At 61.4% G+C, this 136440-nt stretch overlaps 5 protein-coding genes across 8 annotated transcripts in view; 3 read left to right on the plus strand and 2 right to left on the minus strand.

The window, feature by feature from the left end:
- Window positions 1-7510, minus strand: part of IDUA (alpha-L-iduronidase) — a 15115-nt gene extending 7605 nt beyond the window's left edge. Inside the window, exons 1-2 of the mRNA XM_052641861.1 lie at window positions 7356-7510; window positions 6485-6625 (exon numbers count right to left, since the gene is read on the minus strand). Of these exons, the coding sequence (XP_052497821.1) occupies window positions 6485-6625; window positions 7356-7510 (296 nt within the window). The remainder of the gene's footprint in view (window positions 1-6484; window positions 6626-7355) is intronic.
- SLC26A1 (solute carrier family 26 member 1) lies at window positions 3262-5778 on the plus strand. The gene is made up of 2 exons (XM_052641860.1): window positions 3262-3852; window positions 4249-5778. Exons 1-2 carry the CDS (start codon window positions 3262-3264, stop codon window positions 5776-5778), a joined length of 2121 nt encoding a protein of 706 aa, XP_052497820.1.
- An 11643-nt stretch (window positions 7511-19153) lies between the features above and the next one.
- On the plus strand, window positions 19154-29556 carry DGKQ (diacylglycerol kinase theta). The gene is made up of 23 exons (XM_052641960.1): window positions 19154-19427; window positions 21191-21270; window positions 21838-21937; window positions 22284-22369; window positions 22439-22564; window positions 22794-22947; window positions 23023-23094; window positions 23194-23294; window positions 23368-23588; window positions 23676-23766; window positions 23861-23915; window positions 24013-24074; window positions 24353-24503; window positions 24893-25030; window positions 25511-25626; window positions 26870-27021; window positions 27138-27286; window positions 27395-27573; window positions 27771-27871; window positions 27973-28119; window positions 28299-28410; window positions 28999-29151; window positions 29372-29556. The coding sequence occupies exons 1-23, from the start codon at window positions 19154-19156 to the stop codon at window positions 29471-29473; spliced, it is 2922 nt and encodes a 973-aa protein (XP_052497920.1). The 3' UTR covers window positions 29474-29556.
- A 393-nt stretch (window positions 29557-29949) lies between these two features.
- Window positions 29950-51614, minus strand: TMEM175 (transmembrane protein 175). Of its 4 annotated transcripts, XM_052641962.1 has the most exons (11): window positions 51300-51614; window positions 38394-38554; window positions 38242-38280; window positions 36712-36809; window positions 35603-35654; window positions 35445-35480; window positions 34864-34947; window positions 34430-34594; window positions 32804-32882; window positions 32529-32664; window positions 29950-31551 (listed from the first exon to the last, which is right to left on the minus strand). In XM_052641962.1, exons 2-11 carry the CDS (start codon window positions 38544-38546, stop codon window positions 30879-30881), a joined length of 1515 nt encoding a protein of 504 aa, XP_052497922.1. In that variant the 5' UTR covers window positions 38547-38554; window positions 51300-51614; the 3' UTR covers window positions 29950-30878. The 4 variants fall into 4 exon arrangements, with proteins under 4 accessions (XP_052497922.1, XP_052497923.1, XP_052497921.1 ...); XM_052641963.1 differs by lacking the exon at window positions 34430-34594; XM_052641961.1 differs by lacking the exon at window positions 32804-32882 and having other exon boundaries at window positions 35318-35480.
- Window positions 51615-51860: 246 nt separating this feature from the next.
- Window positions 51861-100535, plus strand: GAK (cyclin G associated kinase). The gene is given in 29 exon segments (XM_052641844.1): window positions 51861-52019; window positions 63035-63096; window positions 63772-63831; window positions 64692-64806; window positions 66741-66755; window positions 66758-66882; window positions 69493-69618; window positions 70460-70549; window positions 71681-71816; window positions 72033-72145; window positions 73597-73654; window positions 75057-75180; window positions 82064-82113; window positions 82573-82721; window positions 83043-83165; window positions 83938-84071; window positions 86956-87150; window positions 87643-87760; window positions 88085-88164; window positions 91424-91617; window positions 92157-92297; window positions 92385-92777; window positions 92964-93137; window positions 93610-93720; window positions 94751-94867; window positions 98317-98541; window positions 98996-99144; window positions 99763-99939; window positions 100052-100535. Coding segments are annotated over 29 exon segments (3801 nt in total). The 5' UTR covers window positions 51861-51874; the 3' UTR covers window positions 100154-100535.
- Window positions 100536-136440: the final 35905 nt, after the last annotated feature.

Genomic DNA, 136440 nt, shown 5'->3' on the forward strand with positions numbered 1-136440 from the left:
CGAGAGCGCCCAGCGCGGAGGCCGGGAAGCGCCGCCCGGCCGGGGCTGCGACTGGGCAGTGGGGAGACGAACCGCGAGCTGCGCCCTGGAGATGAGGATGGGCTGGCTCTTCTCACGTGCCGTGGGGACACAAAGCTCCTTTCCAAATACGTGAACTCAGCTATGGAGACGGTGATTTAAGGACCAGTATTAAACGACTGTGTGCACAGGACTGGAGGAGGCAAACGGAGGGCCGTCCCCTCGTGCCCTCTGCGGTCCTGCTGCGCGCCAGGGCCCTGCTGTCTCCTGCCCACGCAGAAAAGTCTGCAGTGGGCTTCAGCCAGCAAGGCCCCGGGCCCCAAGGCCGTGCCTGTGTTCCCACTCAGACCACAGCGAAGAACAGAGCCCTCAAAGCACAGAGGGCAGGCAGCACGGCTCAGGCCCCCGGGGGTCCTGCTGGTTCCACCAAGGACAGGAGTGAAGCCTCCTCAGCTGTATCTCCTCACTTGCTTAGACGCAGGGGCTGGGGGAGTAGAAGGCCCAACCCCACCACCACGGCAGCCAGGCCAGCCCCCAGACAGCCCTCCCGGGGCGTCTCCCCCCCGCCCAGTCCCCAGAATGCCCTCCCACCTCCAGGCTCCCCTCCCCTCCCCGCACCAGCTCCCTAGCCCATCACATCCCACCACCGCCACTCCACACACTCAGGAACCCCCATGTGCACAGCCTGGGCCTTACCCCCACCCACAGAGACTCCCAGGGTGGGCAGAGCACCCCTTCCCCAGGCTGAGGCCCCCAGCTCCACCTCTGCCCACGTGGCAGTTCCCGCCCTGCTGGTAGCCGGGTTGGAAGATAAGCGCTGTGACCCGGAGGGTGCACGCTCCAGCCCGGAGAGGACTCTTATCTGCCCCTGGGCAGCTGTGACTCATCCTGCCTGCTCGGGGGCCAGTGGCTCCTGTAAATAAACCACATCCTTGGGCAAACAGCTCCCCGCTAGGGCCAAGTGGGCCCTGGGCAGGACTCTGGGCAGCAGGGGGGGCCCGCTGAGGGGTGGGGGCGGCGCGCTGGGGTGGCCCAGGCTCTGGTGGAGTCCTCAAGGGCGGGGAATCTGTCTGGAGCTGAGCGGCGGGGCCTGGGCGCTGACCACACAGCCTGCTGCTGCAGGTGCGGGGAGACCTCCCGCTCTCGGGTGCTCCCCCGCCCATCCTGGGGTTCCACCCCCACTGTGGCCCCCAAATGGGGCTCTGGTCTTCCCCAGCCAGGCTGTGGATGTGAGAACAGGACACACCTTTCAGGGGGCTCTGGGGGAAGGTCCCGGAGTGAGGCCGAGCGTGTTAGGAACCTGGAGAGACCTCCGCCCGCCCCCCATCGCCAGGGGCCTCGGGGGACAGCAGGCCCAGGCCAGCTCTGCCTTGCAGCCTCGTCACAGCGACCCTGGCCCGGCGCCCAGGGTGGAGGACACTCACGGCCCAGGAGATGGGCTCCTCTCGCCATGCTGCCCCTCAGACACCCACCTGTTCCTTTTCAAGGTGGGAGAACTGAGGTCCTGAGTACCCTTTAGAGCAGCAGCCCACTCAGTTCACTGTGTGTGGGACATGAGGGCGGTTCTCTAAAGTGACCGTTTACCTTCCCACTGGCCCCAAGAGGCAGGTCCCACCACCCTGGAGGAGCGGACGGAGGTGTGGTGAGGCCAGGCACCCCGCCCTCAACACAGGGTCAGCACCCGGCTGAGAGCCAGGGGGTTGGGCTCCAGAGGGCAGACCCAAGGCCCCCACCACCCCCAGCAGGAAGGACACGCCCAGCTGGTTATTGGATCTCCATACCGGCAACCCTAGAGTCCTCAGGCCTGCCCTCCACACAGACCCAGAGCAGAAGCCAGCCCGTGTCTGCCTGGGGCCCAGCCAGCTTCGGCACGGACCACACCCACCTCCTGGAAGACAGGATGTCCAGGGATGGCGCTGGGGGGTGCGTCCTTCCCGCAGACCCCCACCCTTGCCCACGTTCCAGGTCCTGGAAGCTGTGGACTTGCCCCCGAGCTGAGGGCTCACCCGCTGGCTGCTCCCCGCCCCCACGCCAGCTGCCCTGTCCGCACCTGGAGCCCGGCTCCTGGGAGGCTGGAAGCTTATGAAAGGCCCACACAATTGTCATTCTCTGAGCCTCTGAGTACAGAACAACTCCCCGGATTAGCCGCTCAGGTAACGCTCATCTTGGGGAAACCTGTGACTCAGCAGTCTCTGGAGTAAATGATTTAACTGCAAGCCCAGCAAGCTGGGCAGTCAGATGCTGAGCACAGACCACTGCCCGCTGGCCAGCGCGGGCCAGCTTGGCCTGAGCCCACCGAGGCACGCCCCACCTGCAGACTGAGCCGGAGGGTCCCTGGGACAGACGCACCAGGCCTGATCTACACGCCGAGCCCGGGAGGGGTCCCTCAGGTGAGAGTCCCCCGGGGCCCGCTGCAGGACAGTGGGGCTCTGGACCACCTGGCCACAGCAGAGGTCAGCGCCCCATCTGCAGAGCAACAAGGCCCGACCCCGAGGTTTCTTCTATGGACTCCCAGGCGTTCAAACAGTCCTCAACCGACGCCCCTGGACCCCAGAATTCTGGCTGAGCTCAGGGGACCCCGACAGAGCCGCCAGGGGCCACGCCCGCCTCACAAAGGGCCGGACCTGCACCCGTCCTCCGCACACAGGGCCGCCCCAGGCCCCAGGCCCCAGCCCTGTGTGCACCTGCTGGGGTAACCAGGCTCTGGGCGGGCAGAGACCGTCACGAGGGGGACGTCAAGAGCGGCAGGCCGGAGGGCCCTCAGGACAGCTGGGAGCAGTGCCCTGGTGCTCGCTGAGCAGGAGGCAGGTCGGGCCGGGCCCGCGCGGCAGGCTGCCCTCTGGACTGCGAGGACGGTTGGCACGCGCTTCCCACGGTGCCCATGGGGTCTGAGCCAGAATCCAGCTGCATTAACTCATGCTGGGAAAGGGGGCCTGCGTCCAGGACCCCCTGGCGGGTGGCAGGCGCGTCGCCCCACTTCCCCCCCAGCTGCACCGCCTGTGCAGGAGTCTGCCCCAGGAGTGGCCATGGCCGGCGCTGCTGCAGCGTGGGCTCGGAGCTCCGGCCTCTGCAGGGCTCTTCCTGTTGCCCCGGGCCAGGTGTCCGGATGGCGGGTGGGACGGACTCTGGTGTGGGTGCGTCTGGCTCCCACGAGGCCCCCTGACCCTGACAGCTTGGCCGCCCCAATGGTGACACCCACCTCCGCCCGCTTTGCAGGTTCTCCGGGGGGACCGCTGCCCCACGATGGAAGCGTCCCCCGAGTACATGGAGCAGGGCGGGCGGCTGTTGCTGGTCCGACGGCGCCCCCCGCCGTCCCCGGGCCTGGGCGAGGCCCTGAAGGCTGGGCTGCGGCGGAGCTGTGCCTGCAGCGTGCAGGGCGCCTGGGCGCAGCTGCAGGCCCTGTTCCCCGCCATCTGCTGGCTCCGCCAGTACCGGCCCGGGGAAGCACTGGCGGGCGACGTCATGTCCGGGCTGGTCATCGGCATCATCCTGGTGCCGCAGGCCATTGCCTACTCGCTGCTGGCCGGGCTGCAGCCCATCTACAGCCTCTACACGTCCTTCTTCGCGAACCTCATCTACTTCCTCATGGGCACCTCACGCCACGTCTCCGTGGGCATCTTCAGCCTGCTCTCCCTCATGGTGGGCCAGGTGGTGGACCGCGAACTCCTGCTGGCTGGCTTCGACCCCGCCCAGGATGGCCCAGGGCCCGGGGCCAACCACAGCAGCCTCAACAGCTCGGCAGCCGCGCTGGCACTCGGGCTGCAGGACTGCGCGCGGGACTGCTACGCCATCCGCGTGGCCACTGCCCTCACGCTGGTGGCCGGGGTTTACCAGGTGAGGGGCTGTGCCTGCGCCCCCACGGGGAGCCTGTCCTGGTGGCCGCGGGCCGTGGCCCCGGGCCCAGGCATGCCCCACTGCCCCACCTGGCCCCAAGTCCTCCCTGGCTTCCTGTCCCAAGTGGGACCCTGGGGCCCACCTGCCTTCCTGAGGCCTCCCCGGACCCGGGCACACCTCTTCCCAAAGGCCACCCCAGTCCCTGCCCTCAGCTCTCCTGGGAGGGGGGTGGCGTGCCTTCCGACTCCTGGAGTCCCCGTCTGTGAGGCTGTGCTGCGCTCCGTGGACATGGCGTGTGCTCCAGCGTCTGCTGGGCCGCCTCGTGTGGGCCCCGGGGAGACAGGCAGTGTGAGGGCGGGGTGGGGCTGTCCGCCTGCAGCTGCGGCTTGTCCACAGGTTCTCATGGGCATCCTCGGGCTGGGCTTCGTCTCCGCCTACCTCTCGCAGCCGCTGCTGGACGGCTTTGCCATGGGGGCCTCGGTGACCATCCTGACCTCCCAGCTCCGGCACCTGCTGGGCGTGCGGGTCCCGCGGCACCAGGGGCCGGGCCTGGTGGTCAGCACGTGGCTGAGCCTGCTGCGCAGTGCCGAGCAGGCCAACCTGTGCGATGTGCTGACCAGCGCTGTGTGCCTGGCCGTGCTGCTGGCCGCCAAGGAGCTCTCGGACCGTTTCCGGCACCGCCTGAGGGTGCCGCTGCCCGCCGAGCTGCTGGTGATCGTGGTGGCCACGCTCGTGTCCCACTTCGGGCAGTTTCACGGGCGCTTCGGCTCTAGCGTGGCGGGTGACATCCCCACCGGCTTCGTGGCCCCACGGGTGCCAGACGCAGGGCTGATGTGGCGGGTGGCACTGGACGCCGCCTCCCTGGCCCTCGTGGGCTCCGCTTTCTCCATCTCGCTGGCGGAGATGTTCGCCCGCAGCCATGGCTACACCGTGCGCGCCAACCAGGAGCTCCTGGCCGTGGGCTGCTGCAACGTGCTGCCCGCCTTCTTCCACTGCTTTGCCACGAGCGCTGCGCTGGCCAAGAGCCTGGTGAAGACGGCGACAGGCTGCCGCACGCAGCTGTCCAGCGTGGTCAGCGCTGCCGTGGTGCTGCTGGTGCTCCTGGTTCTGGCACCGCTGTTCCGGGACCTGCAGCGGAGCGTGCTGGCCTGCGTCATCGTGGTCAGCCTGCGTGGGGCCCTGCGCAAGGTGCGGGACGTCCCCCGCCTGTGGCGGCTCAGCCCCGCCGACGCGCTGGTCTGGGTGGCCACGGCCGCCACCTGCGTGCTGGTGAGCACCGAGGCCGGGCTCCTGGCCGGCGTCCTGCTTTCGCTGCTCAGCCTGGCCGGCCGCACCCGCCGCCCGCGCGCTGCCCTGCTCGCCCGCGCTGGGGGCTCCAGCTTCTACGGGGACCCGGCGGAGTTTGAGGGCCTGGCCCCTGAGCCGGGCGTGCAGGTGTTCCGCTTCACGGGGCCGCTCTACTACGCCAACAAAGACTTCTTCCTGCAGTCACTGTACAGCCTCACGGGGCTGGACGTGGGCTGCGAGGTCGCCAGGAGGAAGGAGAGGGGCCCCGGGCTGGGGGCCGGCGCGGGAGGCCCCGCGGGGGGCAGGGACCCAGGCTCCCGGAGCGGCGCAGCCTCGCTGGTGCCCGCGGTGACCCGCTTCCACGCGGTGGTCATCGACTGCGCCCCGCTGCTGTTCCTGGATGTGGCCGGCCTGGCCACGCTGCAGGAGCTGCGTCGAGACTATGGGGCCTTGGGCATCAGCCTGCACCTGGCCTGCTGCAACCCCTCGGTAACGGACACACTGAGAAGAGGCGGCTTCCTTGGGGAGGACCAGGGGGACGGGGCTGAGGACGGGCAGCTGTTCCCCAGCGTGCACTGTGCCGTGCAGGTGGCCCACGCCCGCCACCAAGAGCTGGCAGCCGCCAACTCCATCCTCTAGCGGAGCCAGCGCCCACGGCCAACCCCCACGCCCATGCCCGTCACGGCACCCCGAGACAGACGCCGCCCCGGCGTCACGCCAGGCACTGCGCTGTGCGCCCACAGTCCCTGGGGCCAGTCTGACACTTGGCGTCCTGTCTCACTTGGAGGACCCTGAGGCAGTCACCTGGCGTTCAAGGTGCCAAAAGGACATCGGTCCCTTGAGCCGCCAGCCCCCACCCCCCGGTGAGAGCTGGCTGCTCTGGCCAGGACGTGAGGGTCTCTGTGTCTAGGAAACCCCACAACTGCACACACCCAAGTGTCTCACACCGTGTACCTCAGCCCCGCTGGGACTCGCAGGGCCAAAGGCAGAAGGGACCAACATGCCTGCAGCCTGGGCCTGACGGGGCAACCCCGCACAGCCTGAGCAGAGCAAGTGTGCCCACTCGCCGCTGCGGGGTCCAGCCGTGCCTCCAGGGTGGCCTTCAGCAGGACGCCTGCTGTGCCCGAGGCAGGGGCTGCTAGGGGGGGCCCTGCACTGTCCCTGCCCCACGCGGTCTTTGCCGAGAAGCAGAAGAGCAGTGGCTCCCGGGCGCAACACCCCCTTCACTGAGCCCTGACCAGGGCGCATGCCGCACTGTCCTCCAGCCCAGACGCCACCTCCTCTCAGTCTTGCCCGTACTGCCCCCAGGGGCTCTGCCCAGCAGCCCAGCCCCTCCGTCACCCACCTGGCCGTGATGAGGTCCAGCAGCCAGTGGGTCCGAACCTGCTCAATGCCGCCATGAGGAACCGCGCCCACGTAGGCCAGGTTGAGCTGCTGATCCCAGCTGAGGTCATACCGGTCGGCCTGGCCGTGCGGCAGTGGGGGACTAGGGACAAAATGAGGGGGGAGTGGAGCCATCAGTCCCCAGGGGAGGGGCTCGTGGAACAGCCTCCGCACACACCCCACCTGCAAACCCAGGGAAGGGATGGGGTGTGCCTTTCTGCCCATGAATTTTACTGCCCCTGACATAACAAATCGGTCCCTAACGCCAGGACTGGGTGAAGCCTCAGGTTTATGGGGGTCAAGCGCTCCCGGGGAAGCCATATCCCCACCTAAGCCCTGCCCGACCGTCAGCTCCAAGCCTGACAGAGGCCACTAGGGGCACCAGTCACGGGAACGGGTCCCACTGCGGGGTCGTGGGAGACGCTGAGGTTGCCCCCTTGAGACGGTTCTAGGCCACAGCCCCTCCTGCAGCCTGGGGTGTCCTGGGCGGCCACCAGGCTCTTCAGACTCCTGGGGGTGACCAGGCACCCCTGGGACCCGGCCCCAGGCCCTGACAGCAGGGGCAGCTGCTCAGCTGGAAAACCGCGGCTGCAGCGGTGGAAGCGTGGCACAGCGCCAGCAGACAGAGAGGAGCGCCCCACCCTGAGGGCCGGCCCGAAAGGAAGGAGGGAGCCGCGGCCCCCCTCACTCGGGGCGCCCGCTCCAGCTGCGACAAGGGGCCCCGGAGGCCCGGGTCGGGGCGCGAGGCCGCGGGCCGTTTGGGAGGAGCGCGCGGCGGGCAGGCGCTGGCTAGTTGGGCCGCCGCGACCTCGGTGTCCCCGCGCGGAGCTCACCAGAAGCCGGTGCTCCTCCAGAAGGGCCGCAGGGGCCGCAGCGCGCGGGCCGCGTCCACGCGCACCCGGTGCGGGGCCTCGGCGGCCGCGAGCGCCGCCGCCCAAAGCGCGCCCAGAACGGCGAGCAGCGCGGCGGAGGGGCGCGGGGGACGCATGGCGGGGGCGCGGGCGCGGGCGCACCCCAACCCCTGCAGACGCCCCCGGCGCTCTGCGCTCCGAGAGAGCCGAGGTCCACGCCCCGCCGTCCGGTTCCGCCTCCGGGTCGCGCGCCACGTGACCGCCGGCGCGGGGGGGATCTCGGCGGGACCGGGGCAGGCGGGGTCAGCTAGGGGCCGGGCGTGGTGGCCGGGGCGGGGCCGGAGCGCGGCCGCGAGGGTCGGGTGGGGACGGTCCCGGGCGGTGGGCGTGGGGCTGCTGGCCGGGCTTCCGGGCGCCCGCAGCTCGGAAGCTGGAGCGCGTCTCTAGCCGAGGGCTGTGCCCTGCTCCCGCGTCTGGAGCCCCTCCCGGCCGTGTGCGCCCCTCCTTCCCCTCCGGCGGCGGGCACCGGCCCCTCCGTCCCCTCCCACGCGGCTTGGAAAGCGCTTGGGGGTAGTGTCAGGGCTTCAGAAGGTCGTCCGCGGGCCGGGAAGTAGCCTAACGCTCCGGCCGGGTGGCTGCTCCACGGCTGAAACCGCGACGACTGGACGGTGCGGGGAGGTGACCAGATGTGGGCCCATTTGGAAGGTGGGCTGGTGGCCCTTGGGAATTTGGCCGGAGCCACGTGGGGACCTGCGGTTTTCTGAGAGAGGAGCTGTTGTTAAGCAACCAGGGTGGCGCGGGGTCTGCGCTGCTTTTGAGAAGTGCAGCGGACACCTCTGTGGCGGGATGGGCAGCCTGGCCCATGGGTTGGGGGAGGTGGGGTCAGCGGTGTAAGAGTTTCAGCTTTGAATTGCACACGCACACTACGAGCTTCTGTGCCACTGCACTTCCTCCACCAGACATCTCGGGGCGCAGGGAGGGGCCTCCAGGCCCCACACTGACCTCCCTCGACAGCAGAGCCCACCCGGAGTCCACCCTCGTCCGCAGTCCCCTGCGGTGAAGACGGAGAGGAGCTGATCACGTTCCAAGAGTGACTGACGCCGTCCGGCCGTGGCATGGAGCCGAGCTGCGCGGCCGGAGAAGGACGAAGGCAGCAGAACCCAGGAGCGTCCAGGTGAAGTGCAGACGGCAGAGCCAGAGGGGGCCCTCCAACGCAGCTGGGGGGAGAGGACCCCTCGCCTCAGAGAGCCAGGCAGCAGGAAGAGCACCGAGCTTCCGGCAGAAGCTACAGAGCCGGCGGAAGGGAAAGGAAAGCAAAGTCGACTGCTGTCAGCCAGGTCGTCTAAACCCAGCGAAAAGGTGCTTTGAGATGAGGCCAGAAGAGACGCTTCCGAGGGTCCAGCTCCGAGGACGTTCACCACCACCGACCCTCCTTGATGGCAACTGGTGTCCTTGCGGGAGGTGGGGATCCTCACGGGAAGGAAGGACGCACAGCAGGAAGGTCTGCTGTCCGCAAACCCGATGGAGACCCCCACACACGAGCGCGCACGTGAGGCTCGAGGCAGATCCCGAGACGGAAGCCCCTGACCACAGTTGCCAGGAGTTGCGAGGGGCACAGCGGTGCCCGGGCGGCTGGCCGCCCCGTCCTGAGTGGAGCTGCGGCCCTGAAGGGACTTCGCAGCTGCGACTGAGTTAAGTAAGGGCCTTACAGTGAGGAGATGATCCTGGATTATCTGACTGGGCCCTAATGTCCTTGTCGGGGGGAAACGGGGGAGATTTGACATGACAGAGGCCCCGCGGGGACTTCAGAAGAGAAAGCCTCCTGAAGACTGCCCTAAACTCTGTCCTCGGGACTTCTTTTAATCAGGTATGGTTAGACCAGAGGACACAGACCCCAGAGAAAAGAGGCAGGCCCCACACGGGGAGGCCGAGAGCAGAGGAGCATTATTAAAGGATCCCACGTGCAGGGCGTCTCGAGTGCCCAGCGGCAGCATGCGTCCCCTTTAACAGAGGAAAGGGCAGTGGAAAGCTTTAGAAGCTGGCATGGGGGTGAGTTGGCCACGGTGCTTGAATGAAGGGAGATTCAGGCCTGGAACGAGACAGGGACCCTCCTGGAGGCCCACTTGCTGGACTGGAGTTTGGAGAAGGCTGCCCGAGGAGGCCCGTCTGCGTCTCAGTTCAGCCCTCTGGGCGCCCTCAGAGCCAGGCTGTGAGACTGACCCTTGTGTGTGTGTCAGCCCGAAAGAACCAGCTCTCCCTGACCCCGTGCGTGGCCTTCGTGCGCCTGGAGACATGCGGGATTTCAGTGTATTCATGTGAGACCAGAGATTCCCAAAGTCCTTCACTCCTAAGTGGGAATTTTAGGCAAAGCTTGGACAGTGTGATCACATGGGAATGGGCCACTCGGGGGGGCCCGCTGCTGGTAGGCTGAGCTCGGGTTCTTTCCGTCACCAGGGCTGAGGGCCAAGGGCAGCGGGGCTGCAGGGAGCCCGGTCACAGGGTGGGAGGCGGGGTGTGGCTGGAAGCACCCTTCGCAAGTCCAGGGACGCCCACACTGAGACTCCGGTCGTCCTCCAGGTGGCCAGGAGGTCTGGGGGGAAATGCATCGCCACCAGACCCAACAGAGATTGGAAGACGTTGGATCTGTGTGTCCTGTGTCTCTCCTTGGAGGAGGGCGTTAACATGGTGAGGCCTCACCTGTGCTTGGAGGAGGGTGCTGCTCTGGTCATGGGCTCAGGGCCAGGCCTGCCCTGGGCAGCCTGGAGCAGCGGGGCTGTCCCTGGGGGTGGAGCCAGCAGCAGGAGAGGAAACTGTTCTGGTTGCTGGCTGCTGAGGCCTCGGTGCTGACGCTGTAGAATTTCGGGTGTGGGGGCCCAGCGGCGGGACCGCTGCGGCATGGTGTGGTTTTCGCCCACCTGAAATTTTCCTGGGAAAAGAACAGGCTGAATCAGGCTTCATTCTCCCCTCGATGCCCTTAAGTTGGCTTTTTTCCTTTCAGTCTTTTCTCCTTCTTCATTTATTTATTTGTCCATTCTCCTGTTGGGATTCTCGTCCCTGTCTCTGGCTGGAAAGAGGGCCAGGGCCCTGCCAGCAGCACCAGCGGTCTTTCCCCTTCTGCTTTCTCTTAAAGTCTGTTTTCTCTCTTAAATGAGCCCTGGCCTCTATCTCTCAGCAGCTAAGAACGGTTTGCTTTTACATGCCCCCATCCATCTCTGACTGTACTGACGATTTTTGCTCATTTCCTGTGTTCCTTCCTGGAGAAGGGAACGGCTGCCCACTCCAGGATTCTGGCCCGGAGAACCCCCAGGGGTCGCAGAGTCGGCCACGACTGAGTGACTTTCAGTCTCACTTTCCCTGTGTTCTTGGCGCTCCGGCCTCTGGGGCCTGGATCCTGGAGAGGCTGCCCCTACCCAGGACTGCACCCCCTTCTCAGACAGGTCCAGAGCCCTCACGCCAGTCGGCCCTTCACCTGCACTCATGCCCCCCTCATCATGCCCCCCAGTCACCCCCAGGCTGGCACTGGATAACCAGGGGCCGCCCCGGCGCTCAGGCCTGCCAGAATCACTCAAGCTTCCCAGTCCTGGGCCTCCTCCGCGGCCCTGTGCTGCTCACCAGTCCTTCCCGCCACCCCCCGTGAAGGCTCTGGGCCACGCTTTCTTCGCTTCTGCCTCCTGACCCAAACCTCTACTCTGCACGTGCCGCCCCTCTCTCAAGCAATGTGAATAATAAATTCTTCGTCCTGAGGCAGTGTCTCCCTCCCTTTACCACATGTAATTAAAACAAATCCTGGGCACAAATTTTTGAACAGAGATGTCGTGCTGAGGCTCTGATGATGGAGGAGGGGGCCTCGGGCTCCAGGATGCTGAGAACAGGGCTCAGTCACTGGGTGGGAACGTGGACCTGCCCACAGCCCGAACACATACAGGGGCTCCTGCTGGCTGAGACTGGACCATGACACCAGAGCGGTGGGGCTGCATGGCACTGGGCAAGGAGGGACAGAGGCACCCAGGGAAGGTCCACGCGGCAGCCTGGGTTCACACAGGGCCTCGGCCACATGCCCACGAGGCTTTGCAAAGCTTGCTGGATGCCATGTGTAAAGTCGATAGCCAACGGGAATTTGCTATATGGCTCAGGAAACTCAAACAGGGGCTCTGTATCAACCCAGAGGGGTGGGGAGAGGGAGATGGGAGGGGGGTTCAAGAGGGAGGGGATCTATGTACCTATGGCTGATTTATGCTGAGGTTCGACAGAAAACAACAAAATTCTGTAAAGCAGTTACTCCTTCAATTTAAAAGAAAAATTTAAAAAACTGGCTAAATGAAGACAACGTGGCCGCGGGGGTTCCCACACTCTCTCGGGTGCCCCGTCGCACTTCCCTCTGGCTGGAGTGGTCCTGGGGGGCACTCCGGGGGTCTGGCCCAGGGGAAGTTGGTTGTGGGGACATCAGTTGGGGGTCAGTGGGGAAGCCACTTGCTTGGGAAGTCACGGCCAGACATCCTGGAGTAGAAAACAGCTTCCAGGAACTCCCATCGCAGCTGCCCAACAGGAAGCCGTGAATCACACCAGCTTTGGGAGAGGATTAAACATCAGCTGACTTAACAGGAAACACTGACCTCCACAAGATGCCGAGGTCCCTGACTGGCAGCGACAAGGACATAACGGAATGCGCTCCGTCAGATCGGCGGGGGCATTTAGTTTAGTCCCAGCCCAAGGAAAGGACACAGCCCTGAGGCTTCCCAGCTGACGGATGAGAGAAGTTGACAAAGTTCTCCCCAGGTGTTTCAGCAGTCTTAACCGTTCATGTGATACAACCAGTAATGACTCGTCAAGTAGAGACTCTTGTGAAATGGCAGCCAGAGGACTCCAGGATGAGGATCCACCTGCCAATGCAGGGATCCGGGTTCGAGCCCTTGTCTGGAAGACGCGTGTGCCTCGAAGCGGCGGAAGCCTGTGGGCGACTCCTAACCCGGAGCTCCAGAGCTGCTGAAGTGTCCCCTGCTCCTCAAAGCCAGCAAAGCCAGGGCACGGCGCAAACCCCAGCACAGCCAGAACCGACACGCAGACGCCCCCGAGGCCGCCATCGCCGTTCCGGAGCAGCTGCGCCAGAGGGACTCAGTTCTCTCTCTCTCTCTCCCTGGACTGTGAGACTGTTACAAAGAGAGGCAATGAGCAGATGCAGCCGAGGGAATTCCCTGGTGGCCCAGTGGTTAGGATCCAGAGCGCTCTCTGCCCAGGGCCTGGGCTCAGTCCCTGGTCGGACCACTAAGGTCCCATGAGCTGCCAGCGCGGCCCAAAACACTTTTAAGCTGCAGATGAGAGACCTGCAGTGGGGCAGCCGGCAGTGATGAGTGAAAGTTGTCTTTCTCTAGATTTGGCGATGTTTTCTGCCGTTGCTTGATTTTTCTGTGTTTGATTTCTTGTGATTTTTTTCCCCTCTCATTCTGAATAAGTATGTTTCTAATGTTATCAAAATGATTTTGCTTGTTTTAAGTTAGGGTCCCATCGACTTCAGGCTACCCCGAACCTTGGCAGGCCCAGCCCCACGCTGACCCGGTCACGTGTCGGTCACGTGGCGGTGTGCACACGCCTCGCACCGCACTGCCCTCTTCCTGGTCTTGGGCACTTCGCAGCCTCGGTGTGGGCAGTGCTCAAGCAGGACGCAGAGGCCCTCCCCAGAAGGCAAAGGCTGATGATTGGCCGAGAGGAAAACACAGAAGGCCGCTCACCACCAGCCAGGTGAGGGGAGGGTGCAGACGTGGCCCCTCCCAATATTCCCGGGTCCTGTCTCTGCGAGCCCACCTGCTCGCGAGGCCCCGCTTGTCCGCGCCGTCGGCACTGGGGGGCCCGCGAGGGCACCACGGATGGAGGTGCCCGGAGCCGCGGAAGCAGTGCCTCCCCGCTCCCGGAAGAGCCGTCTTCCCGCCCACACGGGGCGCGTCTCCGCTCTGGGGCTGACTTTGCGGCTTTCGTGGCCCCGGCCGAGAGCTCGTGCTGCCCGCGGGGTCAGTGCGGCCGAGCCAGGGACAGTGCGCTCGCGTTGGGGAAAACGCTAAGACCCAGGAAAGGTGAGTCGGAGTTCCTGGAGACCACATGGAGCATGACTTTGAGAATATTGAGAACTGACTGTAACCAGCAGAGGAGCCATCTCCAGAATATACAAAGAACTCCTGCAAATCAATAAGAAAAGGACGCTTCATAGAAAGTGACCAAGACATCTACCCATGCCTCATAGGAAGTGCTGCAGACGGCACAGAGGTCCTGCGAGGTGCAGGCCTCCCGTGCCATGCCACAGGGCGAAAGTCAGAGCCTCATGGACACTCTGCACCCTTGCCACGAAGGCTGACGCCCTCCGGGCTTGGCAAGGCTCCTGCAGTGCTGGTAGGGGCGAACCTTTATTTTTGTGTGAATTTTTGGAAAGCTGTTTGGGATTATCTTCTAGAAGCGAACATAGCATGTTCTACTTCAGCAGACACGTGGGTTTGTGTGTATCCAAACATGCGGATGAGAATGTTTCCAGAAGTATTTTCCATAACAGCCAAAGTCTGGGGCCAACACTCAAGCTTGCGGCTTGGGACTGAGTGGGAGCACAGAGCCGCCAGAGCAGGCCCCCACACGCGCCCAGGCATGAGCAGCAACAGAAGGACCTGCAGGGGGGCTCGAGGCAAGGCGTTGGCACAGGGCCTCCTGGCAGAGCAGTGGATGGGAACCTGCCTGCCAATGCAGGGGACATGGCTTCCATCCCTGGTCCAGGAACCACATGCTCTGGGGCGACTAAGCCGGTGTGCGGGGTCTACTGCGGCCCGTGCACCTGGAGCCGGCGCTCCGTGGCGAGAGAAGCCACGGCAATGAGGAGCATGGACGCTGCGACTCGAGGAGGCCTGTACAGAGCGATGAAGACCCCGTGCAGCCAGAGACGGATCGCCTAGGTTCCCACACAAAGCGCCACAAGCTGAGTTTCCCACTGATTAAGCTCTGGCCTCCATGGAATGGTATTTGGGGCTGGGCCCCTCGGGATAGTCAAGGTTGGAGGTCATTAGGGTGGGGCCCCACGACAGGTTGTCCGAGGAGGCCTTACAAATAGCTGAGAAAAGAAAAGACACGAAAGGCAAAGGAGAAAAGGAAAGATATACCCATCTGAATGCAGAGTTCCAAAGAATAGCAAAGAGAGATAAGAAAGCCTTCCTCAGTGATCATTGCACAGAAATAGAGGGAAACAATAGAATGGGAAAGACTAGAGATCTCTTCAGGAAAGTTAGAGATACCAAGGGAACATTTCATAAAAAGATGGGCTTAATAAAGGACAGAAATGGTATGGACCTAACAGAAGCAGAAGATGTTAAGCAGAGGTGGCAAGAATACACAGAAGAACTGTACAAAAAGGATCTTCATGACCCAGATAACCACAATGGTGTGATCACTCACCTAGAGCCAGACATCCTGGAATGCAAAGTCAAGTGGGCCTCAGGAAGCATCACTAAGAACAAAGCTAGCAGAGGGGATGGAACTCCAGTGGAGCTCTTTCAAATCCTGAAAGATGATGCTGCCAAAGTGCTGCACTCAATATGCCGGCAAATTTGGAAAACTCAGCAGTGGCCACAGGACTGGAAAAGGTCAGTTTTCATTCCAATCCCAAAGAAAGGCAATGCCAAAGAATGCTCAAACTACCGCACAATTGCACTCATCTCACACGCTAGTAAAGTAATGCTCCAAATTCTCCAAGCCAGGTTTCAACAGTACATGAACCATGAACTTCCAGATGTTCAGCTGGATTTAGAAAAGGCAGAGGAACCAGAGATCAAATTGCCAACATCCCTTGGATCATCGAAAATGCAAGGATCTGCTTTATTGACTATGCCAAAGCCTTTGACTGTGTGGATCCCAACAAACTGTGGAAAATTCTTTAAGAGAAGGGATTACCAGACTTGTCTCCTAAGAAATCTGTATGTAGGTCAAGAAGCAACAGTTAGAACTGGACATGGAACAACAGACTGGTTCCAAATCGGGAAAGGAGTACATCAAGGTTGTATATTGTCACCCAGCTTATTTAACTTAAGTGCAGAGTACATCATGGGAAATGCCAGCCTGGATGAAGCACAAACTGGAATCAAGAAAGTTAGGAGAAATATCAATAATCTCAGATGTGCAGATGACACCACCCTTATGGCAGAAAGTGAAGAGCCTCTTGATGAAAGTGAAAGAGGAGAGTGAAAAAGTTGGCTTAAAACTCAACATTCAGAAAACTAAGATCATGGCATCTGGTCCCATCACTTCTTGGCAAATAGATCGGGAAACAATGGAAACAGTGGCAGACTTTATTTTCTGGCGGGGCTCCAAAATCACTGTAGATGGTGACTGCAGCCATGAAATTAAAAGACAGTTACTCCTTGGAAGAAAAACTATGACCAACCTAGACAGCATATTGAAAAGCAGAGACATTTCTTTGCTGACAAAGGTCCATCTAGCCAAAGCTATAGTTTTTCCAGTAGTCATGTATGGATGTGAGAGTTGGACTATAAAGAAAGCTGGGTGCTGAAGAATGGATGCTTTTGAACTGTGGTGTTGGAGAAGACTCTTCAGAGTCCCTCAGACAGCAAGGAGATCCAACCAGTCCATCCTAAAGGAAATCAGTTCTGCATATTCATTGGAAGTGTTATGCCCAAGTTGCAAAATCTCCCAATGACCACCAGGGAGCCGGTATCCGATGCAAAAGCAAGAGAGTTTTTATTACCAAGCTCGAGCTGGGGCTCCCACCGTTACTGACGCAGCGGCTAAGGAGAGGAGCCCCGAACTCTGGGTTACATTGCTTATATAGGGTATTCTCGCGCGAAAAATTCGAAAAACGGGAGTCTCCGGGTTGGGAGACGTCTAGTTGGTTACCTTCTGTGGAAGGGTCAGGTGTTGCGTTCTGATTGATTTTCATTTCCCGGGCTGGCCACAGGTTCTGATTGATTCCCATTTCCCGGGCTTAATTTGAATTTCCCGGCAGGTCAGAAGTCCTGAACGTAAAGTCAAGAGATCCTGATCTGGGATCTGATTGGCTTGCAGGTGGTGGGGTGAGGTCAGGGGATTTCCAAAGACTCTTTCCTCAGAACTCTAAAATGGAGTCTTTTTAAACAAAATGGGGTGGCTTAGGTTCTTCAGAAGGACTGATGCTGAAGCTGAAACTCCAATACTTTGGCCACCTGATGAGAAGAACTGACTCATTTGAAAAGACCCTGGTGCTGGGAAAGATTGAAGGCAGGAGGAGAAGGGGACAACAGAGGGTGAGATGGTTGGATCGCATCACCGACTCGATGGACATGCGTTTGAGCAAGCTCCAGGAGCTGGTGATGGACAGGGAAGCCTGGCGTGCTGCAGTCCGTGGGGTTGCAAAGCGTCGGACGCGACTGAGCGACTGACTGAACCACGACAGGATCAGTGTCCCCTCTGCATCCCGAGTCAGCCAGAAGATGGTGTCTGCAGGCCAGACACCCACTCACGTGAACCCACCACGCCAGTTCCCTGATCTCCGAGTTCTAGCCTCCGGAACCAAGACACCTAAGTGTCTGTGGCTGAAGCTGCCTGTCCAGAATTTTAAATGTACCAAGAAAAGGTTTAGATTTAAGTTTTGTCTAAGTAGGGAAGCATTTGTTGTTCAGTTGTGTCTGACTCTTTGCGGCCCCGTGGAGTGTAGCCCTCCAGGCTGCTCTGCTCATGGGATTCTCCAGGCAAGAATACTGGAGTGGGTTGCCATTCCCTTCTCCTGGGGGAACTTCAACTAGAAGCTGCTGATTATTTTGGGAGGTATTCTAAGAAGGTTGTGGGACGGTGAGACAGAAGTGTGTTTGCCATTTTATTTAATATGCTGGATCAGAAAGCAGTTAAAATCTGCGAAAATGGTTGGATGTGAATTTTTCAAGATGTTTTCCCTGCTTTCTCCACTTTCTCACAAATAGAAAAGCTACCTCCTGAAATTCTGTGTCCTTGGGAGTCAGCTGGTTTGGATTATGGGGCGTGGGCTTCAGTAGAAACCTGCTTCTCATAGGTTGAGGAGTGCTGAGGACAGGAGGAGGGGGCAGGCAAGGCTTCAGGTTTTGGGGAGGGGGGGAGTCCTGCATGAACTACATGCTTCAGGACGCAGGGGCCATCTGCAGAGCCCTGGGGAGGGATGTCCTTGCCTTTGCAACGTCACCACCCAGGGCTTTGCCCTGTTTGCCCTCTTTGGATGTCTGTCCAGGTAGCTCAGTCCTGGCTCCTTCCATTCATGGCCAGGCACCACTAAGTGGCATTTCCCAGCCTATTTTCCAGTTGTTGTCTGTCTGCCCCAGAACACAGCCCCAGGGGGGCAGGGGTGCCAGCCTAGTGCCCAGTGCCCTAGCAGGATAGGAGTGCCCCAGCAACCGAGGGCTTTGCTCCTCTTTGGGCCAGTCCCCTCTCTTGCCCCACCCCTGCCTCTCCTGCCCCACTCCTCCCCCCTCTCCTGCCCCTGTAGCCCCTCCCAGCTGGCCCAGCAGTCTTCCAGGCATTTCCTCCCTACTGCACCTCTCCTGGGACATTCCTCCCCTGGCTGCCTCCGTGCCCGTTTTCCTCCTCCTCTGGGGGCCCTACAACCCTTGCTCACCCTGCCAGGCAGGGGTCTGGCTTGAGGGAGGGCAGCCAGGCGGGTCCCGGGGAAGCCCCTTGGCCCAGGACGCCCATCTTGGCAACTTGGATGACAATCCCCAGTCAGGCCCACAGGGGCAGGAACTCTGGAGCGCAGGCGGCCTCTGTGGACACCACCAAAACACATCCCAGAGACAACGCTGGGGGCAGGGTGAGGGCTGGGATTCACTGCCCTAACTGGGAGTGCGGTGGGGGGCTGGTCTCCAGGAGGCCTGGGATAGGGTCACCTGTTGGGTCGCCCGGACGGAAAGAGGCAAAACCCTTGGGCTCCGCAAGGGGAAGATGAGGCGGGGGCTCCTCCTGCAAGAACACGCGAACGGGCGGGGCAGCAGAGTCCCAGTGGGTTGAAGGCCCCGGCCGGCGCTGGCTGGGAGACCTGTGGTGATAAGGACGGGGGCCGGCGTCCGCGTCTCCGAAGACCCTGCAGACAGCCGCCCACGCACAGGTGGTGGGAGCACGCGGGAGGCCGGCCCGCCCAGACCCACGGCCATATCTTCCGCCATGCGCGGCCAGACTGGGGCCCAGGACCTCACCCTGGGAACACTCCCCACCCCGAGACACCAACACCTTCCCGGCCCCTCTGACTCCACACGGGGTCCCCTCTAGGCCCTACTCTGAGTACTTGGGGCTGTGCCACACGCTTGCCGGGTCGCACGGAACAACGGGCAGGATCCCAGGGCCGGGTGGGAGGCGTCCGTCTGCACAGGCGTGCACCTGAGCGCCGCAGGTGCAGACACTTTGCATCGGTGTGTGGAGGTCTTGTGCTTGCTCCGTCGGACCACCAGACCCATCCACCCGCCGGCTGGACCCAGGAGGTGGACCAGCTCCCTGGCTCCGCAGGTCGGCCCCACCTACGCCCCGCCCACCCGCAGGCCCCACCCCGTCCGGCCCCTTCCCAAGGCCGGCCCCTTTCAGGCCCCGCCCACGCCTCAGGCCCCACCCCGCCAGGCCCCTTCCCGGGCCGGCCCCGCCCAAGGCCCCGCCCCACGGGCGCGCGCCTGCGCAGTGAGCACGGGCGCAGTCGGAAGCCCGGCGCGGACCGCGGGGACCGCGGGGACCGCGGGGACGGCAGCCCCGGTTGCCCACAGCGCGCAGCCCGCAGTCGGCCGCCGCCGGGGCTCGGGCCGCCCTGGCTGGGGATGGCGGCGGCGGCCGAGCCCGGGGCCCGAGGATGGCTTGGCGGCGGCTCCCCGCGCCCTGGCAGCCCGACCTCCAGCCCTGAGCTGGGCGCCGGAAGCCGCTCGCGATCGGGGCCAGGGTCCGGGCCGGGGTCGGGGCCGGAGCGGTCGGGCGCCAGGCCCCCAGGGCCCGCCGCGCCGAGTCACAGCTTCAGGAAGGTGACGCTTACCAAGCCCACCTTCTGCCACCTCTGCTCCGATTTCATCTGGGGGCTGGCCGGCATCCTGTGTGACGGTGAGCGCCCGAGACCCCACCGCGGACCCCAGCCCCGGCTCTCTGCACTTCCAGCAGGGGCCTCCCCGGGACAGAGCCCCTTGCCCTCGGGGCAGGAGCTTGCCAGGCCCAGACCTCCCGGTGGAGGCTATGAAGACCAGCTCCTCGCGGGGTCTGGGGGCGTCAAGCGGCCGCGGCCCCTCCCCAGGACGATGAGGGAAAGAACCGCTCCCTGGGCGTCCTCACCTGGGTTGGAACCCGCTGAGGGAAGAGCGCGACAGCCGCCCGCTGCAGTGGCTGGGGACGAGGCCAGCCAACCCTGGGCAGGTGCAAGGGCCAGCAGCGTGCGTGGCCAGGCGGGACCGGCCTGGACCACTAGCTCCCGGGGCTGCTGCTTGTCTGCTCTCTCTTGGGCGTGTGCTGCTGCCCACAGGGCTGCCCGGGCTCAGACTCCCAGGGAGCTGGGCCAGGCCTGCCACCCCAAGTGTGACGTGCCCCGACAGGGCCCCAGCCCAGCCGCCAAGCGAGCCTGGTCGGGCGGGGAGGCCCTCCGTCCTCTGGCTCCTGGGCGGCTGACACACGCGTCTCAGCGGGGGGCAGGACGGGGCGGGGCACCCCTGCCCTGCCCAGGGAGACAGGTCCGGGGCTCTGGGGACCCAGGAGCCTGGGGCCTGGTGTGCTGAGGCGGCTGGGCTGGGTCTGGGGGGAGGAGCTGCCAGGGAAGTAGCCGGTCCCCCACACAGGTAAGACCTCCTGCTGGTGGGCGCTGGGTCTGAGGGGCGAAGGAGCTTACGGAAGGGAAATGGGGGTGATGTGCAGACACTCTCCCCAGCTCCGGAGGGTGAGCTGGTGACCTCGGCACGCAGAGAGGCCTGGCAAGGGTGTGGGAGGAAGAGCGCCTTCCCCTGCCAGGGAGCACCCAGGATGTGTGAGGAGCAGGGGCTCTCTCTGTGGGCCAGAGGAGGAAGCTGAGCACCACCTGTCCAGAGCGGCCGCCTTCCGAGGCTGTGCCAGGCGGGCGCCTCACCCTGCTGCAGGCCTCCCCAGGATGGAGGGTGCCCTCCCCAGGATGGAGGGTGCCCTCCCCAGGATGGAGGGTGCCCTCCCCAGGATGGAGGGTGCCCTCCCCAGGATGGGGGGCGCCCCCTTGCTGCCTCCCGGTGGGCTCAGGAAGGCCTGGGAGAGTGTGAGGGTGGGCCCTCTGTGAGCTCTGGGCCATCTGCCTCTCCAGGCAGGGCCAGCTGCCCTCGGGGGCGGCGCATACTGGTCCGTCAGACTGGCTCTGGTCTGGACAGGCACCTTGTGTGTGGGAGGGGTAATTAGGGGTGCATGCAGTTGTGTGGAGCGAGGGAACAGTGTCCCTGGAGAAGCTGGTCTAGGGGCAGGCAGAGATGCAGGAGGTGGCCAAGTCCCCGCCTGTCTACCCACTGCCAGTGGAGACTGGAAGGAGTTGGGCCTGTGTGTGTAGGGGGTGGGGTGGGGGGTGGGGGGTGGACAGGGCCCACTCAGGACACCAGAGCGCATGGTCATCCCGGATGGCCAGAGCCACGAAGCTGCTCCTCACTCAGCTCTTGGGGGTGGGGCCGAGGACCAGGCTGTCTCCACGCTCTCTCCCTACCCCGATGGCCAGGGTTAGGCTCAGGAAGGTCTGGGAGAGTGTGAGGGTGGGCCCTCTGTGATAAGCTGTCTGCCCTGGCGCGGCCTCCCTCCCACATGCCAAGCCCTGGGGTCTCTTGATTCCTGGGGAGGACAGGGGCCAACTCACAGGGCTCTCGTTCCCACAGTTTGCAACTTCATGTCCCATGAGAAGTGCCTGAAACACGTGAAGACCCCCTGCACGAGCGTGGCTCCCAGCCTGGTCCGCGTGCGTATGGGGCTCGGCAGCTGCACCTGCGCCTTTGGGGGGAGGGCGCAGAGGGTCTGGGGGCCCGGCTCCTGTGGTGGGGGCTGGGCTGGGAGTGGCCCCCTCGCACTGCATCCCTGCCCCAGAGCCACTCCCAGGGCAGCAGGGGGCCTCCCTTCCCCAGGGCTCTGACCCTGCCTTCTCTGGGGTCCTTGGCACCCAGCAGCCTGTGGCTGTGCTTCCCTCCATCTGTACTCGATCCAGCTGGCCCCAAATGTATCAGCAAGGGGAACAGGCCTGGGGGTCGCCAGGACCTGTGCAGCTGGGCCTGAGCTGCAGAAGGGGCTGTCTGAGGTCACGCCCTGGGGCTGCCCCCAGTCAGTCCCGCACAAGGAACGGCGGAGTCGGCATGCCGGGTGGTCCCCAGCAGGATCCCCTGGGAGCATGGAGGGGCCCCGAGGCACACACAGGACCCGGTCAGCAGGGCTTGGGAGGACTGAGGGGCCAGGGCTGGTGATGGCAGCTCCCTAGGCAGAGAGGAAGGGGGGCCTGGGGACCCAGGCTGAGGCCGCGCTCTGTCCCTCCCAGGTACCGGTGGCCCACTGCTTCGGCCCCCGGGGGCTCTGGAAGCGCAGGTTCTGCTCCGTGTGCCGGAAGGGCCTGGAGGCGCCGGGCCTCCGCTGCGAAGGTACCGCCAGCCTCCCGCGTGGCCCCGCTCCAGGGGCCTGGTCTCTGCGGCCCGGGCGGCCCCGCCCCCGATGCGGTCGGGCCGCAGGTCTGGGGTAGGGGGCGGGGAGGTGGGTGCGGGCCATCGCAGGGCCGCCCCCTGCGTGCAGAGGTGGGCTAGGCGGGAGAGACGCAGAGAAGCCGGTTCCCATCCTGCCGCGGGGTCGAGGGTGCTCCTGTCTCTCACCACGGGCCCCCAAACGTTCAGGAAAGTGAGGTCCGGGGAGGGGCAGACCCAGGCCCGAGCAGGGGGCGGGCAGGGTCGGTGGGCAGCGACCAGAGGCCCCCTAACCCTGCCCGCCCCCCAGTGTGTGAGCTGCACGTTCACCCCGACTGTGTGCCCTTCGCCTGCAGCGACTGCCGCCAGTGCCACCAGGACGGGCACCGCGACCACGTGAGTGCGCGGGGCCTGGGGGAGGCCGGGGAGCGCGGCCGGACGAGCCGCTGACGGCGCTCTCCGTAGGACGCGCACCTCCACCACTGGCGGGAGGGGATCTTGCCGTCCGGCGCGCGTTGCGAGCTCTGTCGGAAGACTTGCGGCTCCTCGGACGTGCCGGCCGGCGTGCGCTGCGAGTGGTGCGGCGTCCAGGTGGGCGCGCGGGGCGGGGCCTCTGCGGGGCGGGGCTGGCGCGCGGGGGTCTGGGCTATGCCGCAGGACCGGGTCCTGGGTCTTCGGCACAGCTCGTCTGGATCGCGCTGCCCTCCGGCCTTTGAGGGTGCAGGGGAGACTCAGGTCTCTGGCTGGGGGCACTCGGGGTGGGTCCGCCTGGCCTTCTGCGCCGGAGCCCCGCGCTCGAGCCGCACCCGCTCCCCTGCAGGCCCACTCGGTCTGCTCCGCGGCGCTCGCCCCCGAGTGCACTTTCGGGCGCCTGCGCACCCTCGTCCTGCCCCCCGCGTGCGTGCGCCTCCTGTCCCGAAACTTCAGCAAGATGCACTGCTTCCGGATCCCCGGGAGCGCGGCGCCGGAGCCCGGTGAGCGGGGCGGCGGGGAGGGGTGGCCGGCGCGGGGCCGGGCCCTGACTGAGGCCGGCCGTGACCTTCCCGCAGGGGATGGGGAGGACAGCGCCGACGGCACCGTCTCCGCCGGCCCGGGCCGAGAGGTGGGGGCGCCTGAGTCCGGTAAGTGGCCCCTGGCTGTCCCCGCTCCCACACCCCGGGTCCCGCTCCCCCGAACCGGCCCTCACTCCACGGACTTGCACGTGCTCTCTTGCGGCCCAGGCAAGCAGACTCTGAAGATCTTTGACGGCAGCGACGCGATGCAGCGAAACCACTTTCGTGTAGTCACGGTCCCGCGCCTGGCCCGGAGCCAGGAGGTGCTGGTAAGAGGGGGCCCGGCCATGGGGGACGGGAGGCACCCACAGGCCAGGCCCCACCTTTGCTCCCCTCTCGCAGGAGGCGGCTCTGCGGGCTTACTACATCCCCGAGGATCCTCAGGGCTTCCAGCTGCAGGCGGTCCCCACACCTGCGCAGCCTGGCGACACCGAGGCTGCGGGAAAGGTCTGGAGCGTGGGGCCCGCTGAGGAGGAGGGCTGCAGAGCGGCTCCCGAGGCCTGGGTACTCCGCGCTCTGCCCCGCACCCAGGAGATCCTGAAGATCTACCCGGCCTGGCTCAAGTGAGACCAGGTCCCAGCAGGGCCGTGGAGGGTGGAGGGAAGGAGCGCGGGCTTTGCCTACCCAGCTCCTGAGCGTGTCCCCTGCAGGGTGGGTGTGGCCTACGTGTCCATCCGTGTGACCCCACAGAGCACTGCCCGCAGCGTGGTGCTGGAGGTCCTCCCGCTGCTCGGATGCCAGGTGCGTGCCCGCCCCGCCCGTGTGCCCGCCCCGCCAAAGTCTTGGGGTGGCAGGGTCCCGTCTAGGTCTGATACCCTGAACTGTACCCCCACAGGCCGAGGGGGTCGAGGGCTTCCAGCTGGTAGAGGTGCACATGGGCAGCAGACAAGGTGAGGGGGCAGCCTGGCCCACGCCCTGACCGCGTCTGCCCAGGGGCTCCCGGACACCTGGGCGTCTGGGGCTAACGGTGGCGTCTCAACCCCGCAGTCCAGCGTATGGTGGTGGCGGACGAGGAGCTCATGCTGGACAGGCTTCGTGAGATCCGGCAGGTCAGTGGGTGTGGCCACTGTCCCCCGGGGAGCCGCTGGCCTTGGGGCACGGCCTGCCCCTTGCAGACAGGGAGTCTGCCCTGAGGACACCAAGTCCGCGCTGGCCGGCAGCTGGCCGTCCTGGCCCGAAGTGCCTCCCCTCCCGAGGTCCCCGTGTGTCCCTCCTCTCCTGTCCTCCCCTGTTCTGAGGGCTCTTGGCCTGGGATGTCTCCCCTTTGGCCCCTGTTGGCAGAGCGGGGGGTGTCCCTGGTGCTCCTCTCAGCGTCCCCTCCCTGCAGACGTCCCTGCGGCAGATGAGCCAGACGCGGTTCTACGTGGCTGAGAACAGCGTGCTGGCCCCGCGCGTCTCTCTGTTTGTGGGCGGTCTGCCCCCAGGCTTGTCCCCCCGGGAGTACCGCAGTCTGCTGGATGAGGCCGTCGCCAGCAAAGGTGCGCCTGCCTGGACTGCCGTGCGCTGGACTGGCGGGGCACCTGGCCAGGGTCGGGGAGAGGCCAGGAGTCCTGAGGGGGGGCCGGGGGCTGCGGCGCCAAGGTGGGGCCCTCCTGCTCCTCTGTCCCTCAGTCACGTGCCAGACTGGTTCCTGACAAGAGGATCTCTGTCCTCACGTCTGAGGCCCAGGGCCTGTTATTCCTCTGGAGGGTTTCTGAGCCTCCTGATCTGGGCCCTGGGGCTGCCCTGTGCCTGAAGTAGGGGGCACTTCTGGGCGAGTGAGCTTCCCTTAAGGGAGGTGTGAGCTTCTCTGGTCTGGGAGGCTGGGTGGCCACAGGCCCTGGGGGCCAGTCCCCGGCATCCAATCACAGTCCCCCCATCTTTGCAGCTGCCTCGGTGACCGTGAGCCACGTGTATTCCGCCCAAGGTGAGCCGCTGCAGACCGAGGCTAGGTCTGGTCAAAGGTCACCCTCAGAGCAGGCGGGGCAGCCCCACCCTCTGGCTTCACCTCGTTGGGGGCCCAGAGGTAGGGGAAACCTTGGTGTTTGTTTCCCGGCTCCCAGCTGTGATGCTTTTGCTAAAATGTGACTGAGGTGCAGAGAACATTCTCGCCACAGCCTGTCCTGCTCGCGGGTTCCAGCGTTTATCCTGGGAAACTTTAGATCTCCCCAGCAGGAGGACAGTGTCGTGGGGCGCGTGTCCCCCCTCTGGGGGCTGACAGCAGCTCCCAACACCCTCTGTGGCTCTTGTGGGCCCTGGGGTGTGTCTGCCCCACCCCACCTCCGGTAGCCTTGCTCCGTCCACCCAGCATCTCCCATCTCTGAGCCTAGCCGTCCTTGAAGGCCTCCCCCAGGGGAAGGAGTCACACATGCCTTGGGACAGGCTGGCCCAAAGTGGGCGTGGCCAGAACTGGGGTCACTCCCCCGCAGCCGGGGCCCTGGCCCAAGACGCTGTGGGGGCCAGGACCTTCAGACAGGCACCCGAGCTCACCGCCCACCTGCCACAGGTGCTGTGGTGCTGGACGTGGCCTGCTTCGCGGAGGCCGAGCGGCTGTACATGCTGGTCAGGGACACAGCTGTGCGCAGCCGGCCACTGACTGCCCTGGTGCTCCCAGAGGTGCTGGTGAGTGGCACCAAGGCGGGTCTGGGGGTGTGGCTCCCATGCGGTTTGTCTTTATCTTGGGCCGTTGGAGCAAAGTCCAAACGTCTGCTGCAAGGCCAGCTCACTCCTTGGGAGGGGCTGAGGTCTGACCTGGCCCCGGCTGGCCGGCCCTGCAGGGCGCACGTCCTCAAGCTGTCACGTGTGTGACTGCGCTGGCAGCCGTGGTGCGGTCGTGGGGCCTGGCCCCACTCGCCCTGCCTGGGAGGCCCCCGGACCCTGCTCGCACCGTGGGCCTCCTCAGTAGGTGATCCTCCCCGATGCCCGAGGCTGTCCCGAAGTCCCAGCAGACCCTGTCCTCTGCTCTGTGCCCTGGTTCACCTCTGGTCCTCAGCCCTGTGGGCTGCCAAGGGCGCCTCCCATCACCAAGGGTGTCTGTGGCCCCCGACCTAGCTCGAGTCAGGCAGAATTACAGCAGAAGGAGTTCGGGCTGTGGCTGGGGGCCACACCTTGCGGTCTCTGCTGCCCTGGCCAACCATCCAGACAAGGGCGCGGCGATGGCGGGCCCTCCCGGGGATCCTCCGCCTGCCCTGTGGCCAGAGACAGGTGAGCCCTGCCGGCCCTCTCCCCGGCAGCTGCCTGCCCTGGCGAATGGGGTGAGTGCTGCCTGCAGGCCGCCCTGCCCCGGGGGCGCACACACGCCCTCTGCTCGCCCACAGCCTGGAGCCATGGCCGAGTTGTGTGCCACCACTGCCCACGGTGTCTGTGCCTGTCTGTCCCTCGTTACCCAGCGGCTCCCGTGGCAGGGACCCCAGCCCCCCTCCCCCACCGTGCGGAGACCCCGGCCCCCCACCCCCACCAGCTGGGGACCTCTGCTCTCAAGTGCCGTTTCTGCTGTGTGTGGGGAGGGCCTTTACCCTTCGCTGGGGTGAGGTGCGGGGCGGCCCTGTGTGCCCATGTGCCCCTCCTGACTGCCGGGCGGGTCCCGGTGGCCTTCCCGCCTGGACTCCTGGGCCCGTGGGCCAGGCGGGGGTGGGGCCTGAAGACACGTCATGGCAGGGGGCACCATGTTCAGGCTCCAGGCACCGTCCCTGCCCGTTGGCCAGTGGTCTGTGGGTGCTCTCTCTACTGCTGGGGGTGGCCACATGGCCTCCCTCCCAAGGAAGGCCAGTCCCAGACCGGCGTGGGGGGCGGGCTGCGGGTCGGGGGAGGCCCGGCTTGCCCCGGGGGCCGTCCCGCAGCCCCTGACGCAGCCCGCATCCGTCAGCACACGAAGCTGGCCCCAGACTGCCGCCCCCTGCTCGTGTTTGTGAACCCCAGGAGTGGAGGACTCAAGGGCCGTGACCTGCTCTGCAGTTTCCGGAAGCTGCTCAACCCCCACCAGGTCTTCGAGCTGACCAATGGGGGGCCGCTGCCCGGGTGAGCGCGCCTGGAGGGGCAGGGCGGGACCCTCGCCGCCGCTCTCTTGCCCCGGGGGCGGCTGTGTCCCGCTGGTCTCTGGCGGTGGCGGACACGCCGTGTCTCCCTGCTGCCAGGCTCCACGTGTTCTCCCAAGTGCCCTGCTTCCGAGTGCTGGTGTGCGGCGGGGACGGCACCGTGGGCTGGGTGCTCGCCGCCTTGGAGGACGTGCGGCACCGCCTGGCCTGCCCGGAGCCTGCTGTAGCCATCCTGCCCCTGGGCACAGGTGGGGTCGCCGGCACGCCAGGGGGGTGGGGGGTAGGGGGTGGGGTGGGGTGGGGTGGGGGCGGCGCGGCGGGGCCGGTGTGGAGGCAGTCCGTCTTGTGGCTCCCAGGGAACGACCTGGGCCGGGTTCTGCGCTGGGGCGCGGGCTACAGCGGGGAGGACCTGTTCTCCGTGCTGCTGTCAGTGGACGAGGCGGACGCCGTGCTTGTGGACCGCTGGACCATCCTGCTGGATGCTCACGAGCCTGCTGGCGGGGAGGACAGCGAGGCAGATGCAGAGCCCCCCAAGGTACCAGCGTGCCCGGGCGAGGGTGTGGTGCCCTGTGGGTAGCAGTCTGTCCTCATCCAGGCCACTCCCCAGCGTTGCTCTGAGTGCTGTTCCCAGGCGGATGGGCAGCTGAGAGCAGGGCCACGGGTGCTGGGCTCACAGGAAGCGGGGAGCCCCTGGGGTCGACAGGGTCCAAGGGAGTCACGTCCTGCCCTCAGATCGTGCAGATGAGTAACTACTGTGGGATTGGCATCGACGCAGAGCTGAGCCTGGACTTCCACCAGGCACGGGAGGAGGAGCCCGGCAAGTTCACAAGCAGGTCAGGACGCAAGGGCGGTGCGGCGCTTCCCGGAACTTCCTGGGGGCTCACCAGCCGTGACCAGGGGCGGGGGCCCCTCGTGACGCCGAGTCCCCTGCCAGGCTGCACAACAAGGGCGTGTACGTGCGGGTCGGCCTGCAGAAGATCAGCCACTCGCGCAGCCTGCACAGGGCCCTGCGGCTGCAGGTGGAGCAGCAGGAGGTGGAGCTGCCCAGCATCGAGGGGCTCATCTTCATCAACATCCCCAGGTGCCCACGCCGCCCCCGCCCTCCTGTCCTGCCTGCCCCATGCACGGGGCTCCAGTCCCTACCCTCCTGCCCAGTCTCCTTCTGGCCTGCGTGCCCCCCACACACAGGGCTCCCAGGCTCTGGACCCCGCCCTCCTGTCCAGCCTCCCTCTGACCTCTGTGCCCCTCCCTCTCATGCAGCTGGGGCTCAGGGGCCGACCTGTGGGGCTCTGACAGCGACTCGAGGTTCGAGAAGCCGCGCATGGATGACGGGCTGCTGGAGGTGGTGGGGGTGACAGGCGTTGTGCACATGGTGAGCATGGGACTGGGAGACGGCCCGGGGTGTGCACACGGGGAGCGTGGGGGCTGGAGACCGGGGCCCGGGGTGTGCGCACGGGGAGCGTGGGGGCTGGAGACCAGGGCCCGGGGTGTGCACGCAGGGAGCGTGGGGGCTGGAGACGGGGGCCCGGTTGTGCACACAGGGAGCGTGGGGGTGGAGACCGGGGCCTGGGGTGTGCGCACGGGGACCATGGGGCTGGAGACCGGGGCCCGGGGTGTGTACACGGGGAGCGTGGGGGCTGGAGACGGGGGCCCGGGGTGTGCGCGTGGGGAGTGTGGGTGCTGGGAGACCGGGGCCCGGGGCGTGCACATGGGGAGATGGGACTGGGACACCGGGGCCTGTGGTGTGCGCACGGGGAGTGTGGGTGCTGGGAGACTGGGGCCCAGGGTGTGCGCGCGCGGACCGTGGGGCTGGAGACCGGGGCCCGGGGTGTGCCCACGGGGAGTGTGGGTGCTGGGAGACCGGGGCCTGGGGCCTGGGGTGTGCCCACGGGGAGCGTGGGGGTGGAGAGCAGACCCTCGGTGCTGCCTGCGCCTGCTGAGCCTGGCCCCCCTTCCCCAGGGCCAGGTCCAGAGCGGGCTGCGCTCGGGCATCCGCATTGCCCAGGGCTCCTACTTCCGCGTTACCCTCCTCAAGGCCACGCCCGTGCAGGTGGACGGTGAACCCTGGGTCCAGGCTCCTGGGCACCTGATCATCTCGGCTGCGGGCCCTAAGGTACATCAGAGTGGACTGGGAAGCAGGCTTGTGGCTGGTGGGCAGTCCAGCCATGGCTGGCTCTTCTCTGACCCTGAGAGGTCACAGGGCCGGATAAGGCGGCCAGCCCTTAGCCACCACTCCGTCCCCTTCCATGAAACTGGCTGAGACAGGGGTGGTGGCTCTGGGCCCTGTGGCCAGGTGGCCTGAGTTGTGACCGCCCCTGCGTGCCCTGGGACAGGTCCACATGCTCAGGAAGGCGAAGCAGAAGCCCAGGAAGGCAGGGCCACCCAGGGACGCACGAGCAGATGGGGCGCCAGCCCCCGAAGGGGACCCCAAGTAGTGGTGTGTCCGGGAGCAGCGGTCAGCGGTGGACAGATGTGCCCACAGCCGTGGCCTCTGGCCTGTCTCTTCCCCATGCCACACGGAGACTGCTGGGTGGGTGGTGAGGGGCTCCCTAGGGCCCAGGTTGCTGTCCTGGAGGACACGCACCCCTCTGGAGCCCCTCTGCCACCTCTGGGCCCCTGAGCTGGGCAGCAGCAGACCTCAGCAGTGCCCTGAGACACTCCTGCAGGGCAGCTGGCTCTCTGCGCCTTGGGAGTGCCCAGCGCAGTCCCAGGACACCCCAGCCACTGGCTTCCCAGGCCACGCAGTGCCTGGCTGGCCCATTCTGGAGCTCTGTGGGGACCCTGGCGTGACTGGGCTGGGAGAGGCAGGCCCCGAGGAAGCTGGGTGGGCCTGGCCCCCCGGGAGGTGTGTGGTGCCTGGGAGGCAACAGGAGCTGGCCCGGCCAGGACCCCCGAGGAAGTAAGGCGAGCGTGCGGCGGGAGAGGTTTAATCGGCTGGGGAAAGCGCTTCGCCCCCCACGTGTCAGCAGTCAGCACGCGGGTTCCGTGTCCACCGAGCAGACTCGTCTCTGTGCTTCTCTGTGTGGAGACGGGGGACGCAGATGGGCCGCCGGGGGGTCACTCAGAGCCCCGGAGTCCAGCCAGCCCAGAGCCCTGTCTCAGCCCTGGAGGAGCCTGGCCCAGCTACCTGGGGACCCCGAGGCTGGGAAGGGGCGTCCGGAGGCCCCTCTGCCTTGGCGCTGGCTCTGCCAGGCCCGCACCCTGGGTGGTGGCCTCACCCTGAGACTGGCCTCGATCTCAGACACGGCCCTGCCCAGCCCTATGCCCACCAAGCTCGTGCCAAAGCTACCCAGACATGGGCACCACCAGGGCCACAGGCCTCCAGTGCCCGGTGTGCGTCCCTTGGGCCTGCGCTCCTGGGGGTGGAATCAGCTTCTGCTTCGCAGCTGCACCGGTTGATGGGAACTGTCACTGTGGTTCGGGTGGACGAGCGCCCTGCGTGTAAGCGAGTCTGAGTCTGTGTGAGCTCTGCACCCCTTCCTCGTATGTAACCTACCCCCGAAGGTGACTAATTTATATCTTGGACAAATAGAGTCTGGGCACCCAGCCCTGCTGCTGTCCGTCTCCTGCGTCGCTGTGCCCGGGGCAAGTCGTGGAGGGTGGGGGGTGCTCTGGCAGCCTGCTGGGGCCTCTGCACTGGGGTGTAGACTGAGTCCAGGGAGGGGCTGGGCCTCCGCCTCCTGCCAGCCCTCTGGGGCTCATCTCTGCTGGCTCGAGCAGACAACGGGCACAAGCAACACAGTGAGGCTGCCTTGAGACTCTTCTCTGCAAAGTGGAAGTAATCTGAGGCAGAACATGAATCTTCACGAGGCCCTCGAGGTGGGGCGGGGTGGGGCGGCGCTAGCAGGGGGCAGGGAGCAGCAGGGACTGGGCCTCGTCCGCGGCCCCTGGCGCCGGGCGCACGAGCACAGGCCCCAGCAGGCCCCGCAGGGCCCGCAGGCCGGCCAGCGCCAGGCGCACCAGGAGCCGCAGCAGCAGGAAGGTGAAGGGCACCGCGATCTGCATGGCGTGGAAGATGGCCGTGCTGAAGCTGCTCAGCACGCAGGTGCAGGCGAAGGCCAGCAAGCTGGCGCAGGGGTACAGGGCAAGCTTGGCGAACATGAACGCGTGCTCGCGGCCCCCGAAGCGTGCCGAGGGCTGCAGCGTCTCCCCCTCCCGCAGCAGGGCCGTGGTCCAGATGGCGAACTGGAAGATGCTGGCCAGGAAGATGATGGCGCAGCTGACACGCACGCTCTCCAGCTCGTCACGGGGCTGCTGTGCGAAGGCTGACGTCTGCTGGTAGGCCAGGGGCAGGCCGCCCACGAAGGCCAGCGAGAGTGTGTTGAGCAGCCCCATGGGCCGCGTGGCCCTGCGGATGTGCAGGAACAGCGAGTGGTGGGCGAACCAGAGCAGGCCCACCGTGGCGAAGGAGCCGAAGTAGGCCAGGAAGTGCGGCCCAGACTCGCCCAGCGCGGCCACCAGGCTGCCCTGGAACTTCTCCTTCACGTCCTTGGCATCCGGGACATTGTCCTCGCTGAGGGGAGAGAGACACCAATCTGCAGGGGCCCCGCCTCGAGTGCGGCCGCCCCCGCACACTCGAACTTTAGACGAATGAGCAGCACGTGCGGAGCTTCGGCGGTTCTGTGTTGACACGCGCGGTGCCGTTCACCTGAAGTTCAAGTTCAGCTGCGGCCTATGCTGTCTAGGCTGACCGCAGCCCCTCTGGCGTGCACGGGTGGTGCTGGGAGGCCTGCACCCCCCTGCAGGGACCCTCCCATGGGGCGTGGCCCCGCAGGCCTTCGGGGCTTTGCCCCGGCCGAACTTGACTGTAAGAAGAGTCTCAGGCACACGGGGAAGGTCGTGGACGACAGCCACAGCCTGGATAAACCCAGTAGCCGCATGCACGCTGGCGGGTGGGGGCAGGAGACAGCCTGGGGGCTCCCGGGGACCCCCGCCTGGGTCCTCGGGCTGTGCCTCTTGGGGGAGAAAGGAACCTTGACGCATGGGGCGCCCAGCCACAGCTGCCCCTCACTGGCACCCAGCAGGGGCGAGGCGGGCAGGGCTCTGGCTCAGGGCAGAGCCTCAGTCTGGGCCTCAGAGACTTGTGCCCACGGACATTTGCTCCTAATTTTTAAAAATTCACAAGTTACAGTAAGAAGAAGCTACTCAGAGAAGCTTAGGAGCATCAAGACTTTACACGATCAGATACAAAATGTAAAATCAGAGTGTTTCAATGTTAAAAAATATGAATGTACAGAAATATGGCCAAGGAACAAAAAGAGGCTTTGAAAAGGATGGAAGATTTGGAAAAGGAGTAATGCAGAAACGAAGATGCAACAACTGAGGCTGGAACTCTGACCAACGCAGAGGCTGCCTGGCCAAGCGGCAGAGCGGGGCACGGGAAGCTGGGGGCCATGCAGCAGCCGCCCACCGCCCGCAGCTCCGGGGGGAGCCAGCCCTGTCTGGGGCCCGCGGGTGGGAGTCCCTGGGGAGGGGGCCCACGGCTCTCACCAGATGTCCAGGATGAGCAGAGTAGCCACAATGGCGTAGACCCCGTCACTGAAGGCCTCCACTCGCTCCTTGCTGAGCGGCTCGTGCAGGTCGAAGGTGAAGACCTCCACGCTGTGAGCCGGGGGCTCTCTGGGGCCTGTGGCGGGCCGGGGAGGGGTGGCCGAGCCCTCAGCGCTTTGGGCCAGCGGGGGGCCCTGCAGGGACGCCCGGCCCATGCTCTGCGGGCCCTGGCGGCAGCCCCAAAGTACCCCGGGACAGTCCCACCAGGCACCTACCCACAAGCTGGGCCCTGCACCAGCCGGCGGCCTTGCTCACGTAAGGCAGGAAGATGACCGTGGCCATCAGCAGGTATGACTGTGCGGAGAGAGTGATTCAGGGGGTGCTGAGGCCCGGGGGAGCACAACTATGGCAGGGTCAGAGTGTGTGTGTGCGTGAAACAGCAGGCTGAACGGAACCTGAGCTGGGTGGGGCTGCCCAGGACTGAGGGGTGTGAGCCCATGGGAGGAGCAGGCCCCTGGCCCGAGCGTCAGCACTGATGGAGACAGGCCAGATGGAGGTGGGGACGGTGGGCCAGGGAAGTGACCGTGTTGGGAACTGGAAGGTGGGCCCAGGACAGCATCCTGGATCCGGGGGTTGGGGGGTGCAGTGAGCACGCCTGGGAGGATGGCCAAGGGCTCACGGTGACCGTGGTGGGGACTGGAAGGTGGGCCCAGGACAGAATCCCAGATCGGTGGGGGAGGTGGGGCGGTGAGCATGCCTGGGAGGATGGCCAAGGGCTCCTGGGGAGCTGTGGGGGCGCTGGGCAGGGGGCTCTCCCAGGTGACGGGCAGGCGCCTCAGGCAAGCGGGTGAGGGGTTGAGGGGCCAGACCCCGGCTGCGGGAAGGTGGGACATGCGGGAGGGGCTACCTGGGTCCCAGCCCCAAGAAGACCCTTCCTGCTTTGTGGCAGCCCAGGGCCCTCCCCCCTGCTGCCACCACTCAAGGGTCCAGTCACCTCCCTGCCCAGGATCCTCACGGCACTCACAGCGCCCACCCAGGGGCCTCGGCTCTGCCTGCTCCTTGCCCAGGCTGCTCACTCCACACCAGCCAGGCCCTCTGTCCTCCACACAACAACCTCCACGGCCTGAGCCCGGCCAGAGCCGGGGGGCTGACCCACCCACAGCGCGGATGCTGCAAACCCCAGGCCTGTCCTCTGTGCTTCACCCCTGCTGGCCTGCCCCGTCCACGGGGAGCGCCCACCTGAAGGCCACGGTCAGGGTCACTGCGCCTGGTCCCGAAGGTCCCCAAGGGCCCTGACCAGCAGGAGCGGGGTCCACCGGGAGGTGCAGCCCCCACACGGTGAGGGGACACATCATCTCCCCTGCCCCACCCGTGGCCTGAGCTGGAGGACCCTGGACCCTGGACCCTGGACCCCAGCCCCAGCCCCCAGCTCCATCCTCCAGGGTGTGGGCCTGCAGCCCTTGCCGTTCTGTTTATTTTAAATTTGGAATTCTCTTGAAACATTTACTAGACGTTTAAAATGCACTCCTTCACACTTCTTGTGGTGCTTTGGGTTTCAGGGTTCACTCTGCTTCACCGGCGCACAGGTAAAGGCAGGAGCTGCCGAGTCGCCGCTGGTGGGGCTTATCTTCCCGCCCCTGTGAGCAAAGCGTCTCCAGCTGCAGCTCAGCCAGGACAGAATCAGGCGCAGCCCCGCCTGCGGCCGCCGTCTCCCAGCACTCTGTGGGGCAAGCCCACCGTGCCTGCAGCTCCCTTTCCTCCACTTCTGTCCTTCCTGGCTCGGGAAGGTCTTTCCCTACTTCCTGTCTCAGTGGGTCACGGCCCCACACACGTGCAGAGGGCCACGCATCCCGGGCCCGCTGGTTTGCACTGTGGCGGCTCTGGGCAGGCCCTGGACTCACCGCGGGGTAGAAGAAGAGGGAGAAGCCAGCGGCGGCCAGGCAGAGCGCGGGGCCCCGCACGACAACGCCCAGGATGTACTGCCGGTAGAGGCCGCGGTGGGCAGAGTGCTCGATCTGGGGGCTCAGGAGGTGCGGGAAGTGGAAGGCGTAGAGCACGATCAGCGCCTGCGGGAGACGCTGCAGGCTACAGGGGGGCCTCACGCGGGCACCCCGGGAGTGCTGGGGGGAGGGGGCGGGACCCTCGCGCTGCTCGGGGGGGGCGTGGGGCCTCAGCCCCCTCTCATTCTCTGTCCACATCAGGATGGGGGCCCGGGCCCCAAGCGGGTGCCCGGGGCAGGCGCGCCCTTGCAGGCAAGGTGTGCACAGGCTCCTCAGCGGGGCCCAAGCCCACACCGCAGCTGTGCCCTGAGACACAGGAAGGCGCGGCACCCTACCTGTACAGCCCCGATGGCGGTCACACACACGCAGAACAGGAAGATGCCCAGAGGCACCTCGGGGAAGGCCACCATCAAGGAAAACTGTAGCCAGAAAACCCACAACGTCAGGGCCCCCGCGAGTCCGCTGGGCCGAGCCCGGGCCGCTGCGGAGCCGTCCGGGGAGGGAGCGTCTCTGCCACAGGAGCCCTTGGGCCGAAGCGTGAAGCCTTTAAAGCTGAAGGTTTTTTAGGCTCGTGAAGGCTCTCCAGACCCCAGCCCGCTGGGACGCACTGCCCTCAGAGCACGGCCCTCCCTCCGAATCCAGGAGCTGCTGGCTGAGCAGAGGGTGGGTCACTGGCGGGGATGCGCCCAGCTCGGCCGGGAGGCTGGGGTCTCGGGGGGCCGGGCAGGCATCTCCCCACCCCCACCCCCACCCGCGCCTCGTGACAGGAACCGGCAGGCTCCTGGAGACCTCTGCAACCACGTGGTCCAGGCCGACTGCCGATGGGTCTGAGAGCTTTGAGGAGGGCGTGTTCTGGGGTCAGTGGAGGGCGGGTGCGCCTGGGGTGGACCTGGGGCCGGAAGCCCCTGTGACTCACTGTGAACGGCAGGAAGGTGATGGTCATCATGCAGGCCTGGGAGGGAGGGGGCGCGGCTGAGGGCGGCTGGGGGGCCAGCCCTGCACACCCGGGGTGAGCCACCAGCCCTGGCTCCTGGCGGGTGGAGCTCCAGCCCGGGAACCGAAGGAGAGACTCACCAGGTTGAGCAGGGCCAGCGTGTCGTCTATTTTCCCAACAATTTGGAACAACCTGAACAATTCAAGGAAAAGAACAGAAGTCACTGAATAAATGTGGCTCTGACGGCATGAGACACAGACTCTCACGACAGCTTCACACTGAGGTGGGAGGTGTGGGCGGAAGACTCCCAGGCAGGGAGCGGGCAGAGCGCCCAGGCCGCAGCCTGTCTCAGCCTCCACGGTCTCCCCACTCGGAGCCCCGAGGACGCGGCCTGCTCCCCCCAGGGAGGTCTCTGCCAGGGCCAGCGCCGAGGGCGCCCAAGGGCCTGGGTGCTTCTCTCAGTCAGAAGCCTAGGCCGCAGCCCCTGCAGCAGCGAGTGGGGGCGCTGCTGAACCCCCAGACAGGCCGCTGCTGGGCTGACTGGCGCCGGCCGTGCCTGCGGCCTGTGCAGCTTCCGGCAGGACTGGGCTGGGCAGCCCCTGGGCCGCCTCTCTTTCTGTGAACAAGCAGGCAGGAGGGATCCCTCGAAGCCTCAAAAGGGGGTCACCTGTGCCCACCAGAGACGCCCACTCTGCTGGAGACACGTGTGTGTGGGACGGCGTTGAGACACTCTCAACCTTGCAGGCTCCTTGCCTTCCTGCACCCCCAGCACCCCGGCGGGGGCTTCTCCAGCCTGGGGGCCTCCTGGCCGCCCTGCCCATGGGGGCTCACCACCACAGCTCCAGGCCCCAGTTCCCATGGGGTCTGGGGGCCTCCTGGACCCCCCGCCTGTGGGGCTTGTCACCACAGCTCCGGGATCCTGCTCCCCTGGGGTCTGGGGGCCTCCTGGACCCCCCGCCTGAGGGTCTCGTCACCAGAGCTCCGGGCCCCGGTTCCCCTGGGGTCCTGAGGATGCTTTTCCTCAGTGCTGTGCCCAGCACCCTGTCATCGTCCAGGCCTGGGGCGGGCTGCTGTGGCCACGTGCCTGTGAAAGCATTGATGTGGGAGAGGCCTCCGGCGGGAGCCGGGAGGGGCGGCCATCCACCCAAGCGCACCCACCGCCAGCCTGACCTTGGGCCAGGCGAAGCCACGCCCACTGGGCGCACAGCCGGCCGGCTGCCTCCTGAGCACAGGCCCCGGCCTGCTGTACCTCGTGTGGGCCGCCCAGGCCACAGTCACGATGAGGAAGGTCATCAGGTACACAGCAATCCTGGTGGCAAGGAGCCTCTGGACACTCTTGTCAAATTCCTGCAACAGAAGTGCCTCCCATTGACCCCATTCACCTGGGACAGGGCCCAGCCCGAGGACACACCCAGGCTTAGCTTCGTCCAAGCTGGCCCTGGGGCCCCTCCTGACATGCAGCCCCCTGGAATGTCTGCTCTGGAGGCAGAAAGGCCTCAGGCCTCTCCCAGGACCTCGGCAGGGTGGCCGCGGGCCTGGCGGCCACAGAGAGTCATGGCATTGCCAGGTGAGTGGTCCTGAGGCTGCGTGAGGCCGGGCGCGAGGCTGTGTGACTGCAGGCCGGGCAGCACGGGAGAGGGCTCACACGTCACCATCATCGGAAACTCCAGATGCAAACAACACCTCGCCCTGTCTGCGGGTCCTCTGAGCCCATGTGAGCAGCCCCGGTTTCCGGATCCCCGGGTCCTGTGGTCTCAATGAGCCTTGGCGCCGGCTGCCAGCCACAGGGCGCCCGCCCCAGCCCACGGTACCCGCCCTGAAGGAGTGTCCCAGCCACAGTCTGGCTCAGAGCCCTTCCGGGCCGGTCGGCACGCAGACTGGGGACTTCTCCACGGCGGTCAGCGGCGAGGAGCTCCAGGCCCACGGGTCCCCGTCACCTTCAGCATCTCCCGCAAACACCTGCCTCCCTGTCCTGAAAGCGGAGGCACTGGAGTCCCCGGAAGGTTCTGGAGCGGCAGGAGCGCCCACGCCCCGCGGCACGTGGCTTTCCTGAGCGCAGCCCGTGGGCCCCCGTGGGGAGGCGGCTCCCTGGAGCAGAGAAGGCCACACGGCCCTTTGCCAAGGTCATCAGGCTCGACCTGCATCTCGGTCTCGTTCAAACCCCGTGAGAAGCAACGACACCACCTCCCTGAGAAGATTCCCAGCAGCGTCCAGGCTGGAGCCAGACCGCAGCTGCACGCTGGCCCTGCCCGGACCGGCGCCAGGGTGGCCACACGGGGCTGAGTGTGGCGCTGGGCACGCACACGCCCAGGGACTCGTCCCCTCCTGGGAAGGGCCGGCCTCGGAGGGGCTGGCCGTGTCGCTGCCTCACTTACCCGGTGGAGACGCCCCAGGCTGCCTAGCAATGGGAACGTGGCCTTACCGGCTTCCCTCTCCTCCCTGCTCACACGCCGGCCCCTCCGCTCCCCAGCACCCGCTTGATGGGCCGCCCCAGGGGCCACGGCACCGAGCGGGGGCGCGTGCATGCCAGCCGCCAGGCGCCCCTGCCCTTCTCCGGTCTCCTCAGGGCTCAGCCCGAGGGCACCACCTTCATTCACAAGCCAGGACGGGGCTGGCAGGTTCTGGGGGAGAGGTGGTGGACAACCTGGCCCCAGCCCCCCAGCCAGGTGGCCCCAGCCCCCCAGCCAGGTGCCCCCAGCCAGGAGCCCGGCCTTGCGCCCATGGGCTGAGCCTCCCGGGCCCCGGCCTGCATGCCCACACTGCTGACGGTTCCCAGTACCTGCTCCGGGGAGATCTCTGTGTGGGTCACGGGCAGGATCTGCAACAGACACACCGTGGACCCAGGGACGCTCCCTGGGCACTGACCACCCCCTGGGTCGGGCCGGCCCGGCCGCCCCTCCCGCCCCTCAGCGGCCCGGGGCCCCCACGGACCATCACGGTGGCGATGATGGACAGCAGCGCGTCGCTGAAGCTGAGCATGCGATGCGAGTGCTGGGTCCCGTCGGCCGCGTCCTCGTCTGGTGAGCCCACGGAGGTGTCTGCCTGCCCCTCGAGGGTCGGCTCCGGGGTCTGGGGCCCGGACATGGTGGGGCCTGAAAGAAGCACGGGTCTGAGCCGGCGCCGTGTTCCTGGGGCGGGTGCCTCAGACGGGTCCGCTAAGTCTACTTCACAGGAAACTGCCAAACCATTGACGGGGTTTGCACGCCCACTGCAGTGAGCGAGTCGCAGCTGCTCCCCTCAGGGTCTGGAGGCTCTTTACTAATGTGGCGGCTTTTCAATCTTGGCTGTGCTGACAGACGTGCCTGCCACTGGGGTCCAGCCTGTGCTCCACGGTGGCCAGCTGGGTGCTCTCCCGTGCCTACTTTTCACCTGTGCGCCTTCTGTGGTAAAGTGCCTGCTAGAATCTTCAGTTCACTTGTTTGGGGGGTTATTTGTACCGGTGTTGAATTTTGACAATTCTTCCCACATTGTGGTTAGAAGTCCGTTGTTAGACGTGTGATTTGCAGGCATTTTCTCCAAATCTGTGATTTGCCTCTCCTTCTCTCACCAATCTCCAGGAGGACGTAGGTTCCTTTTTTGAAATATTTATTTATCCGACTGCCTCGGGTCTTCATTGCATCATCCAAAACCAGGGACTGAGCCTGGGTCCCCTGCACTGCAAGGGGGGTTCCCACCCATCAGGGAAGAATGTGAGCTCTAAATTTCGATGAACCCTAACTTACCGCTTTCTCTTTTGTGGATTATTCTTTTGGTGTCATATCTAATAATGCTTTGCTGAACCCAAGATCACAAAGATTTTCTGTTTTCTTCTAGAAGTTTTAAAGTTTGAAGTCTCACTTTTGGCCTATGATCAATTTTGAGTTTTTATATAACATGCAAAGTACGGTCACGTTCCCCTTTCCTGCAGATGGATGTCTCATTATGCCAACACTTCATGTTTAAAAGACTGTCCCCGCTCCACTGAACTGCCTGTGCGGGCACCTAGGGCAAACACTGACAGACAGATTCGTGGGGTGTCTCTGGGAGCCCCCGTCCTGCCGAGGATGAGGTGCCTGTCCTTTGTGGCACCACACTGCCTTCGTGCCAGCCTCACGTCGGTCCTGATGTCCGCTTAAGTCCTCCAGCTTTGCTCTTTTCCAGACCATTTGGATGATTCTCGCTCTTTGCCTCTCCCTCATGGTCTCCTGCTTGTCGGGGCCCCATTTGTCGTTCCTACAGGCAGGAAGATGGGCTACAGCGCCCCTCACTGCCTGGCCCACAACTGGAACTGGCCTGGGGTCAAAGCCAGAGGAGGAGGAGGACTGGAAAACACTGAAGCCTCAGACGGGCGTCACTCTTCAAGTTCCAACCCCCTTTTCAGCCTATTGCCTTTTGTGCACGTTTTCTTCTAATATTTTGTCCAGAGCTTTCACCTGTAATCAGCGGGAGGGGCCGGCACTAACCGAACCCTTTTACTTCACAAAAGGGAGGCAGATGGAGTGGGGAAGGTGGGAGGGAAGGGCGTCTGACAAACAGGACGGGAGGCAGTGCGCTCCTTTAGGGCCACCTCTGGGGACAGACGCCCGTTACATGGCTTCCTGAACTTTTTGCATGTTTAAGTTGTTTTCAATTAAATTTTATTCAAAAAATCAGTAAAGATCAAATATAGACACAGAAATTCTCAACAAAATGTTAACAAATGGAATTTTGTAACATATAGAAAGAATTATATATCATGCCAAGTGGGATTTATTCCAGGCATGTAAGGTTGGTTTAAAATAAAAAAATCAATTGCTGTAACACACCATATCAATAGAAAAAAGACAAAACCATTATCTTAATAAATGCAGAAAAAGCATTTGACAAAGCACAAGCTGGAATCAAGATTGCCAGGAGAAATATCAATCACCTCAGATATGCAGATGACACCACCCTTATGGCAGAAAGTGAAGAGGAGCTAAAAAGCCTCTTGATGAAAGTGAAAGAGGAGAGTGAAAAAGTTGGCTTAAAGCTCAACATTCAGAAAGTGAAGATCATGGCATCTGGTCCCATCACTTCATGGGAAATAGATGGGGAAACAGTGGAAACAGTGTCAGACTTTATTTTTTTGGGCCCCAAAATCACTGCAGATGGTGACTGCAGCCATGAAATTAAAAGACGCTTACTCCCTGGAAGGAAAGTTGTGACCAACCTAGATAGCATATTCAAAAGCAGAGACATTACTTTGCCGACTAAGGTCCGTCTAGTCAAGGCGATGGTTTTTCCTGTGGTCATGTATGGATGTGAGAGTTGGACTGTGAAGAAGGCTGAGCGCTGAAGACTTGATGCTTTTGAACTGTGGTGTTGGAGAAGACTCTTGAGAATCTCTTGGACTGCAAGGAGATCCAACCAGTCCATCCTAAAGGAGATCAGCCCTGGGATTTCTTTGGAAGGACTGATGCTGAAGCTGAAGCTCCAGTACTTTGGCCACCTCATGCCAAGAGTTGACTCACTGGAAAAGACTCTGATGCTGGGAGGGATTGGGGGCAGGAGGAGAAAGGGACGACCGAGGATGAGATGGCTGGATGGCATCACGGACTCCAAGGACGTGAGTCTGAGTGAACTCCGGGAGTTGGTGATGGACAGGGAGGCCTGGCGTGCTGCGATTCATGGGGTTGCAAAGAGTCGCACACGAGTGACTGACTGAACTGAACGCTTCTTCATGATAAAACTATCTGACAGAACAGGAATGTAAGGAAACTCCATCAACTGATAAAGGGCAAACATGACACTCAATGGTGAAGACCCTGAGAACCGGTCCCGTCTCAGACCAGTGGCGAGACAAAGGCCTCTGCTGCCGATGTTGTGCTGGGACTTCCAGACACGGCAGCTGAGCAAGGAGAACGAGCTAGAAGGCACACCGAAGCCGTCTCTCTCTGCAGATGATGCGATGCTGTAGAAAGAGAACCCTAAGGAGCCCGCACAAGGAAGCTGTTGGAGTGAGTGAGTCCAGCAAGGCTGCAGGGAACAAGAGCAACGCATAGAACAGCCGCGCTTCTACTCACCGGCAGTGACCAGCCCTGCAGTCCACTTCAGAAAGCAATCACATGCATGATAGTCAAAAATACTCAGGAATAAATGTTTAAAAATGAATATAAAACATGGTCGAGATTAAAGAAGGCCCCAATAAATGGAAGACATCCTCTGTCCATGGATTAGAGAACTCAATGTTGTTAAGATGGCAATACTTCCCAAATTTACCTACAGATTCAATGCAATCCCTTTCAAAATTCCATCTGCCTTCTACATAGAAATTTACACTTCAGTACAGTCGTTCAGTTGTGTCCGACTTTGCAACCCCATGAATTGCAGCATGCCAGGCCTCCCTGTCCATCACCAACTCCTGGAATTCACCCAAACTCATGTCAAGAGTCGGTGATGCCATCCAGCCATCTCATCCTCTGTCGTCCCCTTCTCCTCCTGCCCCCAATCCCTCCCAGCATCAGGGTCTTTTCCAATGAGTCAGCTCTTTGCATCAGGTGGCCAAAGTACTGGACTTTCAGCTTTAACATCAGTCCTTCCAAAGAACACCAAGGACTGATCTCCTTTAGAATGGACTGGTTGGATCTCCCTGCAGTCCAAGGGACTCTCAAGGGTCTTCTCCAACATCACAGTTCAAAAGCATCAATTCTTTGGCGCTCAGCTTTCTTCACAGTCCAACTCTCACAACCAAACGTGACCAGTGGAAAAACCATAGCCTTGACTAGACAGACCTTTGTTGGCAAAGTAATGTCTCTGCTTTTGAATATGCTATCTAGGTTGGTCATAACTTTCCCTCCAAGGAGTAAGCGTCTTTTAATTTCATGGCTGCAATCACCATCTGCAGTGATTTTGGAGCCCCAAAAAATAAAGTCTGACACTGTTTCCACTGTTTCCCCATCTATTTCCCATGAAGTGATGGGACCAGATGCCATGATCTTTGTTTTCTGAATGTTGAGCTTTAGGCCAACTTTTTCACTCTCCTCTTTCACTTTCATCAAGAGGCTTTTTCGCTCCTCTTCACTTTCTGCCATAAGGGTGGTGTCATCTGCATATCTGAGGTTATTGATATTTCTCCCGGCAATCTTGATTCCAGCTTGTGTTTCTTCCAGTCCAGCATTTCTCATGATGTACTCTGCATAGAAGTTAAATAAGCAGGGTGACAGTATACAGCCTTGACGTACTCCTTTTCCTATTTGGAACCAGTCTGTTGTTTCATGTCCAGTTCTAACTGTTGCTTCCTGACCTGCATGTAGGTTTCTCAAGAGGCAGGTCAGGTGGTCTGGTATTCCCATCTCTCTCAAAATTTTCCAGTTTATTGTGATCCACACAGCCAAAGGCTTTGGCATAGTCAATAAAGCAGAAATAGATGTTTTTCTGGAACTCTCTTGCTTTTTCCATGATCCAGTGGATGTTGGCAATTTGATCTCTGGTTCCTCTGCCTTTCCTAAAACCAGCTTGAACACCACGAAGTTCACGGTTCACGTATTGCTGAAGCCTGGCTTGGAGAATTTTGAGCATTATTTTACTAGCGTGTGAGATGAGTGCAATTGTGGGGTAGTTTGAGCATTCTTTGGCATTGCCTTTCTTTGGGACTGGAATGAAAACTGACCTTTTCCAGTCCTGTGGCCACTGCTGAGTGTTCCAAATTTGCTGGCATATTGAGTGCAGCACTTTCACAGCATCATCTTCCAGGATTTGAAATAGCTCAGCTGGGATTCCATCACCTCCACTAGCTTTGTTGGTAGTGATACTGACTAGAAATTTACAAGCTGACTCTAAAATTCATAGGGAAATGTAAGGAATCTTTGGGTATGTAAGGAGCAGCGAAAACAATCTTGAGAAGAACACCACTGAGGACTCACACTTCTCAATTTCAGAACTTGGTGCGAAGCTATGGTAATCAAGTCACTGTAGTACCGGCATAAAGACAGAGATACAGATCAATGCACGAGGCTCAGAGTTCAGAGGTCAACCATTAAGCTCACACTCCACTGACTTGCAGTGTGTCTAGACCATTCAATGGGGGAAAGAGCAGTCTTTTAAACAAATATTGCTGAGACAACTGGATATCCACACACAAAAGAATGAATTTGGGTATTACCTCATGCCACATACAAAGGTTAACTAAAAGTGGATCGAATAGGCCTAAATGTAAGAGCTAAGACACCAGAGAAAATCTGCATGGCTTCACATTCTGCAAAGAAGTCTGCAGTGTAACACCAAAAGCACAAGCAACAACAAAGATAAATGGAAGCTCATCAGAATTGTGGCTTTGGTGTTTAAAGGCCACTATTAAGAAAAAGACAACCCACAGAATGGGAGAAAATATTTGCATATTATGTATCTGGTAAGAGTCTAGCATCCAAAATACAAATGGAACTCTTTAAAACTTAGCAGTAAAAAGACAGCCCAATTCAAAAAACAGGCAAAGGATGTCAGAAGACACCTCTCCAAAGAAGATATTCCACTGGCCAATAAACACATCGAAAGATGCTCAACATCATTTGGTTGTATTGGGAAAAGCAAATCAAAACCACAAGACATTCATCCCCCAGGATGGCTATCACACAAATGAATGAAGGACAGCAGCAACTTTTAGTGAGAACTTGGAGAAAACAGAACCTTAGTGCAGTGTTGGAGTGAAGTGAAGTCGCTCAGCTGTGTCTGACTCTTTGCCACCCCATAGACTGCAGCCTGCCAGGCTCCTCTGTCCATGGGATTTTCCAGGTAATAGTACTGGAGTGGATGGCCCTTTCCTTCTCCAGGGAATCTTCCCAACCCAGGGCTCGAACCCGGATCTCCCGCATTGTAGACAGAGGCTTTACCTTCTGAGCCACCGGGAATATAAACAGTAGGGCTGCTGTGGAAAACTGTACAGAGGTCTCTCAAAGTTTTAAACAGAGAATTAATGTTGTTGCCGTTCATTCACCAAGTCGTGTCTGACTCTGCAACTTTGTGGACTACAGCACGCCAGGCTCCTGTTCTTCACTAATTCCCTGAGTTTGTTCAAACTCATATCCACTGAGTCAGTGATGCCATCCAACCATCTCGTCCTCTGTCGCCCCTTTCTCTTCTTGCCCTCAATCTTTCCCAACATCAGGATCTTTTCCAGTGAACTGGTTCTTTGCATCAGGTGGCCAGAGTATTGGAGCTTCAGCTTCAGTCCTTCCAATGAACATTTAGGGCTGATTTCCTTTAGGATTGACTGGTTGGATCTGCTTGCTGTCCAAAGAACTCTCAAGAGTCTTCACCAGCACCACAGTTCGAAAGCATCAATTTCTCAGCACTCGACCTTCTTTATGTCCAACTCTCACATCCATACATGACTACTGGAAAAACCATAGCTTTGACTATATGGACCTTTGTTGGTAAAGTGATGTCTCTGCTTTTTTTTTTTTTAATACTTACAATGTCTATTTACTATCATGCCAGGCTCCTCTGTCCCTGGGGTTTCTCAGACAGGAATACTGGAGCGAGTTGTCTGTTTTTTAATATGCCGTCTACATCTGCCATGGCAGGTGGCTCAGACAGCGAAACGTCTGCCTGCAGTGCAGGAGACCCAGGTCCGATGCCTGGGTCGGGAAGATCCTCTGGAGGAGGCAATGGTGCCCCACTCCAGTACTCTTGCCTGGAAAATCCCATGGACAGAGGAGCGTGGTAGGCTACAGCCCACGGGGTCACGAAGAGTCGGACATGACTGAGCGACTTCACTTTCCTTCCCTTTCTTCCAAGGAGCGAACAACTTTCGCTTTCGTGGCTGCAGTCACCATCTGCAATGATGTTGGAGCCCAAGAAAATAAAACCTGTCCGTTTCCACTTTTCCACCCTCTATCTGCCATGAAGCGATGGGACTAGATGTCAGGAGAACTAATATAGGATGCCGTAATTCCACTTCCTCAGACTGGGAGGTGCACCTGAAGTGAGCCAGGACTAAGTCATGAAGAGCACCTCAGCTCCTCCGTGAGTGTGGACATTACTGTGAAGACTGGGCAGGGCTCGCATGCTTTTCTGTAAATACATTATGTTCCACATACAAGCGCATGATCAGATACCTTCTCCCAGCGTGGGCTGTCCTTTCATTCTCTCTCTCATACACGTGTGTGTGTGCACATGTACAGATACGTGTGTATTTAGAGCTTCCCAGGCGGCTCAGTGGTGAAGGATCCACCTGTGAGTGCAGGAGACACCGGAGATTCAGCTTCTGTCCCTGTGTGAGGAAGATCCCCCGGGGAAGGAGATGGCAGCCTACTGCAGTATTCCTGCCTGGGAAATCTCACGGACAGAGGAGCCTGGCGGGCTACAGCCACAGGGTCAGATAGAGTCGGACACGACGGAGCACGGACGCACGTATGTATTCAGGCCGACAGCCTGCTTTGCAAAGCAGTTTTGAGTCTGCAGAATAACTGAAGGGAGCGTGCGGAGAGCTCTCAGTCACCAGCCCCCTCCCTACTCTGCCGTCACTAACCCTGACATTAGCGTGGCCCAGATGACGGGCAGTGTGGACACATCGCTGCGCGGTAGCTTTAAGGGTGCCGGCACGTGCGCGCCTGTGTTCACTGTCTCAGTGTCACACGAAAGGGCTTCACAGCCCTTAGAGGCCCCTGCGCCGCCTCTGTCCGTCCCTCCCCGCCCGAAAGCCTGGCGGCCGCCGGTGCTCTCGCGGCTCTCCGGGCTTGCCTTTCCCAGAACGTCGTGGAGCTGAAATCCAGCAGTACGTGGCGCTTCAGAGTGGCTCCTTTCCCCTGGTGCCGTGCTTCTGAGGGACTCTGTGTCTTTTCTGTGGCTCCTGGCTCCTTTCTTTTCATCCCTGTGTAATTGTTTGATCCACGCGCCAGTGCAGCCATTCACCTGCCGAAGCACATCTGCAACGTGCGCTGTCACGTCCGCAAGTCTGGTGGCGTCCTGTTTATCTGCTCCTGCTCTTCATTCCTGTTGCTTGTCTACTTTTTTCTGGCTTGTTCTTTGGTGTCGTATTAGAAACTCTCACGAGCGGCTTTCTAGAAGTTTTATGGGTTTTTTTTTTCTTGTATATGATGCAAGGTATGGATTAAGTCTTTTTTTAAACATATGGATATCCAATTTTTCCAGCATCATTTGTTGAAAAGCCTATCCTTTCTCCAATTAATTACCTTTATTCAAAATCAACTGACAATATTTATACTTGTGGGCCCACTGATCACTTATGCATCTTTACAGCAACACCACACTATTTAGATTACTGTACTTCTATAAGAGGAGAAGGCAATGGCACCCCACTCCAGTCCTCTCGCCTGGAAAATCCCATGGACGGAGCCTGGCGGGCCGCAGTCCATGGGGTCGCTGAGGGTCGGACACGACTGAGCGACTTCACTTTCACTTTTCACTCTCCCGCATTGGAGAAGGCGATGGCAGCCCACTCCAGTGCTCTTGCCTGGAGAATCCCGGGGACGGGGAGCCTGGTGGGCGGCCGTCTACAGGGCCGCACAGGGTCGGGCGCGACTGGAGTGACAGCGGCCCTGCCATAGGGACTGAAGCTCCACGGCGTGAGCCATGAAGTCTGTCCTCGTCCGAACGCGCTGTGGCCGCTCTAGCCCCTGTGCTGCTCCAAATGAGCTCTAAACCGTGCGTCGCTTAGCAATGCGCGACGGGGTTTCCACTGGGATGACACTGAGTGTGCAGACTGATTTGATGTCCTAACAATACTGCATTTTCTAAACTAATGACTACTGTGTAACTTTCCACTTATTAAGGGTCTTCAGAGCAAAGTTGCCTAGTTTTCAGTTATAAATCTTGCATATCTATTACAGATTGGCTTCAAAATTTAGTATCTGTTGACACTATTGTAAACAGTGTTTTTTCTAATTTCAACTTTCAATAGCTGTAGCTATTTGGAAATAGAACTTTTTTATTTGTTTATTAACCTTATATTCTAGAACTCTGCTAAAACCATTAGTTCCAGTAGCTCTTTCTGTCGTTTCCACAGATTTTTTCTCACCTAGAGCAGTGATTCTCAACTGAGGGCAGTTTCCCCCTTAAGGGACATTTCCAATGCCTGGAGATGCTTTTGGTTGTGACAAGTGGCATGTTACTGGTATGCAGGGGGCTGAGATAGAGGTGCTGCCAAAGGCCCTATGGTTCACTGGAAACATCACTCCTCACCCTGGTAAGGAGCTATCTGGTCCACAATGTCCGCGGCCAAGGCGAGGAAAGTCTGGCGTGGACGATCACGTCATCTTCAAATAAACAATCTTACTTGCTCCTTCCCGACCTGGAGGCTGTGATCTCTCGCCTCGTCACACCGGCTAGAACTTCTAGCATAATGCTGAACGCTTGTTCCTGATCTTGCAGGGAAAGAAATTCAGCCTCTCATCCTTCCATTTTGTCAGCTATAGGCATTTCATAGATGTCCTTATCATGCTGAGAAACCTTCATTTTATTCCTAGCTTGTCGACAGTATTTTTCTTTTTAATCAGGAATGGATGCTGAATTTTGTCAAATGCTTTTTCTTTAAAAAGATCTGTTTTGGCCACACGGCATGTGGCATTGAACCTGCACCCCTGCAGTGACAGCGTGGAGCCGTGACCGCGGCATCGCCAGGCAAGTGCCGTCAGATGCTTTTCCCACGTCTTGTGTTAGTGGCTTAGTCGTGTCCGGCTCTTCAAACCCCGTGGACTGTAGCCCGCCAGGCTCCTCTGTCCATGGAATTATCTGGGCAAGAATGCTGGAGTGGGTTGCCATTTCCTTCTCCAGGGGAATCTTCCTGACCCAGGGATCAAACCAGGGTCTCCTGCACTGCAGAGATTCCTTACCATCATAGCTAGAAAGAAGTCCCTGCATCTTGAGAGGACCCATTTGGTTTCCTTTCTCACTGTAATGCTGTAAGTTGCACTGACCCATCTTTGAACACTAAGCCAGCTTTACCCTCCTGCGATGAGCTCCACTTGGTCGACGCTGCATCACCCTCTTTATACAGCATTGCATTGTTTGCTAAAAAATGTTTTATGAGAATTTTTATTTCTGTTATGAGAATACTAGTCTGCAATTCTTTTGTTGTGATGTCTGTGTCAGATTCTGGCATTAGAATAATGCTATCCTTACCGAATGAGCTGGCAAACCTTTCCTTCAGTTTAAAGAACCCCTAGAGAATCGGTAATATTCCTTCTTTAGTTTGGTGGAATTCCCAGGAAAGCCATCTAGGTATGGAGTTTTCTTTGAGGAAAAGTTTTTAACTATAAATTCAATGCTTTACTAGTTATAGGGATATATTGATTTTTCTATTTCTTCTGGAGTGAGTTTTAGCAGTGTCTTCCAAGGAATTTGTCCCCTTAGTGCCAGTGACTGAATTTATTGGCAGAAAGTTGTTCATGTTCTCTGATTACCCTTTTAGCAATGACATCATCACCTTCATTCATGATATTGTTAGTCTTTTTTTCCCCTTGTTCAACCTGGCAGAAATTGCTCATTTTATTTATCATCTCAAAGAATCAGCTTTTGGTTTCATTGATTTTTCTCTATTGTCTTTTATTTATTTCTGCTCTGATACTTATCATTTCCCTTTTTGTACTTAAAGAGTTTCATTCACTCTTATTTTTCTAGTTTATTAAGATGAGTGATTTGAGACAACTTTTGAAATGCTGCATTTTCATTTTTTTCATTCAGTGTAAAATTTTAATTTCCCCTTTGATTTCTCCTTTAATCTATGGGTAATGTACAAGTCAATAGGTTTTTAAATATTTGGATGATTTTCCAGATATATGCTATTAATTTCTAGCTTATTCCATAGTAGTTAGGGAACATATTTGCCTACAACATGAAACATCTGGGTAAATGTTGCTTACATAGTTGATAATGTGCATCCTACAAAAGCTATTAGATCCAGTTGGTTGATGGTATCACTCAACTCTGCCACGTCCTTGGTCAATTTCTGGGTGTTTGTTCTGTCATTACATGAGAAAGTGGTACTGAGATTTCCAACTACAGCTGTGGGTTTGTCTGCCTCTCCTTGCAGAAGTATCAGTTTTTGCTTCATGCATTTTGAAGTTTTATTATCAGAGACAGAACTGTATAGGATTGTTACACCTTCTGATGCATTTACCCATCCATCATTATCAAACCTTTCTGACTTCTGATTGGTCTTTGTTATGAAACCTACTAGAGGGACAGGTTTGGTGACAAAGCCTGCACGCAGCCTTCGGCGTGCACATGTGAGGCGAGCCGCCTCAGGACGCAGGGCCACGAGTCCAGGAGGGATGTGGTCCAGAGACACAGAACTGGATTAAGATGGTGCTACTGCAGCTCCTCAAGCAGGATCAGTATCAATAGTGCCCCAGCAAAACGAAATACAAAGTCTGAATAAACTCCCGACCCCAAGGGAGTCACACTGTCTAGAAATCTGCGCCTGGCTGCAGCTCACACCAGCACAACCCACACCCTCTGAGTGCAAGTACACCCTGGGCAGCATCGCGCGCTCCTGTGTTATTCACCAGGTCTCCCACAGAAGCTGCGTCAGATCTTTTTTGCGCTGTTTCAATCTTGCCTCCCTTCTCAGTTTCAGTAGATGTTTCCTCTCCTTATTCACAGTAAGAAGGGAAGTCATTAGAGAATCCCTCATTTTAATTCCAACAAACGTATAAAGCTACTACACCTTCCTCCATTTACGAGGAGACACGATTTCCCAAAGCAAATGCTTCCCTATGCTCTGGATGTCATCCCCTCCCACCTTCTTCGGGGCCCCTGTGCACCTGCCCTGCCCCTGCTTGCCGGCTAGAGGTTGCCCCAGTCCCCATCATCACTCCAGCTTCGCTCTCCACACCAACGCACTGAGTTACCTCCGCTTACCCTCTCTCCTCCTTTCTATACTCCTCCCCTTAGGTTAAAGGGAGCTTTCCAATGAAACAATGTTATTCTTGGCAAGGTCACCAAAGATCTCATTGTTGCTAAGTTCAACATGCAACTTTCACTCTTTTCCCTACTTTTAAAGGGCTCTGCTTGTTGCTGCTGCTAAGTCGCTTCAGTCGTGTCTGACTCTGTCTGACTCTGTGCGACCCCATAGATGGCAGCCCACCAGGCTCCCCCGTCCCTGGGATTCTCCAGGCAAGAACACTGGAGTGGGGTGCCATTTCCTTCTCCAACGCATGAAAGTGAAAAGTGAAAGGGAAGTCGCTCAGTCATGTCCGACTCTTAGGGACCCCATGGACTGTGGCCTACCAGGCTCCTCCGTAAATGGGATTTTCCAGGCAAGAGTGCTGGAGCGGGGGGCCATTGTGTGCCACTTCTAATTACCCTCCCTTCCTTCCCCCCATCTTCCTGCGGCCCTGGGACCCAATGCTCTTAGTTTTATTCCTGCTTCCTTGGCTGTTCCTCCCCTCTGAGGACTGCGTCCTCTTTCTAACCACCGTGTCCCCTCAGGGCTCACTTCAACTGCCACCTATATGCTACGGACACCCAAACACAGCCTGACTCCTTCCTGAGCCCCCAACCCTTGTACTCCAGGTAGCAGACGAACACTGGCTGGAGAAGCCGTGCGACTTGTGTGGGCTTCGAGCTGTCTCACTAACTGTGTCCAGCAGACCCCGGCCAGCTGGCCGTGTAATGCCGCTGCGGAGCCCGTTTTGTCACTTCGAAGGCGGGGGTGGGGTGGGAGTTCTCTGAGATGCTCCAGGGTCACTCAGGCGAACACTTATAAAGCCCTGTACAAACTAACCTGCTTTATTACAAGGATAACACACGCTAGCCTGTCTGGAGAGAGATCTCTGTGAAGCTCCGGGCGGGTGACGATGCTGTCTGGGGATCCGGCTCCAGGGCCCCGCGCCGGGACCGGGAAGCGGCCCAGGGGCCAGGCGAGCGGTGCTGTCTTACCTGCGGGGGCAGCTCTAGGTGGTGGGTGACACCCGGGAGTCTGGGTCCAGTGCCGCCAGATCTGACTTTTTTCTACAGAAGCTACCAATCTTGGTTTCTGAAATTGAGCTTTTCAGTTCTTTAGTGGGAACCAACTCAAAAAGATGGACATTGCCAGCGCCCTGGCGCTCCGCGCACACAGCCCGCTGCTCCCGCCGCGCAGCCAGGCCCCGGGAGCGCCAGCTTCCGCGGAAACGGCCACGCGCGGACGGTTGGGCGCCAGGCCGCGGGCGAGACCTCCGAGGGTCGTCCGCCGCAGCCAGCAGGCGCGCGACCCGGAAGTCCGCCCGAGGCCCGCAGGCGCGCGACCCGGAAGTCCGCTGAGGCCGCGGCGCCGCGCATGCGCGGCCCCGGCGCGGCGGAAGTGCGGCGGCGGAAGTGCGGCGCCGGCGCTCTTCCGGGCGGGTCGCGCCCCCCGCGCCTGCGTCGCGGCGTCGGGCGGAAGCTGGTGCGGCTCGCGAGCGGCGGTTGCCGAGCGGACCCGGACGCGCGCGGACCCCGAGCCCTCGGGCCGGCGCCCGCCGCGGGCCGCCGCCATGTCGCTGCTGCAGTCCGCGCTCGACTTCCTGGCGGGCCCGGGCTCCCTGGGGGGCGCGGCCGCCCGCGACCAGACGGACTTCGTGGGGCAGACGGTGGAGATGGGCGAGCTGCGGCTGCGGGTGCGCCGGGTCCTGGCCGAAGGTGAGGGCGGCCGCGGCCGGTCGGGCGGCGACTGCGGGGCACGAGGCCGGCCGCGGGCCGGGCACTTCCGTGAGGGAGGCTCGCGGCCAGGCCGGGCCCTGGCGGCCGTGCCGGCGGGTGTGGGCCACCCCCCGGCCCGGGCGGAGGCTGGCCCGGCGGGCGGGACTCCACGCGGCTGGAGGCTGGAGTCTGCAGGCGGGCGGTGCGGCGGGGGCAGGCGAAGCCGTGGCCCCTCTCGCTCCGAGGGCCACGGTGGGTGGGCGGACGCAGGGCCGGCCGCCTGGCTGACAGGAGCTCGGGCGTGGGTGGCCGTGGTCCTGGCCTCCGCAGGTGCGGGGACACACGGTGCGGCGCCCGCTAGCCGCGCTGCCTCTTCGCCCCTGAGCGTCCCTTTCCCCGACCTGCGTCTGAGTCCCCAGGCGAGTTTCCGCAGGACGAGCCAACAGGTGTGACCGCTGCGGACCTTGCTTGGCAGGCCGGGCAGGGCCGTCTTTGGTACTTCCGCGTGCCCTCTGTGGCTTCCTGAATGCCCTCTTTACTTCACGCAGAGTTGCTCACCCCTGTTGGCGCAGCAGGGCTGCGCCAGATTTTGCTCCTTTGTCTGGCTGGGCAGATTCCCCTAGCCGTGGCACTTGGCAGCTGAAGGCGTGGCTTTGGGGCCGGTGCTGAAGCCTGAGGTACCCCCCTGATTTCGCACTCTTGCTGCCAGCTGTGCTCAGTTTGAGCTGGGGAGTGCTGACTGTTCTGGGGCCCTCCTTCCTAAAGTCCTCAGGTGGTGCTAAGGCCAGAGCACCACCACACATTTTTTCTCCACTGTCAGAAACATTTTGGGTGTGACTGGGTGAGAAAGCCTCAGGCTCTTTCCGAAGTGGAGGCCAGCGTATCTAGTAATGAGAAGTGTCCCCTGCCCCCCGCCCCCACCCCATCAGTTCGTTTATTCTGAAAATACCAGGCAAGTGTTTTGATTCTTTAAGAAATTCACAGTGCACAGTACGTGGTTTTTACTTTGTGGAAGTTCAGGTGAGACACAGGCGCTCTGATGACTGGAGGTCGGCAAAGTGCAGGGGGTCCCCTGGTGGGTAGACAGTGGGCTCAGCTGCAGGGCTGGCGGAGGAGGGGGGGCTGGAGGGGGTTGGGGAGGTGGCTCAGGGAGACAGGAAGCTCCTGCCAGTGGCTTGACCCGAGGATGAAGACCAGCGAGAGCGAGTGCCCGCCCTGGCTGTGCAGCACCTGCCCCTTCGTTCCCCCAGGAGGTCAGGAGCCGTAGATTTCCTGCCCTCAAACTGAAGTGGTAGGCTAGGGCTTGCGAAGCTCGTGCAGCTGTTTCTGAACTGGGCCAGTAGGAAACCTTTGTAAGTCCTTCACGTAAAATAGCAGCTTGAGCACGTGGGCTGCTTCTATAAACACGGGGAAGGGCAGCTCAAAACTCCTGGGCATCTATGTGGACAGTTGCAGAATTTCTCAGGTTTTAGAAAGGTAGAGTGTAGCCTGTGGGTCCTGGGATACACCGCTGAGAGTTGGGAAACAGTCACGTCATCAAATGTACTAATATTTAATACCCCTGTAATCAAGTAAGTATTCTCACTGTGGGGTAATTAGGTCTTCAAATAGCCCCGTATCAGTTCATGTCAGGGTTGCCCCAGCTGAGTTTCTCGCCAGGTTTTGCTCTCGAATGATTCTCCAGGCAAGAGCACTGGAGTGGGTAGCCCTTGCCTTCTCCAGGGGATCTTCTCGACCCAGGGATCGAACCCAGGCCTCCCGCATTGCGGGCAGACGCTTTACCCTCTGAGCCACCAGGTAAGCTGGTGTATAACTAGGTCTTCAGATAGCCCCATATCAGTTAATGTCAGGGTTGCCCCAGCTGAGTTTCTCATCAGGTTTTGCTCTCAAATGATTTAGGGAGAAAGCATTGGTTTTCATAACTTTTTGCAATTTATAGCCTGAAATGGGTTGTTGGGTAGAACTATGGAGCTAGATAGCTTCTCAGAGTTTGTTCTAAATTTTCACTTTTTAAGAACAAACGGGCTTCCCTGGTGGCTCAGACGGTAAAGAATCTGCCCCCAGTGCAGGAGACCCAGGTTAGATCCCTGGGTCAGGAAGATCCCCTGGAGGAGGGAGTGGCGGTCCACTCCAGCGTTCCTGTCTGGAGAATCCCGTGGACAGAGGAGCCTGGTGAGCTGCAGTCCTTGGGGTCGCAAAGGGTCGTACGCGACAGAGCGACTGACACACTGGCATCCTGCGGCGGCAGGGGCGTCGGGCGCCACCGAGCGGCCGAGGGGTGTCCGTGGGGCCTGTCCTGACTGCAGGAGGGCACGGGGCCGGGTGTGATGGAGGAGAGGACTGGGCCCTCTTCTGCAGGGCCCCGCCGCGTGGCGCCTGGGGGGCTTGTCGGGGGCCATTGGGCTGTGGCGGCCCCTGTGGACCCCCCTTTCCACGTGGGAAGCGTGGGTGAGCCCTGAGCCCCACGGCTCACCGGTCTTGTAGTTCTGGTGTCTTCTCGCTTGAGCGTTGGGGTCTTGTCAACCCTCTGTCTTTGCCCTTGACCCTGGAGCTGGAGGCCTGAGTGCGGAGACCCTTCTCTGCCAGGGAGGGTTCCTAGTGGATGTTTCTTCCCTAGACACCGCAGAGCACACAGCCAGGTCTCCACCGCAGGGCTGTGGGCTCAGGTGGCCTCTTGTGGCCCTCAGGACACAGTGGCCCCCGTCTCGTGTCCCTCTTAGCTGGCGCCACCCCTGGCATGCTGGTGGCTTTAAGGTCAGCCTTTAATCGTGGCAATAGTGCCCAGCATAGAACAGTAGTGACCCCACAGCAGCACTTGTGGGGTCCTGGCTGCGTGGGGGTGGTCATGGTGGTGCTGAGCTCAGGGCTGTTGGGAGCTCGCCAGGCCACCAGGGGTGCCGGTGGAGTTGGGCGGGAGCCCACGAGAGGCTTTGGTCCGATGGAAGGCATGGGTCCGTCTCAGGTGTGTCCTGCCGGAAGTGGTGTCCAGAGGGAATCCTTGTAAAAGCAGCTGCTGGCGTGGGGTTCCTGGGGGCTGGCTGGGAGCCCAGTGCAGAGGCCGCCGCGCTGCGAGGCCTGCGGTCCGTCCCCAGCACGCGTGTGCGGGCGCCTGGGGGCCCGGGGAGGTCACCCTGGGTGGGACTCCGCGGGGACGCGCGCTCCTCCTCCTGCTGTCTGGGCCTGCTCCCCTCCAGGGCCCTGTCTGCGTGAGTGTGCCTGTCCCTGAAGGAGGGTGATGAGCGTGTGTGTAGTGGGGCTCCTGGAATTCCACACCATGGAAGAGTGTGCTTCTCAGCAGCAGTGCTGAGAAAGCGTGTCAAGGTCACCTGACCTGCTTCCCATGCTGCGGTGCCACCCGGCCTGGGGCTTGCTGTCCTGCCAGCGGGCCCCACCTCCCCTGGCTCCTGTCTGTGACCCTGCGCTGTGGGAGGGATGGCCACCTGCCGCCATGGAGGCCCTGCCGGACTCGAGCCGCCCCCAGCCTCCTCATTTTAGCTGGTGTAGGGAAAGAGCAACTTAGCCAGGATGGTGGGGTCAGCCTCTCGCCCCACGTTTTGTAAACATATGGTTATACAGCAGCCGGGATCAGGTACAGAGGTGCTCACGCCGCAACGATACACGCGCCATGCTGTGCCCATTCGGCCACGGGTCACTTCTGGTCTATAGGCGCGTGCAAGCCCTGCCTGAGGAGCCCTTGGTCTGCACTGGGGCAGCCTGGAGAGAGCGAATGTGCGTCCTGTTCCTGCCGCTCCTGGACTTCTCTTCCAGCTTCCCTGCTCGCACCTCGCCTGTCCTGGGTTCAGTGAACAGCGAGATACAGCAAGACAGTTGGTGTAGGCGGCAGGATGCCCAGCGGCAGGGGAGCCTGAGGCTCCAGTGGATGGAGGAAGCCGGCGGCCCCCACAGAGCGGGCGGTGCGGGTGGCTGCGGCCTCTGGGCCTGGGCCGTGGCGGCTGGGTGCGCTCAGGTGGCCTCGCGAGCCTGGAGCTTGGGCCCTTCTCCTGCTGTGGGCCTTGGTGTGTCTTCCCGCCTGGGGCTCCTGTGAATAAAACTCGTGAGGGGGTGTACACCGTGTGCGCGCGAGCACGTGTCCTCCTTTCTCTCAGGCGAGATGCCCGGGAGTGGACTGTGGGCTTCTAGCCGGACAGAGGGTCGACTTTGCTTGAAACAGCCAGACGCTCTCTGCGGGGGCTTTGCCGCCTCCTGCCCCATGGCCTCCCCAGCGCCTGCCTGTCCCGATGGTTCCCGTGCTCCAGGGCGCGCAGCGGCTGAGTCTGCATCTTCTCCAGCGCCCTGTGGTGAACATTTTTCACCCGTTAATTAGCCACTTGTGTATCTTTTTTTGTGTGTAAAGCGTTTCTTAAAACCTTTTTTTGCACTTTTTTGGGGGGGCAGGGGTTGTGGGAGTATTCTTTTCTAACTGTGGTATAATGAGAATTTCATGACTACTCACGGATAAACCTGGGAGTATCTGTTGTGGATCCAAGTCCGGTTTTTATAGAACACACACACACAGAGACACACATGTGTGGGGAAGAGAAGGTGAGCCGTTTGCTGATTCCAGAATATCAGTTCAGTCGCTCAGTCGTATCCAACTCTTTGTGACCCCATGGACTGCAGCACGCCAGGCCTCCCTGTCCATCACCAACTCCTGGAGCTTACTCAGACTCATGTCTGTTGAGTCGGTGATGCCATCCAGCCATCTCATCCTCTGTCGTCCCCTTCTCTTCCTACCTTCCATCTTTCCCAGCATCAGGGTCTTTTCTAGTTAGGCAGTTCTTCACATCAGGTGGCCAGAGTGTTGGAGCTTAAGCTCAGCATCAGTCCTTCCAGTGACTATTCAGGACTGATCTTCAGGATTGACTTGTTGGAACTCCTTGCAGTCCAAGGGACTCTGAAGGGTCTTCTCCAGCACCACAGTTCAAAAGCATCAATTCTTCAGCACTTACCTTTCTTTACAGTCCAACTCTCACATCCATGCATGACCACTGGAAAAACCATCGCTTTGACTAGATGAACCTTGGTCAGCAAAGTAATGTCTCTGTTTTTTAATATGCTGTCTAGGTTGGTCATAGCTTTTTTCCCAAAGAGGAAGCGTCTTTTAATTTCATGGCTGTAGTCAGCAACTGCAGTGATTTTGGAGCCCAAAAAGTAGTCTTTCACGGTTTCCACTGTTTCCCCATTTATTTGCCATGAAGGGGTGGGACCAGATGCCATGATCTTCGTTTTCTGAATGTTGAGCTTTAAGCCAGGCTTTTCACTCTCCTCTTTCACCTTCATCAAGAGGCTTTTTAGCTCCTCTTCACTTTCTGCCATAAGGGTGGTGTCATCTGCATATCTGAGGTGATTGATACTTCTCCCGGCAATCTTGATTCCAGCTTGTGCTCCGTCCAGAACATACCCAGCCGGCACCCCTCTCTGTGTCTTACGTGCTGGCGCCCCTGTTTTTTAGACACTTTTCCCCTGAGGTCGCTGCAGGCTTGCGTGGAGCCGGGAGAGGAGACGCAGACAGGCCTGGGCGCACTGCCTGGTGCCGGTGTCTAGAAAGACCGTGGCTACAGGCGGGATTCGCAGTGTCCATCCCCATGGGGATCCCTGTGCACCCCCAGAGAGCAGCAGCCTGCCCCCCCGTCCTTTGTGCTCTGAAGAATTCTGTGTGAATGGGGTCCCGTGGAACCGCTCAGAATTGGCTTCTCTCACCCCGCATGATTCTCTGGGGACCATCCACATGGCTGTGCCCTAACTTTCTTTTGTCTCGGCAGAGCAGTCCATGGTGTGGAGACACCCTAGTTTGCTCCACTTTTCACCCACTGAAGGACATCTGGGTTGTTTGCAGGTTTTTTGATTGTCTGAAATAAAGCTGCTGTAAGCACCCACGTGCAGGTCATTGTATGGCTGTGTTCATCTTTCTGGAATAAGTGCGCAGGTGCTGGTCACGCAGCAGTTGGCACCGTGTTTTTAGAGAGCTGCCCGCCTGTCTGTAGAGCTCCATGCTGGCTGCGCTCGCCCGTCGGCGGAGGGGCTCCTGCTCGTGCTCGGCTGCTGCGCCAGCCGCAGGCTGCAGCCTGAGGTCAGGGAGCGGGTGGGCGCCTAGGAGCTCTCTCCCCTTGGCTGTTCTCGCTCCCTTTACTCTGAGGACCCCAGTCCTGTTTCATCCGGGCCCCACCTTCTGACCTCACTGAACGTCACCCGCACACCCTGTCTCCAGATCCAGCCCCGTTGGGGTTAGGGCTTCAGCTTGTGACTTCTGGGGGACACAGTTGAGTCTGCTGCCGAAAGGGGTCAGATTCTCTGTGTCCCTGCCAGCGTTTTGTGCTGCGTCTGGTGGTCACTCTGGCAGGTGTGTGATGCCTCGTTGAGGCTCTGGTCTGCGTTCCCCTAAACGCTCCTGCTCGGCTCATGCCCGCCCGCCCGCCCTCACGGGGGGCGCCTCTGTGTCCTCTGCCTCTCTTCCAGTCATCTCTCACCGTTGCATTGTGAGCGCTCCTCGAGTCCTCGGTCCAGGGTGGCAGCCAGGTGGTTCCTCTCAGGCTGCTGAGAACAGGGTCTGTTCAGGTCTCTGAACAGGGTCTGTTGTGGATCCAAGGCTCTAACTTTGATGGAGTCTATCCTGTCGCTTTCTGTTCCTGAATCCTGCTGTCGCTGCCTGGTCTGAAAACTTCGCTGAGCTGTGCGTCGCCAGGATTCTCTCCTGTGCCGTCTTGTGGTTTGACACTTGTATGCTCTGAGTTACCGTGTAAGGTTTAGGCTGAAGTTCTTTCTTTTGCCTGAAGTATTTTCCAGTTGAAAACACCATCCTTCTGAAGCTGCTTTTGCAACTTGGGTGGTTGTGTGGTTCTGTTTCCAGCGCTTTTCTCTTTTGCTCCGTTGATGCACAGTCTGCCCGCCCACCAGCACCACAGTCTGCGTTACTGCAGCTATACGAAATTCGAGATTGTTTTTTGGTTAGGAAAAATTTTTTAAATGCAGAAAAGTAGAAAGAGTAACAACAGAACAGACACTTTTGTCCTTGCTCTCCAGATGAAAGTGAAAGGGGAGAGCGGAAAAAGTTGGCTTAAAGTCAACATTCAGAAAACGAAGATCATGTCATCCGGTCCCATCACTTCATGGGAAATAGATGGGGAAACAGTGGAAACAGTGTCACACTTTATTTTTGGGGCTCCAAAATCACTGCAGATGGTGGCTGCAGCCATGAAATTAAAAGACGCTTACTCTTTGGAAGAAAAGTTATGACCAACCTAGATAGCATATTCAGAAGCAGAGACATTACTTTGCCGACTAAGGTCCGTCTAGTCAAGGCGATGGTTTTTCCAGTGGTCATGTATGGATGTGAGAGTTGGACTGTGAAGAAGGCTGAGCGCCAAAGAATTGATGCGTTTGCACTGTGGTGTTGGAGAAGACTCTTGAGAGTCCCTTGGACTGCAAGGAGATCCAACCAGTCCATCCTAAAGGAGATCAGCCCTGGGATTTCTTTGGAAGGAATGATGCTGAAGCTGAAGCTCCAGTACTTTGGCCACCTCATGCCAAGAGTTGACTCACTGGAAAAGACTCTGATGCTGGGAGGGATTGGGGGCAGGAGGAGAAGGGGACAACCGAGGATGAGATGGCTGGATGGCATCACGGACTCGATGGACGTGAGTCTGAGTGAACTCCGGGAGTTGGTGATGGACAGGGAGGCCTGGCGTGCTGCGATTCATGGGGTCGCAAAGAGTCGGACACGACTGAGCGACTGAACTGAACTGAACTGAACTTTGAAAATGGATTCCCTCGTACCTCAGTTGATAAAGAATCTGCCTGCAATGCGGGAGACCGGGGTTCGATTCCTCGGTGGGAAAGATCCCCTGGAGAAGGAAATGGCAACCCACTCCAGTATTCTTGCCTGGAGAATCCCATGGACAGAGGACCCTAGTGGGCTACAGCTTATAGGGTTCAAAGAGTCGGACACGACTTAACTAAACCACCGCCAACTTTAAAAAGGTCATCTTTGGTTCCCGAGCTTTTCCTGACCGTGGAGCACCGCAGACGCTGTGAAGGTTCCGCTGGCCCGCTGCCCCCGCTGCTTCTCGGCGTCTCTCTGGAGGCAGCCCCCGCTGTGAGCTAGGGCGCGTCCTTCCTGCTCACCTTTGCGCTTCCTCTGCCTGTGCTGTGTTCAGACAGCGCGTGATCTTGCTGTGGGTGTCAGATGTAAGTGACTGTGCTTTCATCTCTGAAGAGTTTGTCGTTGTGACCTGCTGGTTAGCTCAGCACACCATTCTGGTTCCCGCCGTGCCAGACACCGTCCTGGGTGCCTGTGACGGAAGTGCGGACAGCTCGGACGGTGTTTTCTGCTTCGCGCTCATGGCCTAGTGGGAGAGACAGTGAACAAGCGTGCAGATAGAGTCAGGTGTCAGAGAATGCTGGGGAGGAGGAGCGGGGTCGGGGCGTGGGGGCGAGTCAGGAGCGAGGCGAGGGCCGTCGGGCCAGGCCCTGCAGGGCTGTGGCCAGGCCGTGGCCCCGGGCAGTCGTGGGCCTGCTGGCTGAGGAGGCGCGGTGGGCGGCCCCGAGGATCCGCTAGCCCCGCGGAGGCTGCCCTTCTGTCCTGGACGTTTCTGGTGGAGCCCTTAGGAGTGCTGCTGCGTGGCCTCTCCGTCTGCAGGTGAAGGCAGCGTTAGTGCTTCCGCTCTGTGTCCTCCCAGCTCTGTGTCCTCCCAGCGTTCCTGCACTGTTGGGCTCGCTGATGCACTGTTGCATTGCAGTTCTGAGAGCAGCAGAAATCCTTGCTTGTTCTTGATCTGAGAGGACCTTTAAGTCTTGAGTTAGCTGTTAGTTTTTCATGGTTGCCATTTCTTAGATTGAAGAAGTTTCTGCTTCAGTTCCTAGTTTGATGACCACTTTAAAATTTTGCTGTTTTGAAGGATCACGACAGGGCTTTGCCCGTGGGCAGCAGCTTTCTCAGTGTCTGTCGAGGTGACCCACCCTCCTGTCCACAGTGGTTCCCGGTGACTGTGAGCCGTGCATTCCTGGGTGGCCGTGACGTGCTGCCCTTACTGCGCACTGCCAGAATCACTCCTGGTGTCTCCTGGTTTCTGATTCCTGTGTTAATGAATGATTCTGATCCGTAATCGTGTGCCCATTGTTTTCTCTGCCTCAAAAAAGACTCTGGGAACTGCCCTCCCCTCTCGGCACAGGCTCCGTGTGAGGCGGCTGTCCTCCCCTCATGCACATGTTGCTCTGAATTCGCCAGTGGAGCCGTCTGTCTTCTGTTTCTGTTTTCTGCATTTTCATTTGTTTCTTCTCATCTGGTTTTATGTGGACTCATGTAACGTTTTAACAGCTATGTTGAAATAAAAGTGACAGTGACTGCATATATGTGGAACCACTGTAAGTATGCGCCACCTGTGTGTTTACGTGTGTGTGTAAAAGTGTGTGTGTGTGTGTCTGCAGCTGTCGCTGTGGAGGTGGTGAACGAAGCCGTCGCCCCGGCGGTTTCCTGCTTGCCCCCGGGCTCACCTGCTCTCTGTTGCTGCGGGTGCTCTGGCCCCTCGGCCTCCCGTGGCTGGAGCCGCATGCGCGCTCCTCTCCCGCCGGCCGCTCCTCAGCGGGCTGCCGCCGCCCCTGCTGCTGCATGTGGGCGGCAGCGCGTCCGGCCGCGTGAGGACGGCCGCTCCACCCGCTCGCCCCTGACGGACACCGCTTGTTCCCGCTGGGGCTGCTATGAGCATGCGTGTACGAGTCTTTGTGAGGACGCGTGCCCTTATTTTTCCTGGAGTTGGTGTGTGTTTAGCTTTTGAAGAACTCTCCAAACTGTCTTCCAGAATGATGAGACCATTCTGAATTCCTGTGGGCAGTGTATAAGCGTGCAGTTGCTCCACACCTCAGTCAATATTTGGTAGGTCGGTTTTAAAATTTTTAGATGTTCTAATAGGTGTACAGTAGTATCCTTGTCGTTTAAATATGCGTATCCCTGGAATGACATTTTTTCTTGTGGTTACTTGCCATCTGTTTATCTTGGTTGAGTGTCTTTTTGTATATTTTGCCCCTTAAAATGTTGTTGAACTGAACTTTGGATTTTCTGTATATTTTCTGGATAGAGGTCCTTTGCCAGATGTGTGATTTGCGAGGTACAGTTAGGGACTTGTCTTTTCAAGCTCTCAGCAGTGTTTCCAAAAACCAGTCAAAACCATCTTTAATGGAGTCATTTATCATGCTTTCCGTTTATGGGTCACGCTGCTTGCCTGATGTGGGGTTTGTCAAGATGGCTGATTCTCTGCATGTTGCTCTCACATCCCACAGCCTTCCTGAACTCGTTTACTGCTGGTAGCAGCTCGCAGGAGTGGGCACCGGCTTGTCTACATAGACGGGCCTGTTGCTTGTTGTCTCCTTTCAGTCTGGGTGCCTTTTATTTCTTTTCTTGCCTGATTGCGCTGGCCAGCGCTTCCAGCGTGCTGCTGAACGGCAGTGGTGAGAACAGGCCTGATGCCTGCCTTGCCCTGGTCTTAGAGGGAAGCGTCAGGCGTCCCCCGAGTGTGGTGTTCGTGGAGGGGCTTCCAGAGATGCCTTCATCAGGCTGGGCAACTGTCCTTCTGTTCCCGTTTGCTGAGAGTTTTACCTTTCATAGTGAAATTTTCCACCGTAGGAAGCTAGGAAAGGCTAAGAAGTCAAACTAAAAATAATCGAATTACATTGATTAAACCAGCTTTACTTAGTTGTGATGTATTAGCCTTTTTATAATTGTTGGGTTTGATTTGCGAACATTTTGTTTTCCGTAGAATTAACGATCTGTCAGGAATTCTGTCATCCACGTTTGTGTGTGGTACGAGTCACTTGTTTCCAGAGAACTGGCGTTGATTGTGTTGATTTTCCTGCCCTGGTCTCTGCCTGTGAACAGGGTGTGTGGAAGGCGGTCACGTGAACCAGGGTTACTGTCATGGCGGAACACAGACTCCTGGCCACAGTCCAGTTTGTACCTTTCTCAGTCAAGGTATTTTTGAAGCTAGATGTTAAATAAAACTGATACATATTTTTCTCGTTTTTAGGAGGGTTTGCATTTGTGTATGAAGCTCAAGATCTGGGAAGTGGCAGAGAGTATGCATTGAAGGTAATAGAGGGACTGAGGTTTCGTGGGTTTCCCTGTGTTTCAAAGGAAGGAAGTCTCTTAAGTGACACTGTCTGTGGAGGCTTGTCCCCGCCCCTGTGGTTTATGTCCCTTTTTTACAGTCTGTGTCTACTTGTTACAGTTGATTCTTCTGCAGTCTTAGAGGACTTGAAAGCTGTGGGTTTCAGCTTTGGGGCGGCCAGGGAGGGGAATCAGAACTGCCAAAGTAAGGGTTCCAGGAACACCAGGCGTTCAAAAGCCAGTGGTGTAAAGTCGCGCGCGCACAGCGTGCCTGTGAGCCGGGCTCTCGGGCGGGCTGCTGGCTGTGCCTCGAGGTCTGTCCCGAGGCTCAGGGGGCCTGCTTGGCCGCAGGGGCAGTGGCCGTCTTGGGGTGTGGCTGGGCTGGGGCGCGCACTTGGGCTCTGGGGCCCAGAAGTAGACCCATGTCTCTCATTTTCCTCCAGCCTGTTGGGTGAGAAGCCTCCTGTTTTTAGTTTTCCTTACATCCTTGGATCACAGAGAACCGTTTCTGAGGCCCTTTAACCGGGCAGGTTTCTCTGTGGGTCAGATGTTAACACGCAGTCAGGCGGGGGCAGCCTTAAGAGGTACTGCGTGTGCTCAGTGAGAGCAGCCCGATAAGGCCCTTAACCTTCCCTCATCCGTTATTTCCCGCTGCAGAGACTGCTGTCCAATGAAGAGGAGAAGAACAGAGCCATCATTCAGGAAGTGTGTTTCATGGTATCCTTTTCCAGGGGCTGAGCCCGAGCGCAGGCCCGTGGGGAGGCCCGCCGCCCGCTGTGCTGCCCTCGGCTGCCGGCTGCCCCGTGACGCCTCTCTGTGTGTGCTTCATTGGACTTGCCCGTAGCCCGTGTCTAGTAGGAAGGAGTTTTCTTCCTTGTTCTTTACTCTCAGAGTAATGGTAAGAGATTCATAGCGTTGGGAAAAACAGCATCGTTCCTGCCAAGAGGCCTCAAGCCAGGGGTGGGCAGCTCCCTGCCTCCGCCCTGCCGCTTGCCCAGTGACCTGATGCGGTGCCCAAGTCCCTCAGCTCCCTGCCAGCCCTGGCGCCCTGGGCTCCGTGTTGCTCTCTGAGCAGCCCCTTGGTGCCTTCACCCTTCCCGGAGGGCAGGGCCCTGGGTGTCTGTGCGTGGCGCCTGGATTGGCAGGCTTGTCTGGCTGGCTCTCCACTCCCACACACGTCCCCCTGGAGCTGGAGTCTCGCCCTTTGCTTTTGGGATCTGTTCCCCTTCATCTCGAAGCTCTGTCCACTGTGAGCCTGCCGGCCCCAGGCCTGAGGGTCCTCACTGCGCTGGGCTTCCTGGGGCCTCCTTCAGCCTCGCCTGCTACCCCACCCAGCCCCTGGCCAGGTGTGTGGCCGGCGGGGGGGCAGGGGGTCCTGCAGCGCCTTCCCTCGCCTTGTGCCCGTGCCTTCCTGTCCTCCTGGCTGCCTCCCACCTGCTCCCCGCACTGTTTTTGTGGTCATGCGCTCAGATTGTCCTTAGTTGGAGTTGGTGTTCTGACTTCAGTGTCTTAATGTCCTGTATATATTTGTTTTTAAACATGCAGACTTATATTCTCCTTTAACAAGACACGTGCAGAAAAAACTTTCAGGCCACCCAAATATTGTCCAGTTTTGTTCTGCAGCATCGATAGGGAAAGAGGAGTCGGACACTGGGCAGGCGGAGTTCCTGCTGCTCATGGAGCTCTGCAGAGGTGAGGTGCCCGCGGCTCGGCACCACCCAGCAGGCGGAACGGCTCCGGGGGTCTCCTCTCCGGAGACACGGTGGTCTCCAGGGAGAGAGCGGCGCCCTGTCTGGCGGGAGCTCTTGGAGTGGCTGCATCCACCCCCTCACCCCCGTGCCCGGCTGAGAGCAGAGCTGTGGCCAGAAGTGGGCGGGGTGGGCGGGGCCGCAGAGCTGCGCCCTCACCAGCCCAAGGCGGTGGCGCTTGCTGTGCTCTGAGAGGAAGACTTGTGTCCACTGACAGCAGCGGGGAGGCGGTGCTTTCTCACGGCTTCTTGGGGCAGAGTGGGTGGGCAGGGGGCGCCCCAGGAGAGGTGAGGCTTCTGTCGGCGGCAGAACCAGGGTCCCCGCCTGGAAGGTCTGGCTCCTCTCATCCCGCACTGAACCTCTGCCCTGTGCTGGGCCCGTGTGGGCAAGACAGCTCTTGGAGCTGGGCAGCACATCTGAGGCCCGGCAGGCGTAGAGGACTGGCCAGAGGGCCTGGAGCTCGGGCAGGGGCCCCCAGACGCCCTGCTTGTCCATCTGTCACCGGCAGTGCGTGGGGCTGTCGCGAGGCCAGGGGAGAGCGGGGAGACTAAGGCAGGGGGCTCCCCGGAAGGGAGGGAAGAAAGCAGCCCGAGGGGTCATGGCCCCCAGAGGAGTGAACCAGGAAGAGGGCAGGGGCTGTGAGTGCAGGCGTCTTTCTGCGAAGAAGAGCAGAAATGAGTTGTGTGGCGGTTGCTGGGGGTGGGGGGTGTACCAGGGACCACAGCCAGGAGGACAGGATCCCCACCCTGAGTGGAGGGGACCGGGACCCCATCCCAGGTGGAGAGCCCAGGACCCGGGGTGCAGGGTGCTTTTGTCCCAGCAGCGTGGGCACCTGGGCTCCTGTGGGGACTGGTGTGTGGGATCCTGTCCGGCGCTTACCGTGCTGCGGGCGCCTCTCCTGGGTGCTCACAATGCGATATGGGTGCTCAGCTCAGGTCGGGCGCTTGGCTCTTCACTTAGCTGGTGGTTGGCATCACTGTCTTTCACCTGCAAGAAAGAGGTGCCTGCTCACTGAAGACAGCATCACGTGTGAGCTTATGAAGCAGGCTGCTGCCTGCAAGCCTGCTGCGTCCGCGCCCCTCACGTTCACATGCGCCCCTGGGAGGCGTCCTGGGGGCGGGGCCGGGGTCGCAGGGGGCGGGGAGAGTGCTGGTCACGGGGCCTTGTGGCTGAGTGGCACTGCTCTTTGGTTGCACGTCGAGTGGGGCCGGGGGGTCCCATAACGTGCGGAGCTCATCTCCGGGAGCGGAGGCAGCCTGGGGCCCTGGACGAGGGTGTGCAGGCTGGGCTCTCGGAAGAGGCTTTGGGACGTCCAGGGCAAGAGCAGGGTTGGGGTACCAAGACAGGTGAGTCGTGGGTCCTGGGAAGCTGGCCAAGCAGAGACAGCACACGGTTGTGGAGGGAGCCCTGGTGGGGAGGGCCAGTGGCCCCGGGCTCCAGCCAGTTCCAGCAGGACTCAGGTCCCTGTGCCAGAGACAGGAAGGAGTGCCTCAAGGCGGGGACCCCTTGGGGGGCAGCCTGGGGTGGGGGCCCAGAGCCTGGCCACCCTTTCTGTGCCGCATGGAGGGCGTAGCCACTGAGATCTCAGGTGAACAGCCGAGGACCGCTGTTACCTAAGGACTCTCAGCGGTCGTCTCTCCAGAGGTGTCTGCCGGGATGTGCACGTTCGGGGTCGTGGTCCCTGCAGCTGCTGCGTCAGGAAGGCTCCGGGGTCGGAGGCCTCTGCTGCTGCGGGGCCGACTTCCCCTCCAGGGCTCTGTAGCCCCAACCGGGTGCTGGCTGGAGGGCAGGGCCGCACCATGGTGGGTGCGGGAGGGCAGCAGGCCTGGGCACTCGCTTCGGCAATTCCCTGGTGATGTGAGTTTGATTCTCTTTTAGGGCAGCTGGTGGAATTTTTAAAAAAGTTGAATCGAAAGGTCCGCTCTCGTGTGACACCGTCCTGAAGATTTTCTACCAGACGTGCAGGGCGGTGCAGCACCTGCACAGACAGAAGCCGCCCATCATCCACAGGGACCTCAAGGTGGGGCCCCGCCCGCCGAAGCCGCTGCGCCCGGCGCGCCCCGCCCCGCCCCGCCCCGCCCCGCCCGCCGCGCCGCGCCCCGCCCGCCGCGCCCCGCCCCCGTCATCCACAGGGACCTCAAAGGTGGGGCCGGGCCTGCGCCCCGCTGCCTGGCAGCCCTCCTGCGCCCAGGCTCTCCCCTGCAGGCCCCAGCTGGGTGCTGGCACCTGCGGGCGAGGGTGTGGGCGGTCGCGGGCACGGACCCCTGCGTGGAGCCGAGAGGAGGCGGCGCCCCTGGGCTGCTCTGGGCAGGCGTGCTGCCCGCCTGCTGCTGGGCGCCGGGCGGGAGCGCTTCCCGCGGGGTTGCCACGCGCCCACATGCACAAGGAGGCTGCCCTTCTCCTCATGGTGCCGGCGGGGGAGGGGCTTGGTGGTCACGACTGTGTGTTTTCTGGTTTAACGTGTGTGTTTGCTGCGTCTGTCCGGTCAGAGTCCTCACTCTTCAGTTACCTGGGTGTCTCCTGCCTCTCTGCTGTTGCTTATTGGTTGGTTTTTGTACATTCTCAGAACAGTGGTTTCTCAGTGGCACATGCTACAGCTGTTCTCCGTGGTCCGTGGCTTCACTCTAACAGCAATCCGGCGTCCGCGGAGCCAGGGCCCCGACTCTCACCGCGGCTCAGGGTGGCGGCAGGCCCCTCTGCCCTCCGCCGCCTCACTTGCTGAAAGCAGGCCCCAGATGCCGCTTCCTGCCAGGAGCCTCCCTTTGCTCCCTGCACGTTGGCCTGTGGCCAGCTCTCCTGTTCCCTCTGGGGGCATTGAGCCTTGGGAACAGCACCGCCCTCGGGAAGCGGCGGGCTCCTCTCTGGCTCAGGAAGGTGGAACGCTTGGAGGGTGACATCTTGGCCGGGGCGGACTGCTCAGCGCCTGTGTGCCGGGTCCACGGCTGCTGGCACCGTGTGGGGCCCCTCGAGAGCTCCCTGTGGTCTGTGCACGGGGGCCTTGGAGTGGTGCTCCGTGGAGTGGCAGGAAGGGCCCGGGAACCCCGGACGTGAGTGCCAGGCCCAGTGCGCGTCCCTTTCAGTGTGGGTTTCCTGGTGTCCCACCGGGCATCGTGCGAGTGGAGCCTCACAGCCTGTATGCTCGGCGTCATAATTTCAGACTGTTGCATCTCGGGAGTCCTCGATGAGCAGGGCCTGGGTGCTGGGCCTGGCCCTCCGCGCCCCCCCTCGCCACACCGTGGTGGCCCCTGTCCCAGGACACCCTCGCCCCTGGGTGCCGGAGGCTGTCTCCGCGGTGGCCCCAGTGCCTGCGCGTGGCCGGCCCCTGGTGGTGTGTGTGTGTTCGGCTGGCCTCTCCTCCTGGTGCGGGGTTTGTCTGCCTCACCCTGCCCTTGGGACCCGGTGTCCTGGGGGGCAGCCCTGTGTCAGTGCTGGCAGGCAGACTGTACTCCTGTGGCTGCTCTCTCACTCCCTCGGGCGTCCCTTCTGTTTGGCGTGAGTTGTCTTGGCTCCTCGTGAGGGGTCTTCAGCGCCCGACCTTGCTGCTCCCCAGCCTCTGTACCAGAGCGTGTCCCCTGGACCGTGTGACTCTTGTCAGCTCTTGGTGTCTGGAGCCGTGCAGGCACCCTGGTTCCCAGCGCCTCCTAGTTACATTCATACTGCTCTGGGGTCTGTTAACGTGAAGCGCATTATGCCCAAAAGACAGTGTTCATCCTTTCAATTAAAAATACTTGATTGCTGAAAATGCTGAGTGTCATTGGAGCCCTTCAGCGGGTCTCATAGTAACGTCAAAGGCCACTGACACAGATGCAATAACATACGCTAATGACGAAACACCTGAAGCGTTTCAAGGGTTATCGAATGGGACACGGAGACAGACACAAAGTGAGCAGATGCTGCTGGGGAAAGGTGCCTGCCAACTCAGGGACATGGGGCCGGCACAGACCTGTCTGTGTGAGGAGCACAGGGAAGCACGGCTGGCCTGTGATTGTTCGGCTCAGGGTGTCGGCATCTGGTTGGAGTTGCCGTGACTCCCCCTCCGAGAGAGGGGCTGACAGGCTGGAGACGTCCTGGCCGCTGGGTTGGTAAGGGTGCCCCCGACCTGGGTCATGGAGTGCTGGTCTCCTGACTCTTCCCAGACGGTGGAGCAGAGCCCCCGTGGCGAGTGTGGGCTGGCGGGGGGCCCGGCTCCCAAGCTGCGGGCAGGTCTGTGCCCTCCTGTTGAGAGGAGAGTCCAGGTCCCTGTTTGATGAGGATTTAAGGTCTCATTTGTTTACAGTTTCTGAATAAGAGGTCTTCTCTGTATCTTTTGTTGGGTTTCTTCCAGTTATTAATGTGTTTGGTGACTTTTAAATGGTATGTTAATTTTTTTCATCTTTTACGTTTCCTAAGGGTTCTTACTGTATACATTCTACATTACTCAGGTTATCTTTGATTTGTGGTGGATTTTGTTTGTTTATTTGAATGTCCCATGTCAAGGTACACACAGCGATTTTGGTCAGAAGGGAGTGTCCCCTTTGCCCAGAAGACCCTCCGGCTGGTCTGCCCTTTGGGCCCCTGCCTGCCCGGCTCCCTGCTGTCCACAGCGCAGCCTGCAGCCCGGCCTCACAGACCGTCTCCTGAAACTTTGCAGGTTGAAAACTTACTGCTTAGTAACCAGGGGACCATCAAGCTGTGCGACTTTGGCAGTGCCACGACCATCTCGCACTACCCAGACTACAGCTGGAGCGCCCAGCGCCGGGCCCTGGTGGAGGAGGAGGTGAGTGCGGCAGCCGGGACCCCCGCCGCCGACCGTGCCTGCCCCGGCTGGCTCTTCCCTTGCCTGTGCCTTGATGTAGCAAAGCGCGCACCGTAAGAGTTCCCACTGTGACCGTCTTTAGCATGTGGTCCAGTGGCCCTACATGCGTCCATGTCGCAGCGCAGCTGTCACCTCCGTCCCTCTGCAGGACTTTAGCCGTCCCAAACGTGGCGCTTTAAAGCATCATGTAAAAACCTGCCTTCAGGGTGGTTCAGCAGTTAACCACAGGAGCCCCCCGGGAGACTGGTGGGCGAGTTCAAGCCCGTGTGAACAGCAGGTGCTGCTGAGTGGGCACAGACACCCCCGGGCGGGGCGGCCGTCTGTGCACTCACGCCGCGCTCCTGTGCTGGGTGCACGAGCGCGCAGACGCGGCCCCGGAGCCTGCCCCGGCAGAGAGGGCGGCGCAAGACGAGCAGGCAGGGCCACCACGTGTGTCTCAGGGCTGTGGACGCGTCCTCTGCCTGCAGGTGGGCAGTGAGCCCGGGGACTGGTCTGCAGCGCACCCTGGGGCTCCAGGTCCTGGCGCCTGGAGCGCCTCCTGAAGCCTTGCGACCCCCGCCCGCCACGCACCCTCCGCTCTCGGTGGTTCCCGGGGACCCCTGGGCACGGCTCTCGTGGTTGCCGATCCTTCGCGTCCATGGTGCTGGTCCCGTGTGCTCAGCACGCTCCGGGGCCCCTGTGCAGAGCCTCGTGTGACCACCCCGGCCAGGCTACCTGACCGGCGCCAGGCCCTGCGGCCCGGGATTGCCACAGCAGCTGTGACGGGCCTGTGCCACTTCCTCTGACACGTTCTCCTCTCCAGATCACCAGGAACACGACTCCCATGTACAGGACGCCGGAAATTGTGGACTTGTACTCAAACTTCCCGATCGGCGAGAAGCAAGACATCTGGGTGAGGCTGCGGCCTGTGTGCCTGGGCAGCCTGACTGGGCCCCGGGGCCCTGGGTGAGGCTGCGGCTGCCCAGCCCTCGGCTCCCCTCCTCTTCCTTGGCTCTCCCTTTCCTCTGGTGGTTCTTTCTCCTCTTCTGCGGCCCTTGTGACGCTGTTGGTGGACAGGCACTGACGGCGGGGTGCTGAGGGGCGGAGGCCAGTGTTGCCCAGGCCTGGCCCGAGACAGGGCATTCCTGCATGCCTGGACCTGAGCTCATCTGGTCCGAGCCCCTCTGTGGCCAGCGCTGGGCCTTCCGAATGGCCTTGCAGCTGTGCACCGCCCTGACGATGCTGGAGCTGTGACTGTGCCCGAGCCCTTACAGGGTCTCGGGCGGAGGTCAGGCCCATCCTCTGGGACACGTCCCATCGGTGTGGGGCTGTCCCTGTGTACGCCGAGTGTGGGGTCTGACTGAGCGGGTGTCTGCTGGTCCCTTGGTTCAGCATGAGGGCTTGGAGCTCAGGGAGCACTGCTCCTGCCTATCCGAGGTGCCCTGATGCCTCCCTGGTGCCCTGAGAGCAGGACTCGGGGGCCCTGAACCCCTGCCTCAGGGTTCCCGTCCAGGCCTATCAGGCCCGTGACCGGTGGCACCGAGTGTAGACTGGTGGACACGCTTGAGCTGGTCGACTCCAAGTGGACACGTTCAGCCTGTCCCAGCCCAAGGGCTGCTTGCAAGAGCTGGAAGGCGGGGCTTGGCCTGGCCTGGGCCCTGCTTGTGCCTCACTCCCCTCACCGTGCTGGACAGTCTGGGTTCCTGTCCTCCTGCGGCAGGTGCCGTGGTGGAGGCATGGAGGGGACACTGATGTTTGAGTGCAGGGCCGGCCGCCCCTGACTCGTCCCTGGCGCTCACCTCGAGCCCAGAGGAGGCCCTGCCACTCGCCCTCCGCACTGCCGCTTGGCAGGTAGATCCCTCTCTGGGGTAGGAGCTTGGTGTCTCGAGAGGACCTCATCAGAGAACGGAGGGTTGGGCTTTGTTGGTTGCGCTGACCTGGCCAGTCTCTGCGCCCCATGAGTGTGGACCCTGGCCAGCGGGCAAGGCAGGGCCGGGCAGAGCTGGCAGGGCGGGCAGAGCCGGGTGCCTCTCTGTCTCCGCAGGCTCTCGGCTGCATTCTGTACCTGCTCTGCTTCGGGCAGCACCCGTTTGAGGACGGGGCGAAGCTTCGCATCGTCAACGGGAAGTACGCAATCCCCGCCGATGACACGCGCTACTCTGTGTTCCACGGCCTGATCCGTAAGTCCCAGCGCAGCGCCCCCCGCCTGAGCACATGTCCCGAGTGGCCGCTTCTGCTGGTCTTGTTGTTCACATTGTCCTTCCCCACTTGCTTTTAAAACCAGTAGTGTAAGCAAGACACGGGCCTCCAGGGCACAGCGCCCTGCAGAGCGGGGGTGCTGCTTGCCCGGGGCCCCAGCCTGGCCGCCTCTAGGGTGACCTCTGCCTCTCCTGTAGGTGCGACGCTCAAGGTCAACCCAGAGGAGCGGCTGTCCATCACGGAGCTGGTCAACCAGCTCCAGGAGATCGCGGCCGCCCGCAACGTGAACCCCAAGTCACCCATCACCGAGGTGGGCCTCTGTGTGCCTCTCGCGATGACACTGTCTGTGTTGCTTTAGAGCCAGGGGGTCCAGCTCCACTTGGCTCTCGTGGAGGGAGGAGACCCCAGGGTTGTCTGAGGGCCAATGTGCTGCCCTGTGGGGCTCCTGGAGCTGGGAGACAGAGCCTGGGGCTGGGCTCTGAGGTTGAGAGAGGCCAGCGGCGAGGAGGAGAGGGCCGCTGTGTCAGGTTGGCCTGGGCTGCCCCATGGCCTTTCCGGAGAACCTGGGCCCCCGGGTGGGCCAAGTCTCAGGTGGCGTTTGGGCCCAAGGTCCAGGGGCAGCCAGCCTGGGTGTGCCCCTAAGGACGGCTCCACAAGGAGGGTGGAAGCGCCCGAGGAAGGACACAGGCCTCTTCTGCTGGGGCTCACGAGCACGTGCTGCTCTCAGTGCGTCTAGAACCAGGGACCGAGGGCCAGACAGCAGTCCAACCCTGCGCCCTCTGCCCGGGGCCTCGTGGGAGAGAAGTCAGCCAGTCCTCGGGGCAGCGTGGGCGCACCGGCCCCGGTGCACTCTGAGACCAGGAAAGCACCGGGCAGGAGGCTGGGCTGATTGATACGCAGGAGCCTGTGGGAAAGGGGTCAGGAGAGCCAGAGGCTCTGTGTGCCACAGCCTGGGCCTGGCGCCTCTGAGCACGCTCCCTGCAGCCTCCGAGGCGGTGTGGGGCCTGCAGTCCTGCCAGGAGGTGCCCCGCGTCTTCGGGAAGCTGGTGAAACAACAAAACAGAGTTTCTGGTTTCTGAGTAAATGACACAGTTGAGCTAAGACACGTGTGCCTGACGCTTCGCGGGTGTTACTTTTAAGATTCCTTGGAGCATTCCGTTTATCACTGACCACTCTCAGCGCGGCACGTACCATAGAGGCCGTAATGCGGTGTTTCTTGAGTCTAGTGTGACATGTTAACCCGAAAGTAAGAATGCTCTTTGAAACTCCACAAGAGAGTTCAAAGCAAGTGCCGTGTAGCTTGTAGAGAGTGGACACGGAGCTGCAGTTGCTCTGGCCGGGTGAGCGTGAGGCCGGCCCTCGAGTGGGTTCGTCTGGGCCCGTCGCGGGGTGCCTCGGGTCTCCAGGGCAGTTGTGGTGTTGCGACAGCAGCTGGTGCGGCCTCGGGCTCAGCCCACTGTGCTCTGCGGCTGCGCTTCATGGCGGTCATCCTGCCCGAGCCTCCGTGGGTCCCGTTCTGTGTCCTGTCGACGGCAGGGCCTGCAGCCTCGGTGGCTGGGGTGGGTTCACGGCTGCTGCCTGTGTTGTGAACAGAGCCGTGTGCCTGGGTGGCCCCACAGATCAGCCCTGGGGTCCAGGACGCGTCGAGACCCTGGGGGGGGTGGTCCTTGGTGGTTATGTAGCGAGCCAGGTGGAGGAGGGTGTACTCGGTGGGCGACGTGTCCCGAGCACCTGGCCTGACCTGAGTTTGCACCTTCCCAGCTCCTGGAGCAGAATGGAGGCTATGGGCACGCGGCCCCTCCCGGCTCCATGGGCAGCAGTGAGTATCCCCGGGACCCCAGTTCACGGTTCCTGAGCCGCCCCAAGACTCAGCAGGGCCGCCCCTCGGTGAGGCTCAGGACTGGAGAGGGGGCCAGAGGCCGGGCGCCTGCTGTCCCCCCAAACCCCCGCTGTCGGGCAACCTGGATCCTCTGAGCCCCAGCCTTGCCCGAGGGGCTCTAGGGGGCCTGCCTGTGGGCTGCCTCAGCCTCGGGCCCCGGGGGACTGGGCGGCCGCACAGGTCTCCAGTACGCGTGGCCCCTGCCCGGTCAGATGCGGGTGTGCCTTCAGACTAGCCCGCGGTGATGCTGTGGGTAGCCTGGGGGCGGTGTGTGAGGGAGCAGAGTGGCTGTGAGGGGCCCGCAGGGGCAGCGTCCGCTCACCATGAGGCGGGCTCGGGTGGGGAGGTGGGTCTGGCGGGGGGCGGGGGCCGGTGGACTAGTCTCACGGCTCGGACGTGTTTGCTGAGAGGGTTGCACTTGATTTGCTAGTTAGCCTGGGGGTTCTGGCGGCTGGCGCAGTCAGCCCTGAGTGCGGCTGGCCCAGAAGCTTGCAGACGCGCCTCTGCCCTGTTTCTCCAGGCCCACCCCAGGGTCCTGCTGCAGCCCATCGCCCCAGGGCTGATGCCGGCAGCTGGCCGCCCGCGTCCCGGCTCCTTGTCCACCAGAGTAGCTCTGGCTTAGCTGCCTCCCTGGGGCGTAGTGTGGGGCCCCCTCGAGGTGCCCGGAAAGACGCCCCACGTGCGTACAGGGTGCGGGGCAGAGGGCTGGCGTAGGTGTCACGCACGTGTTGCCACCGGATCCAGAGGCTGCAGGCGCCCCCGCACGGGAGCGCGTGGACCCTCCTTGCTGTCCTCTGCCCGACTTCTGCATTCACGACCGGGGTGCAGCTGTGCCCTGGACCCTGGTCTTGGGGCCTTCGTGGGCCGCTGCTCCGGCCTTGTCCGCACGGCCGCTAGGGGCCTGTTGCCCTGCAGACCAGCAGAGCGGGGGCCGCTGGGGCCTTCCTGTGCCACACGCAGCCTTGCTCCTGCCCCCTCCCCTCCTCTCCCCTTCCCACGCACCGGCAGCCTCCGTCTGTGGGCATGTTCGTACCTTGTGTACCAGCCTGCTCACCCCCTCCCCGGGCTCTAGCACGTGTTTGTCAGAGGCAGGGTCCCTTTTGGTGCCCAGCAGGCGCTGGGAGTGAGTTGGGTGAACGTCTGGGACGTGGGAACAGCCTTACGCGCCCAGAGGCTCTAGTCTGCTGATGCACCCAGGTCCTGCTCTGGGCTCCCTTCTACCCAGTTCGTTCCTATGCTGGGCGTGGGGCGTAGGCAGCCAGGTGGGGGACACCTGGCCCCAGTGGAGGGACGCATGGGCTGCTGCGGCGCCTGGAGTCCTGCAGTCTCTCTCTGCTTGCAGGCCTGGTGGTCGCTGAGTGCGAGCAGCCCTACGGCGGGCTCCTGGACATTCTGCGTGGGGGCACTGAGCGCCTCTTCACCAACATCAAGGGCACCTCCTCCAAGGTCATCCAGTCCGTTGCCAAGTGAGTCGAGGGTGCAGACACGTGGGTTCTCTGCTGTGCGATTTTTGGAGCCTTGGGTGCGGACCTGCGTCCAGATGTGCAGAACCCGCACTTACGGCCGGGTGAGCAGGCGTGCTCAGTGTGAGCTGGCCCCCTACGCGAGCTCAGGCGTCACCGCTTTCCTGCCCTCGCGCTGGAGGGTGTTTGCGGGAGGCTGTACACCGTGGCTCCGGGCCGCGCCTCTCCTGAGGGTGGCCCTGTCCACGGAGACGGCAGCCACACACACAGTCTGCTGGTGCCATCCTCCAAGAGCTCTTGGCTTTGACCAGGGAGCCCCGGAGAGTCGGGTTCCGTCTGGCGTGTGCCCGCCTCGTGGGGCGGGGGCGGCCTGTGCTCTGTGCCGTGAGCCGCTGGGTAGTGCCGCCCCTGCACGGCCGCGGAGGCCTCGGGGTTGTCTTCTCTGCGCTGTGGTTATTGCACGTTCACAGCTGTTGGGGACGCGGGCAGGGGCTCACGTGCTTGTGTGTGAGTGTGCATGCACACGTGTGGGTCCTGTGAGGGGACTCAGTGGCGCCCCAGTGCTTTGCCTCTGACGTGACTGTAGGGATGAGAGGAGCTTGGTGTCTGCCCAGTGCGGGCTCTGGCCAGGCAGGGTGCCTGCTCACGCCTGTGCGATGCGGCCCTTTGTGGTGCCTGGGCTGCACCTCGTCTCCAGCAGGAAGGTCAGAGGCACCTCTTTGTCTGGTACCTGGCTCCCCAGAGTCCTGTCCCAGGGCAGGTGTGAAGACCTGAGGCCCGGGTGGGGCGTGGGCGTGTGGAGGGCCCTGCTCGGGGCCTCCCTGTCAGCCGTCGTCGGTGCTGCTGCGGCCCGGCGAGGGCTGACCTTGTGTGTGGCGGCTGCCCTCCCGCCTGCAGCCCTCCCTGCACGTCTGCCGCCGAGATGCCCACGGCCGCACTCGCGTCCTCCTGTCTCCCTCCCAGCGGGGTTTGTCGTGGGGTTTCGGGTGGACCCGGCGGGAACAGCAGGCCAACAGCAGCCAGCAGACTTGAGAGGAGCCACTCGGCCTTGCGGAGGAGAGAGGAACCGCGTTCCCATGCGGCTGAGGTGCGTGCCCGCAAGCCAGCCTTGCGGGCAGCCTCTCTGCGCACCAGGGCCAGGCAGGTAGCCGCCTCCTGCCCAGGGTGCCCCGGGGCTTGTGAAGCTCTTGAAGGTACTGGCGTGAGCACACTTGCCCAGGGGCTCTGTGCTAAGGCCTGGCACGGTGATGGCCCTGGACTGTGGCCTGTTCCCGCACTCCCCAGCACAGGGCCAGGACAGGGTGGACGGGACCTCAGGTCCTCCCTGAAAGGGAGGCCACGCCCCACACAGGCCGATACCGGATGTGGGGACCCAGCTTAGGACGCTGGCTTGGGGAGGGGCATCCCTGCGGCCACCGGCTCGCAAGTGTGTGGGGAGTACACCCTGGGCCTTGACCCCCAGGCGAGCGGATGGTCCCCAGGGATCGACCCCCAGGCGAGCGATGGTCCCCAGGGAACGGCCTTTGCTCTGTGGGTCAGACGAGCACGGCGGCCATGATTCTTGAGCTCGCCAGGGGCTTCCTGCAGGTCTGTCACAGGGTCCAGTCAGGGCCTGGTGACAGGGCCCTCCAGGGCCGCTCAGCCCCAGGGCTGCAGGCGGGACCCTTTCTCGGGGTGTGCGGGCCCGCCCTGTGGCCTCTGGCTCGCAGTCCTGACCCTGAGCTCCTGCGCGCCCGTGGCCTCTCGTCAGTCGCTCAGCGCTTTCAGGCGCAGGCCCCAGACGTGCACGTGTCCCGGATCCCACACGCCAGGCCCTCACGGCCGCCTCCACCAGGCACCCGGGCCCCTCACGGGCAGCGGGGCGAGTGGCCGGGCTGCGCCAGCCGTGCCAGCAGCGAGCGTGCTGTGTGGAGCCGCAGGCTCTGGCCTGGGGCGCAGCCCTCCGGCCGCGTGTCCGCGTGGGCTGCTGCTCCGGCCTGTGCTCTGCTTCACGACGGGTGTCCGTCTCTCCCGCTGACGTGGTGCCACACGCTGTAGGCGGTGCGTGTAGTGAGCGTGGCCGGCGCTCTCCCCCGCCCGCTGCCGGCGTCGCTCGGGCGCAGGTTTGCCCATGCTCCCTCTGAGCCCTCCGTCTTCTGCCCTGGAGGCCTTTCCTGCCCGGGCTGTCAGTAGCGCGGGCCTGCCCTGGCCGTCCCTGGTCGGGACTCCACGCGCTCACTGCCATGGGCCTGGGTTCTGTCCCTGGTCAGGGAACCAGACCCCTCAGGCCGCACGGTGCAGCCAGGGGGAGAAAGGAAGGCAGGCTGTAGGCGTCTCGGGATACTGGAGGTGGAGCTTCGGTGGCTCCGTTGCATGCTTGGGTTTGTGGCACACCCGGACCTTCCTCTGGGGACTTTGCTCACCCCCTGCGCACCCCCCCCCCCCCCCCCCCCCCCCGCACAGGAGGCGGGCCCGCCTTCTCCCTACCTGAGGGAGTCAGCGGCCCTCTCTGGGCTTGGCTGCACATGCCGGGCGGCCTCTGAGGGTGTGGCGCGTCCCCCCCCGCGGCCCGTTTCAGGACAGTTGGTCTGCAGGGGCTGCCTCTTCTGGTGGCCGCACGCGCGGGCAGAGGTCGCGGGCGGGAGGCAGCGAGAGGGACCGCCCCATCCAGGCCAGACCTGCGGAGGGGGCCCTGCCCCCGCCGGTGAGGAAGACGGAAGCAGCAGACTGCAGTGGGGGCGCCGGCCGTCTGTGAGTTTGGGGGTTTACGTTCAGAGGTCATGGCGCTGCTCGGTGCATTTTCAAGTTCTTTACTTTAAAGATGAAAATCCTGACATTGTTGCCACAGACTTTGATCCCAGAATTCACATGTAAGGTACCAAAATTTCCAGCAATGTTTTTAAAATTAAGAACAGAGACAGACCTCATTTTATGTCAATTTTTTTTAAGCATCTGTTGTTAGATGTGTTTAGACTTACCCATGACATGTACTTAGGGAGGGGTGCTATAAACCATGAGTGGTGAGTCCAAAGAAAATAACAGATTAATGAGTTTATGTTGATGAGATCATGGGTATGTGTCGAAAAAGAAAAAACGGGATCTCATCTAATAACAGCAAGATACAGTAGGTCTGATCTGTTAACAGATCTGATTGTGAAAAGCTGTTTCCGAGGAAAAGCTGATCAAGCACGCAGAGGTGTGTTTGTAACACCAGAGTGAGAAAGATGTCTTAACTGTGACCAAAAGCACACAAGGGTTGGGGAAGCGGCTAATAGATTTAACTGAATTAAAAATTCTCTGTTCGTTGGAAAAGCACATTTCTTTAACAGGAGAATGTGCCAGTGGGTTGGGAGTAAATACGTTCGGACTGTGTGAATCACAGCTAGTATGCATAGGATTATAATGGGCTTCCCAGGAAGCGCAGTCGGTAAAGAACCCATCGGCAATTACGGGAGACCTGGGTGCGATCCCTGGGTTGGGAAGATCCCCTGGAGAAGGGAAATGGCAGCTCACTCCAGTACTCTCACCTGGAGAATCCCGTGGACAGAGGAGCCTGGCAGGCTGCAGTCCACGGGTCACAGAGCCGGTTATGACTGAGCGGCTTAGCGTGTGAGGGTCAGTGGCTTCCCAGGTGGCGCTCATGGTGAAGAGCCTGCCTGCCGGTGAAGGAGACAGACGAGATGCGGGTTTGGTCCCTGGGTCGGGAAGAGCCCCTGGAGGAGGGCACGGCAACCCACTCCAGTACGCTTGCCTGGAGAATCCTCTGGACAGAGGAGCCTGGCGGGCTACGGCCCACGGGGTCGCAGAGAGGTGGACAGGACTGAGCGACTAGACCTCAGAATGAGGTGGGTAAACACAAGAAGATGCTCAGTTTCACGTTGCTTGTAGACAGCATAGTTGGGTTGTATGTCTTGACCCACTCTGACGATCTGTTAGTTGGTGTATGTCGGTCACTGGTGTGTAAAGTGCTCATTGGCACACAGGACAGCCTCTCTTCCCTGCGCTTCACACAGACAGGTCTGTGCCAGCCCCACATCCGCGAGTCTGTAAGCACCTTTTCCCAGCAGCATCTGCTCACTTTGTGTCTCCACGTCCCGTCTGGTAGTTCTTGAAAACCTTCCGACGTTTCGTCATTATTGTACGTGGTGTTGTATCTGTGATCAGTGAGTGGCCTCCTGTGTTACTGTGAGACCCGCTGAAGGGCTCGGACGACAGTTCACATTTTTTAGCAATAAAGTATTTTTAATTGAAGGGATAGCACTGTCTTTTGGGCATAACACACTGCACGTTAACAAACCTGAGTAGTATAAATGTAACTAAGATGTGCCGGGAACCAGGGTGCCCGCACGGCTCGCTTTGCTGGGTCCTGGCTCACTGCAGGGGACTGTAGCCGAGCCCACCATGTCTCCACAGCGCCTGGGGTTGGATTAGTAGGGATGAAGCACAAGCTGGAATCAAGATTGCCAGAGGAAATATCAATGACCTCAGATATGCAGGTGACACCACCGTAATGGCAGAAAGCAGAGAGGCCTGTTGATGAGAGTAAAGGAGGAGAGTGAAAACGCTGGCTTCAGGCAGCGCATTAAAAAGCAGAGATGTCACTTTGCTGACAAAGGTCCCTCTAGTCAAAGCTGTGATCTTTCTAGTAGTCATGTACAGATGTGAAAGCTGGACCATAAAGAAGGCTGAGTGCCAAAGAATTGATGGTTTTGAACTGTGGTGTTGGAGAAGACTCTTGCGAGTCCCTTGGACAGCAAGGAGATCAAACCAGTCAATCCTAAAGGAAATCAACCTTGAATATTCATTGGAAGGACTGGTGCTGAAGCTCCAATACTTGGGCCACCTGATGCGAAGAGCTGACTCCTTGGAAAATACCGTGATGTTGGGAAAGAGTGAAGGCAGGAGAAGGGGATGACAGAGGATGAGATGGTTGGATGGCATCACCAACTCAGTGGACATGAGTCTGTGCAAGCTCTGGGAGTTGGTGATGGACAGGGAGGCCTGGCGTGCTGCAGTCCATGGGGTTGCAAAGAGTCAGACAGGACTGAGTGCCTGAACAACAGCTGTGTTTTCTAGTACTTGTTGCTTTCTTGTTTTTAGTTTTTTTGTTTGTCTTCCGTTCTTTCTCTATTTTTGTGGTTCTAACTGAGCCTTTTCTGTGATCCCACGCTCTCTCCTTGCTCACTTCGCCACTTACACGGCTCTTTCTTTGCTGACTTCAGTGGCTGCCCTGGCGCGTGTGGTCACCAGCTGGCCCAGGTCCGCTTTCAGATAGCATGCTGTTCCTTCCAGGGGGCGGTGTGCTTCCTGACTCCTGCCACCACCCTCCTGTCCCCGCGTCCCTGCTGTTCGTGTCTCCTCAGGTCTCGAGGACGGTGTCTCAGGTCAGAGTCCTGGCTGCTGGTTTTCCTTCCAACACTGTAAACATCTGGCCTCACTCCTTGCCTGCCTGGTTGCTGGGGCGAAGCCAGGCGTAGTTCTTACCATAGCTCCCCCGTAGGTAAAGTGTCCCCTGCCCCGAGCTTCTTTCAGGATTTTGTCTTCACCTTTGATTGTTCCCGAAGTTGAGGCTGACGTGCCCTCGGGTGGCTCTCCTGGTGTTGGTCCTGCTGGGTGTCCTCTGGGCTCCCAGGTCTGTGGTTTGGTGTCTGACGCTGATTTAGATAAATTCTCAGTTAGGATGTGCGCACGTCTTCAGTTCCCCCCTCTCTCCTCCTCTCGGGGTCCCCGTTACGTCATAGGCTCACCCCACAGGCCTTAGATGTTCTCTGCCATCCCCCAGCCTGTGCTCTTGGCTTTCGGGGATTCTGTTGAGATCTAGCTCCGAGGTTCCTCCCCAACCATGTCCAGTCTACTCAGCATCAAAGGCAGCCTTCTTTTCTGCTCAGGGCCTCCGCCTCGCGTTTCCTTCTGTCTCTTGCTTAGAATTTGCACCTCTGCTTACTGTCTGACCCGCACACTGCTGGCTTTAGCCGTTAGCGCCCTCAGCACGTTAGCCCCAGCTGTTTCTGGTTTTTGCGCCTGCGGGGTCTTCCTTGCCGCGTGGGCTTTTGAGGTGGGGAGGGCTGACCTGCTGCGGTGGCAAGCAGGCTTCTCCTTGCGGGGCTTCTGCTGTTCTGAGAACGGGCTGCAGGTTGTGTGCGCTCAGCAGCCGCGGTCCCCGGTTTCCAGAGCAGAGGCCCAGGAGTTCTGGCACTTGGGATGCACGGTCTTGGTTCCTCCGTGGCACGTGGGCTCTTCCCAGATCAGGGATTGGACCCTTGTCCCCTGCGTTGGCAGGCACGTTCTTTACCACTGAGCCGCCAGAGAACCCCGACCCCAGCTGTTCCCAGCCTGGTAGCTCCAGTGCCCCTGCCGTGTCTGGTCCTGATGCTCGTTCTGTCGCTTTAGACTGTTTCTCGGCCCTCGGTACCTTGTGAGTGTTTAGCCAGACGTGATGCACTGCGTCAGAAGCTGTCTTCATTCTGTCGGCATCTCTCTGCCAAACCCTCAGCGCCCACCTTCAGTAGTGAGAGGACAAAGGTCCTTCCTGTCGGGCCCTGCCTCCCCCTCGTGGTTCATAATTTCTCCTTCACCTCGTAGGTAGATGTCACTCCACACGTGCACACGTGTGCGTGTGTGCAGTCACCCGGGCACATGCGTGCACACTGACAGGCTGCAGCCTGAGCACTGCAGCCGCTCGAGGACTCGCTTCAGTTCCGGCTCACGAGCTCAGCGTAGAGATTCCCTGTGATAGCCAGGCGCCCTTTGTTCTTAACCCCAGCTATGCGAAGGCTCATGAGCTAACCGTAGAGATTCCCTGTGATAACCAAGCTCCCTTTGTTCTTAACCCCAGCTATGCGAAGGTTCATGACCTAACCGTAGAAATTCCCTGTGATAACCAAGCTCCCTTTGTTCTTAACCCCAGCTACGCGAAGGGAGACCTGGATCTTTCCTACATCACATCCAGAATCGCAGGTATGCTTGCCAGCGCTAGCCATGAGGACGTCTTCTGGTTCTTTCCTGTCTGGTGACATGTGCCGGGTGCCAGCCTCGGGTGTCTGTCCGTGTGTCCAGTGTGCCTCCAGGCCCTGCAGCCAGCAGTCCTGTGTCAACCCAGGACCCCGGTCAAGCCCCCTCCCCAGTCTGGAATGTTCTGAAAGGCTGAGGTCCTGAGGAAAGTGATGCGAGGCCACACATGTTAAGTCCAGACACTTGGAGAGCCTGTGGTGCTTCGGGCCGTGTAGAGGCTGAGCCTCAGGAGGGTCTTGGGGACCCCGACTGGGGATCCAGTGAGCGGCAGGGCAGGGTCTAGGGGCCTCTGATCCCCCTTCTCAGGACCACGGTGCTGACGGGCCGGCAGCCACGAGCAGAGGGGCCTCACCCGGCCGACCTCACACCATGGCTGGAGAGGCTGTGGGGGCTCCTGTCTTTCAGTCATGTCGTTCCCGGCGGAGGGCGTGGAGTCGGCCATCAAGAACAACATTGAGGATGTGCGGCTGTTCCTGGACTCGAAGCACCCAGGTCGCTACGCCGTCTACAACCTGTCCCCGCGGACCTACCGGCCCTCCAAGTTCCACAACCGGGTGAGCAGAGGGCTGGTGCCAATGCTTAGGGTCCACCCCGGATGCCGCCTGGGGGTTGGGGGCGGTTCTCAAGGATCTCTGAGCGTCACTGAGCCCGCGGTGCCTCCAGAGGGAACACCAGGCCACGCAGTCTCCTCTGCTGTCGCTCGGCTCGTGGACGCCGTTCGCGGTGCAGAGTGAGCGCGGATGCGGCAGTCTGCAGCTCTGGCCACACGCGCCGGAGCCTGGCTCCCGAGCCCTGCTGCACGCGTGGGCGGGCGGCGTCGGGTGCTGTGGGGAGGCCCGTGTCTGCACCCCGCTGGCGAGCCGCCTTCCCTGCAGGTCTCTGACTGCGGCTGGGTCGCCCGGCGGGCCCCGAGCCTCTGCAGCCTGTACCGCCTCTGCAGGAACATGCACGCCTGGCTGCGCCGCGACCCTGGCAACGTCTGCGTGGTGCATTGCATGGTGAGCGGGCACCCTCCTTGGGCACTCAGGGCAGAGGGGGCCTCCCAGCTCCCGGGCGGTGGCACTGGGATGAGACGAGTGGCCGTCTGGGCAGGCTCTCCCGGGGCTCCTCGCTGAGCTGCCCCACCTCGGGCGACACCGAGCGCCAGCCGCCGACCGCTCCTGGCCGTGGCTCTGCCTGGGGCTGCGCCATGGCCCGGGCCTGGTGCCCCAGGTGGGTCCTGTAGTCCCAGGGCGGCAGACACTGGAGGGAGCAGCAGCTGTCGGGGAGGGTGGGGGGCGCAGGCCCTGCACCTGCTGTGTCCACGCCTGGGTCCCCTGGCAACAGGGCTTCCGGCAGAAAACCGTCCTCACGGTGGTCTTCCTGCCTCTTTGGTGGAAGACGGTGGGTCCCCTCAGGCTGCTCTGCCTCCTGGGACCCTGTGTCTGACCCCCTTCTGGGGCTGAGGATTTGTGGACATCTTGTCCAGTGGGATACCTGCCGGAACCTGCCCTTGGAGGTCAGCGCTGCCATCCTGGTGTTGGTGGCGTCAGGCAGGAGTGACGATGGGGAGTCATGAGGGTGCCCGTGGGTGGCTGGGCGCAGAGGTCGGGTCGGGACTGTGAGTGTGCAGTGTCTGGTCTGCCGCCTCAGGCCTTCTGCTGTGGGTCCCTGCGTCCCTGCCGCAGGTGGGGTTTCCTCAGCCCCCCGAGGAGCCCCAGCCCCAGGCAGAGGCCATGACCGTCCCGGGGGAGTGAACACTGCCCGTCCGCGCCCCACGCTCTGTCCTAGGACGGGAGGGCGGCGTCGGCCGTGGCCGTGTGCTCCTTCCTGTGCTTCTGCCGGCTCTTCAGCACCGCGGAGGCCGCTGTGTACATGTTCAGCATGAAGCGCTGCCCACCGGGCATCTGGCCATCCCACAAGAGGTACGGTGTCTGCTGTGGGGTGTGGGTGTGGCATCGGGGGCGCACAGGCCTGCAGGTGCAGTCGGGTGGCTTCACTTCCTGCCCCACCAGGGCCCTTGAGCAGTGCCTCTGTCCGTTCCTGGCACCTGCTTTCCCAGCACCATGGCTTCTTGCTTGGTGGGCGGGGGCACGTGGCCCGCTGGCTCCAGCTTGCAGGTGGAGCGGCGTCTGGGAGCTCTCTGGGTGCACACGAGGGCAGCGCCCCCTCTGCGCTGTGTCCCCTGCATCAGGGTCTGTGGGACACGTGGGTTTCCAGGCTGTCTTTGCTGACCACTTACACGAGATGGTTTCCTGGGTCTGCAGCTGGCCCCTGCCCACCCGCTGCCTTTCTGGGGCCACTGCCTGCCCCCAGGCCAGCATGTTTCACTTCCATCCACCTCGCGGCAAGAGGGAGCCTGGTGCTCTGAGGAGTCATTAGGCCCTGGAGCCTCTGGGGAGGCTTCCCTCCTCTGTGGGGAGGGCCTTGGAGCGGGCAGAGCTAGGGCCCTGACCCTGGGGGACACTGGGGAGCGTCCAGGCTGGTGAGGCACCGCTGTGGGCACCGCCCTCACTTGGGGTGGCTCCATGGCCTGGATGGTGGGGTGGGGAGCTTGCTCCTCTCCTGGTTGTCGGCCCAGCCTGTCGGCTCACTGCCCGGGGCAGCACCTTGTCCCTCACCCTCCTGAGAGGGCTGGCCACACTCTGATGTCTTCTGTGTGGCTCCAGGGGGTGGGGGCCCATCCATGGTGCAGAAGGGGCAGGAGAGCAAGGACTGGGCTGCCAGGCAGGCTTCCAACCCTTTCGGCCTGTCAGCCTCCCGTGCGGGCGTACCTAGGGCTCCGGAGCTGTGCCTGCGGTGAGGGCCCCGCTCGGGGTTGTGGTCAGAGCCAGCAGTGTTGCTGCTAGTGTGTGTGTGCCTGGCCCTGGGCCCCCTAGTAGACCCCAGGCTGCTGCCCTGGAGACGTGCACGTGTGGAGAGTGTCCGCTCCCTCCTGCCCGCAGCAGCTAAAGAGCAGCGCCAGCTCTGAGCGCACAGCTTCTCCACGCCTGTCGGAGAAGCCGTCTTGGAGCCTTCAGCTGGCCGCCAGCCCAGGAGGGACAGGGCCCAAAGGAGACGCAGGCGGGGTCTGCGCCCCAAGGACAGGTTGGCGAGGGAGGCTGCCGCTCAGGGGGCATGAGGTCACCCCAGGGACAGTCAGATGAGGCGGCCTGCCCCGAGACTCGGAAGCGTGCTCAAAGTGTGGGGCTGCTGGTCCGTGTGTTCGAGGCTCTGACGAAGCGGAGGCTGGAAGCCGTGCTTGAGCAGGGAGGGAGCCTGTCGGAAGCTCTGTGCCTGGAGGGGCGTAAATGCCATTGGCCCTGTCAGAGGACCCAGACACACCCCCCGGGTCCCTGTGGGAGATGGAGTCTGGAGGAGGTCCTGAGGATTCCCCCAAGTTAACGGAAGAGCTTGAGCCTCGGACGCCCGGAGGACACAGCAGGGCACAGGACAAACCAGAAGGCACGCCTGGGCCGCCGGGAGCCGCCACGGGCGCCCTCCACACGGCCAGTGTGGGCGCCGAGAGAGACGCGGAGGCCACGACGGGAGGCCTGGGGCGGGCTCGGGTGACCCAGGAGCTCGTGACGGGAAGCATGGGCCGGGGGCGGGCGGGGGTTGGGAAGCCGCTTCGTGGCGCTGTGGGCCTGCGCCCCGGCCCTCACGGAGGTGGGCGGGGGCGTGTGCGGGCCGTGCCCAGAGGCCGGAACTCCCGGGCATGCCGCCCGCCCGCTCTCAGGAACTGCCCAGGCTGCCTGCTCCTCTCAGCCTTGGCGCTCGCGGCTGCTTCCAAGCTCGCTCAGGCTGTGGACGTGGGTCACGGGTCCTGGCTTCTTACTGTTGGTGAAAAGTGCCCAGGTCTCCTGGCACACGGCGGTCTTACCACAGCTGTCGCGAGTGGCGAGAGTGCTCTGGGAACATGAAGTGTGACAGTTGTGGGTTCAAATTCAGTCGTGCCCCCTGCTTGTTCCCGGGAGGCAGGTTAGACCAGGGCCAGAGATGGCGGCGCCACAGGGAGGGGGAGGTGCCACGCCGAGGGGGCGGAGCCTCTCGGGGGGCGGTGCCTCAGTGGGGGTGGCCCCACACTGAGGGGGCGGAGCCTCTCGGGGGGCGGTGCCTCGCAGAAGGGGTGGAGCCACGCCGAGGCGGGCGGAGCCTCAGGGAGGGGTGGTGCCATACGGGGCAGAGCCACACAGGGGCCAGGCCCCAGAGAGGGCAGTGCCTCAGAGCGGGCGGAGCCATGGAACCGTTGAAACGTGAAAGGAGTCGCAGGAGCAGGTTGCAGACCCACAGAGCAGGACGCGGACGGTCTCAGTGGCCAGTCGAGCAAGTCGGTGGGTCAGATCAGAGCCACAGCATGTCCCACGGTAGGAACGTGTGCTCAGAGCCCTCGGAAAGGCCCAGTCTGGGCCCGTAAACTGCAGCAGATTGAGAACAATAGAAGTCATGTGAGACGCGTTCCCAGGCCATTGAGGAGTTAATCCAGAAACCAGGACAGCAAGACTGCTTTGGAAACCCTAGATGTTTCCAAGGGAAAAAACTTACTTGTGAGTAGCCATGAATCAGAGGGGAAGTCTCAAGGGAAATGTAAAGACACTTTGAACTGAGTGAAAACTGCGTCAGATTCGCGAGATGACACGAGAACATTGCTTTGAGGGGCATTTCACATGAAACGCTTACCTGTGATTGAAAAAAGGTGGATGTCCTGACAGGCTCCAGAGACAGGGAACATGGATGTGACGTAGCGTGTGGGCTGCACGTGGAGCACGTGGATGATCCCATGGGCCAAGTACGGAGCACACATGACCCGGCTTGCCTCCTGCCCTCCAGGTACATTGAGTACATGTGCGACATGGTGGCCGAGGAGCCTGTCACGCCCCACAGCAAGCCCGTCCTGGTGAAGGCCGTGGTCATGACGCCAGTGCCGCTCTTCAGCAAGCAGAGGAGCAGCTGCAGGCCCTTCTGTGAGGTCTACGTGGGGGATGAGCGTGTGGCCACCACGTCCCGGGAATACGACAGGATGAGGTGGGCTGGGGCGCAGGCCCTTCTGTGAGGTCTACGTGGGGGATGAGCATGTGGCCACCACGTCCCAGGAATACGACAGGATGAGGTGGGCTGGGGCGCAGGCCCTTCTGTGAGGTCTACGTGGGGGATGAGCATGTGGCCACCACGTCCCAGGAATACGACAGGATGAGGTGGGCTGGGGCGCAGGCCCTTCTGTCTGCGCAGCCTCGTGCTCCTGGAGCTGTGGGAGGCGCCCGTTCCCTGGGCTTGCAGCTGGGTGGTGGGCCTCGGGGCGGTGGGCTGGAGGCAGAGCTGGCGGAGCCCTGGGGGTTCCTCCGGGTCTTTGTGCTGAGTGGCTCCTTGCGCGTCATTTCCTGGAGCATCCTTCCGCCCAGACCCTGACCTAATTTGGTAGAAAAACCACGAGGCAGGAGGAGACGCACTTCAGTCTTCATCAGCGTGTGTGCCTCTCGCTTATGTAAGGGAATTGCTGGTCTTGGTTCTGTTCTCCAGAGACTTTAAAATTGAGGATGGCAAAGCGGTGATTCCCCTGGGCATAACGGTCCAGGGGGACGTGCTCATCGTCATCTATCATGCGAGGTCCACCCTGGGAGGAAGGCTGCAGGCCAAGGTAAGGGGGAGGGCGCCAACGGCCCTGGGCTCAAAGCTGAGCTTGGCCCTTCGTGTGCAGTGAGGGCCCCAGTCCTGCCTGTGCAGCAGAGCCGGTCGGCAGCCTGCACCTGCCCTCTGCACGGGCCTGAGGGCCTGCTGGGCTGTGGCCTGGGGCTCCCCTGCGGGCCGAGGAGCTGCTTGTCAGCAGAGGCACCACCCTGATGTCTGTGTGTCCCCGCGACCTGGAGCCCTGCCTGTAGCTCTCAGACCCTAGGACCCATGAGAAGCCTGGCAGGGCCCCCACCCAGCCTGAGAACGGCTGCTCCTGTGCTCCCTCCCGCAGATGGCGTCCATGAAGATGTTTCAGATCCAGTTTCACACAGGGTTCGTGCCTCGGAACGCAGCGACTGTGAAGTTTGCCAAGTATGTTGGTGCCACACCATGGGGGGATGGGGTGTTGGGGCACACAGACACCCCTGCTGTGGGTGGGGTGCAGATGAATGCCGCGTGGTGGAAACTGGCAGGGGCCCAGGAAGGCTCCTGCAGGAGGTGCCATGCGGGGGCTGCTCGTGGTGATGGCTCGGGGGGCCCCCAGCATCAGTGGTGTGGGCTGGAGGTGCCGCCTGTGTTTCTGCGTGTTGTTGCTCCTTTAAGAGCCTCGAGGCTCGTGTTTCCGCCTGTCGTTGTCCTTTAAGAGCCTCGCGGCTCGGTCCGGTCTGTTAGTGTGTTTTCACGTTGGCTCCTTGCGTTCTTCTTTATGTGACAACAAGACAGAGACGAGGAGGGTTACATCTTTAGGCCTCAGGTTTTTTCTCTTTCAGGGAGGCTGCCTCAGGGCTCCCATAGGCCTTGCTGCCTGAGGCGTGTCTCTCAGTAGATGCCGGTGATGAAGACACTGAGCAGAAGAGCTCCGCGCCTGAGCTGGGGGTGGCGCTTCCTGCTTGGGTCATGTGTGTGGGGAACACAGGGGTTTCGCTGCAGGCCTGGAGCGGGTAGACAGGAGGCGGGTGTGACTCGGGGGCTGTGGCCCGTCACAGCCGGAACCGCTAGCCGCCGCACGCGTGGCAGCAGGGTAGATGTGGGACACGGTGGAGGTGGGGATGTCAGGTGCTGGGGAGAGGCCAGGCAGCCCTGTTTGGAGTCTGAGCAGAAGAGGGTGCGGTGGAGACAGTGCTGGAAAGACCACTAGCCGGCAGTTTTCTGAGACTGATCTGAGAGACAGCAAACCGTAGATGCAAAGTTGGATGCCGGGGCCCCTCTGGTGGTCCCGTGGTTCAGACTCAAAGCTCCTAGTGCAGGGGACCTGTGTTCGATCCCTGGTCAGGGAGCTAAAGCCCATGTGCCGCAACTGAACGTCCAGTACAGCCGAATAAAAAGCACACCGGAAGCAGCAAGCAGCTTCTGGAAGGAGGGGTGTCAAACTGCTGAAGACCGAAGAGGACCTTTCCAGTGCCCCCGAGTGGCCTTCAAAGTAAGGAGACCGGCAGCTGCTGTGCACCCGCGCGGTGGAGCCACGTTGGGGCACTTAACGGGAGAAGAGCGTCACCAGCTGGGAATTCCACGTCTGGGGGAATCACCCTTCAAAAGCGACAGCCAGTCAGAGACATTTTCAGGCAACGGAACGTTTGCAGCACGCGTGCCACGGGTGGACCTGTGGGGCCGTATCCAGGACACGTAAGGAAACGGGGATTGAGAAGAGAAAGCCCCTATTAAAGGTGGGCAGGAGGCTCGTGGCACTTCAGAGGGATGGCGTCCACATGGCCTGTGAGCGTCCCTTGTTGCCCGGGAAGCAGTTCAGAGCTGTGAAGGCGACAAGCACCACGTTGGGAGCCACGCAGAGTTAGTCTTCTCATGATGACAATTCCTTGCGATGAAAACCACTGAGATGGCCATAGAGTTGGAGTCTTCTTGTGATGAGAACCACTGAGATGGCTATAGAGTTAGAGTCTTCCTTGTGGTGAGAACTCCTCGCGCTGAGAACCGCTGAGATCTCCATCTCAGCGACTTCCACGTGACAGGGCGGTGCCGCTAGCCCTGCCCCCAGAGCCTCAGGCTCAGTGGCTCCAGACTGGGTAGAGGCCAGTGCTGGTGGTGGGCGAGTGGTGGGTGAGCCGTGGCGCCACGTCTGTGACCCCTGGTGTCTGCTCGGGCCTGCCGTGGGGTCCCTGCGGCCTGAGCAGCGGCCACCCCTGGGGGTGTGGTCCTGCTTGTGTCTGGAGAGAGACTGGGTTTACTCTGCGTGGACGGGGTGCTGTGCTTCAGTGCAGGTCACACCTCTGAAAGTGGACTCGTTGGTTAAAGAGGAGAAAGGCAAAGGGGTGCCTGGCGGGCTGTTGAGAGAGCCGCTTCAGAAGGACTCAGGTTCCTGGGGGGCCTCCTGTGGTGGGGGCGGGGAGCAGGTGTGAGCCAGCAGGGGACAGTCTGGGGCGAAAGCCAGTGCGTGTGTTCCCTGCCCAGTGGGCGGGGCCTGGGCCCTCTGAGACCCCAGCCCTTGGGGGACACTGGGGGCTGCACCTCTGGTCACAGACCTCATTGTGTCCTCACCGGCTGTGAAGACCCTGGCCTGGGGGCCGCCTCTGGGCTGGACCGGGCGGGGAGGCGGGGTGGGTGGCTGCCAGCATGCTGCCAGGAGTGGGCCCCGGGGCCCTGCCGCCCTGGAGCTGAGCTTTAGCAGCCTCGAGCACTCTGTAGGCTGGTCCCCACCTCGTGGACGGGCCCCTCCCCAGGCCCTTCACCGCTGTCGCTGTCGGACTTCCCTGCCATGGTCCCCGCGCCTTCTCCTCCCAACGGCTGACTGTCCCTGTCCCATATTCTGGGGGCGCCCCACTGGGACCCGAAGGAGAGCCCCGCGGCCCGGCAGCCGCTCCGCCCTGCACCCACGTGGGCCTGGCCTCACCCCGCAGAGGCCCCTGGTTCCCTCATCGTGCAGAGGGGGCCATGGCTGCGAGCAATGGGAAGGACTGACCGGCGGACGTCACTCTGGCGTCACGCGTGCTTGCTCACCCCATGTTGTTGGGTTGCGACGCCGCAGGCCCTCAGGGACCCGCCACTCCTTTTTAGTTCCTCCCCTCACCCCCTTACTGTTTTTACACGCGCAAGCAGTAAGTAACGCGAACAGAGGTCAGCGAAGGATCCGCCGCGGGCCCTGCCGCCTGGCTGAGGAGCTGGGGTGCACCAGTGCCGTCCTCAGGTGGCCTCGGGGGAGGAGGCGCAGACTGGAATTCCCTGCAGGCGGAAGGCCGCAGGCCTCGGGCTGCCCGGTGAGCTGGCCGCCGAGGCCAGGCTGCTCCCACCCCGCGGGGTAGGCCATTGTCTCTGCAGCAGCTCCCAGAGGTCTTGGTTTGTGGGCATCTGTTCACAGGGGTTTTGCCAGGATGGATGGCATTGTTTTTGTCTGAACCTGCATTTTGCGACCTGAGAGCCTGATCCGATCTGAAGCCCAGGACCTGAGGGGTGATGGGAGTTGGTCTCCTGCTCTGAGAGTGTGGTTGGGTCTTGCTGCACACAGACCCCACAGGCCCCTCTGACCCTTTGCTCGGTGGTGGCTTGCATGTCCAGAGCATGAGGTGCGGGCGTGGTGCCAGCCGAGAACACGGCCCTGCCCCGCGCTCGAATCTTGGTGGACGTTGACCCCTGAGGTGCCCGTAGTCCTTCCTAACCTGCGTTTGGCCTCCAACTGCAGGTATGACCTGGATGCTTGCGACATCCAGGAGAAGTATCCCGACCTGTTCCAAGTGAGCCTGGAGGTGGAGGTGGAGCCCAGAGACAAGCCCGGCCGCGAGGCCCCGCCCTGGGAGGGTGCGGGCATGCGAGGGCTGAACCCCAAGATTCTCTTCTCCAGCCGGGAGGAGCAGCAGGACGTCCTGTCCAAGTTTGGTGAGATCTGGCGTTGGGGGCCCCGCAGGCGTGCCCACCGCAGAGGTCATCCTGGTGGCCCCCCATCTGTGTGTCACGGCGCCTCTTTGCAGAGCACTTGTGAGCAAGCGCCGGAAGCTCCCTGGCGGTGACCCTGGGGCTCCCTTGGCCACAGTGCAAGCTGCCCGTGTCCTTGGCTGGCTTTTTCTCCATTTTTTTATGTGAGGTGTAGCTGCTGCCAAGTCGCTTCCGTCGTGTCCGACTCTGCAACCCCATAGATGGCAGCCTACCTGGCTCCCCCATTCCTGGGATTCTGTAGGCAAGAGTACTGGAGTGGGTTGCCAGCTAAGTGTTCCTAAAAAGCACGTACACCTCTGTGAGCACCTGTGTGTGCGTGGGTATACACGTGTGCACACGTGTGAGCTCGGGCAGCAGTGGTATCCATTCACAGATGGGCCCACATCGGTTGTCCTGTGGGCTCTGAATGTGCAAGCTCGTCCCAGCCCTGGGCCTGGTCCTGGAGCCCTGAGTGGGGGGCCTGACACCCCCTCTTCCTGCAGGGAAGCCAGAGCTCCCCCGGCAGCCTGGGTCCACTGCACAGTATGATGCCGAGGCCAGGCCTGCAGATCCTGAGCCCGAGTCGGACTCGCCGCATCGCAGCGCGGATGCCGACCACTTCCTGCACACGCTGGACTGGCGGGGTGGGTCGGCGGGCCTGGCTGCCCCGTGGGGCTCCCCTCGGCGCCCCCTCGTGCTGAGCCACAGCTGCCCTGCTGTTGTCTTTGCAGAGGACCGGGACTCTACCACGGGCCCGGAGGGTCACCTAGCCGAGGAGGATCCCTCTGCCGTGGCTGAGGACGGTTGTGGGAGCGAGCCGTCCGACGAGGAAGCCCCGACGCCTTCTGCGGAGAGCGGGGACACGGCAGACGAGGATGCGCCCGACCCCACCGCGCCGCAGGAGGACAGCGTGGACCTCCTGGGGCTGCACGCGGAGGCAGGGCCCGCGCCCACCCCCCAGGCCCCCGGCGGCCCCCCCAGCAATGCAGACCTGCTCAGCTGCCTGCTTGGGGCCCCAGGCCCCACTCCGGAGGGCGCTGCAGGGGGCCTGCTCGACAGGGACACGGCCCTGCTCTTCAGCAGCCCGGCCCCCGCGCCTCCCACCCAGACCACCGCCCCAGCCGGTAGGTGCTGCCGCCGGTAGTGCCCTGCCATTCAGGCACCTCGAGCCATCGCAAGGCGGTGCTGGTCAGCGCTGGCCCCGCACTTGGGGCCCAGGTGCCTGGGGAGGGTCGTCCCAGGGTGGGTGCCTGGGCTGAGTGTGCATTGCCGTGCCCGAACTCACGCCCGCCCACTCGGTGTCGTTGCAGCTGACCCGTTCGGCCCCCTCCTGCTGCCGCCCGACACGGATGCCGCCCCCAGCTCGCAGCCTGACCTCTTCGGGGAATTCCTCACCTCGGCCGCCCCAGCCACCCAGCCCACGCCCTTCCCCTCCACCCACAGCGCCCCGCCGCCGGCCTGCAGCACCGACTTCCTGCGTCTGGGTGAGGGCGGCCTCTGCTCCTGGGTGTAGGGCGGGCGGGCATGGCCTCAGGTCCTCCCTCTCCCGGGGCGGGGGCGCAGCCGGTGTCTGCACCGTGCACCCGGCTGGGTTCAGGGGGCAGGAGGCAGGTTTGGGGGTGTCGGTGTGTGGCTGGCTGCAGCGGGAGGAGGCCCCTGAAGAACCAGACACTGGTCTCCGCACCGCCCTCAGAGTCTCCACTTGCTGACCCCGCACACCATGTCCTCAGCCCGAGGGAACCAGTTGGAGGGCGGCCTGGAGGGTGTGAGCACAGCCTGAGGGGGTCTTGGTGCCCAGCAGAGCCTGGGGGCCCCCTGCCCGGCCACCCGAGCAAGGGATGGGGGCGCCCCGTGGTCGGAGCTCATAGCCAGCCTGTCCCCGGGGCCCTGAGAGCCCGTGTGAGGCTGTGTGTCCGCCCTGCCGGGGACCTTCAGAAAGCACCACTATCTTCCCAGGGGACCTGCCCGCCGAGCCCAGCAAGATGACAGCCTCTGCCAGCCACCCCGACCTGCTGGGAGCCTGGGACGCCTGGGCCGAGGCACCGGCCCCCGCGCTGGCTGCAGATGGTTAGTGGGGAGACTGTGCTCTCCCCAAGGAGGGGGGTCAGGAGCGGGGCCCAGCCCCTCCCTGCCATACTTGGGGCTGGTTCTGAAGTTTTCACCCCGACCGTTCCTTAGCGCCTCCTGCAGGGCCGCCGGGAGGCTGCAGGCTGTCCTGGTCTGCCCTCCTGGGGCCGGGAGGGCTCCTGGCCTCTCCCTTGCCAGGTGTGTCCTCTAGGAGACGCCTGTGCTGAGTTGTGCTCTGGAGGCAGCGGTGTGTGTGAGGCCCGTGGCGCATGCTCGCTCAGTTCTGTTCATCTGCGGGCCGTGACTTTACAGATGTGTGTGTGCACGCTGAGTCGCTTCAGTCCTGTCTGTCTGTGACCCCGAGGACCCCAAGGCTCCTCTGTCTGTGGGGTTCACCAGGCAAGAATCTTGGAGTGGTCACCGGACCCTCCAGGGGATCGTCCCAACCCAGGGATCAACCCGGGTCTCTCTGAGCGCCTGCCCTGGCAGGCGTGCTCCTCATCACTACGCCGCCTGGGAAGCCGGTTCCAGAGGGGACTCCGGCGGCCTCACAGGCCGTCCGCCCTCTCCGTTCGGTTTCCTCGTTATGAGGGAGGTTGGTTATTGTTTTGTAGGGGTTTGCTTATCTGTGTTTCTTTTGAGAACTGCTCTACGTTCTTTATTTCTCTGAATCAGAGATTCACCCTTTTCCGTTTAGTTGATGAGAGCTCTTTCTGAGTTGCTGTTACTTGTAACAACCTCATAGTGACTCTTCAGTGACCCAGGAGTTGGGGCAGGACAGTCCGTAGAGTCACGGAGAGCGTGGGAAAGCGCACTCGCGCTCTGGATGCGCGCCGAGGGGCGGCGGGGCGGGCCCAGGCGGTTTGCACGGGCTGCCAGGGGAGCGCCCCACGGAGCCTGGGGGGCGGCTCCGCTGCACGTGGCCTGTCCCACGTGAGGTGACTCGCCCAGTGAGGCCTTCAGCACGTGAGCTGGGACAGAGGCTGTGCCACTCCAGTGCGTGGGTTCTGACGCCCCTGCTCTTCTCCAGGCCCCTTCTTCTCTCCTGGAGACCAGCCGGCCCCTTCTGGCCTTCCGGCCAGCCAGACCAAGTCTCAGAGCCAGGACCCATTTGCAGACATTGGTGACCTCAGTTCCGGCCTCCAAGGTAACCTGACGGCCACCTGAGGCACGTGGGGAGCACCAGGCCTCTCTGGGGGGGAGTCTGCACCCCCCTGAGGCACGTGGGGAGCACCAGGCCTCTTTGGGGGGGGTCTGACCTCGCTGAGGTGCGGCCTCACCTGGTCCCCCAGGGCCCAGCAATAGCAGGAGATGCCCCTCTGCCTCCTCTCACGAGCTTGTCGCAGAGACAACGCCAGGAGCTGCCAGAGCAGCTCCTCTGCCGGCCCCGTGGGGTGTGGGGGCCAGCTGGGGGCTGCCTCAGCCCAGGATGGTGGAACCTGCCTGCCTGGCTCGGGGTGTGGGGCTGGGGTGCAGAATTCACCACCGTCACTGTCCTTTCTGAGAAGCCCTCTAAGGACGTTGGGTCTTTGGAGGCCATGAGTGTGTCTCCTCCCTTGGCAGTTGGGAAGCGTGTGGAATTTTAGGTGAAAGTAACATCCCCAGACGCTTGCCGGAGTTTCCCAAGGTTTCATTGTCTCCCCGAACGTGTTCCTGGAACTGCGGGTGTGTCCGGGCTCTCTGAGGCAGGGCCACCCAGAGCCTCTCGGGCGCTGCCTGTGGTGGAAAGGACTTCTCAGGATCCGGGGCGCCCGCTCTCAGGGTGGAGCCCCGCCTTCAGCCCGGCACTGTGACCCCAGACGTCCATCACACCCCCCTCAGAAAACAGCCCTGCGTGAAGCTCATGGCGCTGGAAGGAGAAACAGACCCGCGTTCTAGCTGGAGGCCTCAGCATCCCTGTGCCGGCACAGGTGGAGCCGCCAGACGGAAGGCCAGAAAAGCTGTGGGGCTTCCATAGGACGCTGCCCAGCAGCAGGACACAGGCCCTCCGCACCTAAGCAGCCGCCAGGAAAGGCCACACGCTGGGCTGCGAACGACCCTCAGCAAGAGAGCGGAGACCACAGCGTGCGCCACTCCCCGACCAGCAAAGCCGAACGAGGAGTCGGTGACAGTGAGACAACTCAGAAATCCAGCTTTTCAGAACTGAATGACACAGGTTATGTGGCAAGTCTTAAGGGAAATAAAATTGCCAAACAGAATGAAAACGCAAGATAGCTAAACGTTAGCTTTGCAGCTAGAGCAACGGTGGGAGGGAGATGTGGAAAAGAGGAAGACGGCTCGCTGGTGGCGTGCATTCTCAGCTAAAGATGCTTGTAAAGCAAAGTAAGCTCAAAGAAAATGGAAGGAAATGATGAAAAGCCCACATCAGTGAGAAAGAAAAGAAAATGGAAGAAAATGGGTTGATCAGAACATCAGTTCTCTGAGAAGATCAGTAAAGCTGACAAGTCTCTCCTAAGATGGAGGAGCCTCTAAAAGAGAGGCTAGCAAGAGTCGGCCGCAGAGCCTGGAGGTGCCAAAGGAAGACGGACTCGTGGCCTCAGCCCTGCACCCAGGCCTGCTGTGCGGGACCACGCGGGGAGGCGGTTTGCTGGAGGGGTCTGTAACCATGACGAACGTGAGCTCAGTCAGAAACTGCTGATGGAGGAAATCTCTAGGCCCCACTGTAGAATTTCACCAAATGTTTAAAGAACACCAGTTCTGCATGGTCTTTCTAGGAAGTAGGAAGAGGAGGGAATATTTTGCAGTTGATTTTATGAGGCTGGTATCGCTCTGATACCAAAACCAGACGGAGATAGTGCAGAAGAAAACCAGAGGCCCCAAGGCAGCATTGTTCACAGACCAACGCGAGCGCGTGCCACGGCCAGGCAGGGCTTGTCCCAGAAGGCACGGCCGGCTTAGCACCCGCAGACCCACGAGCAAGGCCCGCGTCAGCTGGCTCCGGAGGGGAACTGTGTGATCGTACCCACGGTGCAGAAAAGGTGTCTGCAGAGTCCAGCCCCACTGTGGGGGGCACTCCTGACAGGCCGGCGGCTCGCAGTCTGTAGACTTGAGCCAGCGCGTCTTCAGAGTCCTGCTGCCCGCCTCACGCTGGTTTTCAGAAGACCGCACGCTCCCCGGGGCTGACCCCAGCAGTGCACGCAGGCAGGAGAGGGCAGAAGGGACAGGCGTGTGGCCGTGTGCAGACAGTGCTGTCTGCCTGGGAAAGCACTTCAGGTCCCAGGACGTGGGAGCAACAGACACACCAGGGCTGCTCCTGTTCACTGGCATCGCCGGCAGGGTTAAGCCCCCAGTTCAGAGCAGCCCCGTCTACAGTCACCACAAAAGAAGGAAGAGGGAAACTCACAGCTCTTACTGAAGCCGGCAAGGACAGAGGTCGGGGAGCCTTGGGGACTAGCTCGCCGCCCAGGGGCCAGCTAGGGGAAGGCTCTCCGGCAGCGTGCAAGGCGTCAGCTTAGTCCCCACCGGAGTTCAGACGGACTCACTGTAGAACTTATCGGAGAGCTGGGGGAGGGGGTCCGTTCAGCCCACCAGGCCCTGGAGGACTCTAGCTTCTGGAATTAGCCCTGCGTGGTGTGGGCAGGACAGACACATGGGTCCCGGGGCAGGATGGAGGAGCTGGAAGACAGCGGTGCAAAGCCATTCGTAGAGGCACTGGGCAAGGAAAGAGGCCTCGCCCTGAGCTTCCCACTTTAAACAGCAAGTAAGGGGCCACTGCTCAGAGGCGGCTGTAGGTTTCTGAAGCCTTTAGGAGAGAACCAGAAAGGCATGCCACCTGGACCACGATCCGTAGAGGAAAATGGGTAAATTGGACTTAATCAGAAGATCTGGCTGTGCTGAAGGCTGTCAGCAGGATGAGAAGCTGGAGTGGGGAAAAGGCTCTGAGCCACACGCGCACCAGCTCCCGCACATGTCGGGGCAGCAACAGTGAAACAGAGCCGGACGCGTCTGCCTTGGAGTGAGCAAGTGACGAAGAGGACGGCAGCCCCGCCCCGTGCTGGGGGCAGCGCCAGGCGCAGAGCTGGCGTCTGTGGCTCCCCATGGACCCGACCTCCCTGCTGGTCACCCCAGAGGCACATGCAGGCTGCTTGGGGGTCCGGCCCCAGCACACACGGCCGCCACTGGCAGTGGCCTCAGATGGAACCTGCCGGAGTCCTTCACAGCATGTCCGCCTGCCAGGCTGCTGGCAACAAGGGGCAGCTGGGCGTGTCCTGAGCGAGAAGAGCCTATCACAAAGGCTGCCTGTCCTGTGATTCCACTTCCAGAAAGTTCTTGAGATGATGGTCATGGGTCAGAAAACAGGGATGTCTTGACCCTGCTGCTTGCGTGAATTTGTACACACGTGAAGTGGCCGAGGACCATACACGTGACATGCAACCTGCCCACGTGTGCCAGTTGGGGGCTGGGGCCTCTGGGCACTGGTTTTGAGCTTCCTGGACTGGGTCCTGCGTGTGAACACGTGGGGAGGGGAGCCCGCCAGGCGCCAGCTCAACATGGCCTGTCGCAGCCGCCGACCTGGGGCACGGTCCCCAAGGGCTGAGCGCTTCAGGCAGCCCGTGTGGGCCGTCGCTGACGCTCCCGCGGGCACTGTCTCCCCAGGCTCGCCTGCTGCGGCTGCTCCTGGGGGCTTCAGTCCCAAAGCAGCACCCCCTCCCAAGGCCAGTGGCTCCTGGCAGACGAGTCGGCCCCCAGCCCAGGGCACCCCGTGGCCCCCCCAAGCCAAGCCGCCCCCCAAAGCCAGTGTACAGCCAAGGCCTAACTACACCTCCAGCTTCAGTGTGATTGGCAGCCGGGAGGAGCGGGGGGTCCGCGCCCCCAGCTTCGGTGAGTCCCCTCCCACCCCGGGCCCGTGAAGGGAGTACAGCAAAGCCACGTCTTGTCTTGTCCGGCTCAGTTCAGTCCTGGGGAAGGGCGTTTAAAGAGACTCCACCGGTGGGAGCCCCTTGGGACGGAAGTTCATGGTTTCAGGCCTGTGTCTTGGGTGATCTCTGCCCCTGGCAGGCACTTCCGGCGGCCAGGCCACGCTGTCCAGGAGCCTACTCTGCCTCGCTGGCCGGGCAGCGGCGGCCGGGCCAGACCTGACTGCAGCATTCTCCTCTGGGAGGTCCCGACACCTGCCACGACGCCGCCCACCCTGGCGAGCCTGCAGCTTGGGCAGCTCCTTTGGCCACTGCCCGTCTCCTTGCTGTGCCTCCGTCCAAGGGGTCCTTGAGCCCCTGCCCAGCACGGAGGGGTGGGCGGGCTGCCTGGGCGCCCCTGACCGTCTGCTCGCCTGCAGGTCCAAAGCCGAGGGTGTCAGAGAACGACTTTGAAGACCTGCTGCCCAGCCAGGGCTTCTCCTCGCGAGCCGACAGGAAGGGGCCGCGGACCATCGCTGAGATGAGGAGGCAGGACCAGGCCCGGGACTCGGACCCGCTGAAGCTGAAGGTACTGGGGGAGGGGTGCAGCCGGGTGGCTGCCACCTCAGACGTGAGGGCCTCCGTGCGGCACGCTGCGGGGAGGGGGCGTCCGTCTGCATTCACTGCTCTTCTGAAGGCTTTGTGGTGAATGATCAGCCACCTCCACGTGTCTGGGACGAGAGCCTTCCGCTCATTAAGCTTCTCACTCCTCTGAGGCCAGCCAGGTGTGACTCTGGTCAGGGTCTGACCCGCAGAGACCCCAGGGTGATGGACATCTGTGTGCTCACACCCCGGACGTCGGCGGACAGGTGGGGGACGGGGCCGCGGGGTCCTCTGAGGGGCCCCTTGGAGTCCAGCCTCGTTCCACCGGTCGCTGGGGCCCCAGGCTGGGGACAGGCGGAGGCTGTGACGGCAGGTCGTCCGGACGTCCTGCCGAGGACGGGGTCCCTGGTTCCACACGCCAGTCTCGTCCACGTCCCGTTCATCCAGACCCGGGGACATGCTGACTGTGCCCGGGGGGGGGTCAATGCAGAAACGGGGCCACGTGTCTTCACGGTCAGAGCCCGGCTCCGTGGGGCTCACGCCAGCTGTGGGGCTGGTACAGGCCGGGTCCCAGCGCCCCTCAGCGGCACCTCGTCTCCTGCAGCTTCTGGAGTGGACGGAGGGCAAGGAGAGAAACATCCGTGCCCTGCTGTCCACGCTGCACACGGCGCTGTGGGATGGCGAGAGCCGCTGGACGCCAGTGGGCATGGCTGACCTGGTGACACCCGCGCAAGTGAAGAAGCACTACCGCCGGGCCGTGCTGGTGGTCCACCCCGACAAGGTGGGCGCGGGCGTGGGCGCCGGGGTGGGGGTCCCCTGGACAAGGCGGGCGTGGACGCTGGGGTGGGTGGGCGCAGAGAGGGGCCGCCCTCACGGTGCCGTCCGCCCCGCAGGCCCGGGGCCAGCCCTACGAGCAGTACGCCCGGATGATCTTCATGGAGCTCAGTGATGCCTGGGCCGAGTTCGAGAGCCAGGGCTCCCGGCCGCTCTTCTGATCCCGGGCGCGGCTGCGTGTCTGGCTCTGGAGCCGGTGCTCTGAGCGGCCCTTGAGGGTGGCCGGGGCTCCGGCGGCGTGGGCAGGCATGGCTGCACCCGGTCGTCGCGTCGTGCCCGTGTGCTCAGCGGGTCAGAGCCGATGGCGCTCCCGACGGGAGAAGAGAAAGCATTCCAAAGCCTCCCAGTTCTCTCATTTTCCCTCTTGGCCCCAGAGGAAGCGTGGCACTCCGTGCTCCCACGCGTGTCGCAGCCGTGACCTGTTTTGTCTGGTGGCGCGTCCACGAGGTGGGCGGCGCCACGCTGCTGACCTGTGGGATCTGTCCGTGAGCGTTCGCGTCTCCCCTGTAGTCAGCCTGGTGACCACTGTACAGAATTAAACTATTTTCTGATGATGCTCGTCTCCGGCTGCCCCTCCACCTCCCCGCCCGTCTGCCGCTGTCCGCGGAGGTGCAGCGCAGGGACCCCGCCCCACGGCACCAGGCTCCTCGTCCACGCTGAGCCAGGCCCTCCACGGGCCCCGGGCTGGCGGTCAGTTGCAGCAGGAAGGCCGGGTGGTATGGGCCTGGGGTCAGCACATCAAGACGGCCGGCAGCGGCTCTGCACCTTGGGATTTTGGTTGGAGGTGATGGTCCAGCCTCCTGTGTGTCTGCACCCCTGGGCTCGCCCCCTCCTGGCCGCCCGGCACCCGTGGCCTGGCCCTGCCAGAGCTGCCGCCTGGAGTGCTGCGGGCTGGCTCTGCACACTCTGCCCACACTGTGCCCGACGTGTGAGTCACTGAGGCGGCTGTGATGCCAGGGAGATGGAGGAGGGCGCCACCGGCCTCAGGACCCACCCCGCACTGCACTCTGGGCATGTCCTCAAGATCAAGGTTTCACCTGGGAGTCTGGGCAGCTGGACTCTGACCCGAAGCCTCCGGGACCTTCCTGGTCCAGCATAGGGCGAGCCTGTGGCTCCCGGTGGGGCCCCGGGCCTTCCAGCCTCTTCCCCTGGGCCCCCTCATCCCCATTCTGGGCCACAGGTCTGAGCAGAGGGCAGCATAGGAGGCCGAGGGCCCGGCCGCTGCTCCGTCCCCTCTCTGAGGTGGCCGCTTCACCACCTGGTTGGTGCAGCCATAGGTGGCTGGGAGGCGTAAACCTGGCCCTCCGCAGGCTGAGGCCTCCTGAAGAACAGCGAATGGCCCAAGTAGGCCCGAGGGTGCACACGCGCATCCCAGGTGCCAGCTCAGGCCCTGGAGGGCCCTCCCTCCCCTGGGTCTGGTGGGCGCTCCCTCACGTCCCCAGCTGAGTTAGCACTGGGGTGGGTGACAGCCCCAGTGTGTCCATTCTCCAGAGACCAGGCGTGGCCCCTGCAGTGGCCCCGGGGGCTCAGGGAGTGAGTCTGGCCCTAAGCCAGCACCGCCAGCCGTGTCCCCGCTCGCAGAGGCTGTGGGGGGCGCCTCTGCAGAGATTGGGTCTGGAGACGGACCTCCTGTGCCCCTGTGGCCCTAGGACCCCCCTCGTCTGGCCACCGCCCGCCCTTAGAGGCCCCAGCCAGCATGCGCTCGAGCATCTGGGTGACGAGTGTCGCGAGGGACATGGCCCTCGTCCCGCACGGCCCATCCCTCCCAGCCCGCCCCCCGTGGCCTCTGCTGCCCCCCGAGTCCCAGCAGGCATTGAGCCCTGAGTCTGGAGGTGGGCTTGTGATTACTCTGCAGGAAGCCCCCGATGGCGGACCCTTGTCACGCTCCTGCCACGTGGCTGTCCTCGCCTCGGGGAGGCCACGCGCCCCGGGGTTTGTGGGCTGGGGACCCTCGGGTGCCGCGGGACACCCACGTGCTTGGCTCCAGCACGAAAGGCGGGCTGGAGTCCTGCCCTTGTTGGATTCCCAGCAAACGCCCGTTTGTGGAAAGGACTTGTTTGCCTGTGAACCTTCACCAGCACCCGTGGAGCAGCCCAGGAAGACGGGCCAGGCCAGCTCAGCTGCCGACCTCCGCTGGCTCCCTGGCCTGCCCTGGTCACTCCCGAGGCCTCAGAGAGGAACTGCTGCCCCCGGCCCGAGCCCGGGCTCTGCCTTGGGGGACCCAGGGTTAGACCCGCTCGGGCCCCGCAGGGCCCCTGGTCATGGCAGTTCCCTTCCCGCCCAGCTGGGGCTGAGCCCACTGCCCGCAGGACCAAGCCCCAGACCGCCTGGTAGATGTGGGTCCCTCACAGACCTCGGGAATCGCCCTGTCCCAGCGCGCGCAGAGTGACTGTCCCCAGGTCTGTGAACGGGCCCGGGAGAAGCACCCCTGCCCAGGTGGGAGTTCGGAGGTGGAAATGGAGACCCTCTGTCCAGCATGAAGCCAGCTCGGACCCCCTCTCTCTGCAGCCACTGGGCCCGGGTCCCCCAGCGCCCTGGGGTGCCCTCAGGCACGCTGGGCCCTGCCAGGCACCGCTGCGCCTGCCCTGCACCCCAGGGACGATACAGCTGGGGCCACGGTGCTGGGACGGCCCCTCCCCAGTGCCCGGCTGTGGGAGGGGGGCTTGCTGCCTGGAGGGCCCGGCAACACACCACACACCACACACACATACCACATACACATACCACACACACCATACACACACACACCACATACACACACCATACACAAACGACACACACCACATACACCACACACACCATACACACACCACATACACACACCACATACATACACACACACACCACATACACATACCATACACACACATACCATACACACCACACAATACACACACACCATACACACACCACATAAACATAACACATACATACACCATACACACACACCACACACCACACACACACCATACACACACCACACACACACATCACATACACATACCCCATACACCACACACACACACACCACATACACATACCACATACACGTACCATACAAACACACACCACACACACATACCACACACACCACACAATACACACACACCATACACCCAGACCATACACACACCACATACACATAGCACATACATATACCATACACACACACACACCACACACCACAGACACACCACACACACACCATACACACACCACATACACCACACACACACACACCACACACACACCACATACACATACCACATACACATACCATACACACACACACCCCACATACACACACCATACACACACCACATACACATACCACATACACATACCATACACACACACACCCCACATACACACACCATACACACACCATACACACACACCATACACACACCACATACACATACCACATACATATACCATACACACACACCACATACACACACCATACACAAACCACATACACACCATACACACACCATACACACACACACCACATACACATACCACATACATATACCATACACACACACACCACATACACACCACATACACACACCATACACAAACCACATACACACCATACACACACACCATACACACACCATACACACACACACCATACACACACCACATACACATACCACATACATATACCATACACACACACACACCACACACACACCACATACACACACCATACACAAACCACATACACACCATACACACACCACACACACACACACCATACACAAACCACACACACATACCACATACACACCATACACATACCACGTACACCACACACATACACCATACACACACCACATACATATACCATACACACACACACCACACACACCATACACCATACACACACCACATATACCACACACACACACCACATACACACCACACACACACCATACACACATCACACACAGCCCACTCCCCCCCTGCCCCACCCCCACCTTCACTCCCCTGCCTGCGTGCCCCTGCCACCCTTCACTCCCCTGCCCGCGTGCCCCTGGCACACACCCTCCTCCCTGAGAGCAATGCTTCAGGACCAGGAGCCCCCCAGACCCGCTTGGGGGGTCAGAACCTTGTCCTTTAGGGACTGCTCCTGGGGGCACTTGGGCTTCCCTGGGAGCTCAGCTGGTGAGGCATCTGCCTGCAGTGCAGGAGACCTGGGTCTGATCCCTGCGTTGGGAAGCCCCCCTGGAGAAGGGAGGGTGTTCTGGCTTCGAGGACCCCACGGGCTGTCACGGCTAACGGGGCGGGGGGGCCCGCGCCAGTCAGGCTGGGGGGGAGCTGGCTTGAGGGCCAGGACACAGCTGGCAGGCCTCCAATCTGCGGAGTCCTGGGCCACCCCGGGAGTGTCAGGAGGAGTGGGGCGGGAAGGGGGCCGGAGGGGCCCCTCAGGCAGCGTTGAGCCCAGCAGGCGTGTTGCTGTTGGGTGGGTGTGCGGGCACAGGTGGATCTGGGGGCCCTTGGGCTGGGGCTCCCCAGGAGCCCGATGGGGGCGGGCGCACCGGTGTGGGGGCAGAGCCTCGCTGCAGGGTGGGGCACCGGGCAGCCCTGGGCGCTGAGGGCCGCTCCTGCTCGCTGTGCACACCGGGCCCTGGGCCGGGCGGGCCCACAGGCGCCCAGGCCAGGACGAAGGGGCTAGCTCGACTCGGCCACCTCCTGGGCTTTCCCTGGGGGCGGAGGGGGAGTCTCCTCTCCGGTTTGGGAGCCTTCTGCTTCCGCAGTTGTTTCCTTTTCTGCATGTGATGCAGTAATTCCCATGTGAATCCTGAAAGTCCCTCCGCTGAAGAATGGATGCCTTTGAAGTGTGGTGTTTGAGAAGACTCTTGAGAGTCCCTTGAACTGCAAGGGGATCAAACCAATCAATCCTAAAGGAAATCAACCCTGAATAATCGTTGGAAGGACTGATGCTGAAGTTCCAATATTTTGGCCACCTGATGTGAAGAGCTGACTCATTGGAAAAGGCCCTCGTGCTGGGAAAGATTGAGGGCAGGAGGGGAAGAGAACAACAGACGATGAGGTGGTTGGGTGGCATCGACTCAATGGACGTGAATTTGAGCACCACTCTGGGAAGCAGTGAAGGGCAGGGAAGCCTGGAGAGCTGTTGTCCTTGGGGTTGCAGAGTCTGGCACGACTGAGCCTGGACTGCCCAGGATGGGGTCTGGGGACGGGGCTGTCCCAGGGCCTCGAGGGCTCCGGCCCTGGAGGTGGATGGGGGTCGCACCCATCTGGGCCGGGCCGGCCCCTCCATCTGCACTGCAGCGCAGGCCTGGAGATCACACCTCCGGGTGTTCCCCCCGCCCCCCATCGCCCCCCCCCGCCCCCCGCCCCTAGAGTCCGCAGCCTGGCCCTGGGAGGCGGGATGGAGCCCCGTCCCCGCCTCAGGCCCTCCACCTGTCTGCGGTGTGCTGCCTGGGAGGCCACCCTCCCCTGGGACGCATGGGGGCGCGGCGCAGGGTCGCTCAGCCAGAAGCTAGTGGCCCAGGTCTCTCTGGCCCCTAAGGCCACAGCCCCAGGTCTCTCTGGCCCCGAAGGCCGCGGCCCCAGGTCTCTCCGGCTCCGCTGCTCTGGATGCGTGGCGCGTGCCCGTACGCGGCCAGGACGGCTCTGGGGCGGCAGTGGAGCATGCGGCGACAGGGCCACAGGTGGCTTGAGCTCTGGAAGGATGAGGGCTCGCCGTCCTGCGTCCCCTTGTCGGCCCTGCTGAGGGTCCTGCAGGAGGGGGACGTGATCCAGGGGCGGGCCTGGCCCCCAGGGCCCCCTTCCGTCCAGGGTGCTGATGGGTGAGCAGGGTGCCTCCGACTGAGGCCACCGCCACGCAGTCACTGGGCTCTGGCCTGTTCAGCTGGATGGTCTCCTGGACTGCACTGCAAGGGCCTGGCTGCTGCAGCCTCCTTGTCCTCTGAGGCAGGCCTCCAACCACCCCCTCCCCTGGGCCTACAGGAACGGGGCCTGAATTCAGCTGCCCACCCCTCCCTGCAAGCCCGAGCTGCTTGACCGGGGCTGCCAGGCCCCCTGGACATGAGCACAGGAGGAGGGGCCCAACCCAGGACCAAAGGAAGACCCCCGAGTGAGCAGACAGGGTCCCTGGGGCACTCCTGGCACCCAAACCCGCCAGTGGGACCCTCACAGGCCAAGCCTCACTCAGGTTTAAGGGATGGGCGTGGGAGGGGCGGGGGGGGGGGGTGATGTGCTGCCTCGTGGCATCTCATTGGCCCGCTTTTCTGGAAAGGATTTCTTGAGTCTAAAGCCCACCCCAGGGGGCCCACTCTGTGGTTGGCCGAATCGGTCCTTGCTGGACGCAGGTCACTGGCTGAGGAGCCCAGGCCTGGCCTGCATGGAGCGCGGGCAGCTCGGGCCCTCGAGGGGCGCAGGGAGCCCTGAGCCTGCCTCTGGTGGTGAGGCCTGTTGGAGGGGCCCCGGCCTGGTCCCAGTGGCCTGTGGAGGGCAGAGGAGGCCTCTGGCGTGGGGGACGGCAGAGTGACGGGTGGGGTCACTCACAGAGCAGGGACCACTGGGGCCTCTCGGGGAGCTCACCCCGTGAGGGTCACGCAGCAAGGGAGTGACCACTGGACCGAGCAGGGTGTGGGCCCCTCAGCCAGACGTCACTTTCTTTTCGGCCACAGAGACCCTGATGGGAGGTTCGGGCGAGCTAACCCCAGGGCGGGGCGATGGGGGCTCCCGCCCCACAGAGGCCTGGGGACGCACGGCTGCCCCGCCGCCCCCTTGCCCCACTTGGGACCAAGGCCCCTGAGCTCACCCAGGGCCGCCTGGTGCTGCCGTGCAGCCCGCGCCCCCATGGTTGCCTCTCGCAGCAGAGTCGGGGAGAAGTGGGATCTGCTTTCAGGCCGTGTGAACTGTTTTTACCTGGGAGCATGAGGGGCTGGAGGCTCCAGGCAGCAGCAGGAGAAGGGGGGCATGGCCCTCACGGCCCCAGGCCCTTCTCTGGGCATCTCAGGGAGTCACGGCCCCTCTTTCTAACACTCCCCACCCTGCAGACAGCCCCGCAGACAGACCCCTGTGCTGAGGGCCGTGACGAGAGACCAGGAAGAGGAGCGGGCTGGCCCCCGGTGGGCACGGGTGGGCAGGAGGCCAGGGAGTGGTCGGCCGGCAGGAGGTGACTGCGGGCTGAGGGCAGGGAGCGGGCTGGGGTCGTCTGCAGGACAGCGTGTCCGCAGGGTGCACTGAGTCAGGGGGACCAACCCGCAGGGCCTGGGGTCGGCGGGCAGAGTGCAACTGTGCTCTGAGCCCAGATCCTGGGCCGGCCCCACAGGGAGGCGGGCCCTTGGGGTTTCCCGGGGTGACCAAAGGCCCGCCCATCCCTGGAGCATGAGGAGCAGCCCCTGCAGGTGGGGAAGGGTGCATCTCAGCACCGACTGGACCGGGCACCGCCTGTCCCAGAGCCCCAGGCGGGGGCGGGGCCCAAGGAGAGAGCAGGCCACCCTGGGCCGGGCCAGCACCTCCAGCTCCCCTCAGAGCCCACGTGGCTGGACGGGACCCTGGGATGGGAGTGCTCGGGGTCTGCCATGCCGAGCGAGGCGCTCTGGCCCAGCTCCAAGCAGCACCAGCGATGATCCCGTCTGGTTGGCTTCTGCTTTTCACGTGTCAAAGCAACGACGAAATCCAGCAGGAAAATGGCCACATGGCTGGTGCCGGTGCCAGAGGCTGAATTATCCACCATGTTGAATTATTCAGTTTGCATTTGAAGTTTCTGGTGAGCCAGTGTGTCCTTCCCACGGGGCCTGCAGCCCCCTGGCCAGACCCCTCGCCAGGACCGAAGAAGGACTTGAAGTGATCCTGGCCCTCCCAGAACAGAGGGGACCAGCAGGGGCCAGGCCTCCCCAGGGGCGTGACGGGCGCCCGGAAAGGGCTTCCAGGAGGCAGGCTGGGGGTGCTGGAGCCAGGGGGCCACCTTTGCCCCTGCCGTCTGGAATGACCCCTTGGGGGCTGCAGGGGGCATCTCAAACCAACACCGGTGGTCTTGGCCTTCAGCGTAGCCCTACTGTGGGTCAGGGGTTCCGAGCCTTCAGGGTTTCAGGAGCCCACGTAGGCCTGAGCTCAGGGCTTTGCCCTGTCCTGTGGGCAAGCCCCAAAGCTGACGCCTTTGGGGAACCCTCTCCCCTCCCTGCCCCCTGTGCCTGGCCCGGCCTACCCTTCACCCACCTTCTAGCTTTGACTGTGGCCATCAGCCCCTGACGCGCACGGGCGCCCTGGGCTCAGCCCTTCTTGCTGTCGTGGACGTTTCCACTTCGCTCCAGACTCTCGGGCCGGCTGCAGGCTTGGGGACTGGTCACCGGCGCCCAGGTCCTCTTCCGGAGTGCCCACCTGGGGTGTGGCCCCAAGGCCAGGCAGAGGCCGCGAGCTGCATCACCTCCTGGTCACGGGGCATTGCCCCCTGCCTGCCTGGAGCTGACCCCCGCCCTCCAGGCCTCCTCGGGTGCTGGGCGCCTTGAGCTGGGACTGTCACCAACCTTGTCTATTCCCCATGGAAGGGTCTGAGTCCCCCTCACCCAGCCCAGGGCCCGGACAGACAGATGTGAGAACCGAGTAGGCAGCTATGAGTTTGTGGTGGGTCTAAGGGGGTAACAACACAGAGGTAGGTGATGACCTCACGTGTGACCTCTGAATGGTCACCCCCAAAGGGTGGGGGGCGGAGAAAGAGGCTAAGGGGCGGAGGGTCAGGCTGCGAGGTCAGCAGAGGGCCTATGTCCTCGGTCCCCGACATGGGCCGGGCCTGGGTCATGGGGTCCGTGGGGTCACGGTCTGTGGGCTGGGCATGGGTCCCGACGCCCTCTCTCCTGGTGCTCAGCAGGCCCACACCAGCCTGGCTGCCCCTAGGTCAACCGGGTGTCTCCGTGGCTTATAAGCTCTGGGGTCGGCAGTCACGGCGCTGCTGCGGACTCAGCTGTGGTCATCCCCTGGTCCATGGCGGCAGGGCTGGAGGGCAGAGGCTCCAGCAGGGAAAGGGGCTTCTCTGTGCTGGACACACACGTCTCCCTCCCACGTCCACACCCAGGGCCTGAGGACACCAGGGGCCAGGCTGCACAGACCCTGAGGGCTAAGGCTGGGCCCACGAGACCCTCAACACCTGGAAACTGGTGACCACCCCCTCCCCAGAGCACCTGTCCTAGACCTGCGGAGGCGTGAAGGCCAGGGCCAGAGGTGAAACGGACGAGGACACCTCGTTCCCAGTGGTCGGCCAGGGTGGGCAAGCACAAGGGGCTCCCTGCAGGTCCAGTGTGAGCCCTGTGTGTCCCCAGGCTCGCCCTTCCGAGCAGCCCCTCTGGACCCACCTTGCCCAGATCCGGGTGACAGGAGATACCAGCAGGAAGAGTGGGCAGCTCTGGGCTGGCTCCCACAGCCCTGGCATCCAAGGAGGGTGCAGCTTTGTGTGTCCTGGGGCGTGGGCCTCCCCCAGGGCCACCAGGGTGCTCGCTGGGCAAAGTAGCTGCAGAGTGGGGGTGCCCCTGCCCACTCCCAGAAAGCAGTGCTGGCCTTCTCCACCCTGTCCCCATCCTCACCCCTGCCTGCTGGGGCCCCCTGGGGGGAGTGAAAGTTAACGCAGCAGTCAGCAGGGGTGTCCGCCACCGACCAGCGGAGACCAGGGCCCTGCAGAGCCGCGGGCCACCACCTGACCCCGAGCGCTGAGGCCGGGCGCCGACCTTGCAGCGACCCCGCTCTCCCCGCAGCCTGGCTTCCGCTGCAGAGGCGATCCCGGAGGCGCGGTGGCGCGGGCAGGAGCCCAGCGGCCTTTCCGCAGTGACCTTCTCTCGTCCCTGCCCTGCGTGGGGCCGCCGGCCGAGGGCGCGGGGGTTGCTCCGTCTCTGTCCCGCCAAAGGGAAACCGCATGGCTCTTTCTTTGCGACCCTGTTATGCAGACAAATAGGTCCGAGTCGGTCTGCGGGCTGCCCTCCGCCAACGGTTGGATGGGTTTTCTGGGGCCTGGGGGCTCCCTTCTCCCGCCCAGCAGCGGGGGTCGAGACCGGAACAGCGCTCAGGGGCACTCGGCCCGGTGGGGACCGCGGTCACCCGCCGCGCTGGGAAGCGCTTTCCGTGCCCCCTTGGAGAGTGGGATGCCGGGCGGGGCTGCGACCCCGGGCCTCCCCCGACCCCCGCTGCGAGCCGCGAGCCCGGATGAGAAAAGGCCTTGCCCACCCGGCTGCGGAGCGCCTGGCGACCCGCCCGCGCGCCAGGCGCTCCGCACGGGCGGAAGCGGATGAGAGCGCGGGTCCCTGGCTCGGGCTGGGTGGGGGGCGGCCCCCGCCCGGGCCCACGCAGACGGGATCGGACGGAGGCGGCTGCGGGCAGCGTCTGCGGCTCTGCCCGGAGCGGGGGGCCGGGGTGGTGCGCCGGGCTGCGAGCTCGCTCCCAGGTCCGGCCCCCAGCCCGGCCCGGCCCAGGGGCAGGGTTGGGGGGGCGCGGTCCCGCTCCTCCCCGCCCCCCCAACCCGGGGCGCCCGCCCGGCCGCCGCGGCCCCGCCCTCGTCGTCACGCTAGGACGCGGGCGGGGGGCGGGGAGCGCCTCCGTGTGACGCGCCCTCCTCGCCGTGCCCTTCAGCCGTCGCCGCAGCTCCCGGGGCGCCTCATGGACCCGGCCGGCCCGAGCGCACTCTGCCGCTGACCGCCCCCGCGCCCGCCCGCGCCCCGGCCGCGGCCCAGGAAGGTAACCGGCCCCCTCCGCGACACCGATGCCCCCTCCCCGGCCCCGCTGGGCGCGCACTCGCCCCCATGCCCTCTCCTCGCCCGCGATGCCCCCTCCCGGGCCCCGCCGGGCGCTGTCCGCCGGGGCGGTGCTGAAGCGGCCCCGCGGTCCCGGCCAGCGCCCTCCCTCTTTCTTGCTGCTTCTCCGAGTCTCCTGCCCCTCGCGTCCCCCCTTCCCCTGCTTCGTCCTCTGTCTCTTTCTTTCTCTCTCCTGGCGTGCTCCCGCCTGAGGGCCGCTTGGCAGAGCCGGGCAACTAGCCCGCCCGCAAAGCCGAGGGGTGCGGCAGTGGGAGGCTTGGGGGAGCTCCAGCAGCGCCCTGGCCGCTCTGTGGCCTTGAGACTCCCTCCCCTGGGAGCCGGGGAGAAGTTTGGAAGATCTGCTTTGCGGCAAAGGTGCCCCTGCGCGCCAGTGCCTTGCGGGCAGGCGAGGGCACTCCTTCCCCAACCCGCACAAACACAGGTCTCCTTCATCTGGGAAGAAAACAATTTACACCCATAAAACAGAGGATCTCCAGGGACCCGGGTTTCTCTGCCAGGAGAGACTTCACAGGAGGTGGCGGGGGGGGGGGGGGGTGGCACTTCAATTACTGATTTTACAAGAAGCCCCTCCCCACTAGACCTGCAACTGACCTGCCCTGGAGAGGCCCACCGGCGCACGCAGGGCTGCAGCGGTCACTCCCCGTTCCATTTGTTCCCTGAAGGCTGGATTCCCCGCCCCCTCCCCCCGCCCCCATCTCTGGGCGAGTGGCAGTGACTGCCGGCCTCTCCCCTGGTGGAACCTGGCCTCCCAAGTTTCATCAGACCCAAGGCGCTCCCCCCAGGTGCCACCCACACTAACCTTTCCTGTCCTTAGATAGATCCCTGCCCCTGTGGGCCAGGGCTCCAGCAAGTAGTCACTAAGCCAGTCACCTCCAAACGCCCCTGGGGCTGCCCTCGCTTCACCCAGGCCGCCTCCTTCGAGCTTCACCCTCCCCTCCCCTGCAGTAGCAGCCAAAAGCCACCTTCACAGACCCCAGGAGCTTGATGAGACCACGTCACAGGGACCCTCCCAGACCCTCCCAGGCGCCTGTCCCATGCTGAGGTCTGGCCCCCAGGTGTGTAGGGACCGTGAATGATGCTGTCTCAGACCCCAGATCCGCATCTCGGGGAAGTTGATCGGGAGTGCGGAACGTGTCCTCCCCAGCCCCGTCGGGTGACCTGTGACCATGTCCTCCCCCAGGCAGAGGACTCCTGGCCACACTCGCATGTGAGCTCGACCCTCCGAGGAGCTGCTGAGGACGCAGAGCCGTCGGCATGGAGTTCGTGATGAAACAGGCCCTGGGAGGTAGGGCGAGGGGACCCCTGCATCCCGCACAGCCTCTGTGGCACAGGGTCGCCCTCAGACCGCCGCACAGCCCGAAAGCACAGCTGCAGGCTCCTCTGGACCACAGGCAGCACCCCGAGTCACCGTGGTTGGCTTTGGGGTGGGGAAGGGTGCATGCCACATGCTGCGGTCGGGTGGAGCCCACCCAAGGGGCACTGGGGAAGTCTCACTGGTCAGATCTGGGGGCCCCATGGGGACTTTGCCTCTGGCGAGCAGGGGTGCAGGAGGCCACAGGCTGGCCACGGCAGCCAGAGAAGGGGTAAGGGACGGAGCTGGGCCTGGGGCAGCCAGCAAGGGCTTCGAGGCGTCACCAGGGAAGGGCCAGGAGCATGCACAGGGCTCAGGGCCGGCTGGGCACAGGGGTCAGGGGGTCAGGGCCAGCTGGGCACAGGGGTCAGGGGGTAAGGGCCAGCTGGGCACAGGGGGCCAGGGCTGGTTGGGCACAGGGGTTCAGGGCCAGCTGGGCACAGAGGGTCAGGGTCAGCTGGGCACAGGGGTCAGGAATAGCTGGGCACAGGGGGTCAGGGCCAGCTGGGCACAGGGGTCGGGGTCAGGGTCAGCTGGGCTTAGGGTCGGGGCAGCTGGGCATAGGGAGTCAGGGTCGGCTGGGCACAGGGGGCCAGGGTCGGCTGGGCACAGGGGGCCAGGGCTGGTTGGGCACAGGGGGTCAGGACCGGCTGGGCACAGGGGGTCAGCGCCAGCTGGGCACAGGGGTCATCGTCAGCTTGGCTTAGGGAGTCAGGGCTGGCTGAGCACAGGGGGCCAGGGCCGCTGGGCACAGGGGTCAGGGTCAGCTGGGCACAGTGGTCAGGGGTCAGGGTCAGCTGGGCACAGGGGTCAGGGGGTCAGGGCCGGCTGGGCACAGGGGTCAGGACCGGCTAGGCACAGGGGTCAGGGTCAGCTGGGCATAGTGTCAGGGCCGGCTGGGCACAGGGGTTAGGGCCAGCTGGGCACAGGGGGCCAGGGCTGGCTGGGCACAGGGGTTCAGGGTCGGCTTGGCATAGGGAGTCAGGGCTGGCTGGGCATAGGGGGCCAGGGCTGGCTGGGCACAGGGTTCAGGGCCAGCTTGGCGCAAGGATAAGGGAAAAGGCCCTGAACAGCTCATGGGCACCCACAGCCGCAGTGCTCTCCCGGGTGTGTGTGTTGGGGGAGGGAGCCCCCGCTGACTGTTTTGAAAGGAGCCCTGTGGCTTGGCTCAAGGCTGCCACCACAGCCAGGAGAGGCAGGTGGCACCTCACAGTGAGCTGAGCCCCTGACCCAGGAGGTGGGCAGGGCTGTGGACTTCAGTCCACACTGACAGAGATGTGTCCTGACACAGCGGTCTTGTCAGCCCGGCTCCGGGGCCAGCCCTGTGCACCCAGCTCCCCGGTGGGTGCCAGCCGCGAGAGCCCTCGTGACGGGCGCCGGCCGACTCTGTGGTCCGAGGTGTCTTCCTGTGCATCAGCCCCACCTTGGGCCATGCGTGGCCTCCGTGGGCCCCACCCTGACCTGATGCCTTTCGCAGCCGGGTGTGGGTCATGTGCTGCAGGGCAAGCCCACCTCTTGGCAGGGGTGACAGGCCTCTTTTCACCAGAGGCAGGGTGCCATGGGGCTTGGCACTAGGAGCTAGGGGCAGGATGGAGGCCCTAGGGCCCCCGTGCCCCGGACCGGGGCCCCACAGTGGGCCGCGTCTCCCCCGGACTCAAGAGGGAAGCTGTCTGGGTGTGGCCCGGGGCCACATTTTCCAGGCTCTGCGGTCATGGATGGGCTGCAGGTTGAGTCTAATTATAACGATTACGTCACGGGACGTGATCCGGGCGCAGGCGGCTCTCGGCTCCCCCCAGCCAGCCCCTGGCTGCTACAGATAATTAATTAGGCGGCTAATTCAGGCCCTGAGGTGGGCTTCGAAGAAAACTGAAATATTTGATTGGCTGTCTGCATGGCTGAAATTAGCTGGGTAATTGCCAGCCTGGATTGTCTTTGTTCCGTGGCCGCCCGAAGTTCCTCCTGTCGCAGTGACAGGGCGGGCTCACCCCCGACGAGGGGCCGGGGAGCTGGGGGGCGCCCCAGCCTGGCGTTACCCCGCCCCCAGCCCATTTGTGCCCCAGGGCTGCTCCGGGAGAGACCTTGTCTTCCGTTTCCTATGTCTTCCCTCCCCTGGCGGGCGGCGTCCTGTTCTCTCAGGGTGAGTGTGGGTGAGAGGCAGACAGACAGGAGAGACAAAGCACGTGCCTGGGCCGAGGTGGAGCCTTGGGGAAGCAGGGCTGGGGACAGACTGATGAGGCCCCGAGGGCAGGTGCTGGAGGGCAGGCAGGGGCGGAGCAAGGGGGTCAGAGGCTCATAGCGGAAGACAGGGTGGCTGAGACGGAGCCTGGGAGACCCGAGGAACCACGGCAGGAAGTGCAAGAGCAGGCCAGGCAGACAGAGGGACAGACAGAGCCAGACAGGGAGAGACTGAGAGAGACAGACGGACGTAGAGAGACAGACAGACGTAGAGAGAGAGAGACAGACAGGGAGAGACTGAGAGAGAGAGACTGACATAGACAGGGAGAGAGACACAGACACAGACACTGATAGAGACGGAGTCAGGCAGGGAGACGGGCAGGCGTGGGTGGACGGCCAGAGAGGCAGAGAGGCCCGCAGACACAGGGGCAATTAGAAGGAGATTGAGAAATTTGAGTCGGGGCCAAAGCAGAGGCCTGTGCACACGCGCGCCCTCAGAGAAGGGCTCACAGCCTGGAGGGAGCCCTCGGAGGGCCTTGCTCTCAGCGCTGGGGACAAGACTCCGTGCAGCCTAATTAAGCCAGGCCGTCTGCCTGGCCGTGCCGCAGTCAAGCTCTTTGTTGGGCAGAGGTTTCTGGGTAACTGTCTGGCAGGGCCAGCAGCGGCAGGACTCAGGAGTCCAGCGTTGGACAGACAGGCAGACAGACGTGGCGCCCCCAGTGCCCTAGACACATGGCTGTGCCTGCCCAGCCTTGTCCACTCTGGGGCTCTTGGGAGGAGCCAGCCTGGGACCTGCTGGGCCTCAGACAGGTGCATGCCTTCCACACTTCTGCCTCCTGTCCTGCCCCACCAGCCTGCCCCACCTGTCATGCCCCCACCAGCCTGGCCCCACCAGCCTGGCCCCACCTGTCTGCCCCACCTGTCCTGCCCACCAGCCTGCCCCCACCAGCCTGCCCCCACCTGTCCTGCCCCCACCTGTCTGCCCCCACCAGCCTGCCCCACCTGTCTGCCCCCACCAGCCTGCGCCCACCTGTCTGCCCCCACCAGCCTGCCCCCACCTGCCCGGCCCCCACCTGTCTGGCCCCACCCATCTCCCCCGATGCATGCCCCACCCTCCAGCCCTCCTGAGCACTGTGTTTAGGGGAGAACTGACGTGTCTGGGGTGCACACGCCTCTCACTCCCTCAGTTGTCTGGTCTTGACCCCACCGGCAGCCTCTGCCCTGTCCATCCTGCTCACCTGCACATCCTGGGCACCTCTGCGAGGTACGGCAGGGCCTGCTCAGGGAGGGCCAGTTCATGCTTGGCAGGCCCTGAAACCCCAGGCGAGCCCAGGCACCCCCCCCATGACTCTGTGGATGCCCACCCTGTGCCCGGCATGGGCCTCTGTGGATGCCTGCCCACCCTGTGCCCACCCTGTGCCCACCCTATGCCCATCCTGTGCCCACCCTATGCCCATCCTGTAGCTTTGTGGATGCCCACCCTGTGCCTGGCGTTGGCCTCTCTGGATGCCTGCCCTCCCTGTGCCCACCCTATGCCCATCCTGTAGCTCTGTGGATGCCCACCCTGTGCCTGGCAGGGGCCTCTGTGGATGCCTGCCCACCCTGTGCCCACCCTTTGCCCATCCTGTAGCTCTGTGGATGCCCACCCTGTGCCTGCCCTGTGCCTGGCATTGGCCTCTCTGGATACCTGCCCTCCCTGTGCCCACCCTATGCCCATCCCGTAGCTCTGTGGATGCCCACCCTGTGGCCATCCCATAGCTCTGGATGCCTGCCCTGTGCCTGGCGTGGGCCTCTGGATGCCCATCCCATGCCCGGCATAGCCTCTGGCTCTGAGCCGTGGTCCCGCAGCCTTGTTGAGGGTGCTCCTCCACCGGGCTGCCTGGTGGACTCCAAGCCCACCTGTCTGGGAACCGCAGGTCACCTGGGAGCTGGGCGCAGGCCTGGGAGCCCCTGTTCAGGGGAGGGGGAACGGGGGCGTCCATGAGGAGCTGTCATGTCGAGTGGGGACGGGGCTGCCCTGGGCAGGCGGGCGGCAAGGGGAGGCCCACAGGGCGGCAGGGGGAGCGTGGAGGCTGCCCACAGGCCCTCCCGCCCCGCTGGTCCCAGCAGGCCTGTGGCCCCGAACAGCGGCTCCACGCAGCTTCTGGGTTCCGGGTGTTTCTCTGATGGCAGGAGGGCAGCCGTGGGCCATGGAGGAAGGGATGCGGGCTCCGGGCTCCCCCTGAGGTGGCAGGGTCTGCCCAGTCACTCCTGGGCCCTGGCGTGGACCCTGGAGGCCCCGGCTCCCTGCAGCCTGCGTGAGACCCGGCGGGCCGGGAGCCTCTGCTCTTAGGGCCGGGTTAGAAAACGTGGCCCCCGGCCCTTGATGCTGTCAGTGTCGCCCTGAGGCCAGGGGCCCGGGGCTGCAGCGGGCGCGTGGGACCAGCTGGGGACCACGCTCTTGGGGCCCAGTAGTCGAGGAAGGTGCGAGCTGTTGGCAAACTTGTTCTCACCAGGAGAGCGTCCAGGAGAGTGTCACTGGGCCCTCCCGAGATCCCTCAAGACGCCGCCAGACTTCAGTGAGCCAACGCTCCTTCCCCGAGAGAAGAGAACCCTGACGGGGGTCTTGTGGCGGCTGGGAGCCCGGCTGCGTCTGCCCGGGCCGGGGACTCGGGGTCCTCAAGGGTGTAACTTGAAGAAGCTGATTTCCCCCAGGGCTAGGCAGTGGTGAGCGCACCGGAGCCCCACGGACGTGTCGGAGGAGAGGTGGGCGCTGTCGGGTTGGCGTGCCCGCTGCAGGCACTCTTTGTGCTATGTTGAGGGCACATGGCTATTTTGCCCCGAGTGACCCTGTCCTCTCCTGCTTGGTGTGGTGTGTTCTGTGTCTGAAATGCGTTCGGTCCTCAGAGCATTGCGGGGCCGGGGAGCGTTTCACGGAGGAGGGGGTGTGTGAAGGGGGCTCCAAGGAGGAGCGGGCAGCCTGGAATGCTGCACGTGCAAAGGCCCAGGGGCTTGGGCGCTGGCACAGGCTTGGAAGGCAGCCCAGAGCCGAAGCCTGAGGGGTCTTCCTCCCCAAGATCAGGCCTGCCCTGGCCACGTCCTGGGGCTTGGCTGGTGTGGACGGTGTCCTCTGGTGAGTCGGCCCTGGGCCCGTCCTACAGGCAGGGAGTCTGGGCTGAGAGGCCATCCTCTCTTGAGGGGCAGGAGATCAGGGGGCCTGTGCCCCGTGCATGGAAGGGATGTGGGAATGGACAGCCACTGTCCTGAGGCCTGCATGTCTGCGTGTGTGTGGGCGCCAAGTGCACCGCGTTACTGAGACCTCTGTGGAGGGAGGACCCTGGGGAGGGACTCCCTGGGCAGAGCCTGGGCCCGGGGCTGCCACACCTTGAGGGTGTGGGCTGGGCACTGCTGGCCGGGGCACCTTGAGGGTCTTGTAGGGCCCAGGCCCCAGATGTGTAGGGGCCACGGGTTCCAGGTCCAGGAGAAGGGGGCAGCCCATCTCAGGGCTCACAGGAGGCAGAGCCCCCCTCTGTGGGCCAGGCGCCCTGGGCAGGGAGCCCCTCAGCCAGCACTCCCCCAGCTGCTTGCCTTGCAGCAGCCGGACCCCGCGCCGCACTGCTCCCGGCTCCACACCAAGGATGAGGCCAGGCATCCCCCTCCTGTCCAGACCCAGGGCCTGAGGGCAGGGCTGCTCCTGCGGGCTCCCCTGCTGCCTCCGTCTGTTTGGGGGTTCACTCTGTCAGGGGCCTCCCACATTCCAGGGGCTGCTCTGCGGGACGCTGGCCAGGGCCGGCTGGGTCCTGTGGCCTCTGGGAGGATGAGCATCACAGGCTGAGCTGGACTGCAGGGGACGGAACAGACTGGGCTGGGGACTCTAGAATTCTACACTGGGGAGACTACTTCTGACTCAGGTTTCAGAGGGCCAGACTGTTTCCACACGTGATGCGGTGTCGGGAAGTAGCTCAGCTGCTCAGCAGAGCATCAGGGACCTGGCTCCGGCTTTCGCTGTGCTCTGTGCCCCTAGTGGAGTGGTCAGCTCGCTTCTCGCAGTCGCAGAGTGGCTGCTGCTGCCCCAGCGTCCCATGCACCGTGAGGAGGGGAAGAAGGGGGCAGCACCTTGTTTGCTTGGCAAGGACGTCTGTGAAATCTCGTGGGGGTTTCTGCTGTGCGTCATAGGCAAGAAGGTCTGGGAAGGTGAGGGCCGAGCAAGCCCATCACCAGCCTGGGAACTCTTGACTTCCAGGAGCAGGGCCCCCGGACCACACACTCCCAGAGCGCGGAGGCGCCTCCTTCCCTGGAGAGCTGGGCTCCTCCCCTGCAGGCAGGCAACAAATACTAGCTGATAAAATAGCAGTTTTCACTCAGAGTGGGCTCCCAGATGCCATGTTGGACGGAAGAAGCGCTAGCTCACCTCGTGGGGCTCGGCAGAGGCACCTCTTACTCCTCATCTCTTAGAGGCTAAAAGGACACTTCAGAGAAGCTGTCTTTCCTCCCGAAGCCCTGGGCAGCCCTTCCCTAGGAGAGGCCCTCCTGTCGGTGAAGCCGACACTCAGTCAGAGATGCTTTAGCCCCAACCGGGGAATAAACTGCCCGCAATGCACTTCAGCCCTCAGGTCGCTTAGTTTTCGTCTTGTTGGTCGGCGAGCGGTTCCGCTTGAGGTTAAGGCGCTTGTGTGAACGGCTCCGCGTGGCGGGCTCTCGTAACCCGTGCTGACAGCCAGCCTGCGGGGCCGGGCCTGCCTCTCTGCGTTTTCAGCTCTTACAGAGCAGGGACTTGGCAAAACCCTGAGTCAGCGTCATGTCTTGGTAAAGCCCACTGCGGGCGAGTCTCAGAGTCCTTGGCCTCCTGAACCCAAGCTGGGGTCAGCAGAGGTCAGGGAGGGGGTTCCTGGAAGCTCCGAGTAGCCCCTGTGGGGCTGCGACCCCACGTTGGGGCAAGCCGGTCCTCCGAGACCCCTGCCACTGGCTGCTGAGAGTTCCAATCCCTCTGGGGGCGGGTGGGGCCTCTCCAGCCCCTCCTCCGGGCCCTCCTGTGCTCGCACTCTGCACAAGCCCATTTTCCGGCGTCGCCCCACTTTTCTCCTGTTCTGATGGGGGGCGGGGGGGGGGGCGTGGGGCGGCTCCTCTCAGCCCTGCAGCGGTCAGGCAGGACCTCCAGCTGCTCTCGGGGGCACAGCCTGGCAGGGCCAGGGGAGCCCCCATCTCACCCTGTAGGCCCCTTTGGTCCCGTGGACTAGCCCACCAACTGTGGTGTCTGGGCAGGGCGGATGTCTTCCCTGAGGGCCAGTGGAAGGCTGAGTGTGCTGGGCTGAGTGTTGGAATCTGGGTGCTGGTGCAGACTGAACTCGGGAGGCCGAGGACTCCTGGGGCCGGGCGGCTGGTGGCACGGCCTGGGAGCATCTGCTGGTGTGATGACTGCCCCTAGCATCCCCGGGGCCGCTGGGGCCGCGTCCCAGGGGAAACGCCAGGCCCGCGTGCTCAGCTCTGCTTCCTGAGCTGGGAGCAGGGCAGGCACCCCGGCCACCGCAGCCTCAGGCCTCTGCCTGTCCTCTGGCCCCCGCTGCCCAGGCTGCATGGGAAGACTGGTCGAGGGGCCTCTGGGGAGAGGAGGTGCCTGGGCTGTGGCAGGAGGGGCAGGGAGAATGGGGACCCCCCAACACAGGGAAAGAGCTCTGTCCTTGGGCCCTCGAGGGTCCCTGGGCAGCAGGACCCCGCTGCACGTCGCACCCTTCAGAAGGCGGCCTCTGCAGTGGGGCGCCCCCTGCCCCGCCCCGGAGCGGACACGGCGGGCGACCCTGCTCCCAGCAGCAGTGGCTCACCAGCCCCTGTCCCTCCAGCTGTGTCGGGCTGTGTGGAGGGTTGGAAGGAGCCTCTGCTCCGCCTCAGGACAGGAGTTGCGGGCTGGGGCGGGCTGGGGCGGGCAGGCCCCTCTCCTGGGCCCTGGGCCGCTGCCCCTGCTGCAGACGGGCCCTGGCGAGCACAGGGGGCTGGGAGCCGGCCATCTGTCCCCGCCTGGGCTCTGTCCACGGATGGCCTCATCTCGCCTCTGTCTCGGGGCATCCTCTCCTGAAACCAAGGCCAGATGTTCCGCCTGGTGCCTGGCACTGCAGGCAGGGACAATGGTGGCCCCTCCCCGATGGGTGTGGAGCACCTGCCCGGTGCCCCCGGCCAGCCAGCAAGGGAGGCAAGGCCACGGAAGCAAGGGAGCGCTGAGCTCTGCAGGAGATGAAGGCAGGGCAGGGCAGGCCTGACTCAGCTGGTTAAAATTGGGGCACAGGGACCTCCCAAGCGACCCTGCATGCAGCCAGCCCCTGGCCAGGCCCTCGGCCAGCTTCAGGAGAGGCCTCAGACCCGGGGCAGAGCACGGCCCTCAGCAGGGTGACAGGCCCAGGCCTGGGGCAGAGCACGGCCCTCAGCAGGGTGACAGGCCCCAGGCTTTGAGTCTTCCCTCCCGAGGGCGTGGGCACCCCGGCTGGGCTGTGACCTCAGGCGGGGTGGTCTCAGCCTGCAGCAGGGCACAGACGAGGACGGGGTGGGCAGCCGCCTCTCCCGCCTCTGGGTCGTCCCGGCGGGGCCAGTGGGCGTGTAGGATGCTGGGCCCGGGGCAACGGACAGCAGATGGTGGCCTGAGGCGGGTGTGGCTGCTTCCCCCACATGTAGGGCTGGAGGTGCCCGCCGGGGACCACAGGCCAAGCCCCTCCACTGGGCAGCGGGGTGGGCATATGTGAGGGGCTTCACTGCATGTCTTGCTTTGTAAGAACGTTCACCGTTTAACGTGTCTCATCACAGTTAACGTCTGCTCTGACCTGTGTTCTGCTCACTTTAACCTGTTTACATGCGTTCTTCCTATGTCACTTATTTAATCTTAGCGCACGAACTCGATTCTCTTTTGAAAATCTTCTGCAGTGTTTTGGAACCCATGTGCCCTTTGGAAACACCATTCAGGATCTAGCTGTTGCCGTCAGGAGCAAAGCCGCGTGTCTCCAGATCTGGCCAAGCAAGTTCTGTCTGGCCCCCTCACACACCCACCTTCGGGTCTGTGGTTTTGATCTGGAGGACTGGTATTACAGTCGATGTTTTCTTAATCTATAAAAATATTTTATCTTTGCCTTCAATTTGATAAGAGGTATTTGTCCACATTTATTTTTTAGCGTGAAAGTGGACCTTTTTTCCTCGTGTGAAAATTACAAGTGTTCATTGTAGGGAACTGAAATAACACAGAAAGCACGAAGAGGTGACACGGAAAACGGAGGCGCCACATCGCCTTCAGACTCACCCATTAGAATCACTCATTACTTCCTTGAAATGATAGTATGTGAAAGTATTTTTTCAAGGAGAAGTGAGCCCCTTCAGACCCAGCTCTGATCTTAAAAGGCTGCGCAGCTCTCAATGCTGTCAGCTCGCGTGAACTAGTTTGGGGGCCCGGCCGGCTGCCCCCGCCTGGGGGGGAAGAGTGAGCCTGCCCTGGCGACTGCCGCTCCTTGACATCAGCCCCTTGAGCAGTGCAGGTTTCAGAGGGGCCTCCATCTGCCGTGAAGACACACTCAGGAGAACCTCGTCCTGTGGGTGACGTGCAGACTTGACTCCAGTTTCAGGAACAGTTTGTGAATTGCTGCCCTCCGTCCTCCGGGCGGAAGCGGGAGCTGAAAGCACCCACGAGCATGTCAGCGCTCAGACGGGACAGACCTCCTGCCCCTCCCGACATGTCCCCCGGCGCCCTGCGTCCCGCCGAGTGCCCCGGTGACGCCCTTTCCTCCAGAGCCCGTGGGCTGCCGAGGTACCGCGTCTCGCCCTCCGCGTGTCTGACTGTCCTGCCGTGAACGCGCCCGCGTTCCGGCAGCACCTCCTGCCCAGCAGTGTTTGTACACGGGCTCAGCCGTGTCCGACTCTGCGACCCCAAGGACTGTGGCCCGCCAGGCTCCTCTGTGCATGGGCTTGTCCAGGCGAGAATGCTGGAGCGGGCTGCCATTTGCCGCTCCGGGGGGCCTTCCCGACCTGGGGGCCGAACCCTCCTCTTCGCTGTCTTCTGCTCTGGCAGGCGGTTCTTCACCCTGAGCCGCCGCTCACGCAGTAGAGGTCCCAGACAGCTGGCCGCCGCTTTCCTTTCCTCCGGGGCCACTGCCCCAGGACACAGCACCTCCCGCCCCGTTGGCACCGTGCCCTGTGCCCAGGCCTCTCCCCGCCCCCTCCTGCTGGGCCCTGGGGAACCTCCCGACAGCGGGCGCCAGGCAAGCCGGTCTCCATTCTGCCTTCGTGCACAGCTGCCAGGTGGGCTGGGTACAAGGCTGCGGATTCTAAAGGACTCCCTCCCTGGGTTCCGCAGCCTTGTGTCTGCTGCGGTTCTGAAGCTGCTGGTGGCCCACAAGGCCCTCGCTCGTAGCTGCTTTTCCGTGACCTGAGTGCTTTTCTCTCTGGAGGCTCTCGGTTTCCTTTTTGACCTGGCACTGTGAAATTTCTCGCCCTCGGGACCTTGCCTCAGTCACCTTCGACCCCACCCCCGCTGCGGGTGCCCTGGGCAGGGCTCCTCTGCCTCCTTGCTGACCCCCCACTGCCCCCACCTGCGCTTCTGTCCCGTTGTCCCGAGCCGGGAGTCTCAGTCACCTTGCTCTCTCTGCTCCTGCCCTGTTTGCCCTCGTGGAATTACAGCTTTGCCTTTTGCTCCCATTTGGGGTTGTGGAAGTGGTGTAGACAAGCACGGGTGTTCCATCCAGCCTGTTCAACTATAACTCGGTACCGTCAGCTGTTAGGACGACTGGCTTCCAGACACCCGGGATTAGAGCACCTGGATGGGATGTGAAACGCAGGGTGGCTGGAGCGAGTGTGCTGGGAAGACCAGTGCAGGCAGGCCTCGGAGGCGGTGTGGGGCCGGTTCCAGACCCCCACAGTAAAGGCAGCGCCGCAACAGAGTGGCCGAGCGCATTCTCTGGGTTCCCAGGGCACACAGAGGCACGCTCACACTGCGATGTGGTCTCCTGAGTGTGCAACAGTGCTTTGTCTAAAAAAGACAGTGTTTCTATCTGGGTTAGAAGCTGTACGGTAGAAACTCATCGCCGCCTTCAGGGACGCAGTCTTCTTACTGGTGGAGGGGCTGAGAGGTGAGAATCGCCAGATGCGGTGCGAGGCGGGAAGCGGGTAAACGCTGCCGGCAGCACGGCTCCGACAGGGTCAGGGTGTCGGGTTGGGGTGTCGGGTTAGGGTGTCAGGTTAGGGTTAGGGTGTCAGGTTAGGGTTAGGTTTAGGGTTAGGGTGTCAGGTTAGGGTGTCAGGTTAGGGTTAGGGTGTTGGGTTAGGGTTAGGTTTAGGGTTAGGGTGTCAGGTTAGGGTTAGGCTCAGTGCAGGGTCGCCACAGGCCCTCAGTTTGAGGGTCACAGGGCTGCGAGGTGCGGTGGTGTGAGGACAAGCAGTGTGGCGAGGTCCGGCACGAGCGCCGCAGGTGTGCGGCCCTGACGCTGGGATGGCTGGTACCGTACGTCCCTTAGGTGGTGAGCTTTCAGAGACACGGACGTGGGCTCCGTCAGCCTCCGGCGCGTGCAAGGCTGCAGCCTGCCCGCCGCGCCTGTTGCTGATGGCCCTTCAGCAGGACCGCCCCTCTGCGTCAGCAGCCCTTCTCGCACGATGCCAGCCCCCGGGTGGCAGCTGCTGGCCTGCACTACCATCCTTTTCAAGGGACTGCACTGTGAGAGTCACAGTGCTTTCTGTATCGTGTGCGTTTGCTTCTATGTATTTGTGTGACTAATGTTATAACCCTGTTATATGGTGCTATTGGAGAAGGAAATGGCCACCTGCTCCAGTGTTCCTGCCTGGAGAGTCCCATAAACAGAGGAGCCTGGGGGTTACAGTCCAGGGTGTCGCGAGGAGTCGGACACGACTGAGCTACTAAAGACCAGCAACGATACGTGGCTGTATACCAACTGTGCTAGCTGGGCACCCAGGCTAACCCTGCAGGCTCATGGACGCGCCCTTGGAACAGAACTCATTCGAGTGTAGGGGGCGTGTATGAACTCACCACCACTGACTTAACCAGTGCCATCTCACACCTGGGCTCTCCACTCTTATAAACAACGTTGCGGGCGCCCCTACACTGTAAGTTAGGGATGTCACCCCGTCATCCGGTATGTTGTGTGTTCACTGAGTGGGTCCCGTGAGCTGGACACAGACAGACGGTCTCTGTCTGACAAAGTGTGGGTTCCAGTGTCAGAAACAGACAGACACAATCCAGTAAACAGACTAAACGTGCGGCCGCGAGAGGAGCCACGCGGAGCGAAGCCGCTCGGGGCTCTGTCTTCCAGGCTGCTGGGGCGCTGGCGGCAGTGCGGAGGCTGCAGAGCCGGCCTTCAGGAAACCACGCAATCCCTGTTGTCAGGAACGCAGCACGAAGCGTGTGCGGGGCTGGTCTGTCAAATCTCCAAACTGCCCTCTATGCAGATCCGGCAAGTCTGCACCCCAGCCGGGCACGCTTCCCGGCGTGGGTGGTTCCAGGGCTAAAGCTGATCTCATCTCTAATGACATTCTGGAGTCTTAGTGTGATTTAACACTCTTTGTCCACCCAGCCACACTTCTGAATAGCCAGTGCTTGCCGCCGTTTGTGGCTTACTCACTCCAGGTGTACTTTCTGTTACCGCCCCATCTGCCTCTCCCACGCTCTGCGCGCCCTCCCTGCCCCGGTCTCTGTGGCCATCCCGCCCGGCTGCGGAGCGGCTCCCTTCTCCTGGGAGCTGCCTGCCAGGCCTTTGCCGGCCTGGGGACCTCTCACAGATGCCGCCCATGATGAGCCCGCTCACCCTGGTGCTGCCGCACGGCCCTGTTCCCCTAAATACACTCGTTTTGTTCAGTCTGGAGTCGCATTATTTAGACAAAGGTTTACTCTTTCCTGTCTTGTCCGAACTTTGTTTGGTGGGATCAGAGCAAGGTTTAGTCTGAGGATAATTTCCCCACAACCAGAGCTGAGGCCGTCCACTTCTTACTCTGATGGAGGCTCCGTGATGGGTAGTTTTTTCTGGGGACATTCTCATAAAAGGTGCAGATGTTGGATTTGGTAGAAAATCAAGACCCAACTTTATCACGCCTGTAAGAAACACGCCTGAAATATAAAGACACAAATAAAGGAACATTACAAAGGAGGAACGAGACAAGTCATGTTAATATTAATCCAAAGAAGCCTGGAGGGGCCACATTAATGTCAGACAGAGTAGATTTCAGAGCAGAGATTAGGACCAAGGGGAAGATGGTTCTTTCCCAGTGAGAAGGAACCAGTTAACCAAGCGGACGTAGCAGTCCTGACTGCTTCTACTTACGATGAGTCCTGACCATTTCTACTCATAGAAAGTTTCAAGACATGCGAGCAAACACAGGTGGCGCTTAAAGGTGAAACAGACGACCCACAAATTCTGGTGATAACATCAGAAGGACCTACAAACTGGAGCAAACTGCCAACCGACACAGCCAACTGACTGTGCAGACACTCAGGGTGGTTCTCACTCTCAGACTGTTTGCTGAAGTAGACCTTATTCTCAGCCACAGGAGCAGCCTTAGTAAACGTTAAGAGTCCAGTCCACAGTGGAATAAAGATCAGGATGGAAATTACTGAAATGAGGGGTGGGGCTGAAACAAGACAGTTAAGAAGATCAATAAGATCAGACTTGTATCCAGAATACATAAAGGACAGTTGCCATTTAATAATAAGGTGCTCAACAGTCCAATTAAGAAATGGGCAAGGCTCCCCTGGTGGCTCAGTTGGTAAGAACCTGCCTGCCAGCGCAGGGGACACAGGGCTGACCCCTGGGTCACACAGACCCACGAGCAGCAGAGCAGCACAGTCCCTGCCCCACGACTCCCGAGCCTGTTCCCCGGAGCAGGTGCTCAACAAGAGTGCATGCCGCAGCTGGAGCACACCCCAAGCTTGTCACGACTCCAGAAGAGCCTGCGTAGCAACAAAGACCCAGCACAGCCATAACTGCATGTAAATAAATTCAATTATTTAAAAAAGAAAGAGATGCGCCAAAGCCCTCAGCTCCAGGGCGGCCAGCCAGGACAGCAAGGGGACCGTCTCTTCAAGAGCGTGGCCCGGCTGGGGCAGGGGGGAATGAGAAGGCGCCCCACCCTCTGGGGTCCTGCTGCCCGAACCCGGCACCCAGCATAATCAAGAGGAGGGCATCAGGCAAATCCTGACTGAGAGATACACAGACTTCCTGAAAAGCGCTCCTCAAAGCTGAGCAGGTCGTCAAGAAAAGGAAAGCTTGAGAAATGGTCGCAGCCCCGTTGTGGATCGCAGCCTCGTCCTGGTGAAGGGGCTTGCATAACTCAGTGAAGCCATCAGCCATACCGTGCAGGGCCACCCAAGACAGACAGGAGTAGTGAAGAGCTCGGACAAAACGTGGTCCGCTGGAGGAGGGTGGCAAGGCACTCCAGTGTTCTTGCCGGGAGAGCCCCCTGAAGAGTAGGAAAAGGCAGAAAGATACGACACTGGACGACAAACCCCCCCAGGTCAGAAAGTGTTCAATAAGCTACTGGGGAAGTGCAGAGGGAAATTACTACCAGCTCAAAAAGAATGGAGAGGCCAAAGCAGAAACGACACTCGACGTGGGTGTGTCTGCTGGCGAAAGTAAACTTCAGTGCTGTGAAGAGCAGGATTGCATCAGTTCAGTTCAGTTCCAACGTTCAGTCGTGTCCGACTCTTTGTGACCCATGGACTGCAGCATGCCAGGCCTCCCTGTCCATCACCAACACCCAGAGCTTGCTCAAAGTCATGTCCATTGAGTCAGTGATGCCATCCAGCCATCTCATTTTCTGTCGCCCCTTTCTCCTCCTGCCTTCAATCTTTTCCAGCATCAGGGTCTTTTCTAATGAGTCAACTCTTTGCACCAGGTGGCCAAAATATTGGAGCTTTAGCTTCAGCATCAGTCCTTCCAATGAATATTCAGGACTGATCTCCATTAGGATGGACTGGTTGGATCTCCTTGCAGTCCAAGGGACTCTCAAGTCTCCTCCAACACCACAGTTCAAAAGTGTCAATTCTTCAGCGCTCAACTTTCTTTATAGTATAACTCTCATATCCATACATGACTGACAAAAAAACCATAGCTTTGACTAGACGGACCTTAGTTGGCAAAGTAATGTCTCTGCTTTTTAATATGCTGTCTAGGTTTGTCATAGTTTTTCTTCCAAGGAGTAAGTGTCTTTTAATTTCATGGCTGCAGTCACCATCTGCAGTGATTTTGGAGCCCCCAAAATTAAAGTCTGACACTGTTTCCACTGTTTCCCCATCTAATTGCCATGAAGTGATGGGACTGGCTGCCATGATCTTAGTTTTCTGAATGTTGAGTTTCAAGCCAGCTTTTTCACTCTCCTCTTTCACTTTCATCAAGAGGTTCTTTAGTTCCTCTTCACTTTCTGCCATAAAGGTGGTGTCATCCCCATATTTGAGGTTACTGATATTTCTCCTGGCAATCTTGATTCCAGCTTGTGCTTCATCCAGCCCAGCATTTCACATGCTATACTCTGCATATAAGTTAAATAAGCAGGGTGACAGTATACAGCCTTGATGTACTTTCCCAATTTGGAACCAGTCTGTTGTTCCATGTCCAGTTCTAATTGTTGCTTCTTGACCTGCATACAGATTTCTCAGGAGGCAGGTCAGTTGGTCTAGTATTCCTAACTCTTGAAGAATTTTCCACATTTTGTTTTGATCTACACAGTCAAAGGCTTTGGCATAGTCAATAAAGCAGAAATGTTTTTCTGAAACTCTCTTGCTTTTTCTATGGTCCAGCAGATGTTGGCAATTTGATCTCTGGTTCCTCTGCCTTTTTAAAATCCAGCTTGAACATCTGGAAGTTCACGGTTCATGTCCTATTGAAGCCTGGCTTGGAGAATTTTGAGCATTACTTTGCTAGTGTGTGAGCTGAGTGCGGTAGTTTGAGCATTCTTTGGCATTGCCTTTCTTTGGGATTGGAATGAAAACTGACCTTTTCCAGTCCTGTGGCCACTGCTGAGTTTTCCCAATTTGCTGGCATATTGAGTGCAGCACTTTCACAGCATCATCTTTCAGGATTTGAAACAGCTCAACTGGAACTCCATCACCTCCACTAGCTTTGTTTGCAGTGATGCTTCCTAAGGCCCACTTGACTTCACATTCCAGGATGTCTGGCTCTAGGTGAGTGATCACACCATCATGGTTATCTGGGTCATGAAGATTTTTTTTGTATAGTTCTTCTGTGTATTCTTGTCACCTCTTCTTAATATCTTCTGCTTCGGTTAGGTCCATACCATTTCTGTCCTTTATCAAGCCCTTCTTTGCATGAACTTTTCCCTTGGTATCTCTGATTTTCCTGAAGACATCTCTAGTCTTTCCCATTCTGTTGTTTTCCTCTTTTTCTTTGCAATGATCGCTGAGGAAGGCTTTCTTATCTCTTCTTGCTGTTCTATGGAACTCTGCATTCAGATGAGAATACCTTTCCTTTTCTCCTTTGCTTTTAGCTTCTCTTTTCTCAGCTATTTTTAAGTCCTCCTTAGACAACCATTTTGCCCTTTTGCATTTGTTTTTCTTGGGGATGGTCTTGATCCCTGCCTCCTGCACAATGTCGTGAACCTCCGTCCATAGTTCTTCAGGCACTCTGTCTGTCAGATCTAATCTCTTGAATCTATTTCTCACTTCCACTGTATAATTGTGAGGGATTTGATTTAGGTCACACCTGAGTGGTCTTTTTGCCTCTTCATACTGTCCATGGGGTTCTCAAGGCAAGAATACTGAAGTGGTTTGCCATTCCCTTCTCCAGGGGCCCATGTTTGTCAGAACTCTCCACCGTGACCCGTCTGTCTCGGGTGGCCCCACACGGCACGGCTCATAGTTTCACTGAATTAGACAAGGCTGTGGTCCGTGTGGTCAGTTGGTTAGTTTTCTGTGATTGTGGTTTTATTCTCTCTGCCCTCTGATGGAGAAGGGTAAGAGGCTTGTGGAAGCTTCCTGGTGGAAGAGACTGACTGAGGGGGAAACTGGGTCTTGTTCTGGTGGGCGGGGCCGTGCTCAGTAAATCTTTAGTCCAATTTTCTGTTGATGTGTTGATGAGGGGCTGTGTTCCCTCCCTGTTGTTTGACCTGAGGCCAAACTATGGTGGAGGTGATGAGGATAATGGCAGCCTCCTTCAAATGGTCCCACGCACACACTGCTGCACCCAGTGACCCCGACCCTGCAGCAGGCCCCCGCTGGCCCACGCCTCCGCCGGAGACTCCCGGACACTCACAGGCAAGTCTGGGTCAGGCGCTTGTGGGGTCACTGCTCCTTTCTCCTGGGTCCTGGTGCACACAGGGTTTTGTTTGTGCCCTCCAAGAGTCGGTTTCCCCGTGCTGTGTAAGTTCTGGCGGCTCTGTGGTGGAGTTTATGGCGACCTCTTCCAAGAGGGCTTGTGCCATACGCGGGCCTGCTGCACCCAGAGCCCTGCCCCTGCGGCAGGCCACTGCTGACCATGCTCTGCAGGAGACACTAGACACTGTTCTGGCTCAGGCTCTGGGTGGGTCTCTGGGCCCTGGTGCCCACAGGGTTTGTTTGAGCCCTCCGAGCATCCCTGGTGGGTATGGAGTTTGACTCTTAATGCGATTCATCCCTCCTATCGTCTTGCTGGGGCTTCTCCTTTGCCCTTGGATGTGGGGTTTCTTGCTGGGGCTTCTCCTTTGCCCTTGGATGTGGGGTTCCTTGCTGGGGCTTCTCCTTTGCCCTTGGATGTGGGGTTCCTTTCTGGTGGGATCCGGCATTTCCCTGCCGACAGCTGTCCAGCGGCGAGGGGCACTTGTGGAGTTCTCGCAGGAGAAGGTGAGTGCACAGCCTTCTGCATCCTGTCTGCACATAAGAACTGGAATGTCAGGGCCGTGTGTGTGCACGTTCAGTGGCTCGGTCGTGTCCAGCTCTTTGGGACCCCATGGACTGTGGCCCGCCAGGCTCGCCTCCTCTGTCCATGGGATTCTCCGGGCAGGAACACGAGTGGGTAGCCATTCCCTTCTCCAGGGATCTTCCTGACCAAGGATTGAACGTGCGTCTCCTGCACTGCAGGCAGGTTCTTTACCATGTGAACTGCCAGGAAAGCCATCTCAGGTCCATGAGTCAAGATAAACTGGACATGGTCAGGCAGGAGATGACGAGAGTGGACGCTGACATTTTAGGAGTCAGTGAACTAAAATGGGTGGGAATAAGCAAATTTAACTCAGGTGACCATTATATTAACACCTACTCCTGTGAGCAAGAATCCCTTAGAAGAAATGGAGTAGCCCTCACAGTCAGCAAGAGTCTGAAACGCAGTGCTTGGGTGCAGCCTCAGAAATGACAGAATGATCTCAGTTTGTTTCCAAGGCAAACCATTCAACATCACAGTAATCCAAGGCTATGCCCCAACCATTGATGCTGAAGAAGCTGAAGTTGAATGGTTCTATGAAGACCTACACATTTCCCCCAGTGGACAGAGGAGCCTGACAGGCCATAGCCCATGGGGTCTCAAAGAGCGACATGACTGAAGTGACTTAGCATGCATGCATGCATGAAGACCTACAACATCTTCTAAATTAACACTGAAAAAGAGGTGTCTTTTTCATCGTACGGGGTTGGGATGCAAAAGCAGAAAGTCGAGATGCCTGGAATGATAGGCAAGCTTGGCCCGGGAGTATAAAATGAAGCAGGTCAAAGGCTAACAGAGCTTTGTCAAGAGAACATGCTGGTCATAGCAAATACCATTTTCTAACAACCCAAGAGGCGACTCTGCACACGGACATTGCCAGGTGGTCAGTACCGAAGTCTGAATGATGTGCTCTTCATAGCTGAAGATGGAGAAGTTTATATAGTCAACAAAAACAAGACCTGGAGCTGACTGTGTCTCAGCTCATGAGCTCCTCATTGCAAAATTCAGGCTGAAATGGAAGGAAACAGGGGAAACCACTAGGCCATTCAGGTACGACCTAAATCAAACTCCATAGGATTATACAGTGAAGGTGGAGAATAGATTCAAGGGATCAGATCGGATGGCCCGAAGAACTGTGGACAGAAGTGTGTAAGCCTGTAAAGGAGACAGTGGCCAAAACCAGCCCAAAGAGAAAGAATGAAAGCAGGCAAAGCGGCTGTCTGAGGAGGCCTTGTAAATAGCTGAGAAAAGAAGAGAAATGAAAGGCAAAGGAGGGAAGGAAAGATATATTCATCTGAATACAGAATTCCAGGAAATAGCAAGAGGAGGTAAGAAGGCCTTCTTGAATCAACAGTGCAAAGAAATAAAGGAATGAAATAGAATGGGAAGGACTAGAGAGCTCTTCGAGAAAATTGAAGACATCAAGGAAACATTCCATGCAAGGTGGTCACAATAAAGGACAGAAAGAGTAAGGACCTAATGTAAGCAGAAGAGATTAAGAAGAGGTGGTAAGAAATATACCGGAAAGGCCTAAATCACAGGATGGCCACGATGGTGTGGTCACTCACCTAGAGCCAGACATCCTTGAGTAGGAAGTCAAGTGGGCCTTCGGAAGCATCACTACGAACAAAGCTAGCGGAGGTGATGGAATTCCAGCTGAGCTGTTTCAAATCCTAAAAGATGATGCTGTGAAAGTGCTGCACTCAATATGCCAGCAAATTTGGAACACTCAGCAGTGGCCACAGGACTGGAAAAGGTCAGTTTTCATTCCAGTCCCAAAGAAAGGCAATGCCAAAGAATGCTCAAACTCCCGCACAATTGTGCTCATTCCACACGCTAGCAAAGTAATTCTCGAAACCCTTCAAGTTAGGCTTCAGCAGTATGTGAGCTGCGGACTTCCAGATGTTCAAGCTGGACTGAGAAACAGCAGAGGAGCCAGGCATCATATTGCCAGCACCCACTGGGTCACGGAGAGAGCAGAGGGGCTCCCGAAAAACACCCGCCTCTGCGCCACTGACTGTGCTAGCGCCTTCGACTGTTTGGGCTGCAACAGACTGTGGGGAATTCTTAAAGGGATGAAATATCAGACCACCTCGCCTGTCTCTTGAAAAACCTGCATGCACGTCAAGAAGCCCAGTTAGAACTGGTTGGAACAATGGACTGGTTCCAAATTGGGAAAGGAGGACGTCTAGGCTGTATACTGTCACCCTGCTTATTTAACTTCTATGCAGAGGACATCATACGAATTGCCAGCCTAGAGGAATCACAAGCTGGAGTCAAGATTGCTGGAAGAAACATCAACAACCTCAGATATGCAGATACACCACCCTTATGGTAGAAAGCGAAGAGGAACAAAAGAGCCTCGTGATGAGGGTTAAAGAGGAGAGAGAAAAAGCTGACTTAAAATTAAACATTCAAAAAGCTAAGCTCATGGCATCCAGTCCCATCCAGTCCCACGGCAAATAGATGGGGAAACAGTGGGAACAGTGAGAGACTATTTTCTTGGGCTCCAGAATCACTGCAGACGATGGCCGCAGCCACGAAATGGAGACTTGCTCCTTTTGAAGAAAAGCTATGACAAACAGCATATTACAAAGCAGAGACATTACTTTGCCCACAAAGGTCCATCTAATCAAGGCCGTGGTTTGTCCAGTAGTCATATATGGATGTGAGAGTTGGACTATAAAGAAAGCTGAGCGCCAAAGAATTGAGGCTTTTGAACTGTGGTGTTGGAGGAGACGTGAGAGTCCCTTGGACGGCAAGGAGATCCAGCCAGTCCATCCTAAAGGAGACCAGTCCTGAGTACTCGTTGGAGGGACTGATGCTGAAGCAGAAGCTCCAATACTTTGGCCACCGGATGGGAAGAACTGACTCATTAGAAAAGACCCTGATGCTGGGAAAGATTGAAGGCGGGAGGAGAAGGGGGTGACAGAGCATGAGGAGATGGTTGGACGGCATCACTGGTGCAATGGACATGAGTTTGCACACACTCTGGGAGACACTGGAGGCAGGGGAGCCTGGCGTGCTGTGGTGCACAGGGTCCCGGAGTCGGACGCTGCTGAGCAGCTGAGGAGCCCGGCCTAGAGGTGCCTGAGGAGACGCGATGGCTGCCGCATACGGCCCTGGACGGGATCCTGGCCCAGAAAGCGGGCCTCGGGTGGGCGTCTCAGAAGCCAGTTGCTGCCGTCTGTCGGCGTGGCAGGCGGGCCAGTCTAGCCCGTGTGAAGGGAGCCGTCGTCCCTGCTGGGGCTCTGTGCGCTGCCCCATCGCTTTTCTGTAAGCCTAAGTCTGTTCCAAAGTGGAAAGTCTATTTTTGAAGGCATGCAAGCGGTTTCACTAGGGATTCCACCAAATAAGGCACAAGTGCGTGAGGAGATGCTCACGTCTGTGGTCAGGAGGGAAGCGCAGTGGCCGCGTCACGGCCCCGGGGGGTATTGGAACCACAGGGACAGGCGGGAGCCGTGTTGGTGGGCACACAGAGAAGTGGGAGCCCCCGGACACACTGGCGGGCGAGTCACGTCACACAGCTGCTGTGGAGAACAGTCTGCAGTTCCGGGAAAGCAGACCTCCGCTTGCCAGTACCGCTCAGCGCCCACTCCTGGTGTGCGCTCGTGAGACACGGAGGGCAGGCGCCCGCAAATGGAGGCGCCCTCGTGCCTGCCACCTGCCGGCGGGACGCGCCCTCGCTCGTCCTCGCCGCCCGGGAGGGTGAGGAAGGGCGGGCGGCCAGCAAAGCGTCCCCCTGGCGGCCCGCCCCTCCCCACGATCGCCGCCTGTCCTGCGGCTGCCTCTCTGTGGGCTCTGGGCGACACGTGGAGGTGGGCAGGCAGAGAAAGGAGTCCGCTGTCTGCTCACCCGTGGGTGGCGTGCTGAGAGGACTTACCTGGGGCCACCCGGAAGCTGAGGGGGCGGACGTGTGTTGCTTCCTGACTGTGTGATGCGTTCATGGACGTGTCCGTCAGAGTTCGTGCTTTGGAGCATGCTCACTGCACCCCCATTCAGCTGTGTTGAAGCTCTGTGTCACTGAGGATGGCTGCCACTGGGACAGCATTCATGTGGACCGAGGCGCCCGAGCTCCTGACCGGGCTCCAGGCAGGCCCAGGGAGCGGGCAGTGATGGGCACAGCGGGAGCTTCAGCCCCATGTCCTCGCGGCTGCAGGGAGGAGGCCCTTCAGCCCAGGAGGGTTGGTGCCAGGACCCCACGTCTGGGGTGGGAGCGCCTGGGGACAGCCCAATATCCCTGCTGCTCTGTTAGCACGGGGGTCCGGACAGCATCCGCACACGCCTACACTGGTCGGACCGCCTTTTACTCCCCAAGATGAGCCCTTCCTGCAGAATCCTGTGAGAAGTGCCAAACTTGGCTCCTGTCTCTCAGCTGTTTGTGTGGGAGCTTGGCCCCACTCAGCCGAATGTGTTTGGCGTCATTCTCGTGCTGATTTCACAAAAATAACCAGGAGGATTTCCCTCTTTTTTCTTTTTCCCTTCCAAGAACAGCCCAAATATCGTCGGAATGATCTGCTTCTTGACTGAAAGAATCCATCTGTGAATTCTTAGACATGGTTCTCAGATTTTGACATTTCTTGAAGAAACTGCTTCACTCAGGTTTTCACGTGTGCGGGCATAGAGGGTAAAGGTATCATTTGACCATTCTAACGTCCTCCCAGCTGCAGCCTTTCTCCCAGGTCTCTGCCCTTTCCCTGCCTCCTCGCTCCCGGCAGCCCACCCGGCCACGGCCACACCCGCATCTGAAGCTCCACGTCCTCAGGGCAGGGACTTGCTGTCCCTTGCCTGCCCCTCAGCCGCAGTCCAGGGGTGGGTGCAGGGGGCTGCCCTCGCTAGACCCCACCTTACCCTCCAGCTCCCAGAACACAGGGGCTGTGACTTCACCTGCGCTTGCGCCGTTAAAAAGAGCTGCATGTGCGGTGGGGGAGGGTTCTGAGCGCGTGGGTCTGCAGGGTGGGGGTTGTCTTCAGGGTTGGGGGGTCTGCAGGGTGGGGGGGTCTGCAGGGTGGGGGGCTCTGCAGGGTGGGGGTTGTCTTCAGGGTTGGGGGTCTGCAGGGTGGGGGGTCTTCAGGGTGGGGTTGTCTTCAGGGTGGGGGGTCTGCAGGGTGGGGGGGTCTGCAGGGTGGGGGTTGTCTTCAGGGTTGGGGGTCTGCAGGGTGGGGGGTCTGCAGGGTGGGGGGTCTGCAGGCTGGGGGGGTCTTCAGGGTTGGGGGGTCTGCAGGCTGGGGGGTCTGCAGGCTGGGGGGTCTGCAGGGTGGTGGGGTCTGCAGGCTGGGGGGTCTGCAGGGTGGGGTTTGTCTTCAGGGTTGGGGGTCTGCAGGTTTGGGGGAATCTGCAGGGTTGGGGGATCTGCAGGCTGGGGGGTCTGCAGGCTGGGGGGTCTGCAGGCTGGGGCTTAGCTGCAGGCTGGGGGGTCTGCAGGATAGGGGGTCTGCAGGCTGGGGGTCTGCAGGGTGGGGCTTGCTTAGCTGCAGGGTGGGGGGCCCTGCTCCCAGGTTCCCTGCTGCTCCTGCTGTTTGCCCAAGGCCTTCAGACGCTCGGTGTCATTCCTGTTAATACTCTGAAATTGTGTTCAGGTTGCTTCTGCAGCCTGATATTCCTTTTGAGATGTTGGATTATGAATCAGTTTAAATTTATACTTCCCTTTTTTTATCGTGATAAAACATGCACCGCATAAAATCTGCCATTTTAGCTATTCCTAAGCGCACACTTCAGTGGCGTTACCTACATTCCCGTTGCCAAGCAGCCACCACAGCCATCCACTCCAGAACTTCTCCGTCTTCCCAGACTGAGCCCTGTCCCCACTAAACGCTGACTCCCTGGCCGCCGGCCCCTGGCACCCCTCTCCTTTCTGTCTCTGAGTTTGCCTGCTTTAGGGCCCTTGTATAAGTGGAATCGGGCAAGGCTGTCTGTCGTATCTGGTACGTGTCCTTCAGCGTGGTGTCCTCAGTGCGTTGTGCTGTGACGTGCGGTGGAATCTCATCCCCGTTCAGGGGTGAGCAGTGTCCAACGTGCGGGTGGGCCGCGTCGCGTTTGCCCCTCACCTGCGGGTGGGCGCTCCGTTGTGTCCGCCTTTGGTTGCAGTGACGCTGCTGCTGTGAGCACGGGGCGCGCGCGTCTCCTGCCTGCAGCTCTTCTGGGTTTATACCCGGAAGTGGCTTTGCTGCGCCCTGTGGCAGTTCTGAGTTTAATCTCTGAGGACGCTCCGCACTAGTCTCCAGCAGCTGCTCCGCTTCACGCGCCCTCAACAGCGCACAGGCCCAGGTGCTCCAGGTCCCGGC

Source organism: Budorcas taxicolor, chromosome 6 (genome assembly GCF_023091745.1).
Source record: "Budorcas taxicolor isolate Tak-1 chromosome 6, Takin1.1, whole genome shotgun sequence".
Taxonomy (NCBI): domain Eukaryota; kingdom Metazoa; phylum Chordata; class Mammalia; order Artiodactyla; family Bovidae; genus Budorcas; species Budorcas taxicolor.

Coding starts and splice junctions, on each gene's coding strand:
- TMEM175 (XM_052641961.1), bottom strand. CDS start 38,546: ATGTCCGGGCCCCAGACCCCGGAGCCGACCCTCGAGGGGCAGGCAGAC. Junction 35,655..36,711: donor GCCTGGGCGGCCCACACGAG/GTACAGCAGGCC, acceptor TGAATTGTTCAG/GTTGTTCCAAATTGTTGGGA. Junction 34,948..35,317: donor TGGACCACGTGGTTGCAGAG/GTCTCCAGGAGC, acceptor TTCTGGCTACAG/TTTTCCTTGATGGTGGCCTT.
- SLC26A1 (XM_052641860.1), top strand. CDS start 3,262: ATGGAAGCGTCCCCCGAGTACATGGAGCAGGGCGGGCGGCTGTTGCTG. Junction 3,853..4,248: donor TGGTGGCCGGGGTTTACCAG/GTGAGGGGCTGT, acceptor GCTTGTCCACAG/GTTCTCATGGGCATCCTCGG.
- DGKQ (XM_052641960.1), top strand. CDS start 19,154: ATGGCGGCGGCGGCCGAGCCCGGGGCCCGAGGATGGCTTGGCGGCGGC. Junction 23,095..23,193: donor GGTGGGGGCGCCTGAGTCCG/GTAAGTGGCCCC, acceptor CTTGCGGCCCAG/GCAAGCAGACTCTGAAGATC. Junction 24,504..24,892: donor TGAGGCCGTCGCCAGCAAAG/GTGCGCCTGCCT, acceptor CCATCTTTGCAG/CTGCCTCGGTGACCGTGAGC.